The sequence below is a fragment of the Oncorhynchus masou genome, chromosome 23 (genome assembly GCF_036934945.1).
Source record: "Oncorhynchus masou masou isolate Uvic2021 chromosome 23, UVic_Omas_1.1, whole genome shotgun sequence".
Classification (NCBI taxonomy): domain Eukaryota; kingdom Metazoa; phylum Chordata; class Actinopteri; order Salmoniformes; family Salmonidae; genus Oncorhynchus; species Oncorhynchus masou.
Genome location: NC_088234.1, coordinates 14,545,071 through 14,689,249, shown reverse-complemented (window position 1 = coordinate 14,689,249; position 144,179 = coordinate 14,545,071). Strand labels below are relative to the sequence as shown.

Below are 144,179 nucleotides of genomic sequence, written 5' to 3'. Positions count from 1 at the left end.
TGTCCTTACCTGATGTAGTTCTATGGAGTCTCTGTTCATCTGAATCTCTCTCTGAATGGAGCACTGTCTATAATCCCTGTCAGAATAAAGTTGTTGACAGTACACCTATTCATCTCTGTGTTTATCACATGTTTTAGTGTGTTAAAGAACACGTCGCCATTCCCTGTACCACCAGTTCACAACAGAGATAGTGAAAGGAGTAGTGTTAGCCTTTTGCATGTTAGCCTTTTGCATGTTAGTCTTTTGCATGTTAGCCTTTTGCATGTTAGCCTTTTGCATGTTAGCCTTTAGCATTTTTTTGACTGTTCATGTCCCTTCTGAAAAACAGCTTCCATCTCAAGGCCAGACTGTTTAACAGCCATCACTAACATTTAGTGTCTGCTGCCAACATACTGAATCTTTAGCCACTTTAATAATGAAAAATGGATGTAATTAATGTATCACCAGCCACTTTAAACAATGCCACTTTATATAATGTTTACATACCCTACATTACTCATCTCATATGTATACACTGTACTCTGTACCATCTACTGCATCTTGCCATCTTGATGTAATAAATGTATCACTAGCCACTTTAAACAATGCCACTTTTATATGTTTACATACCCTACATTACTCATCTCATATGTATATACTGTACTCTGTACCATCTACTGCATCTTGCCATCTTGATGTAATAAATGTATCACTAGCCACTTTAAACAATGCCACTTTTATATGTTTACATACCCTACATTACTCATCTCATATGTATATACTGTACTCTATACCTTCTACTGCATCTTGCCATCTTGATGTAATAAATGTATCACTAGCCACTTTAAACAATGCCACTTTTATATGTTTACATACCCTACATTACTCATCTCATATGTATATACTGTACTCTATACCTTCTACTGCATCTTGCCTATGCCGTTCGGCCATTGCTCATTCATATATTTTTATGTACATATACTTATTCATTCCTGGCTCTCGACCATCGCCTCTCCCTAGTCCGTACAGGAGTTCCAGCGATGGGACAAGACTGTAACTACCAATTGGGGAGAAAAGGGGTAAAAATGTTTTTTTTTAAAGGCAGGATGTAAATTGTGGCTTACGATTAAGGTTTCCATTCTAATCCAACCCATACTCTAAACTTAACCTAACCTTGACCTTAAACTTATTGCCTAAACTTAACTCATAAAATTAGTTGAAGTTGGGGTTTGCCCTAGGCACTGATCGTGAGTAATGTTTAAGGTCACGATTGAGGGAGATGAAGCTGATCCAAGATCTTTATTGCACCTGGGGGAAACTTCACCCCAGAGTGTCTTTTAGTCCTATGTAAAACATGGCAGCCACAGTCAAATGAGCGGACTGTCGTCAAACATTTCAACAGCCATTTGCATCAGAGGCTAATTTAACAGTTCCATGGTATTGTCTGTCAATATGTATATTTAGAGAAACTATTCTTGCTTTAAAAAAATAAATCTATCTGACATTTTCTTCTTATCTGTTGTGTCACCAGGCTCGACAGTTCTCGATTACGACGGCAAACTACATCTTTTATCTGTTACGCAGTTTAGTTGTGCAAAATAAGCTCACCCTTTTTCTGTGTAGGTCCGGGGTGACGTTTCCCCTAGGTACAGATCTAAAGGTTCTACAGCTGCAAAATCGAGAGCATCCGATCTGGTTGGTACGGCAATTGCTAGGCCTCTGACCGCAAGGCACTACAGAGGGTAGTGCGTACGGCCCAGTACATCACTGGGGCTAAGATGCCTGCCATCCAAGCCCTCTACACCAGGCGGTGTCAGAGGAAGGCCCTAAAAATGTTCAAAGACCCCATCCACCCCAGTCATTAAAGCAAATGTATTTATATAGCCCTTCTTACATCAGCTGATATATCAAAGTGCTGTACAGAAACCTAGCCTAAAAACCCCAAACAGCAAGCAATGCAGTCATAGACTGTTCTCTCTACAGTGGCACCAGAGTGCCAAGTCGAGGAAAAAAAGGCTTCTCAACAGTTTTTACCCCCAAGCAATAAGACTCCTGAACAGGTAATCAAATGGCTACTCAAATGGCTGGTCTATTGGCATTGTGTGCCCCCCAACCCCTCTTTGTCACACTGCTGCTGCTCTCCGTGTATCATATATGCATAGTCACTTTAAATACACATTCATGATTTTCATGGGCCTGTATGAAACACAGTCATATGCAAATGATACAGGTAAGAGATGGGGTGTAGACAATGGCACTGTGAACTATTTGTGACAGACAGTTTTGCATGGATATCATGAACATCAAAAACAGAACTGGGTTCAAGAGGAGAAGAGAGAGATGAGGTGTTGGGAGAAGTGAGAAGAGAGAGATGAGGTGTTGGGAGAAGAGAGGAAGAGAGAGATGAGGTGTTGGGAGAAGAGAGAAGAGAGAGATGAGGTGTTGGGAGAAGAGAGAAGAGAGAGATGATGTGTTGGGAGAAGAGAGAAGAGAGAGATGAGGTGTTGGGAGAAGAGAGAGAGAGATGAGGTGTTGAGAGAATAGAGAGATGAGGTGTTGAGAGGAGAGAGATGAGGTGTCGGGAGAAGAGAGAGAGTTGAGGTGTTGGGAAAAGAGAGAAGAGAGAAGAGAGGTGTTGGGAAAAGAGAGAAGAGAGAGATGAGGTGTTGGAAGAAGAGAGAGAGAGATGAGGTGTTGAGAGAATAGAGAGATGAGGTGTTGAGAGAAGAGAGAGATGAGGTGTTGGGAAAAGAGAGAAGAGAGAGATGAGGTGTTGGGAGAAGAGAGAAGAGAGAGATGAGGTGTTGGGAGAAGAGAGAAGAGAGAGATGAGGTGTTGAGAGAATAGAAAGGTGAGGTGTTGAGAGAAGAGAGAGATGAGTTGTTGGGAGAAGAGAGAGAGAGATGAGGTGTTGAGAGAAGAGAGAGATGAGGTGTTGGGAGAAGAGAGAAGAGAGAGATGATGTGTTGGGAGAAGAGTGAAGAGAGAGATGAGGTGTTGGGAGAAGAGAGAGAGAGATGAGGTGTTGAGAGAATAGAGAGATGAGGTGTTGAGAGAAGAGAGAGATGAGGTGTCGGGAGAAGAGAGAGAGTTGAGGTGTTGGGAAAAGAGAGAAGAGAGGTGTTGGGAAAAGAGAGAAGAGAGAGATGAGGTGTTGGAAGAAGAGAGAGAGATGAGGTGTTGAGAGAATAGAGAGATGAGGTGTTGAGAGAAGAGAGAGATGAGGTGTTGGGAGAAGAGAGAGAGATGAGGTGTTGAGAGAATAGAGAGATGAGGTGTTGAGAGAAGAGAGAGATGAGGTGTTGGGAAAAGAGAGAAGAGAGAGATGAGGTGTTGGGAGAAGAGAGAAGAGAGAGATGAGGTGTTGGGAGAAGAGAGAAGAGAGAGATGAGGTGTTGAGAGAATAGAAAGGTGAGGTGTTGAGAGAAGAGAGAGATGAGTTGTTGGGAGAAGAGAGAGAGATGAGGTGTTGAGAGAAGAGAGAGATGAGGTGTTGGGAGAAGAGACAAGAGAGAGATGAGGTGTTGGGAGAAGAGAGAAGAGAGAGATGAGGTGTTGAGAGAAAAGAGAGATGAGGTGTTGGAAGAAGAGAGAGAGATGAGGTATTGAGAGAAAATAGAGATGAGGTGTTGGGAGAAGAGAGAAGAGAGAGATGAGGTGTTGGGAGAAGAGAGGAAGAGACAACAACACAGTAATACAATAAGAACACAAGTCTGAACTACAAGAATTGTCTGTCCTCTTTGTACACTGGTAAGCTTTGCTGGTTCAGGAAAATAAGATACACACTGACATAGTGCATAGAACTATGCTGCCCCACCAAGCAAAAAGGCAGTAACTGCTCATTGCGTGGAACTGAGAAAAAATGCTTGTATTTCCCCTGGTTTCACAGTAACTTTATGCAGTTACTGCTAACATGACCCCCATTTTCTCCAAAACACAATACAATAGAGGCAGGATACTTGTAGAGGCAGGATACTTGCCACCCCATTCCCTGTATAGTGCACTACTTTTGGACAGAGCCCTATGGGCCCCATGTAATTGTTCAATTTTGTTGATGATGATGATGATGATTCTACTGCTGGTGGTGATGGTGATGATTACACTGCTGGTGGTAATGATGATTCTCCTGCTGGTGGTGATGTTGATGAATTTACTGCTGGTGGTGATGATTCTACTGCTGGTGGTGATGATTCTACTGCTGGTGGTGATGATGATTCTACTGCTGGTGGTGATGATCCTACTGCTGGTGGTGATGTTGATGATTCTACTGCTGGTGGCAATGTTGATGATTCTACTGCTGGTGGTGATGGTGATGATTCTACTGCTGGTGGTGATGATGATGATTCTACTGTTGGTGGTGATGGTGATGATTCTACTGCTGGTGGTGATGATGATGATTCTACTGTTGGTGGTGATAGTGATGATAGTACTGCTGGTGGTGATGATGATGATTCTACTGTTGGTGGTGATGGTGATGATGATTATACTGCTGGTGGTGATGGTGATGATTCTACTGATGGTGGTGATGATTCTACTGCTGTTGGTGATGATTCTACTGCTGGTGGTGATGTTGATGATTCTACTGCTGGTGGCGATGTTGATGATTCTACTGCTGGTGGTGATGATTCTACTGCTGGTGGTGATGATGATGATTCTATTGTTGGTGGTGATAGTGATGATTCTACTGTTGGTGGTGATGGTGATGATGATTCTACTGCTGGTGGTGATGGTGATGATTCTACTGCTGGTGGTGATGTTGATGATTCTACTGCTGGTGGTGATGGTGATGATTCTACTGCTGGTGGTGATGATGATGATTCTATTGTTGGTGGTGATAGTGATGATTCTACTGTTGGTGGTGATGGTGATGATGATTCTACTGCTGGTGGTGATGGTGATGATTCTACTGCTGGTGGTGATGGTGATGATTCTACTGTTGGTGGTGATGGTGATGATTCTACTGCTGGTGGTGATGATGATGATTCTACTGTTGGTGGTGATAATGATGATAGTACTGCTGGTGGTGATGATGATGATTATACTGTTGGTGGTGATGGTGATGATGATTCTACTGCTGGTGGTGATGGTGATGATTCTACTGATGGTGGTGATGATTCTACTGCTGTTGGTGATGATTCTACAGCTGGTGGCGATGTTGATGATTCTACTGCTGGTGGTGATGATTCTACTGTTGGTGGTGATGATTCTACTGCTGTTGGGGATGTTGATGATTCTACTGCTGGTGGTCATATTGGTGATTCTACTGCTGGTGGTGATGATGATAATGATTCCACTGCTGGTAATGATGATGATGATTCCACTGCTGGTGGTGATCATGATAATGATTCCACTGCTGGTAATGATGATGATGATTCCACTGCTGGTGGTGAGGATTCTCCTGTTGATGTTTTTGATTCTACTGCTGGTGGTGATGATGATGATGATGATTCCACTGCTGGTGGTGATGTTGACAATACCACTGCTGGTGGTGATGGTGATGATTTTACTTTTGGTGGTGATGGTGATGATTCTACTGTTGGTGGTGATGATGATGATTCTACTGTTGGTGGTGATAGTGATGATAGTACTGCTGGTGGTGATGATGATGATTCTACTGTTGGTGGTGATGGTGATGATGATTCTACTGCTGGTGGTGATGGTGATGATTCTACTGCTGGTGGTGATGGTGATGATTTTACTTTTGGTGGTGATGGTGATGATTCTACTGCTGCTGGTGATGATGATGATTCTACTGTTGGCGGTGATGGTGATGATGATTCTACTGCTGGTGGTGATGGTGATGATTCTACTGCTGGTGGTGATGTTGGTGATTCTACTGCTGGTGGTGATGATTCTACTGTTAATGTTGATGATTCTACTGATAATGGTGATGATTCTACTGTTGATGGTGATGATTCTACTGATGGTGGTGATGTTGGTGATTCTACTGCTTATGGTGATGAACACCACCAAACTACATCCAACCAACAAAGTACATCAAAGTACATCTAAAGTATATCCAAAACATGAAGCACGGGGGTGGCAGCATCATGCTGTGGGGGTGCTTTGCTGCAGGAGGGATTGGTGCACTTCACAAAATAGATGGCATAATGAGAAGTATGTGGAAACATTGAAGCAACATCTCAAGACATCAGTCAGGAAGTTAAAGCTTGGTTGTAAATGGGACTTCCAAATGGACAATGACTCCAAGCATACTTCCAAAGTTGTGGCAAAATGGCTTAAGAACAACAAAGTCAAGGTTTTGGAGTGGCCATCACAAAGCCCTGACCTCAATCCCATTGTGAATTTGTTGGCAGAACTGAAAAAGCGTGTGCGATCAAGGATGCCTACAAACCTGACTCAGTTACACCAGCTCTGTCAGGAGGAATGGGCCAATAGGCTACCCAAAACATTTGCCCCAAGTTAAACAATTTAAAGGCAATGCTACCAAATACTAATTGAGTTTATGTACACTTTTGACCCATTGGGAATGGGATAAAAGAAATAAAAGCTGAAATAAATAATTCTCTCTACTATTATTCTGACATTTCACATTCTTAAAATGAAGTGGTGATCCTAACTGAACTAAAACAGGGAATTTGTACTCAGATTAAATGTCAGGAATTGTGAAAAACTGAGTTCAAATGTATTTGGCTAAGGTGTATGTAAACTTCCGACTTCAACTGTAAATACAAGCATGTATCTTTATGCGGCTGTTGTGTTCAGTGATATAAGCAAATAAATGCCGGGGCGATTAATTGAAGTTTTCATGTATTTAAATGTTTGTATCAACAACATTATTCCTTTCAACATGTATAAGTTAATATGCAGTTTGGTTCATTTTTATTTCAAATAATGAACATGGTTTAGTCAAGTATATTCTTGCAGCCTGCATTCTATTGACTTACCAATGAGTTAGCCAGCCAGCTTTGATAAACAACCAAAATAAAGACTGATTTTCAGGTACATTATGCTTTTGGTTTAGACCTTTGCCTATTTCAAGCTTATCTTTCTACAATATATAGTTATTTTAGAATATTTAGGCATGTTTGTGGCTAACGCATTGATTCTGCTTGGCAGTATACCCAATCTGGTCTTTTCTAAATAGAAGCTTAGCTTTAGGTGTTTTAATTTAATTGTGCAGAAACCATACAAATGTGTGACATAAATTCTCTACAAATTGATGTAATCCCCTCTTAAAACATTGAGACCGAGTTGGGAAATAATGTCATTAATGTATGAACATTATATAGAATATGAATAAATGAAATAACCTGAGAAATATCAGTAGTCATAAGACCATGATAGACCATAACTACTGTGATACTGCAGTGTTCTTTCTGTCACACCATATCCAAGAAAACTAAAATGTACATCTGCCCCCCAAAAATAACTTGAACTAAATAATCTCACCCCTAGCGTGGTAACCTGACTCAGTTAGCCAGGTAACTTTGACAAAACACCAGATATAACTATTGATTTTCTGGTTCATTTAGAAATCTCAATTTAGATCTGTGTTTAAGGTTGTTGAGTTAATTACACCATGCCCATTTCAAGCTTTCTCTTTCAAAAAATAAATACAGTTATTTTGATAATATTTCAGCAAGTTATCCATCTCTTACTATTGTTGTCAACATGGCAGAGGAATTTGTTTATTTTAAGCTATTTTAGTCCCCAATGGGGCATAATCTTCCAAGAGTCCATGAAAAACAGAAATTGATTAGAGGACCATATTTTGTCCCCTTGACATGGCTGGGGAGGAGGCATAACCTCTTTGTTATGGCTAGCCTAAATAAGTTCACGAGTAAAATTGTGCTTAACAGATTCAACCACCAAGACCAGGGAGTGTTTCTAATGCCAAGCAAAAATGGGTTAACATTGTTTTAAATGCAGACTGTCGTGGTAATTTCCTGTATTACTAAGTGAAAGGAGAGTTTACAAACCACACTCAAGTCAGAGTTATACTTTAAACTTAATCTTTTAATAATATGAGCTTCACCATAGCACTGTGACTCTCAGATCAATTCAGTGTCTATAAATTAATTATCTGAAAGTGTCAACATAATGGCAACTGAGATCTTTTATAGCAAAGATCCACCCCATAGTCGACATGACAAACCACAGATCTTAGGAACTGTTCACAAAGAAAGACTTTTACTTGAGAGAGAAGTATCCCATAGCCAGACAGCATTAGCTATAAATTATCATTCAGTTTGCTCTCTAAGACAAGGTTCTACTTCTCGTTCTTGGTACTTCATATTACCAAACAATTATCTCATCCAATGGCATATATCAATTGTCAATTCTAGATACTCCCATCTCACACACAGCTCCTCCTGGACAAACTCAAGGAGAGTAGTGAGCCTCTAGGTCATATACTATATCAAGATAAGTTTCGACATCAAAGGGGACATACAATGGTTCCAGACACTGCCATACTCTTCCCCCCAATGGGAAAAGTAGGGGGTGACTGGTGTACAGACATAGTGGAGCCAACTAACTGGTTCCCCATTAATCACGCCATTCCTTCACATGGTTTAACAGATACCCTCACAGATGAAGACAATCCTGAACTCTCCCCTCTCTTGGCCCCAAGTGACTCCTCCCACATAAGCATATTTATGAAAGTAGATAAAACATTTTATTTATCAATGGTACCTAACTAATTCTGACTCTGCTATGACAAGACATTGAATATCCCTTTGAGTATGGTTATTAATTACACTTTGAATGGTGTATCAATACACCCAATCACTACAAAGATGCAGGCATCCTTGCTAACTAACTCAGATGCCGGAGAGGAAGGAAACCACTCAGGGATTTTATCATGAAGCCAATGGCGACTTTAAAACAGTTACAGAGTTTAATGGCTGTGATAGGAGAAATTTGAGGACGGCTCAACAACATTGTAGTTACTCCACAATATTAACCTAAATGCAGAGTGAAAAGAAGGAAGCCAGTACAGAACAGTAATATCCAGAACATACATCATATTTGCAGTAAGGCACGAAAGTAAAACAGCAAAAAAATGTGGCAAAGAAATTCACTTTATGTCCTGAATACAAGAGTTATACAACACGAATACAACACATGACTGAGTACCATATTATCAAGCATAGTGGTGGCTAAATCATGTTATGGGTATGCTAGTCATTGGCAAGGGGGGGGGGGGTAGTGCTAAGCACAGGCAAAATCCTAGAGGAAAACCTGGTTCAGTCTTCTTTCCAACAGATACTTGGAGACAAATTCACCTTTCGGCAGGACGATACCCTAAAACACAAGGCCAAAAATTAACTGGAGTTGCTTACTAATTCGACATTGACTGTTCCTAAGTGACCTAGTTACAGTTTTGACTTGAAGGGCAATTTCAATCTGGGGGAATTGAAGAAGAGGATTCGAAACAAAGAGTTGGCTTTAGCTAACGTTAAATGCTCAGCTACAGCCGATGCCAGCACCAAGAGGGCAGATGACAAAAACGGTGCCTAGTTAAGTAAGTTATTTTCCCTGCAAGCCACCTAGCTAACTCTAGTTTATCTACTGAAACCCATACTGTGGATTGCTGGCTAACATGTTACAGTGGTGGGAAATCAAAATATTTTTCTGTTTGTTATCTTAGCTAGCTACCTAAACAACTAACGTAAACTCAAATTTGAATCAGGTTTTTAGTGTGGTGCTAAAGTGATCTTCAGAAGTTAACAGCGGCATTGATAGTCATGATGCTTGCAGTGATAATGCAAAAAATTACTAGGTACCCCCCTTACCCCATCACTGTCCATTTCTTGATTTTAAACGATGAGAGAAGTGCTACACCTGGTGGAGAGAGATTGTAAGACAGAAATAGTTGCTTCATGCGTGCTGCACGTTACAGCATGACACGTCACGATGTAACGGAGGGTCAGTTTCTTAAACTTTTCAACTTCTCCAATATTATAGAGCTATTACCATGTCGATCAACTCTTGAATAGAAACGGAGTTCACACCCCAGATTTTGAAGTAAACACAGTCGCTACAGTCCCATTAGTTTTCTTTGCAGCCTTGTTTGAATGTCGCGGTTGCGCACATTTGTATGGAATGGGGTGAGTTTACATTGCCGGTAGCCATATCTATGACTAAAAATAGAAGATATTTTGTGTTTTGATTGTAAAACCTCTTCTATTTTAAATGTTCGATATGGATAGCTACTAAACAGCAAGCTACAACGTTACAACCAGCCACCTAAAGCTAGGTTTATCGCCTGCTAACTTATGTGCCACGCCTAGCATTTTAACTTGTTAGCAAAGCGTTTTACTAGCTACCTATGTAACATAATTGACAAGGGTTGACATTGGATATGATTATGACTTTGGATGCATTTCAATCACAAAATTATAGGCATGACGCAAAACAGGATTCCAAACAGATCCAAACAGGATTCCAAACAGATCCAAACAGGATTCCAAACAGATCCAAACAGGATTCCAAACAGATCCAAACGGGATTCCAAACAGATCCAAACAGGATTCCAAACAGATCCAAACAGGATTCCAAACAGATCCAAACAGGATTCCAAACAGATCCAAACAGGATTCCAAACAGATCCAAACAGGATTCCAAACAGATCCAAACAGGATTCCAAACAGATCCAAACAGGATTCCAAACAGATCCAAACAGGATTCCAAACAGATCCAAACAGGATTACAAACAGATCCAAACAGGATTCCAAACAGATCCAAACAGGATTCCAAACAGATCCAAACAGGATTCCAAACAGATCCAAACGGGATTCCAAACAGATCCAAACAGGATTCCAAACAGATGTAAATCTGTATTGTATTGGATATCCAGCAAGCAGGCTAGCTAAGTTTACTAGCAAATAGTGAGGAGAATCAATAGTACAACAATTTAAATCTATAAATCTGAAGATTATTGTACTATAAAACATATTTGCCTAGGCATGCTTGATAGACATGGCTGTACGTACAGTAGATACTGTCTGCCTACCTACCTAGGCTCATTTGTATTGTCTGGTCACTGCAAAGGGTGAGGGTTATGCCCCATTTCTTTCTATTAGGCTAGATATTGTTCTAAATGTAATCTCTGTGCCTGTGCACATGAATGTATGTTTAACTAGTCTACCCTAATAATTAGACATTATGCCCAATTTCAAGCAGATGACTCATCAGGAACTGAATGGCATTACACTCCTCCCACAACATTACAAGTATTCCCTGAACTTACTGCATGTTCCTTTGGAATTACAATTTCATAATGACCACCTCTCCCATCATCTGTGATCACCAGTTCTTTTAGCTACAGATGGTTACACCAGGTTACTGGAAGATACAGTCTAGGTACTGTTTGGTGTAGCACAGAATGTTCTACCAATCTTAACGATGCGGTCTTCATCCTCGATTTGGAGAAACAGGAGTCTCATAAAAGGTCTGTGTCCAGTTGCAGGGGGTCAGTTTGATTTTAGAAAATGTTCCATGACTTTTTTTTCTCCATGAAGTAATCCAACAATATGTGCGCCACCATCGTGATCGAGACAGGTCTCAGTCATCATGACATGCAGCACTTTGGGGTGGACACCCACCTGTCTCGATCAATGAGAGAAGACTTGAAAAAGACAAGAAAAAACCTTTGGGTAAATCACATGAGATACAGTTCTCTGCACTTGTCTGTCTCTACACCTGAGACACACTCGGACAGGAATGTACTACACTGTACATAAATGTTTTTTGTATGTTACTTTTAGCATTTAACATTGTTGTTCATTTCCCAGTTCTCTTGAGCATTAAATAATGTAAATTTTCCTGTATTTTAGTTTGTTTATTTGTCAATCTGAATGTTTAGCATCTGTTTGATGCTACAGAGCCCTGTACAGTTTACATACATATATTCTGTGAATCCATAAGGGCTGACAAATTTCAAAGAGTGATAGAACACATCCAAACATATATCATATTGGTTCTATATCAAGGCTCTCCAACACTGCTCCTGGAGCTCTACCATCCTGAATGTTTTCACTCCAACCCTAATCTAGCACATCTGATTCTAATAATTAGCTGGTTGATAAACTGAACCTGGTTAGTTACAACTGGGGTTGGAGCGAAAACCTACAGGAGGGTAGCTCTCCAGGAACAGGGTTGGAGACCCCTGTCCTACATGTTCTTATGCCAGGATTTCCCAAACTCGGTCCTGGGGACCCCAAGGGGTGCAGGTTTTGGTTTTTGCCAAAACCAAAACCTGTAGCCCTTGGGGTCCCCAGGGTCGAGTTTGTGAAATGCTGTCTTATCCTGTGCCACACTGGCTGCAATTACACAGGCATCCCAATTCTGATATGTTTTCCACTAAGTGGTCTTAATCACATCAGCTCTTTATCGGAACTAATTGGTCAAAAGACCAACACACTGAGACTGTAACACACTGATCTGTTTCACCTGTCTTTGTGCTTGTCTCCAACCCCCTCCAGGTGTCGCTCTGTTTGTCTGTTGCCATTTGTCTGTTGTCATTTCGTTTTGTGAAACCTACCAGCCTTTGTTCCCCTGCTCCTGTCTATTCTTGCTCCTATTTTCTATTCCTTCTCCGGTTTTGACCGTTCTGCCTGCCCTGACCTTGAGCCTGCCTGCCGTTCTATACCTTGTCCCACCTCAATGGATTATTGACCGCTGCCTGCCCTGACTGCCTGCCATTCTGGACCTTTTGCACCCTCTCTGGATTACTGACCTCTGCCTGCCTTTGACCTGCAGTTTGCCTGCTCCTCTACTAGAAATAAATGTTTGTTTCTTCGACACTGTCCGCATTTGGGCCATATCTGAAACCTGATAGTACGAACTGGCCATGACTGACCCAGCAGACTCAGACCAGCTCCACAATGCTGTCTCCCTGCAAGGAGCCACCCTTGGAAGACACAAGGAGTTACTTCAAGGTCTTATGGAGGGACTTCATACCCTGACAGAACGAAGCATCGATACCTTGTTGGAGCAATTCTGCGGATTCCCCACTGGCCAGCGAGTCACACCCATAATCTACCCCAGTGTCCGGAGAACCCTACTTACCACCTCCGTAGCGCTACGCTGCAGATTCCGTAACCTGCCGGGCTTTTCTATCTCAGGGCTCCCCCATTTTCGAGTAAAGGACGAGATTGCAGCCCGGGAACTACCGACGGATCTCGACTCACTCATCGCCTTGACCATTTGGATCAATGTGTAACTACGGGAACGAAGGAAGGAGAGGAGATTCGATTTCACTCGCCAGTCCAAGGATTCCACCTCGCCTCCGAGGTATCCCGGAAGTCTCCGAAGGCTCCTTTGCCGAGAGAACACAAGGCTACCGGAGTTCCCCCGAGAGCCTCCGAATACTGACAATTCACCTCTTCCCGAGCCCATGCAACTAGGCAGAGCGACGCTGTCTCCAGCTGAACGGTTTTACAGGCTGTCCACTAAAAGACCAGGCTCACTGGTAGGAGCGAGTACTCTAGTGGGCAATATGGATAACTTTTCCTCTCCCCTTACCCGCATCCCTTTTCATGCCATGTTGCTGTGGGGAACCAGTCGAAATCTCTCCGGGTACTCATCGACTCTGGGGCCGGTGAGAGCTTTATGGATGCAAACCTTGCTTTGAGCTGGATATCCCCACTCAGCCGCTATTCATTCCCATGGACGTTAGAGTACTAGACGGGTGCTCTATAGGCCGGGTCACCCCCAATACTATCCATATCAACCTACGTGTGTCAGGGAACCACAGCGAGATGATCCAGTTCCTGCTCATTAAGTCTCCTCAGGTTCCTGTGGTATTGGGGTTCTCCTGGCTCCTCCGACAAAATCCCCTCATTGACTGGTCTGCCGGTGCCATCATGGGCTGGAGCCCATTCTGCCACACCCATTGCCTGAAGTCAGTGCAGCCTGCCCCGAGACGTCTTCCTGGGGGCTCGGAAGTTGCCAAGGGAACCTCGTCTTCTCCCGCTCCACCTAAGAACACGTGCTCCATGTCCGACAGGTTCTCCAATGCCTCGTGGAGAACCATCTTTTATAAAAGCAAAGAAATGCAAATCCCATCTATCCACCATCCACTTTTTGGGTTAAATCATCTCTGCAGGGGGTGTACAGATGGATCCCGGGAAGGTGAGAGCGGTGGTGAATTGGCCCCATCCTATGTCCAGAGTACAGCTCCAATGTTTCCTGGGAATCGCCAAATTTTATTGACACTTTATCTTGGGCTACAGCACCCTGGCTTCCCCCTGTCTGCACTCACCTCTCCCAAGGTTCCGTTCACATGGTCCCCAGCTGCTAACCAGGTGTTCCGGGAACTCAAACACCGCTTCACCACAGCTCCCATCTTGATTCATCCTGACCCATCCCACCAGTTCATGGTGGAGGCCGATGATTCTGATGTCGGAGTGGGGGCTGTCCTGATCCAGCGATCTGCCCTGGACCTCAAGTTACATCCCTACGCATTATTTTCCAACTGCCTCAATGCCACAGAGAGGAATTATGATGTGGAGAATCTTGAGCTTCTCGCGGTGAAGATGGCGTTGGAGGAGTAGAGGCACTGGCTGGAGGGGGTGGAACATCCTTTCATTGTGTGGACTGACCACAAGAACCTGGAATATCTCTGCACAGCCAAGCACCTTGATTCCAGGCAAGCTAGGTGTGCCCTACTGTTCACCCGGTTCAACTTCTCCCTCTCATACCGGCCTGGATCCAAGAATGTCAAACTGGATGCGCTGTCACGCCGCTACAGCCCCACGGATACTACTCCGGAACCTGAGACCATCCTTCTCACTTCGTGCCTGGCGACGGCAATTAGATGGGGAATAGGGAATCATGTTCGTGAGGTGCAGCATTCACAGCCGAACCCCAGGTGGGGCCTAGATATCCAAATGTTCATTCCTGGCACGGTCCACTCCTAGGTCCTGGAGTGGGTCCACTCCTTTAGGCTTACCTGCCACCCAGGCTCCCGTCGGACCCTGGTTTTTGGTTGCCTACCATGGTTCAGAACAAGACTCCTTGACAAGCTCCGGCTGGTCTCCTCCAACCTCTGCCTGTCCCTCACCGTCCCTGTTCTCACATCTCCCTGGACTTTGTCACAGGTCTCCCCCGGTGTGATGGCAACACCGCCATCCTGACCGTGGCATATCATGTAAGGCATCCACTGTTTCCATCATATTCAAACTGTTTCCACCAGGGATGGAAAAGGCTGAAGTTGTGTAACTATTGACACCACAGTGAGAGGATGAGGTTATATGGATGACTGCTAATCAAATCCCCCGGGCAACAACACCACACAGACACACACACACACATGCAAATACTCAAACACACAGGGTAGTGGGCTACAGCTCACTGCTAACGACTAATACACCTCACCATCTTTGGCTAAATGAGGGTTGTGTTCATAAGGCACCAAATGGAAGAAAACAGATTGAAACAGGAAGTGATCGACTATCTGTTCTTATCCAATCACAAACAAACATTTTTGTTTTCAGTTGCAAAACGTTGCAATGTTTTTTCTGTTGTGTTCCCAAATGAACATGACCCAGGTTTGCATGTTTGCCAGACAGAGAGAGAGAAAAGAGAGTAAGAAGAATCCATCACACACACTGAGACGGAGGAGAGCAGCGAGGGATTCAGCAAAGGACAAGATAACCCTCTCAATACAGGTATGTTAATCTTATGTTTGGATATGCTGTGTTATTGCTCAAAACCTTGGCTAATACTATAATAAAGAATTATGATAATATATCAGTAAAGAAAATGGGTTATTGTCACATTATTTAAAGGGTATTGTTGTTGTGGTATGTGTGACATGGAAATTCTGAAAGGACAAGAATTGTACATCCACATCCTATACATGGCAGGTGTTGGATGTCCAGAAATAGATCATATTAACTTATAATTAAAAGGGGGAAATGTTTAATGTTATTAATTCATATTGACTGATGAATATGTTGCTACATCCCAGATCCATGGAGTGGAGTAGGAGAGCTATCCCTGTTTCTGGTGAGAACTAAATCCCTACAAGGGTTAGGGTCAATTCTATTTCAGTTCCTGTCAAATCAGAACATAAAACACATTCCAATTAACCTCTGAGAGATTCTTATGACATTGTCAGCAGTATGATTTTAGTTCCATTTCCAAAAAGACACGGCCTGTAGCTTTCAAATGATGTTTCATGATGTACAGAGCCCAAAACAACCACTCAGAGTTTAACAATTAATTTGAATTTCAGTGTGCTTCCTGATTTACAGAAATTGAATTGACCCCAACCCTTCCATCTCTAAGTCAAAGATCTTTAATGATCAGCATTACCCTATAGCACATTAGAGAACTTGTCATATAGTGAATTCACATTGATTAATTATGACTAATCATTCATATGCTTATTGTGGCTTTACAGGGATTTTCCTACTCTTTCTGAGGGTCACGGTGCAAATAGGTAAATGCATTTTTAATAAAGCAGACAGACAGACAGACACAAAACAATCACACAAAAAAGACAGACAGACAAAACAAACAATCTAAATCAATGAACCAATGAACGAAGTATCAGTATTGGCCACTGTGACAGAAGCAATACATTGAAAAATAATAAATAAAAGCATTAATGAATAAGTAAATAAATCAACTAATCAATGCATGAAATACAAGCATTGGCCGCTGTGACAGAAGCTAGGCCTAGTAATAACTTTCATTCAGTTAAAGTCACTAAATCCTAAACCTCAACTAAGTATTGTAATAAATATTGTGGAAATTGAGCAAGTTGAGCAAGCTGCTTGGAGTAACACTAGATTGTAAACTGTCATGGTCAAAACACATTGATGCAGTAGTAGCTAAGATGGGGAGAAGTTTGTCTATAATAAAGCAATGCTCTGCCTTCTTACAACACTATCAACAAGGCAGGTCCTACAGGCCCTAGTTTTGTCACACCTTGACTACTGTTCAGTTGTGTGGTCAGGTGCCACTAAAGAGGACTTAGGAAAATTGCAAATGGCTCAGAACAGGGCAGCACGGCTGGCCCTTGGATGTACACAGAGAGCTAACATTAATAATATGCATGTCTCCTGGCTAAACGTGGAGGAGAGATTGACTTCATCATTACTTTCATTTATGAGAGGTGTTGAATGCACCGAGCTGTCTGTTTGAAGTACTAGCACACACCCATGCATACCCCACAAGACATGCCACAAGAGGTCTCTTCACAGTCCCCAAGTCCAGAACAGACTATGGGAGGCACACAGTACTACATAGAGCCATGACGACATGGAACTCTATTCCACATCAAGTAACTGATGCCAGCAGTAAAATTGGGTTTAAAAAACAGATTAAAAAAACACCTTATAGAACAGCGGGGACTGTGAAGAGACACAAACATTGGCACAGAGACACACACACACACACACACACACACACACACATGCACACGCACACGCACACACACACGCACACAAACACACACACACACACAAACACACACACACACACACACACACACACACACACACACACACACACACACACACACACACACACACACACACACACACACACACACACACACACACACACACACACACACACATACACACACACACCAGGAAGAGTAGCTGCTGTTTTGGCAGCAGCTAATGGGGATCCATAATAAATTACAAATACAAAGTGCCCAATTAAAGGTAACTATCTACATGTAATACAAGTTGGTGCAGGTGTGTGTGAACAGGGGGATGGGGATGTGTATATCTGAGGTGTATTCACTAGGAACCAAACGGAACAAAATGGAGACTGACTAAACTGAACTAACCTGCAAAACGTTTTCAGTTGCAAAACGTATTGCTACAGTGTGGACTAATGAATAAACCTGTGTATTATATCTGTCTCTGTCACTCAGACAACGTGGCATTGAGAGGACAGGCTGTTCAGTCATCACAGTTTTCGGATCGCAATGCTCACTATGCAATTGATGGGAACAGAAACACAAACTATGGATCCTGCACCCACACTGCACAGGAGACCAACCCCTGGTGGAGAGTGGACCTGCTGGATGTGTACAAAGTGACAGCTGTCACCATCACCAACAGAGATGTTGTTCCTGAGAGACTTGATGGTGCTGAGATCCGCATCGGTAACTCACTGGAGAACAATGGCATCAACAACCCCAGGTGAGTAGTGAAATTGAATAAACAGCATTGTACTCAAATCAAATCGTATTTGTCACATACGACGAACACAACATGTGTAGACCAGACAGAGAAATGCTTACTTACAAGCCCTTAACCAACAGTGCGGATTAAGAAATAGTTATGAAAATACTTACTAAATAAAGTCAAAAACAAAAAGCAACACAGTAGAAATACATAACAATAACGATGCTATATACAGGGGGCCCAGGTTACTCAAGGGGCACAGGTTAGTTGAGGTAATTTATACATGTAAGTAAGGGTAAAGTGACTATGCATAGATGATAAACAGTGTGTAGCAGCAGGGGGTCAATGTAAATAGTCAGGGTGTCCATTTGATTAATTGTTCAGCTGTCTTATAGTTTGGGGTAGAAGCTGTTAAGGAGCCTTTTTGACCTAGACTTGGCTCTCCAGTACCGCTTGTCGTGCGGAAGCAGAGAGAACAGTCTATGACTTGGGTGACTGGAGTCTGGCAATTCTTTGGGACCTTCCTTCCCCTGACACCTGACACCTGGTATATAGGTCTTGGATGGCAGGAAGCTTGGCTCCAGTGATGTAATGGGCTGTATACCTTTGTTATGATCTGGGGGCCCAATCTAAATAGTTTCAGTCTCCTGAGGGGGAAAAGGTGTTGTCGTAGCCCCTTCACAACTGTCTTGGCGTGTTTCGACCATGATAGTTTGTTGTTGATGTGGACACCAAGGAACTTGAAACTCTTGACCCGCTCCAATTCAGCCCTGTCGATTTAAATGGAGTCCTGTTTGGCCCTACTTCTCCTGTGGTCCACGATCATCTCCTTTGTCTTGCTTACATTGAGGGAGAGGTTGTTGGCCTGGCACCACACTGACAGGTCTTTGACCTCCTCCCTATAGGCTGTCTCATCGTTATCGGTGATCAGGCCTACCATTGTTGTGTCATCAGCTAACTTACGGATGGTGTTGGAGTTGTGCTTGGCCACGCAGTCATGTGTGAACAGGGAGTACAGGAGGGGACCAAGTACGCACCCCCGAGGGGAACCGGTGTTGAGAATCAGCATGGCAGATGTGTTGTTGCCTACCCTTACTACCTGAAGGCGGCCCGTCAGGAAGTCCAGGATCCAGTTGCAGAGGGAGGTGTTTGGTCCCAGGGTCCTTAGCTTAGTGATGAGCTTTGCGGGCACTACGGTGCTGTAGTCAATGACTAGCATTCTCACATAGGTGTTCCTTTTGTCCAGATGGGAAAGGGCAGTATAATGTTCGATTGAGATTGCGTCATCTGTGGATCTGTTGGGGCGGTATACGAATTGCAGTGGGTCTAGGGTTTCCGGGATGATGGTGTTGATGTGAGACTTGACCAGTCTTTAAAATCACTTCATGGCTACCAATGTGAGTGCTACGGGGCGGTAGTCATTTAGGCAGGTTACCTTCGCATTCTTGGGCACAGGGACTATGGTGGTCTACTTGAAACATGTGGGTATTACAGATTCGGTCAGGGAGAGGTTGAAAATGTCAGTGAAGACACTTGCCAATTTGTCCTCGCCTGCTCTGAGTACACGCCCTGGTAATCTGACTGGTCCAGGGGCCTTGTGAATGTTGACCTTTTTAAAGTTATTGCTTACATCGCCTATGGAGAGCGTGATCACACAGTCGTCCAGAACAGCTGCTGCTCTCATGAATGCTTCAGTGTTGCTTGCCTCGAAGCGAGCATGAAAGGCATTTAGCTCGAGCATGAAAGACATTTAGCTCGTCAATGGGCAGCTCGCAGCCTCGTTTCACTTTGTAGTCCGTAATAGTTTGCAAGCACCACCACATCTGACGAACATCAGAGCCGGTAGTTCTGATTGATTGTAAAGTTTATGGGATTCATTAAAAATAACAGTTATTCATTAAATGTGTATATATTTTCAGTAATACTTTTGTGAAGTAGCATTTGAACTACAGCACCGCACTGTACAATAATCATGTATCTCTCTCTATCCCCCACCCTCTCTATCTCTTTCAGATGTGATGTCATATCCCACATCCCAGCAGGAGAGACCTACACCTTCCAGTGTAATGTGATGGAGGGTCGCTATGTTGTTGTGGTCAACCCTGGCAGGTCGGAATGGCTCACACTTTGTGAGGTGGAAGTATTTGCCACTGTCAAAACTCCAGAGTCTTCCACAGAAGGTACTTCTTTCCTGGTACATTTATTTATTCTGTCAGAGAAGGTACGTCGAATAATAACTTTAATGAACATACTTATTTTCGTATCGGACTTCGGTTTAGTGGAGATGATACTTTTTCACCCCACAATTCATGTTTTGTTATATTGAATGTTATTTTGTGACAATGTGGGAGACAGTTTCACAATGCAAATTAGTACAAATCGGTGTAAAAATACCATTAAACCCATTATAATCTGGCAGTATGACATTTTCTTTCTTCAACAATGTGCTTTAAAAATATAACACTATTTACACATTGCTCAGCTTACTAAACTTTAGTAAAACAATCACCTTTTTGGACAGCACATTGTTAAAGAAATATGTTAAATAAATGCATACTGTCAAGTCCTAATGAGTTTTGTGGTATTCCCGGTATTTTGCACAGATTTGAACTATTTTGCACCATAAATAATATCAGCAAATGTATTTCAGCCCCCAAGTCAAAGAGAACGGTTGTGAGGATGAAGATCCAATCAGATGCTGATATGACAGACCAGGCAGTCGGTGACCAGCTCCTACAGCAGGTGAGAGAGATGGAGAGGGAAAGGGGAGGGAGAGAGAAAGGGGAAGGAAGAGGGAAAGGGGAAAGGGGAGGAAGAGGGAAAGGGGGAGGGAGGGAGACGAGAGACAGAGAGCCAGACAGAGCGACAGACGCAGAGACACAGACAGAGAGTGACAGAGACAGAAAGAGAGAGTGAGCGAGAGAGAAAATAATCTAACAATTTAACCTAAAAGCTTGATCTTTAATCTAGCTGCATGTAGAGCTCGTGAAGCAGGGGGTGTCTGACTTTCAACTGCGCTGGAGGACTCAGCCAGATGGACAGATTTTCCACCGTGAGGAAGAAGAGAAGGAGGGTGGACCCACACAGACAGGTAACAACAAGGAGCATATTACAGACTGTTTTCCTTATTGCAACAGACAGGCAATGAAGACATTGTGCTTTTATCAGAGTTGGGGTCTATTCCATTTCAGGAAATAAACTTTTATTTATTTATTGTAATTTCATTTTTCCATAATGAGGTTCAATTATGAAAATGCAGAAGTGGAATTTCAGTTTACTTCCTGAATTGAAATGTAATCAACCCCAACTCTGGGTTTAATTATCTTATTGGCAAGTTGTTATTGTAATAAGAGAATGTGTTTGTGAGTCATAACTAATTATTTTTTTGTAACCTTTATTTAACTAGGCAAGTCAGTTAAGAAAAAATGCTTATTTTCAATGACAGCCTAGGAACAGTGGGTTGACTGCCTGTTCAGGGGTAGAACAACAGATTTGTACCTTCTCAGCTCGGGGATTTGAACATGCAACCTTCTGGTTACTAGTTCAACGGTTTAACCACTAGGCTACCCTGCTGCCCCAATTAGTACATGAAAGAGTTTCTGTATGTCATTTCTCTTCCAGGTGTCTCTGGAACTGAAGGGGGCTAGCCTGGTGAGAGACTCTAAGGAGACACAATAGTTTAAGATTGGACTGTATTGATGACAATCAATCTACGTAAAACTTTAATGAAACCCAGTCTCAAATAGCCGCCTGTCCTATTTAATAGCTAGGCAACAACACATTTCAGAAACCAAACGCCTGTTTCAAATAAACTCAGGGTCTAAATCAAATCAAATCTAATGTTATTTGTCACATACACATGGTTAGCAGATGTTAATGCGAGTGTAGCAAAAGGCTTGTGCTTCTAGTTCTGACAGTGCAGTGATATCTAACAAGTAATCTAACAATTCCCCAAAAACTACCGAATACACACAAATCTAAAGGGATGAATGAGAATATGTACAGTACATATAAGTATATGGATGAGCGATGGCCGAGCGCCATAGGCAAGATGTAATACATGGTATAAAATACAGTATATACATGTGATATGAGTAATGTAAGACATGTAAACATTATTAAAGTGGCATTATTTAGAGTGCATTGTATAAAGTGACTAGTGATAAATTAATTGTTTACCAGGTTACCATTAATTGTTTACCAGGTTTAATGTTTGATTTGTCACATTAAATCATTCAGTAATGACTAAAGAATTATGTCAATCTTCAGCCATTGGCTGCTAACAATTGAGAACTGCTATGTATAAACTGGCAAGCCCAAAAACACTCAACAACTTCGGGAGTACAAACCCCAAGAAATGGGCAAGAACTGACAAACACATGTATTCGCTGTTTGTTTGTTACCTATGCATTGTCACTTCGCCCCAACTACATGTACAGGTTACCTCAACTAGCCTATACCCCTGCACACTGACTCGGTACTGGTTCCCTGACACCTAAAAGTACTTGTTCCATTTTGAATGCTTAGCAGGACAGGAAAAGGGTCCAATTCACACACTTATCAAGAGAACATCCCTGGTCATCTACTGCCTCTGATCTGGAGGACTCACTAAACACAAATGCTTTGTTTGTAAAATATGTCTAAGTGTTGGAGTGTGCCCCAGGCTATCTGTAAATAAAAAACGGTGCTATCTATTTTGCTTAATATAAGGAATTTGAAATTATTTATACTTTTGATACTAAAGTACATTTTATCAATTACATTTACTTTTGATACATAAGTATAATTAAAACCAAATACTTTTAGACTTTTACTTAAGTAGTATTTTACTGGGCGACTTTCACTTTTACTTGAGTAATTTTCTACGTAATTTTCTACGTATCTTTACTCAAGTATGACAACTGAGTACTTTTTACACCAATACAATTGAGTGCAGGAAATGCAGAAATCATAAAAGTGCTGACATTTGTTTTGGCTGAAGTTGAATTGAACAGTATAAAACAATCAGAGTGGTGAAAGACTCATGGAAATCACTTAGAATATATATGTGTTGCCACCCTTGGAACACTCACTACTCATTAAGCACCCTGGGATCACTAACTCCTCATAAAGCACCCTGGGATCACTCACTACTCATTAAGCACCCTGGGATCACTCACTACTCATTAAGCACCCTGGGATCACTAACTACTCATTAAGCACCCTGGGATCACTCACTACTCATTAAGCACCATGGGATCACTCACTACTCATTAAGCACCCTGGGATCACTAACTACTCATAAAGCACCTTGGGATCACTCACTACTCATAAAGCACCCTGGGATCACTCACTACTCATAAAGCAACCTGGGATCACTCACTACTCATTAAGCTCCCTGGGATCACTCACTACTCATTAAGCACCCTGGGATCACTCACTACTCATTAAGCACCCTGGGAACACTCACTACTCCTTAAGCACCCTGGGATCACTCACTACTCATTAAGCACCCTGGGATCACTCACTACTCATAAAGCACCCTGGGATCACTCACTACTCCTAAAGCACCCTGGGATCACTCACTACTCATTAAGCACCCTGGGATCACTCACTAGTCATAAAGCACCCAGGGATCACTCGCTACTCATTAAGCACCCTGGGATCACTCACTACTCATTAAGCACTCTGGGATCACTCACTACTCATTAAGCACCCTGGGATCACTCACTAGTCATAAAGCACCCTGGGATCACTCACTACTCATAAAGCACCCTGGGATCACTCACTACTCATAAAGCACCCTGGGATCACTCACTACTCATAAAGCACCCTGGGATCACTCACTACTCATTAAGCTCCCTGGGATCACTCACTACTCATTAAGCACCTGGGATCACTCACTACTCATAAAGCACCCTGGGATCACTCACTACTCATTAAGCTCCCTGGGATCACTCACTACTCATTAAGCACCCTGGGATCACTCACTACTCATTAAGCACCCTGGGATCACTCACTACTCATGAAGCACCCTGGGATCACTCACTAGTCATAAAGCACCCAGGGATCACTCGCTACTCATTAAGCACCCTGGGATCACTCACTACTCATAAAGCACCCTGGGATCACTCACTTCTCATTAAGCACCCTGGGATCACTCACTACTCATAAAGCACCCTGGGATCACTCACTACTCATAAAACACCCTGGGATCACTCACTACTCATTAAGCACCTGGGATCACTCACTACTCATAAAGCACCCTGGGATCACTCACTACTCATTAAGCTCCCTGGGATCACTCACTACTCATTAAGCACCCTGGGATCACTCACTACTCATTAAGCACCCTGGGATCACTCACTACTCATGAAGCACCCTGGGATCACTCACTAGTCATAAAGCACCCAGGGATCACTCGCTACTCATTAAGCACCCTGGGATCACTCACTACTCATAAAGCACCCTGGGATCACTCACTTCTCCTTAAGCACCCTGGGATCACTCACTACTCATTAAGCACCCTGGGATCACTCACTACTCATAAAGCACCCTGGGATCACTCACTACTCCTAAAGCACCCTGGGATCACTCACTACTCATTAAGCACCCTGGGATCACTCACTAGTCATAAAGCACCCAGGGATCACTCGCTACTCATTAAGCACCCTGGGATCACTCACTACTCATTAAGCACTCTGGGATCACTCACTACTCATGAAGCACCCTGGGATCACTCACTAGTCATAAAGCACCCTGGGATCACTCACTACTCATAAAGCACACTGGGATCACTCACTACTCATAAAGCACCCTGGGATCACTCACTACTCATAAAGCACCCTGGGATCACTCACTACTCATTAAGCTCCCTGGGATCACTCACTACTCATTAAGCACCTGGGATCACTCACTACTCATAAAGCACCCTGGGATCACTCACTACTCATTAAGCTCCCTGGGATCACTCACTACTCATTAAGCACCCTGGGATCACTCACTACTCATTAAGCACCCTGGGATCACTCACTACTCATGAAGCACCCTGGGATCACTCACTAGTCATAAAGCACCCAGGGATCACTCGCTACTCATTAAGCACCCTGGGATCACTCACTACTCATAAAGCACCCTGGGATCACTCACTTCTCATTAAGCACCCTGGGATCACTCACTACTCATAAAGCACCCTGGGATCACTCACTACTCATAAAACACCCTGGGATCACTCACTACTCATTAAGCACCCTGGGATCACTCACACTCACTACTCATAAAGCACCCTGGGATCACTCACTACTCATAGAGCACCCTGGGATCACTCACTACTCATAAAGCACCCTGTGATCACTCACTACTCATAAAGCACCCAGGGATCACTCACTACTCATAAAGCACTCTGGGATCACTTATTACTCATTAAGCACCTTGGGATCACTCACTACTCCTAAAGCACCCTGGGATCCATCATAAAGCACCCTGGGATCCATCACAAAGCACCCTAGGATCACTCACTACTCATAAAGCACCCTGGGATCACTCACTACTCATAAAGCACCCTGGGATCGCTCACTACTCATAAAGCACCCTGGGATCCATCACAAAGCACCCTGGGATCACTCACTACTCATAAAGCACCCTGGGAGCACTCATAAAGCACCCTGGGATCCATCACAAAGCACCCTGGGATCACTCACTACTCATTAAGCTCCCTGGGATCACTCACTACTCATTAAGCACCCTGGGATCACTCACTACTCATAAAGCACCCTGGGATCACTCACTACTCATTAAGCTCCCTGGGATCACTCACTACTCATTAAGCACCCTGGGATCACTCACTACTCATTAAGCACCCTGGCATCACTCACTACTCATAGAGCACCCTGGGATCACTCACTACTCATAAAGCACCCTGTGATCACTCACTACTCATAAAGCACCCAGGGATCACTCACTACTCATAAAGCACTCTGGGATCACTTATTACTCATTAAGCACCTTGGGATCACTCACTACTCCTAAAGCACCCTGGGATCCATCATAAAGCACCCTGGGATCCATCACAAAGCACCCTAGGATCACTCACTACTCATAAAGCACCCTGGGATCACTCACTACTCATAAAGCACCCTGGGATCGCTCACTACTCATAAAGCACCCTGGGATCCATCACAAAGCACCCTGGGATCACTCACTACTCATAAAGCACCCTGGGAGCACTCATAAAGCACCCTGGGATCCATCACAAAGCACCCTAGGATCACTCACTACTCATAAAGCACCCTGGGATAACTCACAAAGCACCCTGGGATCACTCACTACTCATAAAGCACCCTGGGATCACTCACTACTCATTAAGCACCCTGGGATCACTCACACTCACTACTCATAAAGCACCCTGGGATCACTCACTACTCATAAAGCACCCTGGGATCACTCACTACTCATAGAGCACCCTGGGATCACTCACTACTCATAAAGCACTCTGTGATCACTCACTACTCATAAAGCACCCAGGGATCACTTATTACTCATTAAGCACCTTGGGATCACTCACTACTCATAAAGCACCCTGGGATCCATCATAAAGCACCCTGGGATCCATCACAAAGAACCCTAGGATCACTCACTACTCATAAAGCACCCTGGGATCACTCACAAAGCACCCTGGGATCACTCACTACTCATTAAGCACCCTGGGAGCACTCACAAAGCACCCTGGGATCACTCACTACTCATAAAGCACCCTGGGGTCGCTCACTACTCATAAAGCACCCAGGGATCGCTCACTACTCATAAAGCACCCAGGGATCGCTCACTACTCATAAAGCACCCGGGATCACTCACTACTCATAAAGCACCCTGGGGTCGCTCACTACTCATAAAGCAAATGTTGAACTTTTATTATTCAAAAACTTAATTCCGTCAAATACCGTCATACTGTCCTGTGATATAATATTTTGGCCATATCGCCCTTCTGATTTAAATGTCTGTATAAACAACATCATTCCTTTCAACATGTATGAGTTAATATTCAGTTTGGTTCCTATTTGTTTCAAGTAATTAACATGGTTTAGTCAAGTATATTATTGCAAGCCTGCAATCTTTTGACTGATCAAAAGTCACATAAGGGGTATACTACAAATCATCACCAATGAATTAGCCTGACAACTGTCAGGATTTGGCCAGGGTTGTTCCGGGTTTTGGTCAGTAGATGCCCCCATTGTGCTTTTTGTCCCTATGTTTTTCCCTTGATCCCCATTATTATTTGCACCTGTGTCTCGTTTCCCCTGATTGTATTTAAACCCTTTGTTTCCCTCAGTTCTGTGCTCTGTGTTTGTATGTTAGCACCCTGCCCTAGTGTTCTGTGTGCTCTTGTCGATTCCGGGTGACGTTCTTGTGGTATTCTGTTTTTTGTTTTTGTTTATTTTTGGTGAGTTTCTTTTGAGGTCTTTTTGTGTTTTACCTACCACCTTTTGGATTTGCCATTTTTTGTATTTTAGGATTTTTTCTTTATTAAATACACCGTCTTAAGTACTGCTGTGTCTGCCTCATCTTCTGGGTTCTGCTGTCTATTCGTGGCTCAGTTGGTTAAGTGACTGTTTCTCACTCCGGAGACCCAGGTTCGAAACCGGGTCCTGACAACAACTTTAATAGAAAACTAAATAATGACTGATTTTCAGGTACACTAAGAAAGCTAAACATCAATATGTTTTGAGTTGTTGAGTCAATTAGACCATACCCGTTCCATGATTATCTTTCAAAAAATGAAAAGTGATTACTGAATATTTAGGCTTGTCAGTGGCTAACTCTGCTTGGCAGTTTACCCAATCTGGTCGTTTCTAAATAGAAGCTTAGCTTTAGGTGTTTTCATTTAATTCTGCAGTAACCATACAAATGTGTGACAGAAATTCTCTAGAAATGGATGTACTCCCCTGTTAAAACATTGAGAAAGAGTTGGCAAAGAACGTAAGTTAATGTATTAACAGTTTATAGAATATGAATTACAGCAATGACCTTAGAAACATCAGTGTTTTGACTGCTCTTTGAATGCACCTCCGACTACAATGGATATTCTCTCACTCATAAGGGCCAGGGTAGACCATAACTACTGAATTACAACGGATATTCACTCATTCATAAGGGCCAGGGTAGACCATAACTACTGAATTACAACGGATATTCACTCATTCATAAGGGCCAGGGTAGACCATAACTACTGAATTACAACGGATATTCACTCATTCATAAGGGCCAGGGTAGACCATAACTACTGTATTACAACGGATATTCATTCATTCATAAGGGCCAGGGTAGACCATAACTACTGAATTACAACGGATATTCACTCATTCATAAGGGCCAGGGTAGACCATAACTACTGTATTACAACGGATATTCATTCATTCATAAGGGCCAGGGTAGACCTTCTGTTTTACGATGGATATTCACTCATTGATAAGGGCCAGGTTAGGCAATAACGTTTGTAACACTGCAGGGTTCTTTCTGTCACACCATTTCCTGGAAAACTCAAATGTACATCTGCCACTAAATGATGAGGGTAACTAAATAATCTCACCCCTAGTGTTTTTATCCTGACGCAATCAGTTAGCAAGCTAACTTTGATAAAACACCAGCAATAACTATTGATTTTCTGCTTCATTAACCTCTACATTACCGGTGGGTCCCTCATGGGACGGTTGAGGTAACGTAGGCTAATGTGATTAGCATGAGGTTGTAAGTAACAAGAACATTTCCCAGGACATAGACATATCTGATATTGGCAGGAAGCTTAAATTCTTGTTAATCTAACTGCACTGTCCAATTTACAGTAGCCATTACAGTGAAAGAATACCATGCTATTGTTTGAGGAGAGTGCACAGTTATGAACTTACATTTTTAGTAAACCAATTAGGTACATTTGGACAGTCTTGAAACAAAATTTCGAACAATAATGCAATGGTTCATTGGATCAGTCTAAAACGTTGCACATACACTGTTGCCATCTATTGGCCAAAATCTAAATTGTGTCTGTGCTGGAATAATGCATTATGGCCATTCTCTTACATTTAAAAGATGATGGTACAAAATAAAACGCATGGTTTTTACTTTGTATTATCTTTTACCAGATCTATTGTGTTATATTCTCCTATATTAATTTCACATTTACACAAACTTCAAAGTGTTTCCTTTCAAATGGTATCAAAAATATACATTTCCTTGCTTCAGGACCTGAGCTACAGGCAGTTAGATCTGGCTATGTCATTTTAGGTGAACATTGAAAAAAGGGGCAGATTCTTAATTAAGAAATCTAAAATTAAATTCACTTTTTTAGTTTTTTTGTGAGTTAATTACAACATGCCTATTGCAAGCTTATCTTACAAAAAATATTTAGGCAAGTTATCCAACTCTGACTATTATTGTCAACATTGCACAGGAGTTAGTTTGTTTGTATATTTCTCTTTTAGTCCCCAATGGGGAATAATCTTCCAAGAGTCCATGACATAGAAAATATAGTATTATAAGAAATTGATCAGGGTACCATCTTTTGTCCCCTTGATATGGCTGGGGAGGAGGTGGGTAAGCTAGACAGTCAGGAACTATCATCTTTTCGTTAGACATACACTACCGTTCAAAAGTTTGGGGTCACTTAGAAATGTCATTGTTTTTGAAAGAAAAGCAAAACAAGTTGTCCATTAAAATAACATCAAATTGATCAGAAATACAGTGTAGACATTGTTCATGTTGTAAATGACTATTGTAGCTGGAATTAGCAGATTTTTATGGAATATCTACATAGGCGTACAGAGGCCCATTATCTGCAACCATCACTCCTGTGTTCCAATGGCACGTTGTGTTAGCTAATCCAAGTTGATCATTTTAAAAGGCTAATTGATCATTTAGAAAAGCCTTTTGCAAATATGTTAGCACAGCTGAAAACTGTTGTTCTGATTAAAGAAGCAATAAAAATGGCCTTCTTTAGACTAGTTGAGCGTCAGCATTTGTGGGTTAGATTACAGGCTCAAAATGGCCAGAAACAAAGAACTTTCTTCTGAAACTCATCAGCCTATTCTTGTTCTGAGAAATGAAGGCTATTCCATGCGAGAAAATACCAAGAAACTGAAGATCTGGTTCAACGCTGTGTACTACTCCCTTCACAGAACAGCGCAAACTGTCTCTAACCAGAATAGAAAGAGGGGTGGGATACCCCGGTGCACAACTGAGCAGGAGGACAAGTACATTAGAGTGTCTAGTTGGAGAAACAGATGCCTCACAAGTCCTCAACGGGCAGCTCCATTTAATAGCACCCGCAAAACACCAGTCTCAACATCAACAGTGAAGAGGCATCTCTGGGATGCTGGCCTTCTAGGCAGAGTTTCTCTGTCCAGTGTCTATGTTCTTTTGCCCAACTTAATCTTTTCTTTTTATTGTCCAGTCTGAGGCTTTTTCTTTTCAACTCTGCCTAGAAGGCCAGCATCCCGGAGTCGCCTCTTCACTGTTGACGATGAGACTGGTGTTTTTGTTAAACACTTTTGAAATGTACAGCGACAGAATTCAGAACATGGGCCGTTCATACAGTATTCTCCCTGTATACCAAGTTAGAACAGTAAGATAAGTAAAGGGGAAATATAAGCAGACAATGAAAGCTCTAAAATAGGCTAGAGGCTATATGTGCACCACCAAGTCAGAACAGTAGGCGAACTTATGAGGGGAAAAGGGACCAAATTATTAGGGTAGGGCACATTAGTATCCCTTACAAAAGGTACCAAATTATTAGGGTAGGGCACATTAGTAGACCGTACCCTTATTAGGGTAAGGGCTACTAACAGCTTACGATACAACATACTGTAACGACCCTGGGTTTATATGCACGGATATCGACTCTGCCGCTGGAGCATGCTTTTGCGGCACAGTTGATACCGCGCTGGACTTTGGGCTAAAAGGTCGAGGGTTCGAGACCTGCTCCCTGCTGTTTCATTACATTGGTGTCAGATGTGGGAAGTCTACTTAATTCATGATGATGACTACAAGCTACGATTTTGAAAGTAAGGTGTTGACATAATCAGTCCAATCGAAGCTACTGTAGATATGTGATTTGACATAATTTTTTCCGTGGCAAATGACCTTGAGTCTTCTTGGAAGGGCACTTCTAACCTAAGTCTATGGCAGGAACCAAAGGGCTCGCATTCTTATTGTCTACCCTTACTAAAGGCAGAACACTGAGCCAATCACAGTGCACATTCTTATTGTCTACCCTTACTAAAGGCAGAACACTGAGCCAATCACAGTGCACATTCTTATTGTCTACCCTTACTAAAGGCAGAACACTGAGCCAATCACAGTGCACATCCTTATTGTCTACCCTTACTAAAGGCAGAACACTGAGCCAATCACAGTGCACATTCTTATTGTCTACCCTTACTAAAGGCAGAACACTGAGCCAATCACAGTGCACATTCTTATTGTCTACCCTTACTAAAGGCAGAACACTGAGCCAATCACAGTGCACATTCTTATTGTCTACCCTTACTAAAGGCAGAACACTGAGCCAATCACAGTGCACATTCTTATTGTCTACCCTTACTAAAGGCAGAACACTGAGCCAATCACAGTGCACATTCTTATTGTCTACCCTTACTAAAGGCAGAACACTGAGCCAATCACAGTGCACATTCTTATTGTCTACCCTTACTAAAGGCAGAACACTGAGCCAATCACAGTGCACATTCTTATTGTCTACCCTTACTAAAGGCAGAACACTGAGCCAATCACAGTGCACATTCTTATTGTCTACCCTTACTAAAGGCAGAACACTGAGCCAATCACAGTGCACATTCTTATTGTCTACCCTTACTAAAGGCAGAACACTGAGCCAATCACAGTGCACATTCTTATTGTCTACCCTTACTAAAGGCAGAACACTGAGCCAATCACAGTGCACATTCTTATTGTCTACCCTTACTAAAGGCAGAACACTGAGCCAATCACAGTGCATTTTGGTGCTGCCTGTTCATATGCGGCTTTATTAACTCAATTACATATATATACATATATTTGACATTGTTTGCAAACTGATAAGTGACACATATTAATCCCAAAATAAAATGCAAAACAGGCAAGCCCCCCCAATATAAAAAACACAAAAACATTCAGGGCACAAGACAGGTGTCCTGAATGATGCGTCACCACTGCTCTCCCATCATCTCCTGATCTCTAGTTCTCTTAGCTACAGAATGTTACACCAGATATCCATTACTGGGAGTTACTGGAGAGGTGTTGTTAGGTGTAGAACAGAATTATCTACCAACCTTAGCGATGCGGTCTTCATCCTCGATTTGGAGAAACAGGAGTCTCATAAAAGGTCGGTGTCTAGTTGCAGGGGGTCAGTTTGAATTTAGAAAATGTTCCATTATGAAAATGAATACTTATTTTGTTCAATGAGGTAATCCCATCAATATGTGCGCCGCTATCGTGTCTCTTTCAAGTCTTCACTCATTGATGGAGACAGGTCACTGTCATCATGACATTCATCACTTTGGAGTGGACATCAATGAGGGAAGTCTTGAAATTGACAAGATGTCGGCAAAAATCTTTGGGTAAATCACATTATCTGGTGTAACAATCTTTAGCTACAGTTCTCTGCACTAGTCTGTTTCTACATCTGAGATACACTTGGACACACTGAAATGTACTACTGTTTTTTGTATGTGTAACGGCTGTCGTGGGTTGAAGAAGGTGAGGACCAAGGTGCAGCGTGGAATGTGTCCATCATTTATTATCAATTGAACACTGAATGGAAAAAACAACAAAAGAGAATGAACGAAACAGTTCTGTCTGGTACAGAATACAAAAACAGAAAACAACTACCCACACACAGGTGGGAACAGGCTACCTAAGTATGGTTCTCAATCAGAGACAACGATTGACAGCTGCCTCTGATTAGGAACCATACCAGGCCAAACACATAGAAATACAACACACAGAACAAAACATAGAATGAAAAACCTAGAATGCCCACCCCAACTCACGCCCTGACCAAACCGAAATAGAGACAAAGAGAAGGAAAAGGAATCCAAAGGTGCGGACTCCGGACGCAAAACCTGAACCTATAGGAGAGGGTCTGTGTGGGCACTGGTGCAGGACGTAGACCCCACTCCACCTTCGTCTTGGCACACTTATGAGGTGCCTCTGGAGTGGCGACCCTCGCCGCCGACCTTGGACTGGGGGACCCTCACCGCGGGCCCCGAATAAGAGGGAGACTCTGGCAGCATCAGACAGGCGGGAGACTCTGGCGGCGCCGGACAGGTGGGAGACTCTGGCGGCGCCGGACAGGCGGGGGATTCTGGTGGCGCCGGACAGGAGTGGGACTTGGTTCTAGGAGCAGGCACGGGACTCACCAGGCTGGGGAGACATACAGGCGGCCTCCTCCTTGGCCGAGGCACCGGATGCACTGGGCCGTGGAGGCGCACTGGATGTCTCGAGCAACGAGCCTGCACAACCTGTCCTGGCTGGATACCCTCTGTAGCCCGGCAAGTGCGGAGAGTTGGAACAGGCCGCACTGGGCTGTGCTGGCGAACCAGGGACACCGTGCGTAGGGCCGGCGCCATATAACCCGGGCCGAGGAGACGCACTGGAGACCAGATGTGCTGAGCCGGCTTCATCCCTCCTGGCTCGATGCCCACTCTAGCCCGGCCCATTCGAGGAGCTGCGATGTAGCGCACCGGGCTATGCGTGCGCACTGGGGACACCTTGCGCTTCACCGCATAGCATGGTGCCTGCCCGGTCAACCTCTCACCACGGTAAGCACGGGGAGTTGGCTCAGGTCTCCTACCTGACTCCGCCAATCTCCCCGTGTGCCTCCCCCAGTAAATGTTTGGGGCTGCCTCTCGGGCTTCCTTGCCAGCAGTATTCCCTTGTATTGCTGGTTCCCTTTTCCTCCTGCCACCTTTGGTGGTGGGTAGTTCTGTAACGGCTGTCGTGGGTTGACGAAGGTGAGGACCAAGGTGCAGCGTGGTACGTGGGAACATACCAGGCCAAAAACATAGAAATACAACACACAGAACAAAACAGAATGAAAAACCTAGAATGCCCACCCCAACTCACGCCCTGACCAAACCAAAATAGAGTCATAAAAAAGGAACTTAGCTCAGAATGTGACAGTATGTAACTTTTAGCATGTAGCATTGTTGTTGAATACCCAGTTCTCTTGAGTTAGCATTAAATAGTGTACATTCTCCTGTATTTATATATCCAAATAATGTTTGTTTATTTGTCACTCTGAATGTCGAGCATCTATTTGATGCTACAACGCCCTGTACAGATAATATACATATATTCTTTGAATCCATAAGTGTCACTAATTTCAAAGAGTGATAGAAAATATCCAAATGTATTTCATGGTTGTTCTACATCAGGGCTCTCCAACCCTGTTTCTGGAGAACTACAGTCTTGTCGGTTTTCACTTCAACCCTAATCTAGCACACCTGATTCTAATAATTAGTTGGTTGAAAAGCTGAAACAGGTGAGTTACTACAACTGGGGTTGGAGTTAAAACCTTCAAGAGGGTAGCTCTCTAGAAACATGTTCTACATGGTCTAATGCAAGGCTTTCCCAAACTCGATCCTGGGGACTACACAGCTGATTAAAAAAAACATTAAATCATCCAGCTTTGATTATTTGAATCAGCTGAATAGTGCAAGGGCAAAAACCAAAACCTGCACACCTTGGGGTCCCCAGGACCAAGTTTGGAAAATGCTGTCTTGTGCTGTGCCACACTGGCTGTGATTACACAGGCATCCCAATTCTGATATTTTTTTTCAGCTAAGTGGTCTTAATCAAATCAGATCTTTTTCGGAAGTGATTGGCCAAAAGAACTAGTGAAAAATAGCTAAGAATTGGTCTGCCTGTGTAAACACAGCCATAGTCCTTTGTCCGGCTTCAGTACACTGGCAAACGTGGGCTGGGGAAGCTGAGACTCTGTGCTTATAGCGATGGTCTTGTACTTTCCGCGGTGAACGGCCAGCTGGATAAGACTCTGCCGAAAGGATTGTAAGGGCTTCTTAACCACCAAATGTTTGGTCCTCTTGCAGAAGATTTGCTGGTACTGTCTCCTGGAAAGACATGGTTGTGGTCTTATCATTTTACACTTTTTGTGGAAGGGACGTAGGGCAACACACACTTTTTGGCCAAGGTGTCAACCGAATGGGACTGGGTACCGTATTGTTTAGCGTAGGGTTAAAGTTGATTTTGGGGTCTTCTAAAGAAGATGTGAAAAGTCTTATTGAAGGCAGTTCTTACACAGTATGAGTTGTTGTGTATAGGAGATTGAGGAGAAATGGCACCTCAATCATTCCCATACACAACAATAGATCTACTGTCTTATCACATCCCCCCCCAAAAAACTCATCTCTAAGTACTGTCTAAACCTCCCCCAGCTCATTGACTTCAGCAGATCATTCTTGTCAATAGTTGGTCTTTGCAAGGGAATTTTGTGTTGTGTTTTGAGAATCTGCAGAGGGAAGAATGAGGTGGCTGTGTCATTATTGTTGTAGTCTTGACTTTATACCTTTATTTTACCTTTATTTAACTAGGCAAGTCAGTTAAGAACAAAATCTTATTTTCAATGACGGCCTAGGAACAGTGGGTTAATGAACTACCTTGTTCAGGGGCAGAACGACTGATTTTTACCTCGTCAGCTCAGGTATTCAATCTTGCAACCTTTCCGTTACGAGTCCAACGCTCTAACCACTAGGCTACCTGCCACCCCTTGCTGGTTTCTGTCCTGCAATCCTATTGTCCTCCATAACCGGAAGGAGCCTCTTCCCCCAAAATGCCCCTGCTTTGGGGTATTTTTCAGCAGGGCACAGTGGAATGCCTCCAGATAACCTGAGTTTTAGAATTCAGAAGAGAATAGATTCAGTTGATTACATGGTCTGGAAGGTACTCTGTGGTCCTCAGGCTACTTTTAACCACCTGTAACCTCATAACACAAACCATACCCTATTCATGTTCATACTATGCTTACTGTAAATGTATCTATGCATACTGTAAATGTAACTTCTTCAGCCGTCTGCTTGTAAATATTTCGGCCGACTTACCTTCACTTTGTGCAGAGCTTGGGGTTGGAAGTGCATGTTGGTGGAATCAGAATCTGTACCACCTACAACAATGCACAGTTTAACCATCAGTGTATATAGATTTTTCTTTGTTCTACTGTATTATTAACTGTATGTTTGTTTACTCCATGTGTAACTCTGTTGTATGTGTTGAACTGCTGTGCTTTATCTTGGCCAGGTTGCAGTTGTAAATGAGAACTTGTTCTCAAGTAGCCTACCTGGTTAAATAAAGGTGAAATTTAAAAAAATCCCACTAATTGTATTGATTTATGTTACATTGGCTAGCTAAGCATTCCATAAAGCAGATATGATTGGCTGAGCTGTTTTACTGTGTTCGTCCAGCAGAATGTTGTCAGGTTTGATGTCTCTGGAAAAGGACACTCTCTCTCACACACACACTCTTGAGGTGGTGGGTTATGGACAATGTGAGACCCCAGCACTAAAACACTCCAGGGAGACAAAATAGTTTTAGATTAAACTGAATTTATAATAAATATAGTTCATTATATCTATTTTGAATTTCCCTTGAACTTTGCGACCTTTTGCCACATTTCAGGCTTCAAACATAAAGATATAAAACTGTATTTTTTTGTGAAGAATCAACAACAAGTTGGACAAAATCATGAAGTGGAACAACATTTATTGGATATTTCAAACTTTTTTAACAAATCAAAAACTGAAACATTGGGTGTGCAAAATGATTCAGCCCCTTTACTTTCAGTGCAGCAAACTCTCTCCAGAAGTTCAGTGAGGATCTCTGAATGATCCAATGTTGACCTAAATGACTAATGATGATAAATACAATCCACCTGTGTGTAATCAAGTCTCCGTATAAATGCACCTGCACTGTGATAGTCTCAGAGATCCATTAAAAGCGCAGAGAGCATCATGAAGAACAAGGAACACACCAGGCAGGTCCGAGATACTGTTGTGAAGATGTTTAAAGCCGGATTTGGATACAAAAAGATTTCCCAAGCTTTAAACATCCCAAGGAGCACTGTGCAAGCGATAATATTGAAATGGAAGGAGTTTCAGACCATTGCAAATCTACCAAGACCTGGCCGTCCCTCTAAACTTTCAGCTCATACAAGGAGAAGACTGATCAGAGATGCAGCCAAGAGGCCCATGATCACTCTGGATCAACTGCAGAGATCTACAGCTGAGGTGGGAGACTCTGTCCATAGGACAACAATCAGTCGTATATTGCACAAATCTGGCCTTTATGGAAGAGTGGCAAGAAGAAAGCCATTTCTTAAAGATATCCATAAAAAGTGTTGTTTAAAGTTTGCCACAAGCCACCTGGGAGACACACCAAACATGTGGAAGAAGGTGCTCTGGTCAGATGAAACCAAAATTGAACTTTTTGGCAACAATGCAAAACGTTATGTTTGGTGTAAAAGCAACACAGCTCATCACCCTGAACACAACATCCCCACTGTCAAACATGGTGGTGGCAGCATCATGGTTTGGGCCTGCTTTTCTTCAGCAGGGACAGGGAAGATGGTTAAAATTGATGGGAAGATGGATGGAGCCTAATACAGGACCATTCTGGAAGAAAACCTGATGGAGTCTGCAAAAGACCTGAGACTGGGACGGAGATTTGTCTTCCAACAAGACAATGATCCAAAACATAAAGCAAAATCTACAATTGAATGGTTCAAAAATAAACATATCCAGGTGTTAGAATGGCCAAGTCAAAGTCCAGACCTGAATCCAATCGAGAATCTGTGGAAAGAACTGAAAACTGCTGTTCACAAATGCTCTCCATCCAACCTCACTGAGCTCGAGCTGTTTTGCAAGGAGGAATGGGAAAAAATTTCAGTCTCTCAATGTGCAAAACTGATAAAGACATACCCCAAGCGACTTACAGCTGTAATCGCAGCAAAAGGTGGCATAGTATTAACTTAAGGGGGCTGAATAATTTTGCACGGCCAATTTGTCAGTTTTTGATTTGTTAAAAAAGTTTGAAATATTCAATAAATGTCATTCCACTTCATAATTGTGTCCCACTTGTTGTTGATTCTTCACAAAAAAATACAGTTTTATATCTTTATGTTTGAAGCCTGAAATGTGGCAAAAGGTCGCAAAGTTCAAGGGGGCCGAATACTTTCGCAAGGCACTGTAACTTCATAAATTATTTGTCAGGACCCGGTTTCGAACCTGGGTCTCCGGAGTGAGAAATAGTCACTTAACCAACTGAGCCACGAATAGACAGCAGAACCCAGAAGATGAGGCAGACACAGCAGTACTTGAGACGGTGTATTTAATAAAGAAAAAATCCTAAAATACAAAAAATGGCAAATCCAAAAGGTGGTAGGAAAAACACAAAAAGACCTCAAAAGAAACTCACCAAAAATAAACAAAAACAAAAAACAGAATACCACAAGAACTTCACCCGGAATCGACAAGAGCACACAGAACACTAGGGCAGGGTGCTAACATACAAACACAGAGCACAGAACTGAGGGAAACAAAGGGTTTAAATACAATCAGGGAAAACGAGACACAGGTGCAAATAATAATGGGGATCAAGGGAAAAAACATAGGGACAAAAAGCACAATGGGGACATCTACTGACCAAAACCCGGAACAACCCTGGCCAAATCCTGACAGAATCCCCCCCCCTAGGAACGGCTCCTGACGTTCCTACCAGCTCTCTCAGGGTGGAGGACCCTGAACTGACGAATGAGGTCAGGTTCCAGGATGTCTTTGGCAGGAACCCAGGAGCGCTCCTCAGGACCGTAGCCTTCCCAGTCCACCAGATACTGCCAGGACCGCTGCACCCGGCGGGAATCCAGTATCCGGTGGACGGTATAAGCCGGCTGGCCTCCAATGACACGAGGCGGAGGGGGAGGTCTGTCTGCCGGGACAAGGGGAGAAAAAACAACAGGTTTTAACAATGACACATGAAATGTGGGATTAATCTTAAGGGATCTGGGTAAGTGTAGGCGATAAGAAACTGGGTTAACTCTCCTGGCAACCTTGAAGGGACCGATGTATTTTTGGGACAGCTTGCGAGACTCCACCCGTAGAGGTAAGTCTCTTGTGGAAAGCCAGACTCTCTGGCCGGGGCGCAGGGTAGGCCCGGGACGGCGACGTCTGTTGGCTTGTTGTTGATACCTCTGTGAGGAACGCATCAGATTAAGACAGGTCTTCCTCCACATAAGCCGACAGCGTCTGACGAACCTCAAGGCTGAAGGCACTCTGACTTCTGCCTCCTGGTCGGGGAACAATGGAGGAGCATAGCCAAACTGACACTCGTGCGGGGACATACCAGTGGAGGAGGAGCGCAAGGTGTTGTGCGCGTATTCGGCCCAAACAATAAAGGATGACCATGTGGACGGGTTGTCACGAGTCATACATCGGAGGGTGGTTTCCAGCTCTTGATTCATCCTCTCTGTTTGGCCGTTGGACTCCGGATGGTACCCTGAAGATAGACTGGCAGAAGCCCCCATGAGTTGGCAGAAGGCCTTCCAAAACCTTGAGGCGAACTGGGGACCTCTGTCAGAAACCACATCTTGAGGAATGCCGAAGACTCGGAACACATGATTAATTACCAACTCAGCCGTTTCCTTGGCAGAAGGTAACTTAGTCAGAGGGACGAACCTGGCCGCCTTTGAAAACCTGTCGATTATGACTAGGATAGTAGTATTGCCATGGGATGGAGGAAGTCCAGTAATAAAGTCCAATGAGATATGGGACCAGGGTCTGTGGGGAACAGGTAAAGGGTGAAGGAGTCCTTGAGGGCGGAGGTGAGAAGATTTGCCCTGGCAGCACACGGGGCAGGCATTGACGAAAGTGGCAACGTCTTCTCTTATGGTAGGCCACCAGAACTTACGCTGGATGAACTCCAAGGTGCGACCTACGCCCGGATGACAGGTGAGGCGAGAGGAGTGCCCCCACAGAAGGACCTGAGTCCTCACTGCCTTGGGGACAAACAACCGATTGGCAGGGCCTCCTTTAGGGTCCGGTTCGCTAGCTTGAGCACGTCTCACGGTATCCTCAACTTGCCACGAGATCGGAGCCACAATCTTAGCAGCAGGAAGGACAGGCATGTCCGTGTCATCTCGAATGGCAGGAGCGTAGACTCGGGACAGGGCATCCGGTTTGAGATTCTTCGACCCGGGCCGATAGGTGAGGATAAACTGGAATCGATTGAAGAAAAGAGACCATCTAGCTTGTCTAGAGTTCAATCGCTTCGCCTGCTGGATATACTCCAGATTTTTGTGGTCCGTAAGCACTTGAAACGGGTGAGAAGCCCCCTCGAGCCAGTGTCTCCATTCCTTCAATGCCATCTTAACCGCTAGGAGTTCACGATCCCCACATCGTAGTTCCTCTCAGTCGGGGTAAGCCGGTGTGAGAAGAAAGCGCACGGATGAAGCTTCTTGTCTTCACCCCTCTGAGACAGGACAGCTCCAACACCAACCTCTGATGCGTCTACCTCCACCACAAATGGTTCATCCGTAGTCGGTAGTATCAGGATGGGAGCAGAGAGGACGCGCTGCTTGAGTCCTTGGAAGGCCGTCTCAGCTTCTCTTCCCCACACAAACCTTGCATTGCCACCTTTGGTTAAAGCTGAGAGAGGAGCTGCCACCAAACTGAAGTTCTTGATGAACTTGCGGTAAAAGTTTGTGAAGCCCAGGAAACGCTGAACATCCTTAACGGATTTGGGGGTGGGCCAATCCGCTACCGCCCCTACCTTCCTAGGGTCCATTTGGACTCGACCGGGTTCCACTACAAATCCCAGGAATTGTACTCGGGATGAATGGAATTCACATTTTTCCGGCTTAACGTACAGATGGCTGTCCAGGAGGCGTTTGAGTACTTGTCTGACATGCTTAGTGTGTTCTTGAAGGGAGCTCGAAAAGATGAGGATGTCATCCAAGTAAACGAACACAAATGTGTTAAGCATATCCCTAAGCACATCGTTTATGAGCGCTTGGAACACCGCTGGGGCGTTGGTCAGGCCGAAGGGCATCACCAAGTATTCATAGTGACCAGTAGGCGTGTTGAAAGCGGTCTTCCACTCGTCACCAGGTCTGATCCGCACAAGATGGTATGCGTTCCGCAGGTCAAGCTTAGTGAAAACAACTGCTTCCTGGAGCAGCTCGAAGGCTGTGGCCATAAGGGGTAGCGGGTAACGGTTACGGACGGTTATGTCATTGAGTCCCCGGTAGTCGATGCAAGGACGTAATCCACCATCTTTCTTGGCCACAAAGAAAAACCCTGCTCCCGCCGGGGAGGTTGATGGACGCATGAGGCCTGCTTCCAGAGAGTCCTTGATGTAGGTATCCATAGCAGCTCGTTCGGGTGGAGATAGGGAAAAGATCCGACCCCTGGGGGGCAAGTGCCCGGAAACAGGTCGATGGGGCAATCGTAAGATCTATGGGGTGGTAGCATGGTGGCCCTCTGTTTGCTAAACACCAGTTTGAGGTCATGGTAACACTCGGGAACTCGGGTCAGGTCGATGGATTCTAAAGACTCGGGAGTAGAACTCGGGAATTCTGGAAAATACAAGTAGCTTGGCACGTAGGACCCCACTGCTTGATAGTGCCCACAGACCAGTCGATGTGAGGGTTATGGCTGTGAAGCCAGGGGTATCCAAGGACGAGAGGGAACTCGGAACAGGAGATCAAATGAAAGTTCATCAATTCCTGGTGTTGTGAAACTGAAAGTCTCAAGGAGGTAGTGACATGAGTGACAAGTCCAGATCCCAAAGGGCTTCCATCCAATGTAGTAACCCTCATGGGGTCACTTAGAGGTTCAGAGGGAACGCCATTCTCCTTCGCCCAGACACCATCCATGAAGTTACCTGCGGCTCCAGAGTCTACCAAGGCTTGAAGGTGAAGCTTGTGGTTGTCCCAGGAGAGGGTGACTGGAATGAGCAGACGGGAGTTGGACGGATGGGAGGAGGTTATGTTTCCCGTTACAGTTCCCCCGGTCTGTACGGGACAGAGCGTTTCCCTGGAGCCCGGGACACGTGGAACGGAAATGGCCCGGTTTGCCGCAATATAGACAGCGTCGCTCCTCATCCGGCGGTCTCTCTCAGCCTGGGAGATGCGTCCAATCTGCATGGGTTCCGGTGGAGCCAGCGATGATAAAGGTGGGGACTCGGAGCTGGGACTGATAGGGGCTAGAGGTCTACGGTTGAGTTTCTCTCTCTCAGACGCTGGTCAATGCGTGAGGCCAACTTGATCAGGGACTCGAGATTGTCCGGTGGTTCCCGAGTGGCCAGTTCATCTTGGATAGTGTCGGAAAGGCCTTTCAGAAAGCACACCGTGAGCGCCTCGTTGTTCCAGCCACTCGCTGCTGCCACCGTGCGGAACTGGATGGCATAGTCCGTCACGCTGCGCCAACCTTGATGGAGAGTCAGGAGCTGTTTGGCTGAGTCAGAACCACTGCTTGGGCCTTGAAACACTCGTTTGAATTCCTCAGCAAAGGCAGAGTAGCTGGCACAGCAGGAACTATGGGCATCCCACACAGCAGTAGCCCAGGCCAGGGCTTTTTCCGACAGCAGGGTAATGATATATGCGATCTTAGACCGGTCGGTGGGAAACGACGAGGGTTGCAGCTCAAAGGAGAGAGAACATTGAGTGAGAAAGCCTTTACAAGCACTTGGATCACCTGAGAACCGTTGGGGAGGTGGAAGACGAGGTTCAGCCAGGGGGTTAACTGCCATGGGTACGTGAATCTGAGGTACTGGGACGGAAACTGTTGCCGGGGTAAGTCGATCAGATATTTGCTTAATGGAAGTCAGCATCTCCGACAGAAGATGAGAATGTCTAGCCATTAAGGCCTCTTGCTGAACCAGGGCGGCTTCGTGGCGTTGGACAGTCTCCTGGTGGTGGGACAGCGTGGCAAAAAGGTCCTGGGAACTGGCTGCCTCTGGGTTCATTTTTGGCTCTGTGTTTCTGTCAGGACCCGGTTTCGAACCTGGGTCTCCGGAGTGAGAAATAGTCACTTAACCAACTGAGCCACGAATAGACAGCAGAACCCAGAAGATGAGGCAGACACAGCAGTACTTAAGACGGTGTATTTAATAAAGAAAAAATCCTAAAATACAAAAAATGGCAAATCCAAAAGGTGGTAGGAAAAACACAAAAAGACCTCAAAAGAAACTCACCAAAAATAAACAAAAACAAAAAACAGAATACCACAAGAACTTCACCCGGAATCGACAAGAGCACACAGAACACTAGGGCAGGGTGCTAACATACAAACACAGAGCACAGAACTGAGGGAAACAAAGGGTTTAAATACAATCAGGGGAAACGAGACACAGGTGCAAATAATAATGGGGATCAAGGGAAAAAACATAGGGACAAAAAGCACAATGGGGACATCTACTGACCAAAACCCGGAACAACCCTGGCCAAATCCTGACATTATTATGGATGTTTCTGTTTATCTGTCTGGTTCTGTCTTTAAGTGTATATCACAAAGTAGAGGTTTAATACAAATAAATAAACTTCAAAGTTTAATATGCATAATTTGTACATTTGATTAATAGATTGATCGTAATGATTTAAAGTGAGATGTATTTTGAGTAAAAGCACTGTTGTTAAATAAACCACAGTTTACATATTTCACCTCAGGTAGTACATGAGGTTCTATGGATGACTGCTAACCAAATCCCCCCGGGAAACACCACACATACACGCACACACACACGGGATGGTGGGCTACGGACCACTGCTAACCAAATCCCCCCGGGAAACACCACACGTACATGCACACACACACGGGATGGTGGGCTATGGACCACTGCTAACCAAATCCCCCCGGGAAACACCACACATACATGCACACACACACGGGATGGTGGGCTATGGACCACTGCTGACCAAATCCCCCCCCGGGAAACTACACACACACACATACAAACACACATACACACGGGATGGTGTGCTACGGACCACTGCTAGCCAAATCCCCCCGGGAAACTACACACACACACATACAAACACACACACACACGGGATGGTGGCCTATGGACCACTGCTGACCAAATAAACCTCACCTTACCTTCCCATTGTTTGGCTAATACAGGGTTGTATTCATAAGGCACCAAATGAAAGAAACAAGATTGAAACAGTGAGTGAGTTACTACCTGATCTTATCCAATAACAAACACTTATTTTTAATCCCCCTGCAAAAAGTTGCTACATTTTTTCTGCTGTATACCCTAATGAACATGACCCAGGTTTGAATGTTGTCCGGACAGAGGGAATAATAAGAGAACGAGAAGAAGAAGATTCATCACACACACTGTGTCATGACTTCCGCAGAAGTCGGCACCTCTCCTTGTTCGGGCGGCGTTCGGAGATCGACGTCACCAGCATTCGAGCCATCCCCGCTCCATTTCCATACACACCTGGTTTTCATTTCCCCGATCAATCTACTTGTATTTAACCCTCTGGTTCCTATCATGTTTTGTGTGTAATTGTTTCATGTTATGTGGTGTTAGTTTATGTGCTTTACATTTATGGTCCGTTTTTTGAGCGCGTTTGATTTATGGAGTGCTCGTTTTTGGAACTTCACCTCCAATACACCATTGACACACTGAGAGGAGCGAAGAAGTCACGGGAGGACAAGCTAATAATATAAAAGTAATGATGATATAAATAAAAAAATTGGTTATTATCACACAAATTAAAGTTTGTGTTTGTGGTATGTGTCTAATGTTGAAAAGGACAAGAATAGTACATCTACATGCTAAAGCACATGGCAGGTGTTGGATGTCCAGAAATAGATCATATTAACTTATAATTAAAAGGGGGAAATGTTTAACGTTATTAATTCATATTGACTGATGAATATGTTGCTACATCCCAGATCCATGGAGTGGAGTAGGAGAGCTATCCCTGTCTCTGGTGAGAACTAAATCCCTACAAGGGTTCGGGTCAATTCTATTTCAGTTCCTGTCAAAACAGACAGTAAATCACATTCCAATTAACCTCTGAGAGATTCTTATGACATTGCCAGGAATAAGAATGAGTTGCATTTCCAAAAAGACAAGTCCTGTAGCTTTCAAATGAACCAATCAGAATTGAAAAGACCATTCAAATTTCAGTGCACTTCCTGAATTGACTGAAATGGAAATTGAGTTGACCCCAACCCTTCCATCTAAAAGTCAGAGATCTTTAATGATCAGCATTACCCTATAGCATGTTACACAATTTGTCATATAATGTTAAAGTGTATTCACAATATTATTCTCTATGACAAATTCATAATATTATTCATTCATAATATTGTTGTTTTACAGGGATCTTCCTACTTGTTTGGAGGGTCATCGTGCAGATAGGTAAATGCATTTTTAATAAAGCAGACAAACAGACAAAAACAAACAAACCAAATCAACTAATCAATGAATTAACTATCAGTATTGGCCACTGACAGAACCTAGTTTTCAGTTGCAAAATGTATGGCTACGGTTTGCATGAATAAACCTGTGTATTATATCTGTCTCTGTCACTCAAACAGACAATGTGGCATTGAGAGGAGTGGCTGCTCAGTCTTCCCTTTTTCATTGGGAATATAGTCCAAGTAAAGTCATCGATGGAAACCGCAACACTAACTATAACTATGGTGGATCCTGCAGCAGCACTGTGTTTGACACCAACCCCTGGTGGAGAGTGGACTTGCTGGATGTGTACAGAGTGACAGCTGTCAGCATCACCAACAGAGGAGATGCTGTTCCTGAGAGACTTGATGGTGCTGAGATCCGCATCGGTAACAACAGCATCAACAACCCCAGGTGACACATACTGTAGACATTTGTACACATTTATTTATTCTCTTGTCGGTGTTCAGATATGATCTTCATTCTTCATTCTTCTGGAGCTGTTCTGTGTCTGTATTACAACGGCATCAACATCTCCATGTGACAAATAGACATCAGTACATTTTTATGTCCTGTCTTGAAGGAGATTGGAATACATTGGTCTTGATCCATGATTCTGTAGCTATTCAGTGGTTATATATTTAACAGAATGACTGTATTCTCTATGGTACATTGTAGAGTCCTCATTCCCCCTCTATCCCTCTATCTATCTTTCAGATGTGTTGTCATCTCCCACAGCAGGGTAGCCTAGTGGTTAGAGCGTTGGACTAGTAGCCGGAAGGTTGCAAGTTCAAACCCCCGAGCTGACAAGGAACAAATATGTCGTTCTGCCCCTGAACAGGCAGTTAACCCACTGTTCCTAGGCCGTCATTGAAAATAAGAATTTGTTCTTAACTGACTTGCCTGGTTAAATAAAGGTAAAAAAATAAATAAAATAAAAATAAAAAATCCCAGCAGGAGAGACCAACACGTTCCAGTGTAATGAGATGGAGGGTCACTATGTTGTTGTGGTGATCCCTGGACAGAACAAGATTCTCACTCTGTGTGAGATGGAACTCATGGCACTCCTGCAGGTAATCATCTGTAACTGTCATCACTCTTCACATTCATCCTCAAGTAACATTTACGTTACGCTTATATATCACAACATCAATGTTCTGGAAGTATAAGTAATGTGCTTGCTAACAGGAACATCACTCACGATTTCTGTCATATTGTTATTAGTGTGACTTGCTTCTGCAGTCACACTTTTAATGTTGTATTTATACCTTGTATAGAGATTGTAATAATAACTGAATTCTTGAACTCTTATTTCAGACCCTACCCCCCCCCCCCCACCCCCCATTTTCTAAACATGTCAAATGTCATTTCTGTATTAAAACATTTTTCTCTGTCCCTGTAGTTAATGTCGCTTTGAAAGGAGTGGCCAGTCGGTCATCACTGAATGGGGATGGCCAGGCTCACAATGCCATTGATGAGAACATAATCAAACTATCACCTAGGATCCTGCTCCCACACTGCATATGACACCAACCCCTGGTGGAGAGTGGACCTGCTGGATCTGTACAGAGTGACAGCTGTCACCATCACCAACAGAGATGTTGTTCCTGAGAGACTTGATGGTGCTGAGATCCGCATCGGTAACAACAGCATCAACAACCCCAGGTGAGTAGTGAAATAGAATAAATAACATTGTACTGTAATACAATAGTCATGTATGTTGCTCTCTGTAAAATAGTAATGTCTCTTGCTCTCTTCCCCACCCCCTCTCTCTCCCCAACCCCCTCACCATCTCTCTCACCCCTCCACTCTGTCCCCCCACCCAACCTCTGTAAAATAATGTCATTTGCTCTCTCCACCACCCCCTTCTCTCTCTCCCTCTCTTCCCCTTACCCCCCCTCTCTCTATCCCCACACCCCCTTCTCTCACCCCTCCTTCACTCTCTGTTCACCCATCCTCCCCATCCCTTTTCTCACCCCTCCTTCACTCACCCCCACCCCCCTTCTCTCACCCCTCCTTCACTCTCTGTTCACCCATCCTCCCCACCCCTTATCTCACCCCTCCTTCACTCACCCCACCCCCTTCTCTCACCCCTCCTTCACTCTCTGTTCACCCATCCTCCCCATCCCTTATCTCACCCCTCCTTCACTCACCCCACCCCCTTCTCTCATCCCTCCTTCACTCTCTGTTCATCCATCCTCCCCACCCCTTATCTCACCCCTCCTTCACTCACCCCACCCCCCTTCTCTCACCCCTCCTTCACTCTCTGTTCACCCATCCTCCCCACCACTTTTCTCACCCCTCCTTCACTCACCCCCACCCCCCTTCTCTCACCCCTCCTTCACTCTCTGTTCACCCATCCTCCCCACCCCTTACCTCACCCCTCCTTCACTCACACCCACCCCCATTTTCTCACCCCTCCTTCACTCTCCGTTCACCCATTCTCCCCACCCCTTATCTCGCCCCTCCTTCACTCACCCCCACCCCCTTCTATCACCCCTCCTTCACTCTCTGTTCACCCATCCTCCCCACCCCTTTTCTCACCCCTCCTTCAATCACCCCACCCCCCTTCTCTCACCCCTCCTTCACTCTCTGTTCACCCATCCTCCCCACCTCTTATCTCACCCCTCCTTCACTCACCCCCACCCCCCTTCTCTCACCCCTCCTTCACTCTCTGTTCACCCATCCTCCCCACTCCTTACCTCACCCCTCCTTCACTCACCCCCACCCCCTTACCTCACCCCTCCTTCACTCACTCCCACCCCCTTCTCTCACCCCTCCTTCACTCTCTGTTCATCCATCCTCCCCACCCCTTACCTCACCCCTCCTTCACTCACCCCCACCCCCCTTCTCTCACCCTCCTTCACTCTCTGTTCACCCATCCTCCCCACCCCTTACCTCACCCCTCCTTCACTCACCCCCACCCCTTACCTCACCCCTCCTTCACTCACTCCCACCCCCTTCTCTCACCCCTCCTTCACTCTCTGTTCATCCATCCTCCCCACCCCTTACCTCACCCCTCCTTCACTCACCCCCACCCCCCTTTTCTCACCCCTCCTTCACTCACCCCACCCCCCTTCTCTCACCCCTCCTTCACTCTCTGTTCACCCATCCTCCCCACCCCTTATCTCACCCCTCCTTCACTCACCCCCCACCCCCCTTCTCTCATCCCCCGCAACTCTCTCAACTCTCTCTAATTTTTCTGTTAAGGATTGTTTTTAATAGAGGCATTCTGATACAAAAGAAATGTGACAGCGTGTAAATGATAACACAATAGTGCAGGAAATTGATTAAGATACTGGAATTAAACAATTAACTATGCAAATGTGTGCATTAAGGAAATAGATGCCTGGGTTACAGTTCAAGTCGGAAGTTTACATACACTTAGGTTGGAGTCATTAACTTGCTATTCAACCACTCAGCAAGTGTCTTGTTAACAAACTATAATTTTGGCAGGTTGGTTAGGACATCAACTTTGTACATGACACAAGTAATTTTTCCAACAAATGTTTACAGACAGATTGTTTCACTTATAATTCACTGTATCACAATTCCAGTGGGTCAGAAGTTTACATAAACTAATTTGACTGCCTGTAAACAGCATGGAAAATTCCAGAAAATGATGTCATGGCTTTAGAAGCGTCTGATAGGCTAATTGACATCATTTGAGTCAATTGGAGCTGTACCTGTGGATGTATTTCAAGGCCAACCTTCAAACTCAGTGCCTCTTTGCTTGACATCATGGGAAAATGCAAAGAAATCAGCCAAGACCTCATAAAGAAAATTATAGACCTCCACGAGTCTGGTTCATCCTTGGGAGCCATTTCCAAACGCCTGTAGGTACCACATTCATCTGTACAAACAATAGTACGCAAGTATAAACACCATGGGACCATGCAGCCATCATACCGCTCAGGAAGGAAACGCTTTCTGTCTCCTAGAGATGAAGGTACTTTGGTGCGAAAAGTGTGAATCAATCCCAGAACAACAGCAAAGGACCTTGTGAAGATGCTGGAGGTACAAAAGTATCTATATCCACATTAAACGAGTCCTATATCGACATAACCTGAAAGGCCGCTCAGCAAGGAAGAAGCCACTGCTCCAAAACCGCCATAAAAAAGCCAGACTACGTTTTGCAACTGCACATGGGGACAAAGATCCTACTTTTTGGAGAAATGTCCCCTGGTCTGATGAAACAAAAATGGGACTGTTTGGCCATAATGACCATCACTATGTTTGGTGGGAAAAGGGGGAGGCTTGCAAGCTGAAGAACGCCAACGCCAACACCACCGTCTCCCGACCCCTCCTGTCTCAGCCTCCAGTGTTTATGCTGCAGTAGTGATTCTAGTGAATCACCAGATGATTCTACTGGTGATGATGATTCTACTGTTGGTGGTGATGGTGGTGATTCTACTGCTGGTGGTGATGTTGGTGATTCTACTGCTGGTGATGACGATTAGTGATGGGCACTGGTATGGAATATCCTTGTCAGTTGTATGTTTTTCAAACTGACATGTGTAGGTTTGAATGAATTACATTGCAACTGTGTGGACTTCACTTTCACGGCTTTGTGAAGCTCAGACAACTGCTTGCCTGATGGACCAGTTGTGAATGTTCTAAGCTTCCCAACCAATTAGAATATGATGGGAAGCCAGTTGAAGGCCCATCAGCAGGCAGTTATCTTTGTTAAGTGGAGTCACTGTGATGGTTCTGTGCCAGCGGGAACAGTCATGTATGCTATTTTACATAATAGTGTAGCTCAACAGCAAGGATAAACCGATAGCACAATATGACTTTCTCATATCGATGTCAAACCATATCATTATCGATATTGGTACTAAGCCACTAATGATGAGGATGACTACAATGACAATTCGAATATCGTGTATTCACCTTTGGTCTGTAGGTACAAGAGGTCTGTCATATTCATTACTCATTTGACTATCTCTGTTGTAACCTGGTGGTACAGTGACGTGTTCTTTAAATGCTATAACATAGAATAAACAAAGTGATGAATAGGCGTACTGTCAGACTCTTTATTTGGACAGGGATTCGAGACAGTGCTCCGTTCAGAGAGAGGTTCAGATGAACAGACTCCACAGTACCAGATCAGGTAAGGACATTTCACCAGTACAGAGGAAAGCTAGCAGGTTTTCTTTACAAAAGTGATAACAACATAATTCAAGAAATGTATCATATTTTAAGGGTGATGAGGATGACAACAATCATGTCTAAATGTATTCACCTTTGGTCTGTAGGTACAAGAGGTCTGTTATTATGTCATGGACAAGAAGGTGCTGGTCTTGTTTCTCTCTGGTCAGGGTCTTTATTAAGGTTTTGTTTTCAAATCCAGATTTTAGATTTTAGTTGACAACATTTATCTGGTAGAATTTTCCATTTCCAAGTATTTTCACATATTGCACTGGAACAGATATCTATAGGCTACAGTAGTTAGAAAATATCATCATTTGTTTGGTAAGAACACTTATATGGAGGTATGCTGGTCGAAAAGTTACCAGCTTTTTATGCTTGCGTCACACTGCATGGAGAGCACCGTGGCAGAAAGCACAATTGCAAGCTTCATTTTCATTGAACATTGTAAGATCGTCAAGTGAGTTCCAAGATGCGAGGCATAGTCTTCGAGTATTTATCAAATTCGCATCGGGGACATGGCCGTGCACAGACCTTTGCGCAGCGTTAAAGTGTGCGACTGAACAACCCGGGCCACTCCCAACGCTAACTGTTAAACCACTGCTACAGCAGGTTTAATTGTCCTCACTGGGTGAACCAACATGTCAATAAAGTTCTTCACATAGACATTACAGTGAAAATATGAATGAGATAATGGACTTCTCCACAGGGTTCTACACTCTCTCCTCATGCCTTGCTCATGAGTATCACTTTGTGAAAATGGGCAAGAACTGGAATGAAGCACAGAGACACTGCAGAAATAAGTACACTGACCTGGCCACCATAGACAACATGGAGGATATGAACAGACTGATCAACACTGTAGACAGTGGTTCTTATGGATCAGCCTGGATAGGGTTGTATAATGGTGTTAACAGCTGGAGGTGGTCTCTAGAAGATATGGACTACTATGGTGAGGGAGAGGCTGAGTTTAAGAACTGGGACAGTTCAGATGGTAAATTGCCTGATCACCACTGTGTAGTGACAGGAGAGTATGGGACGTGGTGGGATGACCGTTGCATCATAAAATACTACTCGGTCTGCAACAACGGTGAGAAAATGTTACTCTTTGTGTTTACAGCTCTGTTTGTACAATCAGAACATTTTTAAAATAGGAAATGACATCATAACTTAACAAATACTCTAACATGCATATGCAGTGACACCATATAAACATGATTGAAAACAAGTATAGATTTCTTGTGAAATATTTACCTTGACATCAAGAATGCATTCAATAATTGCAGGAAAGACAACCAACAATTCTGAGAGGTTCATCTTGTCAAATGAAGGTATGATGTGGGATGAAGGGCAGAGCTACTGCAGACATCACTACACAGACATGGCCAGTGTGAGGAACCTGGCTGAGAGCAGGGAGATAGGGAACATGATACCGAAGGGAAACTGGGTGTGGATCGGCCTGTTCAGAGACTGGAGCTGGTCAGACCAGAGTAACTCTTCATTCAGATTCTGGCATTCAGGGGCACCCAATAATCGCTACGGGAACTGTGTGTCGGTGATTGGTAAATCAGGCAAATGGGCAGACTACACATGTGAGACGACACTTCCCTTTTGCTGCGACAGTGGTGAGTTACATGACACAGTGTGTGTGTCACTGGCATAGCGCTGTTTCTCTGAACCCCCCCCAAAAAAACCTCTAATGCGTCAGCAACTCACAAAGTATAGCCTACTGATCGCTGTCCATGGTTCTGAAATTGTGACGCCCACATGGCTGCCTATCGATAGGCTATTAAATCATGTGGTGCTAGTGCTAGTAGTTGGTGTGGATGGGTGGGCGTATAATACTAATGTCAAGCAAATAAGATTGAGTGTTCGAATCTCATCAGACAACTTTAGCATTTAATTTAGCGACATACTACTTTTTAACTACTCTGCAACAACTTAGCATGTTAGCTAACCCTTTAACCTTTTAACCTAACCCTAACTTCAACCCTTAGCCTAGCTAACGTTAGCAACCAAGCTAATGTTAGGCACAACAAATTGTAATTCGGAACATATCATACATTTTTCTATCTTGTACGAGTTGCATTTCGTAACATTGTACAAATTGTAATTCGTAGCATATCATATGGAATGGATGATCCACAAATTAATACATACCATACGAAATGTAACATATCACACTAATTAATGTCCCAGATTTACATTTACTATGTTACGTTTACCCCTGAGTCCAGGTTGGTATTAGCCTATAGCTTTGCTTTAGTGGATACATGTTTATTTTTATTTAATTTTCTCATGTTAAGACTAATGTTTGTTTCACAAAGCTATGGTGTCGCAATATTGCTACTTAGAATGTTGGTTGGCGGCAATTACGTATTGGAAAATTCAAGCATTGCAGATTGTGAAATACATTTTCAATGAAACAGTATACCAATCTATTTTTTTAATAAACATCTGTCCTGTAGGCCTACAGCCATCCTTAGCTCTTTTATCGCTCTCTCGCAGCTTGGATAGAACATTTGTGCTGCAAAAAACAAAATAATACAATCAGTCCACCATCAAAACAATAGTTTACTACGGATTGTGTCATCATGCAGATAGGTTAGACAGCATTATCTATAGCTACTGTAATTTCCCCTTTGACTTTACAAAAAATGTATCAACCCCTACAAAATGTAAATGAATTATAATCCAGATAATAATTCACATTTCCTGTTGCTGCAAGATTATTTTCCTGCTGTAGCAAACTAGCTCAAATTAAGATCCTACATCTGTCTCTGTTAGTCTTAGTGAAGAAGACACAGCAGATGGTGAGAGTGAGGCTGACCCCAAAGGATCAGAACATGGACCTGACTGATCCTGACGTACAGGAAGCCATCTTGCAGCAGGTGAATCTCACCTTCTCTTCCTCTTTTGAGAGATTAGAGCCACTTTAGTACAAGTGATAAAGGGTTACTGCAGTATCTGGCCATATATATATATATATATATATATACAATTGACTACACATTTACCTGTCATCTATAACGACCATCACAACTACATCTTGGCGCTCCGGAACCGCTTGCCGTGTGGTAGCAGAGAGTTCAAGTAACACACACATCTCAACATCAACTGTTCATAGGAGACTGCGTGAATCATGCCTTCATGGTTGAATTGCTGCAAAGAAACCACTACTAAAGGACACTATAAGAAGAAGACTTGCTTGGGCCAAGAAACACGACCAGTGGACATTAGACCAGTGGAAATCTGTCCTTTGGTCTGATGAGTCCAAATGAGAGATTTTGGGTTCCAACCGCCGTGGCTTTGTTTACACGCAGAGCAGGTAAACGGATGATCTCAGTATGTTTGGTTCTGACCGTGAAGCATGAGGGAAGGAGGTGTGATGGTCCTTTGCTGGTGACCAAGTCTGTGATTTATTTAGGAATCAAGGCAGACTTGACAAGCATGGCTACCACATTATTCTGCAGCGATACACCATCACATCTGGTTTGTGCATTATGGGACCAAAAACACACCTCCAGGCTATGTATGGGCTATTTGACCAAGAAGGAGAGTGATGGTGCTATATCAGATGACCTGGCCTCCACAATCAGCCGACCTCAACCCAATTGAGATGGTTTGGGATGAGATGGACCGCGGAGTAAATGAAAAGCAGCCAACAAATGCTCAGCATGTGTGGGAACTACTTCAAGACTGTTGGGAAAAGATTCTTCATGAAACTGGTTGAGAGAATGCTAAGAGTGTGCAAAGTTGTCATTAAGGCATAGGGTGTCTACTTAAATTATAAAATATATTTTGATTTGTTTAACACTTTTTTGGTTACTACATGATTCCATATGTGTTATTTCATAGTTTCCATGTCTTCACTATTATTCTGCAATGTAGAAAATAGTAAAAATAAAGAAATCCTTGAATGAGTAGGTGTGACAACTTTTGACTGGTACTGTATATATCCTGTTCTTTATACGCAGTAGCCAACAACAGTTAAATATTACTGATACATTATAATGTCAAATTGCTTCTGGATTGTTTTCACACTTATCGTTCAAACAATAATTCCAAGATATGTCTAAATGTTTCAGCTTTCTTGTTATTGGTTCAATGTTTTTTGTTTCTAAGTGTAAACTATCATAACATGAAAAGTGTGTGTTTCTATTTACATTCTGGGACCCTCTTTATACTCCCCATCCCGGATCCGGGATCGTGAATAAAGCCTCAGGCTCATTAGCATAACGCAACGTTAACGATTTCTGAAAATCATAAAGGGGAAATGGATGCATCTCTGTGTTTACTCAAGTAGGTTTAATGGGCACAGTCGCCATAGATAGAAAATGAGTAACTTCATGATTTATGTAATTTATCAATTAATTATGTAATTGATTGGTTTATTGTAATAATATTCAGAATGTAGTAATCCGCCACAAGAGCATTAGTGATGTCAGACACTGATATTGGGCGTTTAGGCCTGGCTTGCAGTCGGCGTTCCAATTCATCCCAAAGGTGGTCGATAGGGTTGAGGTCAGGGCCCTGTGCAGGCCAGTCAAGTTAAACACAGATCTTGACAAACCATTTCTATATGGACCTCGCTTTGTGCATGGGGTTCATTCTGAAACCGAAATGGGCCTTCCCCAAACTGTTGCCACAAAGTTGGAAGCACAGAATCGTCTAGAATGTCATTGTATGCTGTAGTGTTAAGATTTCCCTTCACTGGAACCAAGGGGCCTGGCCCATACCATGAAAAACAGCCCCAGACCATTATTCCTCCTCCACCAAACGTTACAGTTGGCACTATGAATTGGGGCAGGTAGCGTTCTCCTGGCATCCGCCAAACCCAGATTTGTCCGCTTGTGTGGCCTACCACTTCACAGCTGTTGCTCCTAGATGTTTCTACTTCACAATAACAGCACTTACAGTTGACTGGGGCAAAGGGCAGAAATTTGACAAACTGACTTGTTGGAAAGTTGGCATCTTATGTCGGTGCCACGTTGAAAGTCACTGAGCTCTTCAGTAAGGCCATTCTACTGCCAATGTTTGTCTGGAGATTGCATGGATGTGTGCTTGATTTTATACACCCGTCAGCAAACGGAGTGCTTGAAATAGCAGAATCCACTCATTTGAAGAGATGTCCACATACTTTTTCAGGACCGTCTTTCAAATATAATTCGTAAAAATCCACAACTTCACAGATCTTTATTGTAAACGGTTTGAACACTGTTTCTCATGCTTGTTCAATGAACCATGAACAATTAATGAACATGCACCTGTGGAATGGTCGTTAAGACACTAACAGCTTACAGACGGTAGGCAATTAAGGTCACAGTTATGAAAACTTAGGACACTAAAGACACCTTTCTACTGACTCTGAAAAATACCAAAAGAAAGATGCCTAGGGTCCCTGCTCATCTGCATGAATGTGCCTTAGGCATGCAGCAAGGAGGCATGAGGACTGCAGATGTGGCCAGGGCAATAAAATGCAATGTCCGTACTGTGAGACGCCTAAGACAGTTCTACAGGGAGACAGGATGGACAGCTGATCGTCCTCGCAGTGGCAGACCACGTCTAACAGCACCTGCACGGGATCGGTACATCCGAACATCACACCTGCGGGACAGGTACAGAATGGCAACAACAACTGCCCGAGTTGCACCAGGAAAGCACAATCCCCCCATCAGTGCTCAGACTGTCCACAATAGGCTGAGAGAGGCTAGACTGAGGGCTTGTAGGCCTGTTGTAAGGCAGGTCCTCACCAGACATCACCGGCAACAGCGTCGCCTATGGGCACAAACCCACCGTCGCTGGTCCAGACAGGATTGGCAAAAAGTACCGCCTGTACTCTGGAGCGTGATCGATTTGGAGGTGGAGGGTCCGTCATGGTCTGGGGTGGTGTGTCACAGCATCATCGGACTGAGCTTGTCATTGCAGGCAATCTCAAAGCTGTGTGTTACAGGGAAGACATCCTCCCTCATGTGATACCCTCCCTGCAGGCTCATCCTGACATGACCCTCCAGCATGACAATGCCACCAGCCATACTGCTCGTCCTGTGCATGATTTCCTGCAAGACAGGAATGTCAGTGTTCTGCCATGGCCAGTGACGAGACCTGATCTCAATCACACTGAGCATGTCTGGGACCTGTTGGATCAGAGGGTGAGGGCTATTCCCCCCAGAAATGTACGTGAACTTGCAGGTGCCTTGGTGGAAGAGTGTGGTAACATCTCACAGCAATAACTGGCAAATCTGGTGCAGTCCATGAGGAGGAGATGCACTGCAGTACTTAATGCAGCTGGTGGCCACACCAGATACTGATTGTTACTTTTGATTTTGACCCCCCCCCCCCTTTGCTCAGGGACACATTATTCCATTTCTGTTAGTCACATGGCTGTGGAACTTGTTCAGTTTATGTCTCAGTTTTTGAATCTTGTTATGTTCATACAAATATTTACACATGTTAAGTTTGCTGAAAATAAATGCAGTTGACAGTGGGAGTTTCTTTTTTTATATAGTGTAATTGTGTTACTCTTTAAACTGTTCCTTCAATTCTTTTTTTTATCACTGGGCAAATTTCAGATCTGCTGAGCGCAGACTTGAGCATTGTGAAAATTCTGTGCAACTTCCGGCACGCGTTTACTGTGAATGTCGTGGAGAATTGTCTCAGAAATATAATACTCTTACAAGAACGTGTGAATTCAATATACACTTTAATACAAAGTAGAAAAACTGAGCCCTTCCATGGAAGGACCCTATCACAAACATAACACAGCCGAGCCCCTCAATGGAAAGAGACTAAATTCTCATATTACAGAGTTCTGCCTTTATAGGATTCTGTCTTTGCATAACGAATAGAGTCCCCTCCCTCTATATGAAAATAGCTCCCCTTGACCTTTCTCCATTATTTTCGTCTCATCTCAGAGCTCGTTCATGCCCACTAACGCTCATATCTGCTTTTGGTTAGGTTATAACAATGGTAGAACCCTTTTCACATCCCAAAAATAATGTATGCATAGCATGCTTGTTTCACGTGTTAGTCATCAGTTATCTTTCTTCCTGTATCCTGATGACCATAGTACGTCCAGCTGGCATAAATGTACGTATGGTCTTGGTTGATGTACTCTTTCATAAATAGAGTATAACCTGGGTGTCATCTTCTCTTAATGTGCATGTCCTTGCTACTTCAGTCTGGCAACTAGACCTATTTAATGCTCAGCTCTCCTTAATGGTTCGCTTCAATATGAACACTGAGGCTGTACCCTCTTTAAGTTAAGTGGTCAAGTAGGCTACTGTGGTGAATTGATCATAATGTAGGCCTACCAAAAACAATAGAGACAAAGCATCCAATAACATTTTAACATGGAAATGGCTGTTCTATCGTTCAGCCTACAGAAGCAGCAAATGTGTGGTGTTCAATGTAGACCTACATTCCATGAGACTTTTGGGGGGGAAAAACATGCAGGGCTTAAAATTAACCTGTTTATCCACTTGTCCTTCAGACAAGGTGACTGAAAATGGTGGTTGATGCAAGAAACCACTTTACAAAAGAAAATGCATTATTATTTCCATACCATTATTACAGAGAATCAAATAAATTATGCTACCCTCTGCCTATTGGCTCCTTAGGTTATTGAAGCCTATCTCAAAATACAATACTGCTCCTTTAAGACAAAAAAAAAGCTCTTTACCTGACTCACTTTTCAAAGATGTCTAGAAATACACACAATTTGTGCTCTTTTATGAAGCAATCACTCCCAAATTGCTGAATACAAATGATCTATAACTGGGCTAATAGCTCACTAACTAGCAAAGGATATGTACAAATATGCCAACGTCGCTACGGGTAGCTCTCGCTTTGACCTCAAAACAAGTACATCTACTCACGACCGCTCATGCTGTTAAAACAGCCAGGTTCAAAGTGAACGGCACAGATCCATAGATGGCAACAGTCTATTTGCATTTAGGAATACTGCAGCTCTGATTGGTTATGTGTTATGTGACTAGTTTGTGTAGAGTACGGGGCTGCGTCGTGCATGTCAATGCAATAGAATCCTACTCCGATGCATTTTGCCAAAATCTCTTGCATAGTTTATGTTTTGTTATTTTGTAGTGAAAGTGGCGAATATTGCATTGATTTGATCAAAATTCCCACAGTAAAGGGAAACGTTGATAGTGTTAACTAACTGGGAAAACTCTAGAAAGTTGAGAGGTTAAATTTTCAGTCTGAAATGTTTGATTTGAAGTTGAGCATCAGCAACTTTATATTACCATACTGTAATATTATGTTTAATAAATAAAAGCAAAGTACATTGAATTTAGCAACACTAGTCATCACATCCACAAAATACAACAGTGGCCTAAAGCATAAAAATAATTGGGCACAAACTATTTTTGCAGTATCCTTAGGCAGGGGCATAACTTGGTGGGGGGGTCCTTTCATTTTGGGAGCATCTAAAGCTAAGGCACTGCATCTCAGTGCAAGAGGTGTCACTGGTTCAAATCCAGGTTATATCACATCTGGCTGTAGTCCGGGTTTGGCTGGAGTTTGCCGTCATTGTAAACATGAATTTGTTCTTAACGGACTTGCCTAGTTAAAAAAATAAAAAAGGTCTAATAGTGATGTAGAGCTCTTTTTACTTACACACAATATAGCTGGGTCACCCGGTCCTGCCCCTAGGGGTCCACCATCCGGTTGCACCCCAAACCACTCCACTCAGCTTTAGGAAACATTCATTATAGGTTTCAGCTATGTTAGGCCAAGGCCAGAGTGACAACCAACATTACGGCAGACCCCAGGGCCAGGACTGAGCAGCCTAGCAGCTAGGGTTGACTTAAGTAGGTATCTCCCCTGACGGGGGCATGCTTTCAATACAGACTCCTTTTGGCAGTATTCCATATAAGGCATCCAGACCTTATGAAAGTTGCACAGTATACCCTTCATCTTTTAATAAATCCAATCTAGTGAAACACAACTTGACATGTCTTCCATCCATTTCGGGAGGATAACCAAAGTTCCAATGAATGGCAAAGCATTTCTTAGCCACTATAAATGCTAGGTTACACAGTTTCTTCTGACAATACTCTCCAGTATCAACATTTCCAAGCAAACAAAAACAAGGGGGAAGTGAGAATCTGTAGACATCCTGAGATAAAAGAACATAGTCATTGCCAGAATTCAGTCAGCCTTCACAAGACTACAACATAAGCAAATATGTCCCCTTTTCTGTTTTACACCTCCAGCAGAATAATTACATTTCTGAGTGCATGATATTCCGTTTCATTGGCATATAGTAAGTTCCACAGATGGTCTTAAAGTGCAGTAATTTCTGTCTGAAATGAAATGAACGTGACGGAGCATTCTAACATATCTGTATCCAGTCATCATCATCAACAGCGTCTCTAAGGCCTCCTCACATTTTTGTTTTACATGTTTTGTGTCATCGGGAAAAGCCTCTAACAACACTTGATACAGTTTGGAAATCAACTTTAAAGGCTTGTCAGACTGTCTTAGAATAGTTCTAATCTTTGAAGCGTCTTGCTTGTCCAGTGTTTGCTGCACAGAGAAAATGAAGTCATGTATCTGCAATAAATTGCCTCAGCTCCGTCACAGACTGGTCTTGCCTGGCTACCTGACCCTGATAAGACCCTTGTCACCATCTGATCCCGCTCAGATGAGGCATGACAAAGAATTACATTCGGGTACATTTATACATTATAAATATATATATATATATATATATATATATATATATATATATACCAGGAATAGAATCAATGGTTAAACAATTGAAATGACCATTATTCCCAGACCCAGACTCATCAACTCAAGATGGAACTGTATTTATTCACTGATTGTTAAAATATACTGCAAAATTCACCTGAGATCTCTAGACTAGTCTTCCATGGCTGTCTAACGCTGCAGGGACACCTGTCACCATCTGATCCTGCTAAGACATGATGAGCATAGTATTGTGTACTGACTGTGCACCATGACAGTGCAGCCTGTAGAGCTGTTTATACTGTGTCAGTGTGAAAAGTAGGAAATTAGCTAGGGAAACTGACAGATCAATAACGTTACATTGCTGTACTGACTAATAAAAACATACAATGTGCTGAAAAAACATCACAATATCTGTCATCAATCATTTGGCCGCTGATTTCATCGGTTGGTTCAAGTCTACTGTGATTTAGGCAAAAACAAGCTAGCTAGCTAACATTAGCCAACTTTTGGCTAGCTCTGCTAACTAATGGTACAATGGTACATAGTTTAATGTACTTCTGTTGAAACGGGACATAACAAAAGCTACAAAACATTTCCAAACAAACAACAGCTGTTAGATACTGCTACCTGACAGATAGCTAGAGGCTAGCTAGAGCTGAACTGGCTGTGGGAGATACTAGCGAGCTAACAAGCTGCTAGCAGTCAAGAGGTGATGAAACATTAGCTAACGTAACATGCCAGATACACTACTAGCTGCACTGAGAATATTATTATTTCTGTCAAACAGCAGTTACCTTCACAGCTAGATCAGTCAACTAAGGAGTAGCCAGTTTCTGTTCTGCTTGTTTTTACAACTCTTAGAAAAAGTGCAACACAGACAGAAGCTGCCTCTGTTCATCTCTCCTGTGCTGGTCTATATGCCAGCCTTTCAGAAGATTTGCCTTCATACATGCTGTCTGCATGCTCTGTGTTGTCTGTGCGGACCGAAATCCAGCTAGCTGAAACCAGAAATCAGCCTACCCGACAGCTGTGAGGCTTTTGCATGGTCGTAAAGCATACTGGAACCACGTTTTGTATCACACTGCAATGATAAAACCCAGTGAAAGTTGCGCCCCTGTCCATAAGATGATTATGGTTCGATTTTTGGTCCTGTTTTCAAACTTAATTCGATAGAAATAGATTAAAAAACAAAGTTTAGCCCCGTCGGTCTATGAACTGAGACTTATCAATCAAACATTGAAATAAAATACATTAATACATCTTCTTCTCTGGAACACACACACACACACACACACACACACACACACACACACACACACACACACACACACACACACACACACACACACACACAAAAACACTACTCTCAGTCTACACTCTCCTGCTCCAGTATAAAGTGTGACAGTGAATTGATGTCAGTCACTGTAGGATTACACTGCAGCACCAGAGTAACCATGCTATCCTGTCCTGGGAACACCTGGGATAGGCTCTCCCTAAGCCTGGAGGTCTCTTCTGCACTCCTCTTCACTCCCAGCCCCAGACCAAGGCCCATCCCTGGGCCACCGCGTCCAGCCCTAGCCTGCCCATTCCCCCTGGCCTGGCTGGGCTCTGGCTCCACAACGACCCCTGGTGTCCAGTCACGGAACTGAAGGACCTCTGTCTGGGCCCTTGGAGTTCGGGGAGAGTGGAAGGAGGATGCCACACCTGCAAATGTGTGACTGCCTGGGACAGGAGGCCTGAGAGAAGAGAAGAGAGAGATAGAGAGGGATGTATACCTGTTAAAGGGTGATCGTGTTTCCAGATTTGACATTGTTTTAGATGTGGTTTATAAAGAAATTCTAGCGGCCATGACTTAAACTTCTCCGGGATCGTAACGGGACAGTTGAGTTAACGTATTCTTTCCCAGGACATAGACCTATCTGATAATGCCAGAAAGCTTACATTCTTGTTAATCTAATCTAATTTACAGTAACTATTACAGTGAAAGAATACCATGCTATTGTTTGAGGAGGGTGCAGTCTTGAACATGAAAAGTTATTAATAAACAAATTGGGCACATTTAGGCAGTTTTGATACAAAACATAAATGCAATGGTTCGTTGGATCAGTATAAAACTTTGCACATAACCTTCTGCCATCTAGTGGCGAAAATATAAATTGCAACTGGGCTGGAATAATACACTAAAGCCTTCTCTTGCATTTAAAAGATGATGGTACAAAAAATACAAAAGAACGGTTGTTTTTTTCTTTGTATTATCTTTAACCTGATCTATTGTGTTATATTCTCCTACATTCCTTTCACATTTCCACAACCTTCAAAGGTGTTTCCTTTCAAATGTTACCAAGAAAATGCACATCCTTGCTTCAGGGCCTGAGTTACAGGCAGTTAGATTTGGGTATGTCATTTTAGGTGAACATTTAAACAAAAGGGGCGGATCCTTATTAATTAAAATGTGAGTTAGTTTTGGGGTGTGGTTTGATGTGGGTGTCTCTTGTGTGTATTTGCAGGTGGGAAGAGTTTGCAAAATTGTTCAGCCAATTCAGCCAGCTGGTGTGTGACCGTGGAAAAGTTGGTTTGACCTTCAAATAACACAATGTGAATGGGACAATATTTTCATGATACACATGTGTTAGTTGCCTCATTAAAATGCTTTCAATATTTGTAAATTAATTTCTCCAACTGTGACCTGTTTCAAGAAGCTCGGCGTATGTTGCACATCACTACTTCACAGGAGAGGCATTTGAATGTTTTATTTATATTTTTTTATCAAAATACATTTTCTGGCAGAAATGCCTTCTGGAACAGGTGAACTTTAAAGTGCCTTAATAACAAACTTGTATGGCATCTGCAAATACAATTGTTAAATTACGAGCCTAGTTGGTTTAGCCACGGAAGAATACAGGAATTCTCCCGCTAGCCATGATTGGCTGAGATAATGGATGGGCTGGACATGTCAAGAGAAGATTTTGGATTGGTCTGCCATGTAGCATGCTTCTGTCTATAACATGCACTGCTCAGTATGTGTGGATAATCCTTTCTACCACAGATTTTTTTGAAAGATATCATGAAGAACTGAAAAAGTGTTGCATTGCTGCCCTGAAGTTAATAGTGCCATCGGCAAAGATCAGTGGGAAAAAGTAGTGGTGGACTATAGTCTGGAGGATTATGCCATGTTGACTCATTATGCCATGTTGACTCATTATGCCATGTTGACTTAATCAGACGATGATGGAATTCCTGATTTAGGTAAAAAACATTTGAATTGAACCAGACATTGTAGACTTCTCCCATCACTGTCAACAGAAGAAACGGTGATCAATAGTGTTGTTGAAATTGAATAATTTGACCGGCTTTAGAAATCAGTGGAATGCCCGGTGGAAGCCAAGAGATGATTGCCAAATACGAAAAGAGTCAAAAAGAGAAAACAGGAGGCTGTTGTATAAAACACCTGTCTCTGGATTATATCTTCTAACTAAGGGCAACCATGGCATCCATGACAGAGGGAGAAACGTTCATTCATGTGTACAGGTAAGAGTCTAGCTACATTTTCAGATATGACATGTTTCTAATTTAGTCAGAAAGTCCTTTTCATTTAAAGCGTACTATTATCTAGCTAATGTTAGTTGGCTGTCTCGCTCGCTAACATTACGTGTATGATCTGTGTAGTAATATTTTTTTGTATCTCAGAAATCCATTTGCATTGCTAGTTATAGCCTAATGTCAGCAGGCTAACATTGAACATAATTGGTTAGCTTTAGCTAGCTGCCAGCAGATTCATGCATAGTTCATGGTAATACGAGTTGGAATTATGGTTCATTATTTAGCTCACTACATGTCTAAACAAAAGACTCCACTATGCAAGTAACCATCTCACAGTACTGTTTACACCTTCTGTATCCTGCGCATTTGACAAATAAACTCAGACAAATAAACTTTTATCTGATATAGTGTATGTTTACCATAGAGGGTAATGTGAAGAACAACATGACCTGCACCAAAATCAGATTAGGATAAAGGCCAAGGACTAGATAAAGCGTATTTTTTGCTACCACTTTCACCACTTTTAGTCTTGATCTTTGGTTGTTTACTACACAGTAAATCCTTAGAGATGGGTGGGGCTAAGGCTTAAGAGTATGTGAATGATGCTGAATGGGAGTAGACAAAGAAGAGCTCTCCAGTAGGTGTACCAAAAACATCTACAGGCCATTTTCTCAAAAGTGGTAGGGATATGGAATGTCAAACCAAATTGACCACGGGCATTACGATCAAGTCGCATGCAGCTTTGCTCCGAACTTATGATTACTTGGATGCTGCAAACTGTGGGCAGGTTTGAAATAAACCCAACCCATGGAAAACTGTTACGGTACCTTTCATTTTGTTAAGGTACCCTTCGTTCTGTTACGGTACCTTTCATTTTGTTAAGGTACCCTTCGTTCTGTTACGGTACCTTTCATTTTGTTAAGGTACCCTTCGTTCTGTTACGGTACCTTTCATTTTGTTAAGGTACCCTTCGTTCTGTTACGGTACCTTTCATTTTGTTAAGGTACCCTTCGTTCTGTTATGGTACCCTTCATTCTGTGACATACCATTTTTTCCTCTCATCTCGCAAATCTACATTTTGGTCAAGACTGACTTTATGACCAAAATGATTCTATTTACACATTGTAGTACATTTTAATACTAGAATGTTTCTGACTCATATAGATGTCAAATACACACATTTCAAAACGAGAAGTTGCTTTTTAGGAGCAGTTGCTCTTTAATATGGGAGAAATTAAGAGAGTAAGAAAGTATCATGAAGGGTGTGTGTGTGTGTGTGTGTGTGTGCATGTATGTGTGTGTATGAGTGTATGGCTCTATGTGTGTTTGTTACCTGTGCTGGGAGTGTAGGAAGTCATCTAGGTGGGGTCCTCCTCGGCCCAGCGGATCATCCGGTACCATAAAGTGATCCCCCACAAACGTGTATTGGAGGAGTCTGGGTAATGAACAGAAACTGAGGTTACGGATGGATATGAGACCAATTAGACTGGTTACATTTCAAATCAAAAGGGTGTTGGTTCATACACAAGGTTTACCTTAGTGGTCAAATCCACTAAGGCAGTGACAATGATATTGTTGCACTCTTAACGTTAGGCAAAAATCTTTCCAAAATCTATTTATGAAAATGTTTCTGATTTCTTTAGACAATTCCTAACATACTAAATTACAAATCATATTCCGTGCCCATTGTATCTTCTCCATCTCATTCTTTCTTTCTTTCACCTTTTCTTGATGATTTCGCACCATACTTGAGACTCATCCAGCAGGTCTCTGAGGTTGTCGTTTGTCACGATCACTCCATCGGTCTTCTGGGCCAGCTGCAGCATGAACCTGCAGAGAAGAGAGGGATGAAGGAAAAGAGGGATGAAGGAAAAGAGGGATGAAGGAAGAGGGATGAAGGAAGAGTGTAAAGGGGAGGTCACTTCATCCATTTAGAGAATATTAACAAGCCTTCTTACTGTAACAAACTGAAATAACGTTCATTAGTCACTTACTGCAGCTGTTTGTTGAATGTGAATGTTTTTATTTTTTTAATAAGTTGTTTATACAGTGTTTTTGGCTGTTTATAAGTAGACCTTAAAGTTAATAAGCAGTTTATAAGCAGATAATGTTTATAAGCTTTTCAAAGGTAGATATTTTCTGATAAAGTTTGTAAGCGGTTTACAAACAAGATATATATTTAGTATAAGAGCAGTTTACAAGCAGATCTATTGTAAGACAGAGGAGAGCGACTAGAACAACCTGTCGTCGTATGAGTTGATCCTCTTCCCTTGGACTTCTCTGGAGGGGGTGTAGGAGAGCAGACCCAGGTTCTGGAGCTCACTAAGGTAGTGCTGCTCTGAAAATAACACAGACACACCAACCTCTCCTTTATGAATGTAGTACACACAGTCACACACATTTACCACCATTAATCAATGACTTGGGGGGCTAAACAGGGTTGGGGGTCTATTCTAAAGAAAAATACATATACATTCTTCCTAAAGTAACTTGATTGAAAACTGAATTGATAAAACTGATGACATGAAAGAGCTAGGTGGATGTGAAGCCTGGATTTCCAGACAGACATATAGTGTTACCTTTGCCCCGGTGGTCTCTCTTCTGCCTCCACTGGGGCAGGAAAGTACTGATTCTGCGATGCCCGCGGTTCCAGAAGTGTTGCACCGCCAGGGCGATGCCTCGGCACGAAAAGAAATGGCCCAGCCCGTGACTATAGAGAAGGAGTGGGATAAAACCTAATTAAATACTGTATAATACTGATACTTTGTATAGTTAAGTATGTGCTTTGAATCATGTAAACTATAGCTAGCTGTCAGTTAGAGCATAGCATTACCACTAAAACAGCTGTGGATTCAGTACTGCAGGGTCACACAGGTATGTATGCTGCTGTTCTTTCTACACTGCTTTCAATGAAAGCGTTGACATAAATAACTACATTAATGATCAAATGAATAACCGCAACATTTTGCTTGCTATTCTTGTCTGTGGTTACATTTTCTACATATTTCTTTTATCCCTTCATCCACTTCTCTTGTTCTCACATTCCCTCGCACTCACCTCTCTTGTTCTCACATTCCCTCGCACTCACCTCTCTTGTTCTCACATTCCCTCGCACTCACCTCTCTTGTTCTCACATTCCCTCGTACTCACCTCTCTTGTTCTCACATTCCCTCGTACTCACCTCTCTTGTTCTCACATTCCCTCGTACTCACCTCTCTTGTTCTCACATTCCCTCATACTCACCTCTCTTGTTCTCACATTCCCTCATACTCACCTCTCTTGTTCTCACATTCCCTCATACTCACCTCTCTTGTTCTCACATTCCCTCGTACTCACCTCTCTTGTTCTCACATTCCCTCGTAGTCACCTCTCTTGTTCTCACATTCCCTCGTACTCACCTCTCTTGTTCTCACATTCCCTCGTACTCACCTCTCTTGTTCTCACATTCCCTCATACTCACTTCTCTTGTTCTCACATTCCCTCATACTCACCTCATCGCAACGTTGCTCCCGTCGATAATGACCATCCTGAGTCCCGGGTCTCCTGGTTGGTCGGTCAGCTTGAGGTCAAATGGAGTCTGGAGGCCTTCCATGAAGCGCTGTTGCCCTGTCACCACAGCCCCTGCTGCCATGGTCGGGAGACCTCGTCTATCAACAGCCACCGCTGTTAGGGCTGGGAGATCCCTTCCCTCTAATGCTAGGGGAAAGAGACCACGTTTCTCCTTCGCTCTGGTTGTTGAGGAGTTATTCATGGTAAGGGTGGGGGGTAAGGTGGTCTGGGTGGGAGGGTAAACGAGTTGATGGGAAAATAAGAGAGGGTAGGTGGGTTGTGGGAGTAATGTGTTGGGGTAGGTGGGTTGTGGGGATAGTGTGTTGGGGTAGGTGGGTTGTGGGGGTAGTGTGTTGGGGTAGGTGGGTTGTGGGGGTAGTGTGTTGGGGTAGGTGGGCTGAAGCAGCCCTGTGACTAAAGGGGGGCTGGCTCGATGGGGGGGGTGTGTCTGTGTGGGATTCTTCTGGTGACTGTGAATCGGGAACGGAATCTGGTTTGTCATGGTATTCCATTGAGCCAAATCTGGTTCAACCTTAACTGTACCATCGCCGATTCGGTTCGGCGCGGTCACTCCTACCTCATTGGTCTTCCTTTCACTCTTTCCTTTCACACTCTTTCTTTCTTCTCCTCTCTTCTCAGTAGCAGTGGACTGCGGTGCTGGTGCCTCCATCTCTCTACCTCTCTCCTCCTTCCTGTCTCCTGCTCTGTCCTTTCTCTGTAGCTCTGAGACAGCCTCATCCACCTCTCTTGGTTCGTCTCGTACCTGGTCCTGGGATGCAGCTTCTGTCTCTCTGGCTCCCTTCCTCTGTAGCTCCAGGAGTAGCTGGCGTGTGGACAGTTCAGGTAACATACTGTACACTTCTGTTACCTTCTCCTCTGTGTATCCACAACTGGCTGCGGCCCTCTTCACAACTCCCAGGACAAAATCCTCCTCGTTCCCCCCTTCACCTCCCTCCATGCCGCCCTCGCCCCTCTCCCTGCCTTCCTTCAGTGAATCCTCAGACAGGCTAGCGGTAGACCCTGCACTCTCTCTGCCTTTTCTCCCCTCCTCTCTACTCCCAGCCCCTTCTTCCACACCTCCCTCCAGCTCCACTCCCATCCCTCCATCTATACCGCTTCTCTTTCCTCTCACTGCTTTACCTTCCCTCTCCTCTACCTCTGTGTGCTCCATCTCCACTGGGCGGTTCATGGCCAGACCGGTCCGGTCATGTTCTTGCTGGACCAGGTCCAGAATCTGGGAGACTTCTCTAGGGCCGGTCCGGGCCAGGACCCTCATTACCACATCTTCTGCATAGCCCATAGCCGTGAAGAACTTCAGCAAGAGCCCAAACTCCTCCCTACTCCCTACTGACAACATCTCCCCCTCTCCTTCCTCCCCCTGTTCTTCATCCTCTACCTCCTGTCGGGAACATCCTTGCCCCTCCTCCTTGGTTTGAAGGAAAGAGTGGAAGATGGGAAGTCGAGGTGCTGCGTCTTTCTCTATCGCTCTCTGTGACCAATCTTTGCCCATCTCTCTTTCTTGTACATGTAAGCTAGTGAACGTCTTTTGTTGAGAAAGCTGCCCAATATTCCGTAGACCAGAGTCTTGGTTGTGGGTGGAATTTACAGGAGGATTTCTCCTTGATGTGGAAATCCCCAGCATTCCCTCTATGTCCCTAGCCTCTCCAGCTCTGGTCCCTACTCTGGTATCCATAAGTTTCAGTATGTCCAAGCCTGACTGGTTGTCCCATCGTCTCTGGCTATCAGTGTCCATTAGACCCACTCTGTCTCTAGACCCCCCAAGACTGAGGTTCGAGCCCCCAGGACCGGGGTTGGATCCAAGCCCAGACTCCCTCACCAGATCCAGTAGAGTCTCCTTCACCACCCCTGGTAGCACCAGCAGATCCAGAGTGTGCCTGTCCTCCCATCTCTCCACCAGGGATTTGAAGGCCCGACGGGAATCCAGGGTCTCGCCTGATCCTCTGTCGCCAGGCTCGGTTCTTCGTCCCTGGGTGACCTCGTAGTTCTTCACCAGGTCTGTGATGAGGGAATAGGCCCTGACCACTGGTTCTGCCAGTCCTGAGATGAGTAGGAAGCCTGGGGAACCCACCTGGAGGAAAGGAAATGGGAAGAAATTGAGATAATCTTAGCTTTAGCCTTATTCCTGCCATCTCTCTAAAGAGACTTAGGGGCTCCCGAGTTGCGCAGAGGTCTAAGGCACTGCATCTCAGTGCTTGAGGCGCCAATACAGACCCTGGTTAGATTCCAGGCTGTTTCATAACCGGCCGTGATTGGGAGTCCCATAGGGAGGTGCACAATTGGCCCAGCATTGTCCTGGTTAAGGTTTGGTCGGGGTAGGCCGTCTTTGTAAATAAGAATTGGTTCTTAACTGACTTGCCTAGCTAAATAAAAATAAAAATAAAGACTCAAACCCACAACCTCCATCTCCTCTAATGTGCATTTCCTACCTTTACATCATCCATCGGATCAACTTTGTGTGTGTGTTCCTGCGTGCCTATGTGTGTGTGTGTGTGTGCAGCCTGTATGAGTGTGTGTTGACTATTTGTCTATTCTTACCAGTATGTAAGCAGAGGTGTTTCTGATCAGGCACTCCATGAACAGCCCTCGGGCTCCACAGAACACACAGTGAAGGACACCTGGATATGGAACCTCCTGCTGGGCCTCCTGGTTCACAACTCCCTTCACAAACAACTAGAGGAGAGAGAATGAGAGAGAGGAGGAAGTGGGGAGAGAGAGAAAGATTTAATACCATATTACGTTACAACATAGAGTAAGTTTTGGAGTTCTCCCTTGTCAGATGACGTGATCAGAAAAACCGCATGGCCCAAGTTGAGACACATATAGGAAATTACCACCTTGCATTAATGCAAAACACATAAGGTTAACCTCAACCTCAAAACAAGTTAACATAACATTAAAAACATGGAGATAAAAACAACAACAATAAGCTCCATTTCTTACTTTGGCAGCCACCGCGTCCTTCCTCACTCCTTTTAGTTTGAGCCAGATCTGTCCATCATGGGGTAACACAGCATCCTCCTCTCTACCGATCGTAAAGGACACCCCAAATATCCTCTCCACTGAGGGATGGAAGGACCACAGGGCACCGCGTAGCACTCCGGAACACGCAAATTCATCCTCCACCTGCTCCTCTCCTCTTCCATTATCACTCCATCTTTCTCTCACTCTTACAGACATTGGAGAGAGATGGCTTAGGGCAGACGCCATGGGACTGGGTAGATGTCAAAACTCACTGAGATGGTGGGAGACAGAGAAAGAAAGAGAGGGGGAGGGAGAGAGAGAATGAGAGACAATACACATGGAATTTTTGACATGCAAATAAAGCATTTTGATACTGAATTTGAAAATTGAGAGACAAGAAACAGAGAGAGTGAACCATGTCTGTTTATTTAATATCAAATATGAATAACTTAATATATTTATTATTATTATTTTCTAGATTATGTGTGTAATTAGAAACACAAGCATTTCGCTGTGAAAATATCTACAAATCTGTGTACAAGAACAATAAAATTTGATTTGCCCATGTCAGCCAATGACAACCATATCAGCATAGATCTATAGGTCAACGAGATGAGATTTGGAAGGATGGCCTCGCAAGACTCATCTAGGTAATTAAGCAGTATTCATAACCAAAGTGAGACTTTATTATTTACCACATACGACTGGGAAAACCCCACTTGAACGCCCCTCCAACTGGTAATTACCAGTGACGTTCCGTTATTCAGGGTAGGTGGCCCCACCTGTTTAGCTAAAAAAATAATATATATATATATATTTACATATATGCACAATATATCGGGGAACATATCGGAATCGGCTGATATTAGCTAACAATGCCAACATCGGCACCAACCCGATGTCTAATTTAACGCCGATGTGTAAAACCGATGTCAAAGTTGACGTGCATACCTATATAACATAGGTACATGAAGTAATGACGCCACGTAAAATGTTTCTCTGCACGTAGAACACAGCATTCCTAACCTAGCCCACAATGTCTGCTGTGTGGCTCGAGCAGTCAACTTGTCGAGCAGTCATTTGAAAGAGTAAGAAAATTCAAAGATGAAATCCATTAACAACAAGATAAGGAAATTCATTGCCCTTGACAATCAACCGTTCTCTGTCGTGGGTAATGTTGGCTTTCGCAGACTGGTCGAGCACCAAGTGCGCTATTTTTCAGATGTTGCCCTACCGGAGTTACACAGTAATAGTGTCACTGCTATTAGCTTCACGACTGACATTTGGACCAGCGATATCAGCCCCATGAGCATGCTGAGTCCGACAGCACAGCGGGTCGTTGAGGATTTCGTACTGAGGAAAGTCATATTGTATGCTCATGAATGTGCTGGTTGTCATATCACTGCTGCCATTTCAATCGCAGTTGAGAACATGTTTGAAACTTGGAAACATGAACACACTAGTTGACAAACAACTGACTTGAGAAATAAGCTCATCAACTGTGCCTGCAGCAGATGTGATACCCTCTGTCATGGCATTGAACAGCCTGCTCAACAAAACTGCTGACACAGGCTGTGAACAAGCGATTTGGTGGCATTCTTTCTTTACTGTGTCGCCACCATGCTCGATGCTATGTACAAGGACTGCTACTTTGATAAAGACAAAGTTAAAGTGAAATGTTACATACACAGCTGGACAAGATGGAAATGGACACAGTGAAAGTGGGCACCGAGGAAGAGGCCACGGACAGACAGACAGACAGCTGAAACTTAACTGCTTGACATGTATGATGAAATCCTGGTTGAGAATGAAACGACTGAACAAATGAACAATAAAATAGCACAGCAAGTAAGTGAAAGAAATAGGTTTTGATTATGTTTTACTGGCAATGGGGACATATATAAATGCCAACAAAATAACCTTTTGGTCAGTGTGGTGTGTGTGAACCTTTATTTAACTAGGCAAGTCAGTTAAGAACAAATTATTACTTACAATGATGACCTACCCCGTCCAACACTGGAACAATTGTGAGCTGCCCTATGGGACTCCCAATGACGGCCGGATGTGATAAAGTCTGGATTTGAACCAGGGACTGTAGTGACACCTTTTGCACTGAGATGCAGTGCCTTAGACCGCTGCGTCCATGTGTGTGTGTGTTAACTATTTAACCAGAATGCTTAAAAGGCCGCTAAAATTGTTTATATATTGGTTATCGCTATCGGTATCGTTTTTTTGGCAAGGAAAATATCACATATCAGTATCGGCCAAAAACATCATATCGGTGCATCACTAATATATATATATATACAGTAACAGTCGAAAGTTTAGACACACCTACTCATTCCAGAGTTTCTTTATTTTTTGTATTTTCTACATTGTAGAATTATAGTGAAGACACCAAAACTACGAAATAACGCATGTAGTAAGCAAAAAAAGGGTTAAACAAATCAAAATATATTTTATATTTGAGAATCTTCAAAGTAGCCACCCTTTACCTTGATGACAGCTTTGCACACTCTTGGCATTTTCTCAACCAGCTTCATGAGGTAGTCACCTGAAATGCATTTCAATTAACAGGTCTGCCTTGTTAAAAGTTAATTTGTGGAATTTCTTCTCTTAATGCGTTTGAGCATCAGTTGTGTTGTAACAAGGTAGGGGTGGTATACCGAAGAAAGCCCCTATTTGGTAAAAGACCAAGTCCATATTATGGCAAGAACAGCTCAAATAAGCAGAGAAACTACAGTCCATGATTACTTTAAGACAGTCAATTTCGAAAACTTCAAGAACTTGGAAAGTTTCTTCAAGTGCAGTTGCAAAAGTTTAAAAAAAGTTTAGAGTTTAAGTAAGAGGCATATCTCAACATCAACTGTTCAGAGAATACTGCGTGAATCAGGCCTTCATGGTCGAACTGCTGCAAAGTAATCACTATTAAAGGACACCAATAAGAATAAGAGACTTTCTTGGGCCAAGAAACACGAGCAATGGACATTAGACCGGTGGAAATCTGTCCTTTGGTCTGAGTAGTCCAAATTTGATATTTTTTGGTTCCAACCACCGTGTCTTTGTGAGACGCAGAATAGGTGAATGGCTGATTGCCGCATGTGTGGTTCCCACCATGAAGCATGGAGGAGGAGGTGTGATGGTTCTTTGCTGGTGACACTGTCAGTGATTTATTTTTAATTCAAGGCACACTTAGGCAGCATGGGTACTACAGCATACGCCATCCCATCTGGTTTGTGCTTAGTGGGGCTATCATTTGTTTTTCAACAGGACAATGACCCAACACACCTCCAGGCTGTGTAAGGGCAAATTTACCAAGAAGGAGAGTGCTGCATCAGAGAGTGGAGTGCTGCATGGAGTGCTGCATCAGATGACCTGGCCTCCACAATCACCCAACCTCAACCAAATTCAGATGGTTTGAAATTAGTTGGACAGCAGAGTGAAGGAAAAGCAGGCAACAAGTGCTCAGCATATGTAGGAACTCCTTCAAGACGGTTGGAAAAGCATTCCAGGTGAAACTAGTTGAGAGAATGCCAAGAGTGTGCAAAGCTGTCATCAAGGCAAAGGGTTGAAGAATCTAAAATTTGAAGAATCTAAAATCTGAAATTTATTTGATTTATTTAACACTTTTTTTGTGTGCCTATTTTGCATGTTATTTTCACATTAATACATGTCACATATCACTTTGCAAACAGGTTAATAAAGCTGCATACAAACATGGTCTCTTTTTCGCTTTCTTGTGTAAGGCAGCTCCAAAATGTAGGTGTTTCAGCCAAGCTCAGCGATTTCTGTGGTGGTGGGGCAGCCAGCGGAATATACAAAGCGTAGAGGTTTGTAATGTTCTCTAGTTGCGCCATGATTGGCTCAGTGTTCTGTCACTCATGGGGGACATTACATCACCATAAAATCTATGAGGAGAGCTTGAAAATTCAAGCCCCTTGGGTGCTGCCATAGAGTTACATTAGATGTGCCCATCCAAGAAGGCTCAAGGTCATTGGCCACAGGTAAACTAATGTCAAATCATGATTGAACTGATCATGTCAACATCATACTTTCAAAATCTTAGTTAGCAAGCTAGCAGTCATCATCATGAATCAAGTCGACAATCTACCGGCAAACCCTTTTCAATCTTTGACATATGAAGATAAATTATGATGAGATATTATAGATAAAACACATCGTTGCTCATCGTGCCATTGGAAATAAACATTACACAAGTTGGAAATCGCAAATTCAACAATGAGCGGTTTGGAAGGAATCAGTGGCTAACTGCCAAAGAAATCACGAGCCTGCTATTCAGTGGAGTTGGTGTGTGGTCCGTGTCTGGGTTTAACCTGTTGAAACTCTGGGGGCGCTATATCATTTTTGGATAAAAAGACGTGCCCGTTTTAAGCGCAATTTTATTTTATCATTTTATCACAAAAAGATGCTCGACTATGCATATAATTGATAGCTTTGGAAAGAAAACACTGACGTTTCCAGAACTGCAAAGATATTCTCTGTGCGTGCCCTAGAACGTGAGCTACAGGCAAAACCAAGATGAAACGGCATCCAGGAAATCAGCAGGATTTTTGAGGCTCCGTTTTCCATTGTCTCCTTATATGGCTGTGAATGCGAGAGGAATGAGCCTGCCCTTTCTGTCATTTCCCCAAGGTGTCTGCAGCATTGTGACGTATTTGTAGGCATATCATTGGAAGATTGACCATAAGAGACCACATTTACCAGGTGTCCGCCCGGTGTCCTGCGCCGAAATTGGTGCGCAAACCTCAGCTGCAAGTATTTTTCCATGGAATTCAGAGAAGAAAGCAGAAACCACGAACGATATATCAATGAAGAGATATGTGAAAAAACACCTTGAGGATTGATTCCAAACAACGTTTGCCATGTTTCGGTCGATATTATGGAGTTAATTCGGAAAAAGTTTGACGTTGTTGGTGACTGAATTTTCGGTTCGTTTCGGTAGCCAAATGTGATGTACAAAACGGAGCGATTTCTCCTACACAAAGATTCTTTCAGGAAAAACTGAACATTTGCTATGTAACTGAGAGTCTCCTCATTGAAAACATCCGAAGCTCTTCAAAGGTAAATGATTTTATTTATTTGGTTACCTGGTTTCTGTGTAAATGTTGCGTGCTAAATGCTACTCAAAATGCTAGATAGATCTTTTGTCCCACCCCACACACATGCGGAGACCTCACCTACGTTAATTGATGGCTCCAGAAACAAAACCTCACTCATCATCACGCAACACATAGGTTTACCTCCACTGTACTCACATCCTACCATACCCTTGTCTGTAAATTATGCCTTGAATCTATTCTACTAATCTAATCTATTCTATTCTATTCTCCTTTTATTCTCTGTCCCCAACACACTACACAACCAGTTCTTATAGCCTTTAGCCCTACCCTTATCCTACTCCTCCTCTGTTCATCTGGTGATGTAGAGGTTAACCCAGGCCCTGTAGCCCCCAGTTCCACTCCTATTCCCCAGGCGCTATCATTTGTTGACTTTCGCAACCGTAAATGCCTTGGTTTCATGCATGTTAACATCAGAAGCCTCCTCCATAAGTTTGTTTTATTCACTGCTTTAGCACACTCCACTAACCCTGATGTACTAGCTGTGTTTGAATCCTGGCGTAGGAAGGCCACCAACAATTCGGAAATTTCCATCCCAACAACATTTCCCACCAAGATAGAACTGCCAAAGGGGGTGGAGTTGCAATCTACAGCAGAGACAGCCTGCAGAGTTCTGTCATGCTATCCAGGTCTGTGCACAAACAGTTCGAGCTTCTACTTTTAAAAATCCACCTTTCCAGAAATAGGTTTCTCACTGTTGCCGCTTGTTACAGACCACCCTCAGCCCCCAGCTGTTCCCTGGACACCATATGTGAATTAATTGCCCCCCATTTAACTTCAGAGTTTGTACTGTTAGGTGACCTAAACTGGTATATGCTTAACACCCCGGCCATCTTACAATCTAAACTAGATGCCCTCAATCTCACACAAATTATGATGGAACCTACCAGGTACAACCCCAAATCCGTAAACACGAGTACCTTCATAGATATCATCCTGACCAACCTGCCCTCTAAATACACCTCTGCTGTCTTCAACCGGGATCTCAGCAATCACTGCCTCATTGCCTGCGTCTGTAATGGGTCCACGGTCAAACGACCACCCCTCATCTCTGTCAAACGCTCCCTAAAACACTTCAGCGAGCAGGCATTTCTAATCGACCTGGTCCGGGTATCCTGGAAGGATATTGACCTCATTCCGTCAGTAGAGGATGCCTGGTTATTCTTTAAAAGTGCTTTCCTCACCATCTTAAATTAGCATGCTCCAATCAAAAAATGTAGAACCAGGAACCAGGAGGACCGAACACATCCCCATTCTCATTGACGGGGCTGTAGTGGAGCAGGTTGAGAGCTTCAAGATCCTCGGTGTCCACATCAACAACAAACTAGAATGGTCCAAACACACCAAGACAGTTGGCATGGGTCCTGTGATCCTCAAAAGGTTCTACAGCTGCAACATCGAGAGCATCCTGCCTGGTTGCATCACTGCCTGGTATGGCAATTGCTAGGTAGTGTAAAAGAGGGTTGGCGGGTGGTGGGACAGAATGCAGATAGCCCGGTTAGCCAATGTGCGGGAGCACTGGTTGGTCGGCCCATTTGAGGTAGTATGTACATGAATGTATAGTTAAAGTGACTATGCATATATGATAAACAGAGAGTAGCAGCAGCGTAAAAAGAGGGGTTAGGGGGGGCACACAATGCAAATAGTCCGGGTAGCCATTTGATTACCTTTTCATGAGTCTTATGGCTTAAGGGTAGAAGCTGTTGAGGAGCCTTTTAGTCCATCTGCGGATCTGTTGGGGCGTTATGTGAATTTGAGTGGGTCTATGGTGTCCTGGAGGATGCTGGTGTGAGCCATGACCAGCCTTTCAAAGCACTTCATGGCTGCAGAAGTGAGTGCTACGGGGCGGTAATCATATAGGCAGTTTACCTTCGCATTCCTGGGCACAGGGACCATGGTGGTCTGCTTGAAACATGTAGGTATTACAGACTTGGTCATGGAGAGGTTGACAATGTCAGTGAAGACACTTGACAATTGTTCCGCGCGAGTGCACGCCCTGGTAATCCGTCTGGCCCAGCGGCTTTATGAATGTTGACCTGTTTAAAGGTTTTGTTCACATCGGCTACCGAGAGCGTTATCACACGGTCTTCCAGAACAGCTGGTGCCCTTGTGCATGCTTCAGTATTGCTGGCCTTGAAGCGGGCATAAAAGACATTTAGCTCATCTGGTAGGCTTGCGTCACAGGGCAGCTCGCGTCTGGGTTTCCCTTCATAGTCCATAATAGTTTTCATGCCCTGCCACATCTGACGAGCATCAGAGCCGGTGTAGTAGGATTCAGTCGTTATCCTGCATTTACACTATGCTTGTTTGATGGTTCGTCTGAGGGCTTAGCGGTATTTCTTATAAGCGTCCGGATTTGTCTCCCGCTCCTCGAAAGCGGCAGCTGTAGCCTTTAGCTCGATGCGGATGTTGCCTGTAATCGATGGCTTCTGGATGGAATATGTACATACAGTCACAGTGGGGACGTCGTCGTCAATGCACTTAGTGATGTAGCCGATGACTGAGGCGGTGTACTCCTAAATGCTATTGGATGAATCCCGGAACATATTCCATATCCCGGAACAAATTCCATATTCCAGTCTGTGCTAGCAAAACAGTCCTGTAGTGCAGCATCCGCGTCATCTGACCACTTCCGTATTGAGTGAGTCACTGCTTTACTCCCTGCTTTAGTTTTTGCTTATAAGCAGGAATCAGGAGGATAGCATTATGGTCAGATTTGCCAAATGGAGGGCCGGGCAAAGCTTTGTATGCATCTCTGTGTGTGGAGTAAAGGTGGTCTAGGATTTTTTTCCGCTCTGGTTGCACATGTGACATGCCGTTAAAATTTGGTAAAACTGATTTAAGATTGCCTGCATTAAAGTCTCCAGCCAATAGGAGCGCTGCTTCTAGGTGAGCATTTTCTTCTTCTCTACCAGATGTTACGTCTCTGTTCTGCCGGTGCATGAAAAATCCCGCCAGCTCTATATTATCCGTATCTTCATTCAGCCACGTCTCGGCGAAACATAAGATATTACAGTTTTTAATGTCCCGTTGGTAAGATCATCTTAATCGTAGGTCGTCAATTTTATTTTCCAATGTTTGCACATTAACAAGAAGAACGGATGGTAGTGGGAGTTTACCCGCTCGCCTACGGATTCTCAGAAGGCTGCCTGATCTGCGGCTCCTTTTCCTGCGTCTTTTCTTCAAGCAAATGACGGGGATCAGTGTCTTTTCCAGTGAAAGCAGTATATCCTTTTCGTCGGACTCATTAAAGGAAAAAGTTTACTTTAGTCTGCAGTGAATAATCGCGGTTCTGATGTCCAGAAGTTATTTTCGGTCATAAGAGACGGTAGCAGCAACATTATGTATAAAATAAGTTTAAAAAGAATTTACACAAAACGCAAAAAAATACTAACAGAATAGCACAATTGGTTGGGAGAATGTAAAACGTCAACCATGTTCTTCAGAGCCATCTATAACTCTAAGTGTAATACAAAGTGTATGTTGTGTAGTAAGCTGTTAGTAGCCCATGTGCCTCACCCTAATAATTTGGTCAATTTTTGTTTGCCCCACAAAGATTTACATGCTAACATCGCCACTGGTAATTACAAGTGGGAAAGTCGTCTATCATTTCTGAGCTCCTGGAAACAGGAGGATAGAATTATGGTCATATTTGCCAAATGGAGGGAGGGGGAGAGCTTTGTATGCATCTCTGTGTGTGGAGAAAAGGTGGTCTAGGATTTTTTTTCCCTCTGGTTGCACATGTGACATGCTGGTAAAAATTTGGTAAAACTGATTTAAGTTTGCCTGCATTAAAGTCCCCTGCATTAATCACAAGTGGGAAAGTCGTTTATCATACCTGAGCTCCTGTTGGTTTCACATTCATGAGAACAATGGGCATGATTGTGTGCGACATGATTGTCCAACATGATTGTGTTCAAGTGCTTTTGAAGTCGGAACAATTCATCAACCAATAAGATTTTATTTTATTTATTTACGTTGCTAATAATACACTTTGCTAGCTTGCTTAACATTAACAATATGGTCTAGCTAAATTATCCATATTGATTATCAAAAACGAATTTGTTGTCATTATTTGGTTGTAAAGGTCAAAGGTCTGTGGTGATTTTTTTTTTTTTACCTTTATTTTAATAGGCAAGTCAGTTTCAGAACAAATTCTTATTTTCAATGACCGGCCTAGGAACAGTGGGTTAACCGCCTGTTCAGGGGCAGAACGACAGATTTGTACCTTGTCTGCTCGGGGATTCGAACTTGCAACCTTTTGGTTACTAGTCCAACACTCTTACCACTAGGCTACCCTACGTCACAACTCGGGCAAAACAATTTTGTTTCCCACATGTAACTCTGACTTGGAGGATCTTTGACTTGAAACTTTTTTGAAGTCACTTACTAATGAAATTACCTCGATAACAGCATTTCGGCAGTTAAATACAACAACAAAACATTATTTATAAACAGCAATCTATTAACAGTTTATGAAAACTATAATTTGTTTACATCCATGAAAATGTACATTTAGTTTATCTTTGACCCAGCTTGTTGTTGGCCATTAGCCAATCGCCGTTTCTCAACGAGTTTAAACCACGTGAATGCATCCAATTGTTATTTACACCTTAAATAATAGGGCCTACCACCACTTGGTTATGAACACAGAATTATAACAGGTACTAACACACTCTCTAAACACAGCATCGTCCACAACAACAGCTATAATAGTTTAATTAATTTACAAAGTTAATTGTAGGCTATATTTAAATAATATTATGAACAAACTCAACAAAATAATTCTCTAACCTCATTCATCCTTTTCCCGAAGTTGCTTCTCTCAGTTTCGATTTCTAGTATTTGAATAACTTGGTTTCGCCTTCTGCAATCATAGAACAATGCAGTCCAAAGTTCACAAGTACCGTGACGTGAGAAAAGGGCGACAGCAAAGGTTGGTAATATTATACAGGAAAGTTTGTGAATTGAGCGACAGAGTTAGGCTACTGTAGAAAGTACTGTCTGAAGTTATGTGGGCTTTAAAACAGACACGATACAGACACAACAACATAAAGGCTGGAGTATCTGCGACATACGTAATCATGTAGGCAGATTAACACGCACGATTTAAATAGATTATTATCGGTAATATCACCGACAGTTGCCTTTTAATACTTTATTAAATATCTTTGGTGCTTTCGAATAATGTGTTATAGACCTACATAAATATCAGATTCGAAGTGACTGAACACACTTGTACATAACAACAACATGCTATCGTAAAATCCCTAGCTCTGTGAAAGAACATAAATGCGCAGATACACCAGGCTGTACGATAAAAAGAAACAAGAATTAACGGTCGTCACTAGTTACCACATCCACAAAGTCACAGACCCTGCCTATTTCTACAATTGATCTCCTTACATTTTTACTTAAAAAACCTTACCTTTACTCTAACTGTAACCACACTGCTAACCGAATGCCCAACCATAACGTCAAATTAAGACCAAAAAGCAGATTTTAGTTTTCATTGATTTTTACGATATCGTCCATTTTCACTTTGTAGCTGTGCTATCTAGCGGAAACCAAAATAAACCGAGCGATCAGGGAAATTCCATTTACGTCACGTGCAACATAAAAACTTCCCTTTCTATTGATAGGTGGTACAGCTGTAAACTAAAATTAACATCGTCTTGAAATTAATTATTTGCAACAATCTAGTATTCAGTCAATAATAATGGATGTCAGCTGAAGTAGCCTAAGTCCATATCAATACACAATTGGGACATAATCATAATATGTAGTGGAATTTAAAACTATTATTCAAAAAAATAAACGTTATTTTCAAAACACACCGCATTAGGATTTTTTTTTTTTTAAATTGCTCGTTATAATAAAAACATGTCATTGTCAATGATTCGAAGAAACGGCTATTTAGCTTATGAAAACATTTTACAACAGTCACCAATCAGGTTATCTTCACCTTCACTCTATTTCGCAGCCAGGTGAGGCGCGCCTGCTCTGTCACTCAATCGGTGCGTCATCCCTCTGATTCTGCCAACTCTTGATGGGAAGTGAAAGAAGTTTATAAGAAGTACACCGCCATTAGAAAAGATATCTCGCAGAAAATGAACTGACATATTTTTAACACAACGGGTTTGATCATTTTCGCTGCTATTTCATTTCAAAATAGTGTTTTAATAACACCTGTTGTTATAAAGAGCATGAAAACCACAAAGGTAAGCATGGTTCTGTTTGGTTCTGTGATTTTTTTCTTATTTTTATTGAATGGTAAATTACAATTGAGGAAGTTAAAAGAGTACGAAGGAAAATACCAATATAGTTGAGAGATTGAGTCTACTCTCTCTCTCTCTCTCTCTATCTTTCAATTCAATTAATTTCAAAGGGCTTCATTGGCATGGGAAACATAATGTTTACATTGCCACAGCAAGTTAAATAGATAATAAACAAAGTGAAATAAACAATCCAAAATTAACAGTAAACATTACACTCACAAAAGTTTCAAAGTAATAAAGACATTCCCAATGTCATATTAGTGTTATAACGATGTGCAAATAGTTAAAGTACGAAAGGGAAAATAAATAAACATAAATATGGGTTGTATTTACAATAGTGTTTGTTCTTCACTGGTTGCCCATTTCTTGTGGCAACAGGTCACAAATCTTGCTGCTGTGATGGCACACTGTGGTTTTTCACCCAGTAGATATGGGAGTTGATCGGAATTGGATTGTTTTTTTTCTCTCTCTCGCTCTCCCTCCTTTGTCTTTTTTCTATTTCTGTCTTGAGGGTATTCTTTATGGTGGTCTGTTCTTCTCACTTTGGCACAGTAGCTACAGTAAATCAGTTACTTTGTGCAGTATTGTAGCCTACATTCGGTACATTCTTTTGTAAATCATCACACATGCTGTAACAATCCATTGTTTCATGTGTGGTTTAGTTGCAGTATTTCTCCTTGGCCTCCTGGTGAAAGATGGAACTGTCCAGTTGTCCGGCTCCGTTGCTGATTGGTGATGACAGCCTGCAGAAATGGTGTGTGATTGGCTCAGGAGGGTTTGGACAGATCCACAAGGCCAGACATGTAGAATGGGGGTTGGACGTGGCCATCAAGTTGTTGCATTATGATGACGGGTAAGTATGGTCTATTTCACAACTTTGCATAAAAGTACTTTCTTGAGTTGAGTGCATATTCATATTGTAGCGACCATTGTTAACCCAACACCTATTGATCTCATCAAGGGGTTCAGATCTCTTGGGGTAACGACAGTCATTTGACCTGGGTTCGAGTACTGACCCAGGCAAACTCCACATTTTCCTCAATAACATGTTGTCTATATCTCTGTCAATTATATTGTCTCTCCACCCACACACCTCTACCTACCTACAAATCACACACACACACACACACACACACACACACACACACACACACACACACACACACACACACACACACACACACACACACACACACACACACACACACACACACACACACACACACACACACACACACACACCTACCTCTCCCTATCCATCACACACACACACATACACACCAGCTCCAGCTCATCTCTGCTCAGAGAGGCAGACCTCATGCGCCAGGGGGGGAGCTCATATGTCCTCAGGATCCTAGGGGTGTACCAGGGACGGCCCCCAAGCTCCGGCCCCTCCACCCACCTGGGGCTGGTCATGGAGGTAAATAATACCTACTGTGAATAAGTCTGACTTAGTGACTCATGCACGGGTGGTAATTAGTAGCATATACGATGTGTGGGTATTTATTCTCCTTTATTTGTAATATTTCTACAGTTTATGGAGAGGGGGTCCCTGGCGACCCTCCAGGAACGTCTCTTCGGCCCCCCACCCTGGCCCCTGTCCTTCCGCCTGGCCCACCAGGTGGCTCTGGGCATGAACTTTCTCCATCACCTCGAGCCGCCCCTGCTGCACCTGGATCTCAAGCCCAGTAACGTGCTGCTGGATGACAGCCTCCATGCCAAGGCAAGTTCCAGGCTTCTTGGTTTGATACAGTACCAGGCAAAAGTTTGGACACACCTATACATTCAAGGGTTTATCTTTATTTTTGACTATTTTCTACATTGTAGAATAGTAGTGAAGACATCAAAACTATGAAATAACACATATGGAATCATGTAATAACCAAAAAAGTGTTAAACAAATCTAAATATATTTTATATTTTAGGTTTTTCAAAGTAGCCACCCTTTGCCTTGATGACAGCTTTGCACACTTTTGGCATTCTCTCAACCAGCTTCATTAGGTAGTCACCTGGAATGCCTTTACAACAGTATTGAAGGTGTTTCCACATAAGCTGAGCATTTGTTGGCTGTTTTTGCTTTACTCTGCGGTCCAAGTCATCCCAAACCATCTTGTAACGGCTCTCGTCGAAAGGAGTGGACCAAAGCGCAGCATGGAAAGTGTTCATGATTTTTATTATTTTATTTATTATTTTTATTACTCAAACAAAATAACAAAGCGAAAACGAAAGCGCACAGTTCTGTCAGATATAGACACTAAACAGAAAACAAGACCGCACAAATCCCAAAAGGAAAATGACAACTTATATATGATCCCCAATCAGAGACGATGATAAACAGCTGCCTCTGATTGGGAACCACACTCGGCAAAAAACAAAAGAAATAGAAAACATAGACTTTCCCACCCGAGTCACACCCTGACCTAACCAAACATAGAGAATAATAAGGATCTCTAAGGTCAGGGCGTGACAGTACCCCCGTCGCTGGAGGCTCCGGACTGGGGACCGTCGCTGGAGGCTCCTGAATGGGGACCGTCGCCGGAGGCTCTGGACTGCGAATCATCACTGCAGGCTTCGTGCCATGGATCATCACTGCAGGCTTCGTGCCATGGATCATCACTGCAGGCTCCGGGAGCTGGTGCAGGATAGCCTGGGCCGAAGAGACGCACCGGAGACCAGGAACGCTGAGCCGGCACAATCCGTCCTGGCTGAATGCCCACTCTAGCACGGCAACTGTGGGGAGCTGGTACAGAGCGCACCGGGCTGTGAATGTGCACTGGAGACACAGTGCTCATCACCCCATAACACGGTGCCTGACCGGTCACACGCTCCCCACTGTAAGCACGGGGAGTTGGCTCAGGTCTAAACCCTGACTCCACCAATCTCCCCTTTTCCCCCCAAATGTTTTTGGAGCTGCCTCTCTGGCTTCCGTTGTTGTCTCAACTTCTCGTAGCGTATACGCCCGGTCCGACACAGGCGTCCAAATGCAATTCTTGAGGTGTAGTAACTCAGCAAGATCACGATCGAACCAGGGGCTGAGCCTGTTTTTAATTCAAATTTTCATTATGGGGACGTGTTTGTTAATAATATCACTGAAAATATCAAAAAAGAAGGTCCAAGCCTCTTCAACAGTGGGGATCAAGCTGATTCCAATTTACAGAGGCCAGGTCATAAAGGAAGTTTTTTAGCAAGCGTCTATGACAAATCAGGACAAGCTGTTTCACTGAGCAGCCATTACGAACACAGGCTGTAAAACAGTAATCACTAAGGTCATTACGGAAAACATCAGACTGATACCTGTAAGGATTATTTGTGAGGATAACATCGAGGAGAGTCGCCTTTTCTTGGTGTTTGGAGTCATACCTTGTGGGATTGGTAATAATCTGAGAAAGAGTTAGGGAGTCCTATTGCTTTAGGACTTGGTCAGGTGGTTTAAGCATGTTCCAGTTTAGGTCACCTAGCAGGACAAAATCAGACTTAGTGTAAGGAGCCAGGAGAGCGTTTTGGGCAGATAGGGTACAGGCCGGTGCTGATGGAGGATGATAGCACCCAGTCAACAAAAAGCTATTTGAAAGTTGAATGCTTAAAACCAGAAAATCAAATTATTTGGGGACAGACTTGGTGGAGACAACCGAGCACTGAAGGTGATCCTTGGGAAAGATTGCCACTCCCCCACCTTTGGAAGATCTGTCTTGCCGAAAAGGTTATAACCAGAAAGGTTAACATCAGTATTCAAAACACTCTTCCTTAATTAACCACGTCTTAGTAATGACCAACACATCTGGATTGGAGCTGTGAACCTACACTTTCAATTAATAAATTTTAGGAAATTAGCTTCTAGTGTTAACGTGCAGAATACTCAGGCTTTTACGAGAGCATAAATTCTTGAAACACTAATCAGAGCACAAGTCAGAATTGGTGCTAGAAACAGTAGATGGGCCAGGGTGTACATGCACATTTCCAGATTTCATCAACAGTAATACAATCAAGGTACGACAGAGGACGGGAGAGCTCTGCGGTGCTGATTTATGACATCTGAATATGCATTAGATGGTAACAAAATCATATTATACAGTCAGTGACAGCCATGCTGGTTAAGTGTGCCTTGAATTCTAAATAAATCACTGACAGTGTCACCAGCAAGCACCCCCACAACATCACACCTCCTCCATGATTCACAGTGGGAACCACACATGTGGAGATCTTCCATTTACCTACTCTGCGTCTCAAAAAGACAGCGGTTGGAACCAAAAATCTCAAATTTGGACACGTCAGACCAAAAGACAGATTTCCACCGGTCTCATGTCCATTGGTCGTGTTTCTTGGTCCAAGCAAGTCTCTTCTTCTTATTGGTGTCCTTTAGTAGTGGTTTCTTCACAGCAACCATGAAGGCTTGATTCACGCAGTCTCCTCTGAACATTTGATGTTGAGGTGTGTCTGTTACTTGAACTCTGTGAAGCATTTATTTGGGATGCAATCTGAGTTGCAGTTAATTGCCGATTTGCAGCAGAGGTAACTCTGGGTCTTCCTTTCCTGTGGCGGTCCTCATTAGACACAGTTTCATCATAGTGCTTGATGGTTTTTATGACTGCACTTGAAGAAACTTTCAAAGTTCTTGAGATTTTCAGAATTCACTGACCTTCATGTTTTAAATTAATGATGGACTGTCATTTCTCTTTGCTTATTTGGGCTCCCAAGTAGCGCAGCTGTCTAAGGCACTGCATCTCTGCATCTCAGTGCTAGAGGCGTCACTACAGACCCTGGTTCGATTCCAGGCTGTATCACAACCGGCCTTGATTGGGAGTCCCATAGGGCGGCGCACAATTGGCCCAGCGTCGCCCGGGTTAGGGTTTTGCCAGGTTAGACCGTCATTGTAAATAAGAATTTGTTCTTAACTAACTTGCCTAGTTAAATGAATAGGGCTATCTTCTATATACTAACCCTACCTTGTCGCAACACAACTGATTGGCTCAAAGGAAATTCCACAAATGAACTTTTAACAAGGCATACCTGTTAAATGCAATGCATTCCAGATGACGACCTCATGAAGCTGGTTGAGAGAATGCCAAGAGTGTGCAAAGCTGGTTTCAAAGCGAAGGGTGGCTACTTTGAAGAATCTCAAATATAAAATATGTTTTGATTTAATTAACACTTTTTTGATTTCTACATGATTCCATATGTTTTATTTCATAGATTTCATGTATAATGAAAACTATTTCACATGTATAACACATACTTGTACATCTGTGAAATAGGACAAATATAAGCACACACCAAAGAAAAATTATTACACTTGTGTTGTTGAATGTTGATCCCAACTCCCGAGTCTGTCTCCTGATTCTATTCTGTCAGCATTCACTTGGTCATTCTGAAAGTTTTTCTCGTAATGCCTAAAATGCAGACGACGATGTGGTCGTCGATGGAGCTGCCCAAAAAATGTTTCTCAGCCAACGGGAAAACCAGAACCTCTTCAATTTGAGCCAGATTGACAGCGCTCTGACCCAATGAGAATGGGGGGCACCAAGAGAGGCCAATCATATTTAGGGACGGCTGGTGCAGAGATATGTCCCCCCATGCACCTCCCTTGGCAATTTCACCAATGATTGTGACATTATTCTCTCTCTCTCCAGCTGACAGATTTCGGCCTAGCCAGGGTTTACCACAGCATTTCCAAAGCGAACAGGAAGGACACGGGAGAGGATGGCGGTACATTAAGTTACATGCCACCAGAGGCTTTTGACATGACATACAAGCCCACCCATGCCTCGGATATCTACAGGTAAGTATACACCATTGATGCAATTGACATTTCACTGTTTCTCAAGGCATCATTCAGAATAATAAAACAGTTTACAGCAGGTATAAAACGTGCAGCGAAATGCTTGTGAACTGAATGGATACATATAGTGCCTGAAGAATGTTTTCACACTCAGATTTTTTTCCACATTATGTTGTGTTACAGCCTTAAAATGGACTAACATTGAGATTTTGTGTCACTGGCCTACACACAATGTGGAATTTGAAATGTTTGCAAATTCATAAAAAATGAAAAGCTGAAGTGTCTTGAGTCAAGAAGTATTCAACCCCTTTGTTATGGCAAGCCTAAATAAGTTCAGGAGTAAAAATGTTGTTACATAGTCATATAAGTCATACACTCTGAGTGAGTGTTTTAAAATAATTTTGCAATGACTACCTCATCTGTTAATTCCACTTTGGATGGTGTATGAACACACCCAGTCACTACAAAGTTACAGGCATCCTTCCTAACTCGGAGAGGAAGGAAGCCGCTCAGGGATTTCATCATGAGGCCAATGGTGATTTATAAAACAGGTACAGAGTTTAATGGGAAAGGGGGATACCTAGTCAGTTGCACAACTGAAAGCATTCAACCAAAATGTGTCTTTCGCATTTAACCCAACCCCTCTGAATCAGAGAGGTGCGGGGGGCTGCCTTAATCAACATCCATGTTATAGGTGCACAGTGAGCAGTTGTTGTGGTTAACCTCATTGCTCAAGGGCAGAACAACACTATTTTCCACTTTGCCAGCTCTGGATTCAAACAAGCAACCACTATGCTACCTGCCACTCTTCAATGGCTGTGATAAGAGAACTGAGGAGGGGTCAAAAACATTGTAGTTACTCCACAATACTAACCTAACTGACCATGTGAAAAGAAGGAAGCCTAGTAATACTGCAATAAATGTGGAAAAGCAATTCACTTTTTGCCCTGAATACAAGTGTTATGTTTGTGGTGTTAGGTTCTAAATAAACAGATTGAAACTCACAGATTATTAATAAAGCTCAAACCAAGTTTATCCACGCACTGGGTCAGTCTTATACAGCTGCATAAGACAAAGACATATTTCCACCAGTGGTATTATGTATAACCCAATTTGGGTGGTCTCCTTCTGTCTAAACATTACATATTTATTGCAAGGCAGGAAGTTAAGTAATGCGGGCAATAAACTGTTCCTTCTCCCTTAATAAGACCTCTCCATGCTTATCAGTGCCTGTAAACATGTGATTGCCTTTTTTTTTACTCAGTACATTCCGAGCTGAATTGCATCCACTATATACATTCCGCCTACATATAACCATTAACTTCTGGTGTAGAAACCAGACTATGGCACTCAATATTCCAATAAGATACCTGATAATTAACAATATTTCAAGTTTAGAGTCAGAACTCATCAGGGGCAAATACAATACATTACCGAATACCACTCTCCATATTTTCAAGCATAGTGGTGGCTGCATCATGTTATGGGTATGCTTGTAATCGCTAAGCACTGGCGAGTTTCAGGACAAAAAAAAAACTGAAATTGAGCGAAGCACAGGCAAAATGCTATAGGAAAACCTGTTTCAGCCTGCGTCCACCAGACACTGGGAGATGAATTCATCTTTCAGCAGGACAATAACCTTAAACACAAGGCCAAATATACACTGGAGTTGCTTACCAAGAAGACATTGAATGTTCCTGAGTAGCCGAGTTACAGTTTTGACTTAAATCTGCTTGAAAATCTATGGCAAGACCTGAAAATAGCTGTCTCGCAATGATCAACAACCAATTTGACACAGCTTGAAGAATTTGGAAATTAATAATGGGCAAATGTTACACAGTCCAAATGTGTGGAAAGCTCTTAGAGACTTACCCAGAAATACTCACAGTTATAATCGCTGCCAAAGGTAATTCTAAAATGTACTGACTCAGGGTCTTGAATACTTGAATAATCTAATCAAGATATTTTTGTTTTGAAAATTTATATTATTGTTGTTATTCCATTTTTTTTTTATTTTTACAAAGGTTAAGAATGTATCTTCCAAGTTGACATTACAGAGTATTTTGTGTAGATCGTTGACAAGAAATGACAATTGAATCATTTTAATCCCACTTTGTACCTCAACAAGATGTGGAAAAGACTTTCTGATGGCACTGTAGTAAGAGAAAGATACGCTACATGGCTATCATGATGATTATTGTTCTCTTTCTAACAGCTATGGCATACTACTGTGGTCCATTATCATGGGAAAAGAGCCATATCCTAGTGAGTGACTAGTCCTAACACACAAACCTAAATACATTTGCCCATCAAAGATATACCCACTTCCCTCTAATTCACAACCCTCCCTCTCCTCCCACTCCCCTCCCCCTAGACGCCCGGTCCAGTTTGGTGCGGTTCCGGATCCCCCAGGGGGATAGACCCTCTCTGGATGCGTTGGACAGGGACCAGGTCGAAGGGCTGGGGGAACTGGTGGACCTCATGGAGAGATGCTGGGATACAAAGCCCACCCTGAGACCCACATTCCTGGGTAAGACAAGAGCCTGGAGGGGAGTGGATATGTTACAAATCAAATTTGTGCAATATGTTATGATTTTTTTTGTGCTCATGATCCCGAAGTACATCTTTAACCCATATTTTCTTGTGACCCATGGCACTATTTTTTTGGTGTTCAGACTGCCTTGCTGTGACAGAGAAGATGTACGAGAAACACAAACAAGGGATAAATGATGCCGTCCATCAAGTGCAGAAAAAACTGGTACTGAAGATGACCCTGTCATTCAAAGCCCTCAGTACCGTAACAGTACTAGTCAACTTTATTAAACAACTATGTCTACCTCGCATTCTAACTCCAACCTCCGTTTGTTTGTCTGTCTGTCTGGCTGTCTCTCACTCTCTCTCTCTCTCTCTCCAGGACTCAGAGAGTGAGCAGAGTATTACATCCGCTGTTGCTGCCCTTCATATCTCACAGCCATCAGGTACAACCCTTTATAACTCGATACATTTTCCAAAAATCTTAAATTACCACTGCAGTTATCATTCATTCATTAATTTGTTTGTACGTTCATCTGTTCATTCATCCATCCATTCATTTATTCATTCACCTTTCACAGGAATTCAAAAACACAAAGTGAAAATCTCTGATCGTGTGAAGAGTGAACCTCCCCCAACACAGGTATGCGATGTATGGTAAAGTTGGCGTTTAACACTGGTCGGTTTTGAATTTTCCTCAGTAATGGTTATGGTTAGGATTGGGGAGGGGACGCTGATCCTAAATCAGTACCTAGGGGAAACTTCCCCCGTGGAACCAGGTATGGGTCTAAAGTTAATCATTTGATATATTTTGCACCAGATGCTCAAATAGGAAAATGGAAAATTGGAACATTTCTGATAAATATAAATTTAAAAAAATTATACAACATTATTCAGGACCTATTTTCTTTTTCCTATATTCAAGGAAAAACATCTTGTGTATGAGAAAACAGAGTGGCCTACACAGAGTAACATGAGTCTGCATTCTTGTGTAACATGTAAAATAACAGTTGTGACATGGTGGTGTTATGGGTATTGTTAGATTCTAAATAGAGTAGAAAACACATGGACGCTTAGTAAAGCTCAAACCAAGTTTATTCAACCACTGGGTTACACAGCTGCATTAGACCAAGACATATTCACACAAGCACTGGTATTTAAACCTCCTAACATCACTGAACAGCCAATACATCTCTGTTGCTACACAGAACTTTAGTTATATCTGTTCTTCCTCACTTCATCTGACCTGACCTCAGCCCAAATTCCTCACTCCTCCCCAACTCATGGCTGTCCTGTTGACTTGTACCAGACTGTGGCCATTTTCCTTTCCATAGGATCCCTGATGTCTAACAATAACATATTCTGACAGAATGTAAACGTTCTACATTCCCCTCTCTCCCTCAGTGACATGAATACAGATACTTCATATTTTCAAGTTTCGAAGTCAGAACACATCAGTATAATCGACCAAGGTAAAAAAACTTGACTTCCTGTTCTTGTGTTTGCGACAGGAAACGGCTGGGAGATTGACCTCGAAACAGAAATATAAAGGTATACGCAAGGAAGTTGTCGCGGGTAACCAACAAGAGGTTGTCATGCGAGGGTTTCTGGTAACCAATGAGGGATTGTCATGGGTGGTTGCTTAGTAACCAATGAGGTTGAAATGGGAAACATTACTGGCCCCTAATGTTTGAATCCAAAATGTAGTATCCTTTCACAAGATTCTTTGTTATTTTTTTTTCTCCCTCATAGAGGGAGAACACAACCCAGCCAATGAGATGGCCAGATGCAGTTCAGGTCACTTCTTCAACCAATCACAAACCAAGATGTTCCCCCCTGTATTCAATCATGACTGCAAAACAACAGCTTCCCGCTCTGCATCTAATCAAAGTTCAGCGGTCAATTTTCAGGTACAGAGTCATGTTTCTGTATGGAAACGTGTTCCCAAAGTAACCGTTATATAATAATAGAACAGTGAAGTGAGTACTCTGCTGAATCATTGAAACCAAAGAAACCAATGGCATGTCTAAAGCTCAGGTCAAAGGCTACAATGTGACCAAGTTCTAAACTTTAGACATAGGAGTTAGTTACCACACCCATTCTCAGAGATACCTAACTCTATTGAGCTAGGCAAATCAGCTTTTATATTTCTTGCACCTCCTTTGTGGAACAATCTTCGAAATGTTCTTACATTTGATGAATGTGTTTGTTTTTTATGACCCTGTTTTTCTTTCTGCTTACATTTTGTATTTACATTTTGATGTGTGTATTTTCTATACTTGATGTAATTCAGGGCTCATCTGTAAAGAGACCTTGGTCTCAGTATGACTCCCTGATAAAATAAATAAAAATGATAATATTTACTCTCTAATTTCTCCTTTCAGCGCCTGTGTTCCACTCCAGTTACCACATCCAGTTATCCCACAGGTATTCCTTTCAGTCTATTTACTTTCTATGTGTCTATTGGTTAAAGGTATAGTCCACCCAAGTTACATATCAGTCTCCTTACCCTGGAAGCAGTGACTTCAGTACCTCCAGAAAGTATTCAGACCCCTTGACTTTTTCCACATTTTGTTACGTTGCAGCCTTATTCTAAAATGGATTAAATAATTAAACAATGCTCAACAATCTACAAACAATACCCCATAATAACAAAGCAAAAACTGTTTTTTTTAGAAATATTAGCAAATGTATTGAAAATAATAAACAGAAATACCTTATTTACATAAGTATTCAGACCTTTTGCTATGAGACTCGAAATTGAACTTCGGTGCATCCTGTTTCCGTTGATTATCCTTGAGATGTTTCTACATTTACAACTTGATTGGAGTCCACCTGTGGTAATTTAAATTGATTGGTCATTATTTGGAAAGGCACACACCTGTCTATATAAGGTCCCACAGTTAACAGTGCATGTCAGAGCAAAAACCAAGCCACGAGGTCGAAGGAATTGTCTGTAGAGCTCCAAGACAGGATTGTGTCAAGGCACAGATCTGAGGAAGAGTACCAAAACATTTCTGCAGCATTGAAGGTCCCCAAGAACTCAGTGGCCTCCATCATTCTTAAATGGAAGAAGTTTGGAACCACCAAGGCTCTTCCTAGAGCTGGCCACCCGGCCAAACTGAGCAATCGGTGGAGAAGGGCCTTGGTCAGGAAGGTGACCAAGAACCCTTTTGGCCATTCTGACAGAGCTCTAGAGTTCCTCTGTGGAAACCTCCAGAAGGACAACCATCTCTGCAGCACTCCACCAATAAAGCCTTTATGGTAGAGTGGCCAGACGGAAGCCACTCCTCAGTGAAAGGCACATGACAGCCCGCTTTGAGTTTGCCAAAAGACTCTCAGATTAAAGACTCTCAGACTATGAGAAACAAGATTCTCTGGTTTGATGAAACCAAGATTGAACTCTGGTCTGAATGCCATGTGTCATACCTGGAGGAAACCTGGCCCATCCTAAGCACACAGCCAAGACAACTCAGGAGTGGTTTTGAGACAAGTCTCTGAATGTCCTTGAGTGGCCCAACCAGAGCCCGGACTTGAACCCGGTTGAACATTTCTGGAGAGACCTTAAAATTAATGTGCAGCAACTCTCCCCATACAACCTGACAGAGCTTGGGAGGATCTGCAGATAGGCATGGTTGAAACTCCCCAAAATACCCAAGAAAACTTGATGCTGTAATCGCTGCCAAAGGTGCTTCAACAAAGTACTGAGTAAAAGGTCTGAATATTTATGTAATGTGATATTTCAGTTTTTTATTTGTAATAAAAATGCTAACATTTCTAAAAACCTCTTTTTGCTTTGTCATTATGGGGTATTGTGTGTAGATTGAGGAGGGAAAAAAATATTGAATACATTTTTGAATAAGGCTGTAACGCAACGAAATGCAAAAAAAATCAAGGGGTCTGAATTCTTTCTGAAGGCACTGCATGGACAATGTATGACAGGTATCCATGCTTTGGTTTAGGTTCCACGTGGTAACATTTTAGCATTTGTGGCACAAATACCATTCAAGTCAAGAGACCGATATTAGCATTTTCCGCGCATCATATTAAAATCATCAATAACTTACTTTTTTGAGCTTCATTATCAATTTAGAATCTGTCGAATGATTTGGACATGATGCCAGAAAAATGCTAATATCGGTACCATGACATGAATTGGATTGGTGACACAAATGCTAAAACGTTAGCATGTGGAAACAGTGCCAGGGAAACTAAACCAAAGCATGGATTGCTGTCATACCTTGTCCATAGCCTGCTTGCAAGGTAAGGAAATCAATACGCCATTTTGTAATTTGGGTGAACCATCCCTTTAAGAGGTGTTTAAAAATATCTGTGGCTTTTTCCCAAGTCTTTCCATGCTGCTAAGTGTCAGAAGGAAGCATTTCCTCTTCTTGAAGACATTTTGAAAAGGAAGAAATGAGTGACAATTGAGATAGAGCTGGGTGAATATCAAAAGTATTTCCTTTATTACTTGCCTCCTAAGCACGCATTGGAGGAGAAGGTCTGAGGGGAGGGACATGGGACCTTCTTCTCCAATGCTTGTTGTGGATGACGTGAGGAATCAAGGACAGACTATTAATATACACCCATAACCGCTTTCTCATCCAGGGGGATTCTCCATCAGCATGAGCAATGTGGAAGGACTGCAGTTTGGTGACAATAACAACATGTTCATCAGGTCGCCACATCTCAGTAAACGCCACAGAAACCCCACAGCCCCATCTAGAGTTAACTTCACACCAGTGAAGCCAAGGAACCCTAAAGTTCCAGAACCATGGTGAAGTCGCCAACACTCCCAGCCCTATGCCCGTGTACGAATCCCTGCCAGAGACCGAGGATCACTCTTTGTTTCTCATCTTAACCTGTCAGCCCCTCTGTTTATAGTCTGTCTGTAATAAAAACACAAAATATTGAGATTCACTCTACTTAAAAAAAAAACATAAATGAAAATTATCTTTTTTTATTACTTTTTTGTAAGATTTTGAATGATGAAATCCTGTGCAGCTAGAAACCATCTTTGTCCTTTTTATTCTGTTCAATTTGCACACGAGGGACTGGTCTGCACTGACATCCTAAAGAGACTTATCTTTAATATCTTTGCATTAAAAAAATGTTCTCCATTTGTTGAGCTTCAGGGAAGTCAATAAAAAGCTCAGATTTACAGAATTTTACATTTACATTTAAGTCATTTAGCAGACGCTCTTATCCAGAGCGACTTACAAATTGGTGAATTCACCTTCTGACATCCAGTGGAACAGCCACTTTACAATAGTGCATCTAAATCATTAAGGGGGGGGGTGGTGAGAAGGATTACTTATCTTATCCTAGGTATTCCTTGAAGAGGTGGGGTTTCAGGTGTCTCCGGAAGGTGGTGATTCCGCTGTCCTGAATGACCATCAGTGTTTTCATCTGTCTTACCACTAGAACAAGTCTATTTTTCCCTTTTATAATCTTTATTGTGTTTTTGTAACCCTTATCCAGAGACAATAGAATTTATGAATAGATTGGCATTTCAATTACATTGCTATGAAGTATGTATGGTTCATACAGTTGAAGTCGGAAGTTTACATACATTTAGGTTATAGTCATTAAAACTTGTTTTTCAACCACTCCACAAATTTCTTGTTAACAAACTATAGTTTTGGCAAGTTGGTTAGGGCATCTACTTTGTGCATGTCACAAGTAATTTTTCCAACAATTGTTTACATTTCACTTATAATTCACTGTATCACAATTCCAGTGGGTCAGAAGTTTACATACACTAAGTTGACTGTGCCTTTAAACAGCTTGGAAAATTCCCAAAATGATGTCATGGTTTTAGAAGCTTCTGATTTTTGACATCATTTGAGTGAATTAGAGTTGTACCTGTGGATGTATTTCAAGGCCTACCTTCAAACTCAGTGTATCTTTGCTTGACAGAAAAGTATCTATATCCACAGTAAAACGAGTCCTATATCAACATAACCTGAAAGGCTGCTCAGCAAGGAAGAAGCCACTGCTCTAAAACCGCCATAAAAAAGCCAGACTACGGTTTGCATCTGCACATGGGGACAAAGATCATACTTTTTGGAGATATATCCTCTGGTCTGATGAAACAAAAATAGAACTGTTTGGCCATAATGATCATTGTGATGTTTGGAGGAAAAAGGGGGAGGTTTGCAAGCCAAAGAACACCATCCCAACTGTGAAGCACGGGGGTGGCAGCATCATTTTGTGGGGGTGCTTTGCTGCAGGAGGGCCTGGTGCACTTCACAAAATGGATGGTATCATGAGGTAGGAAAATTATGATGATATATTGAAGCAACATCTCAAGACATCAGTCAGTCAGTTAAAGCTTGGTTACAAATGGGTCCTCCAAATGGACAATGACCCCAAACATACATCCAAAGTTGTGACAAAATGGCCTAAGGACAACAGGTCAAGGTATTGGAGTGGCCATCACAAAGCCCTGACCTCTATGCTATAGAAAATTTGTGGGCAGAACTGAAAAAGCGTGTGCGAGCAAGGAGGTCTACAAACCTGACTCAGTTACAGCAGCTCTGTCAGGAGGAATGGGCCAAAATTCACACAACTTATTGTGGGAAGCTTGTGGAAGGCTACCCAAAACGTTTAATGGCAATGCTACCAAATACTAATTGAGTGTAAACTTCTGACCCACTGGGAATGTGATGAAATAAATAAAGGCTGAAATTAATCATTCTCTCTGCTATTATTCAGACATTTCACATTCTTAAAATAAAGTGGTGATCCTTTACTAGGATTAAATTTCAGGAATTGTGAAAAACTGAGTTTAAATGTATTTGGCTAAGGTGTATGTAAACTTCCGACTTCAACTGTATATCAGTACATATTAAGCTTATAATCTTATATAAACACACACATCTTTAAAGAATAAACCAACACCCCCCTCCTATATATTCTTACATGCCTCCACTCGGTATTCAAGCAGCGAGAGAAATTGGTTGTGACAGTGTACGGTATGAAACCCATAGGTTGCTGGCAGCACACACACACACACACACACACACACACACACACACACACACACACACACACACACACACACACACACACACACACACACACACACACACCTTGCCAAAAATACCATCTGCCGTCGGATCCACCAGGGTGAACTGCAGGAGTCCTTACCAAGACTCCTCCACTCCAAGTGTTGAAGGTGTCCGCACTATTTACTGCACAAACACATGCACAGCTTTGGAGAAGGTGGAAGTATCCCTTTCAATACTGATTCAGGGTTAGATTTTATGTAATCTCCCTAACGGTTGAGGTTATCATAGGGAGCATGGAATCATAGAATCTGATCCTAGATCTGTGGTAAGGTCAACTTCTATTGGACAGTTACAGTGTCACCCTTATGATTACATTTGTGATCTGGGCCTGCATTCATAAAGTATATCAGAGTAGGGGGGTGGGGTGGTTCGATGCCAGCTGCCCATCATAGGGCTACCTGTCATCATCATCTGGCTCCAAGTAGCATTCCTCGGCGACGAGGCCATACCCCAAAACTATACAATAAAATGCCAGATTACATTCTGTCTGTTCATTCAGTTAAGCCTGTCCTTGATTGATCTTTATCTACAAAGATTCCATTATCTTTTATTCCACAAGAGACTTACCTCTACGGGTGGAGTTACATCGGTCCCTTCAAGGTTGCCAGGAGAGTTAACCAGTTTCTTATCGCCTACACCTTTAGAACAATTATTATTTCTATGTAATTATTATTATTATTATGTCATTATTAGCATTTCATGCGTCAAAGGAAGTTGAATATGATCCACAATACATAACTACACAAGCATGACACCTACTGTACGATCTACAGTATCATTCATAGGCTGGAGCAGTGTATAGAAAAAAGTCTAATGCAAAATGGTACCATTCAGGATTTTGTGATACAAACTCCTCCTATGTAATACAAACTCCTCCTCCTTTGTTATACGAACTCCTTCTCAGTCTGTCCTGTCCTCTATGTCTTTCCCATCCTATCCTCTCTCTCTCTCTCTCTCTCTCTCTCTCTCTCTCTCTCTCTCTATCTCTCACGTCCTCTCTATCTATCCCATCACTCACTTGCTTACCCATCTCTTATTCTCTCACTCCTATCTCCCCACATTCCTCCCCCTCTTCTCTCCCTCCCCTTCCCCCCTCCCTTCTTACAAAGGAAACACCAGAAACCCAGAGAAGGTGGAGTATTTCCACCCCCCCATCAGGTTCCCTCTCTCCAGTTTGAGATAAGCCTTGTCTCCTCTCTCCATGGTGACCAAGCCAGCGTTGGTGGCTGCTTCCCTGGTCACGTCTTGGTCCCCGGCAAAGGCTGAGATGATCGGATGTCCATTTAAAACCAGACTCACCTGAAAGAAAGGGATAGAGGGAGGGGGAGGGGAAAGGGAGGTGGAGGGGTAGAGGGAGAGAGAGTGATATAGAATAGAGAGAGATAGAGGGGGCAGGAGACAAGGAACAAGATTAATCATGGTCTTTCGAATGACCTTACCTTCCTATGCACACCCTGACATTGTTTTGTGTAGGGCATCAACTTTGTATTTGTGTCCTCGTGTTTGTCTCACCTGAATGGTCTGTCGGTTATAGACCTTGACCACGTTGAAACAGAAACTATAGACTCCTGTTCTAGGCGCCACGAAGATGCTCCGTGCTGGATCAAAATGGCTGCCCACATTCACAAGGATCTGAGAGAGAGAAAGGGAAGGAGAGAGACGGAGAGGGGTGGGGGGAGAAGAAGTAAAGGAGAGAAAGAGAGAGACGGAGAGGGGTGGGGGGAGAAGAAGTAAAGGAGAGAAAGAGAGAGACGGAGAGGGGTGGGGGAGAAGAAGTAAAGGAGAGAGAGAGAGAGAGACAGAGTGGGGTGGGGGAGAAGAAGTAAAGGAGAGAGAGAGAGAGAGGGGTGGGGGAGAAGAAGTAAAGGAGAGAAAGAGAGAGACAGAGAGGGGTGGGGGAGAAGAAGTAAAGGAGAGAGAGAGAGAGAGAGAGGGGTGGGGGAGAAGAAGTAAAGGAGAGAAAGAGAGAGACAGAGAGGGGTGGGGGGAGAAGAAGTAAAGGAGAGAAAGAGAGAGACGGAGAGGGGTGGGGGAGAAGAAGTAAAGGAGAGAGAGAGAGAGACAGAGTGGGGTGGGGGAGAAGAAGTAAAGGAGAGAGAGAGAGAGAGGGGTGGGGGAGAAGAAGTAAAGGAGAGAAAGAGAGAGACGGAGAGGGGTGGGGGAGAAGAAGTAAAGGAGAGAAAGAGAGAGACGGAGAGGGGTGGGGGAGAAGAAGTAAAGGAGAGAGAGAGAGAGACAGAGTGGGGTGGGGGAGAAGAAGTAAAGGAGAGAGAGAGAGAGAGGGGTGGGGGAGAAGAAGTAAAGGAGAGAAAGAGAGAGACTGAGAGGGGCGGAGGGAGAGGATGTAAAGAAGAGAGAGAGGGGGTGGGGGGAGAAGAAGTAAAGGAGAGAGAGACAGAGAGAAAGAGAGAGCGGGCGGAGGCAGAGAGAAAGAGAGAGATGGTGAATTAGTTGGTGTAGCAGTTTCCCTTAAGCTCTCATTGACGTACAGTTGGTGGTGAAATGTGTCACTCACTTTTGGCCAGTATAGGTTTTCAGTATCCTGGATGTTAATGTTTTATTGTCACACTCACTAACCTGGTCAAAATATATGGTCATAGTACGGTTGCTCATCTCTGAGGGTTCGTGGTTGGTGTTCCTGACAGCGGAGAATGCCACTCGACCAGTCCCCGACCGCACCGACATCCCCAGAGCGTTACCCGACGGTTCCGATGAGGGGGTGGAGTCACAAACCACCAGGCATTTCCCCTCCAACACGATTGGCTCAGTGTCATTCTGAGCCCTGGCCCTCGGGGGACCAAATTGGAGGAACAGAATTAGTCCAAGGAACAAGGTGGGGCTTACGGACATTATGGGGCGGGGCAAAGATGAACAAGGAAGAGGAAGGCAGGGCATATTGTCTGAAATGGTTGTGAACTCTTGGATGTTCTGGGGATGTTAGTTTATCTGTTTTGACAATTGAAAATGTCAGTTTCCACACACAGTTTCAGTAAAAAAAAACTATTCTTTGTGAAGATATGACAAATTCCAGTAAACCAATGTCTGTCTTTGCAGTCTTCTTGTCTCAACCACACAGTAATCCGCTAAATCATAGTTTAAATCCTTCCAGAATCTGTGAGAAGGTTGAAACTCAGAGGGTCAATTGATCCAAACCCACTGAATCTGAATAGTGGATGGTAGATGCCCGATCCCTTGGAACCCACCTTTGGGCTGTGGCTTTGATCCAACCCCTCTTGCAGCCAAACTTGTCCAGGTCCCCAACCTGTGTTACCAGATTAGTAACACATGTCTGAGTGTTCCAAATGAACAGGTGTCCATCTCTCTCTGTCCCTCTGTCAGTTGGGAGCTGTGGAGTCAGGTGGTCAGGTGGTCCTCCCCAACCTTGACCCTGTAGTAGATAAATACAGTGGGGAGAACAAGTATTTGATACACTGCCGATTTTGCAGGTTTTCCTACTTACAAAGCATGTAGACGTCTGTAATTTTTATCATAGGTAAGTACACTTCAACTGTGAGAGACGGAATCTAAAACAAAAATCCAGAAAATCACACTATGTCAATCACCCTCGGTCTGGGGCTCCATGCAAGATCTCACCTCGTGGGGCATCAATGATCATGAGGAAGGTGAGGGATCAGCCCAGAACTACACAGCAGGACCTGGTCAATGACCTGAAGAGAGCTGGGACCACAGTCTCAAAGAAAACCATTAGTAACACACTATGCTGTCATGGATTAAAATCTTGCAGCGCACGCAAGGTCCCCCTGCTCAAGCCAGCGCATGTCCAGGCCCGTCTGAAGTTTGCCAATGACCATCTGGATGATCCAGAGGAGGAATGGGAGAAGGTCATGTGGTCTGATGAGACAAAAATAGAGCTTTTTGGTCTAAACTCCATTCGCCGTGTTTGGAGGAAGCAGAAGGATGAGTACAACCCCAAGAATACCATCCCAACCGTGAAACATGGAGGTGGAAACATCATTCTTTGGGGATGCTTTTCTGCAAAGGGGACAGGATGACTGCACCGTATTGAGGAAAGAATGGATGGGGCCATGTATCGCGAGATCTTGGCCAATAACCTCCTTCCCCCAGTAAGAGCATTGAAGATGGTTTGTGGCTGGGTCTCCCAGCATGACAACAACCCAAAACACACAGCCAGGGCAAATAAGGAGTGGCTCTGTAAGAAGCATCTCAAGGTCCTGGCGTGGCCTAGCCAGTCTCCAGACCTGAACCCAATAGAAAATCTTTGGAGGGAGCTGAAAATCCTATTGCCCAGCGACAACCCCGAAACCTGAAGGATCTGGAAAAGGTCTGTATGGAGGAGTGGGCCAAAATCCCTGCTGCAGTGTGTGCAAACCTGGTCAAGAACTACAGGAAACGTATGATCTCTGTAATTGCAAACAAAGGCTTCTGTACCAAATATTAAGTTCTGCTTTTCTGATGTATCAAATATGTCATGCAATTAAATGCAAAGGAATTACTTAAAAATCATACACTATGACTTTCTGGATTTTTGTTTTAGATTCCGCCTCTCACAGTTGAAGTGTACCTATGATAAAAAGTATAGACCTCTACATGCTTTGTAAGTAGGAAAACCTGCAAAATCGGCAGTGTATCAAATACTTGTTCTCCCCACTGTATATGTACTTTTTGTAGTCATCTAATACATCATGAACAATAGTATCCTAGATTATACAACAGCTGGGTTTAATCCTTGATGCTGATTGGTTAATCCACATTCTAGCCACATTCTAGCCACAAGCTACCACAGTCTAAATCTATGATGTTAAAATGCCTATTTACTCTGTTCCATCTCACAGCACAATCCATCAGCCCAGTCAGAGAAGTTATAAACTTGATCTTCCGTATGAAAAGAATCTAGACATTATCTCCCATTTCTGTGAAACTAACATTTAGTTTTCAACAGTGCATATTCGTATAAACCTTGCTTTCTGTCTCTCCGACATATGTAAAATTGTTTCAATTTTATACTTCAATCTCCAGCTGTCCCATAGTAATGAACGTGTTGGGAGTTGGGATGAGACAGACAGGCAGGCAGCTTTTCTCAGCCTGTCGAAGTCATGAATAAGATGGCATCATTTTTATGGATACAGTGCATTCGGAAAGTATTCAGACCCCTTGACCACATTTTGTTATGTTGCAGCCTTATTCTAAAATGGATTCAATTATTTTTTCCCCCTCATCAATCTACACACACTACCCAGTAATGACAAAGCAAAAACAGTTTTGTTTTTTTTGCAAAAAAAATGAATAAACGGAAATATCACATTTACATAAGTATTCAGACCCTTTACTCAGTACTTTGTTTAAGCATCTTTGGCAGTGAATACAGCCTCAAGTCTTCTTGTGTATGACTCTACAAGCTTGGTACACCTGTATTTGGTGGAGTTTCTTCCATTCTTCTCTGCAGATCCTCTCAAGCTCTGTCAGGTTGGATAGGGAGCGTCGCTGCACAGCTATTTTCAGGTCTCTCCAGAGATGTTTGATCGGGTTCAAATCCGGGCTCTGGCTGGGCCACTCAAAAACATTCAGAGACATGTCCTGAAGCCACTCCTGCATTGTCTTGGCTGTGAAAGGAATCTTCGCCCCAGTTTGAGGTCCTGAGAACTCTAGAGCAGGTATTCATCCAGGATCTCTCTGTACTTTGCTCCATTCATCTGTCCCTCGATCCTGGCTAGTCTCCCAGTTCCTGACACTGAAAATCATCCCCAAAGCATGATGCTACCACCATGCTTTACCATAGAGATGGTATTGGCCAGGTGATGAGCAGTGCCTGGTTTCCCCCAGACGTGACACTTGGCATTCAGGCCAAAGAGTTCAATCTTGGTTTCATCAGACCAGAGAATCTTGTTTCTCATGGTCTGAGCATCCTTTAGCTACCATTTGGCAAACTTTTACTGAGGAGTGGCTTCTGTCTGGCCACTCTACCATAAAGGCCTGACTGGTGGAGTACTGCAGAGATGGCTGTCCTTCTGAAAGGTTCTCCCATTTCCACAGAGGAACTCTGGAGCTATGTCAGAGTGATCATTGGGTTCTTGGTCACCTCCCTGACCAAGGCCCTTCTCCACCGATTGCTCAGTTTGGCTGGGTGGCCAGCTCTAGGAAGAGTCTTGGTGGTTCCAATCTTCTTCCATTTAAGAATGATGGAGGCAACTGTGTTCTTGGGGACTTTCAATGCGAAATATAGGTCTTTGTACCCAGATCTGTGCCAGAACACAATCCTGTTTCGGGAGCTCTACAGATCAATTCCATCAACCTCATGGCTTGGTTTTTGCTCTCACATGCACTGTCAACTGTGGGACCTTGTAAAGACAGGTGTGTGCCTTTCCAAATCATGTCCAATCAATTGCACTTCCCACAGGTGGACTACAATCAAGTTTTATAAACATCTCATGGATGATCTTTGGAAACGGGATGCACCTGAGCTCAATTTTGAGTCTTATAGCAAAGGGTCTGAATTCCTATGTTAACCTTTTTGGGATAGGGGGCAGCATTTTCACTTTTGGATGAATAGTGTGCCCAGAGTGAACTGCCTCCTACTCTGTCCCAGATGCTAATATATGCATATTATTATTAGTATTGGATAGAAACTCTGAAGTTTCTAAAACTGTTTGAATGATGTCTGTGAGTTTAACAGAACTCATATGGCAGGCGAAAACCGGAGACAAATCCAACCAGTAAGTGGGAAATCTGAGTTTTGTAGTTTTTCAACTCAGCCCCCATTGAAGACACAGGTCTTTGGATTCAATACATTTTTTTCCTCATCAATCTACACACAATACCCCATAATGACGAAGCAAAAACATTTTTTTTTTCTGTTATTAGGCATTTCTGTTTTTTTTAAATTATACATTTCCAAAATTACAAAAAAAACTGTTTTTGCTTCGTCATTATGGGGTATTGTGTGTAGATTGATGAGGAAAAAAATGTATTGAATCCATTTTAGAATAAGGCTGTAACTTATCAAAATGTGGAAAAAGTGAAGCCGGTGTTTGGACGATGCAGAGTATTGGCATGGTTTGCCGACCCTCGACTCGTCTTGGGCCTAACCCATGCCACCATATCCTACAAACACCGGCTTCTCTGGCGTTATCACTTAAATAACCCTTCAGAAGAGAGATTGACAATGAACACTGATTTACAGAGGAAGATAGTCTATAGTCTTAGAATCATGGTATTCTAAACTGACCCTGGAAGCAGGCCGAAATGAAATGCATTGATGGAATTTATAGTTTGATGTCAGGGTTAAGTAATGATATTAAAGCAGCTTCTAATGAGTAGCGTCTACTGTACAGGTTGTATAGATTGAGATATAAGTGAGGGATGCGGAGGAGAGAAGGAGGAGGTTGAAGAAGAAATTAGCTAATGGATTGGCTTGAAGAGAGAGGGAGGGAGGGGGGAGGTGGCTGAGGCTATCGAAGCCATCTGGACACAGGAAGAGGGGAGGCGAGGAGGAGGAGAGGGAAGAAGAGGAGGAGAGAGGGAGGGAGGGGGGAGGTGGCTGAGGCTATCAAAGCCATCTGGACACAGGAAGAGGGGAGGAGAGGAGGAGGAGAGGGAAGAAGAGGAGGAGAGAGGGAGGGAGGGGGAGGTGGCTGAGGCTATCGAAGCCATCTGGACACAGGAAGAGGGGAGGCAAGGAGGAGGAAAGGGAAGAAGAGGAGGAGAGAGGGAGGGAGGGGGGAGGTGGCTGAGGCTATCGAAGCAATCTGGACACAGGAAGAGGGGAGGCAAGGAGGAGGAGAGGGAAGAAGAGGGGGAGAGAGGGAGGGAGGGAGGGGGGAGGTGGCTGAGGCTATCGAAGCCATCTGGACACAGGAAGAGGGGAGGCAAGGAGGAGGAGAGGGAAGAAGAGGAGGAGAGAGGGAGGGAGGGGGAGGTGGCGGAGGCTATCGAAGCCATCTGGACACAGGAAGAGGGGAGGCAAGGAGGAGGGAGAGGGAAGAAGAGGGGAGAGAGGGAGGGAGGGAGGGGGGAGGTGGCTGAGGCTATCGAAGCCATCTGGACACAGGAAGAGGGGAGGCAAGGAGGAGGAGAGGGAAGAAGAGGAGGAGAGAGGGAGGGAGGGGGGAGGTGGTGGAGGCTATCGAAGCCATCTGGACACAGGAAGAGGGGAGGCAAGGAGGAGGAGAGGGAAGAAGAGGAGGAGCGAGGGAGGGGAGGAGGGGGAGGAAAGGAATGCATCATAACGACTGAGCAACCATCTGTGGGATACACACACACATGCGCTCACACACACAGTATAGTGCCGCACACACAATTGTGCGTGTATTCAAGCATGTAGGCAATTCCATATATTCATGTATATATGAAATTGCACCAAACTGCATCCACTGGTCTATATTAGTAATGTCCTTGGAACTTAATGGATTGTAAAGATAATATCTGGGTGACTTTATCTGACTCCACCATAGAAGTACATTGTTTAAAAACGTACAAATGTACAATCCTAGAGAAGGCTACTTGCACCCTGGGGAAAAGTCTCTTTATTCACAAAGTGAGTTTATTACAGAAAGATGTTAATCAAACACAGCAGTAAAGTGACAGAAATATGCTATTATGATCATAACAATAATGTCTTCAAAAACATTTCCCCCACATTACCAATGTTGATCAAATTAACCTCTTGAAACTCTAGGGGCGCTATATCATTTTTGGATAAAAAGACGTGCCCGTTTTAAGCGCAATATTTTGTCACAAAAAGATGCTCGACTATGCATATAATTGATAGCTTTGGAAAGAAAACACTCTGAGGTTTCCAGAACTGCAAAGATATTCTCTGTGCGTGCCCTAGAACGTGAGCTACAGGCAAAACCAAGATGAAACGGCATCCAGGAAATCAGCAGGATTTTGAGGCTCCGTTTTCCATTGTCTCCTTATATGGCTGTGAATGCGAGATGAATGAGCCTGCCCTTTCTGTCGTTTCCCCAAGGTGTCTGCAGCATTGTGACGTATTTGTAGGCATATCATTGGAAGATTGACCATAAGAGACCACATTTACCAGGTGTCCGCCCGGTGTCCTGCGCCAAAATTGGTGCGCAAACCTCAGCTGCAAGTATTTTTCCATGGAATTCAGAGAAGAAAGCAGGCTTCCACGAACGATATATCAATGAAGAGATATGTGAAAAAACACATTGAGGATTGATTCCAAACAACGTTTGCCATGTTTCGTCGATATTATGGAGTTAATTCGGAAAAAGTTTGACGTTGTTGGTGACTGAATTTTCGGTTCGTTTCGGTAGCCAAATGTGATGTACAAAACGGAGCGATTTCTCCTACACAAAGATTCTTTCAGGAAAAACTGAACATTTGCTATGTAACTGAGAGTCTCCTCATTGAAAACATCTGAAGCTCTTCAAAGGTAAATGATTTTATTTATTTGGTTATCTGGTTTTTGTGAAAAAGTTGCGTGCTAAATGCTACTCAAAATGCTAAGCTAGCTTAGCATACTCTTACACAAATTAGTGAATAGCTATGGTTCAAAAGCATATTTTGAAAATCTGAGATGACAGTGTTGTTAAGAAAAGGCTAAGCTTGAGAGCAGGCGCATTAATTTCATTTTGTTTGCGATTTTCAGAAATCGTTAACGTTACATTATGCTAATGAGCTTGAGGCTATAACTGTATACAGGTTTTTTTCATAGCCAAACGTGAACAAAACGGAGCGATTTGTCCTACACAAATAATATTTTTTTGAAAAACTGAACATTTGCTATCTAACTGAGAGTCTCCTCATTGAAAACATCTGAAGTTCTTCAAAGGTAAATTATTTTATTTGAATTATTTTCTTGTTTTTGTGAAAATGTTGCTGGCTGAATTCTAGGCTTATAGCTATGTTAGCAATCAATACTCTTACACAAATGCTTGTTTAGCTATGGTTGAAAAGCATATTTTGAACATCTGAGATGACAGTGTTGTTAACAAAAGTCTAAGCTTGAGAGCAAATATATTTATTTCATTTCATTTGCGATTTTCATGAATAGTTAACGTTGCGTTATGCTAATGAGCTTGAGGCTATAAATAGAATCCCGGATCCGGGATTGCGCGACGCAACAGGTTAAGGATACAACATTGGGAATTAAAACTTTACAACAGTTGAAATCTAAATCTTAAATCTTACCTTTGCAATAAATTGTATTTCTATGTTTTCATGAAGCAACGAGGAAGTTACTCCTTTTTCTGTTTCTTTTCTCTCACTTTTCCCTCCCTGTCTAGCATTCTCTCACTCTCACATGCTCTCTACACCCCACTCTCTCGCTCTCTCACACCTCTCTGTCTCTCTCCCTCCTTTCCTCACTCTCATTTTCCTCTCTCTAACCCTGCCCTCTTTCTCTCATTCACATCTCTCTTTCCCTCCTTTCCCTCTTTCTAACCCTGCTCTCTTTCTCTCTCAGGGAAGCCCTGTGTTCAAACAGACATTTAATCATATCACATACACGAGCATCACATACAACGTCTGTTTGCTTTCGCCCGCAACCGCCTACCTGTTCTACACTCCTCCCTTTTCTCTCTATCCTCTCATATCCTTTCTTTCTTTCACTTCAAAATGTAGAAAGCTAGTAAGAAAACAATCTCAAGGTGATTTTTAGTTACACCTGTTTTGCATTAAGCTATGAAATATGAGAATCAATTCTACCAAATCTGGATACAAAATCTTAATTGAACTTTTATGCTTATGTCATTGATTCTGTCCATCAACACAGGTAGTATTTTTCAGAAGTATCTCTCAAAGTCCCTTGTCAGATAACAGCCTCAGAAGTGTTGCGAAACAGAGCCAACAGATGATTGACGGCTCCTCCCAGCCAACGCCAGAGCCGCGGGCGGGATCTTAGGCCTCACAACTTCCTGTATAGGCCCCGCCTCCCCTTCCACAGAACAGATAACCAATGGGGTGGTGTTCTTCCCGTCGTCATGAAGACAGGGGTTAAAATACGGATACAGTGTCTCAGTGAAGCCGCATCCCCTGTAACTATAAATATGAGCCTTCGCCTCCATATTGTAAAAGGAGACCAATCCCTCCTCGAAATCCACAAACACCCCAACCTTCCGCGGCTTCTTTCTCAGGTGAAGGGGGACAGATGGCCCGGCACATGCGCTAAGATGGCTGCCTTTCCTCCGGCACACAGCCCAGTAGCCTTGGTCTGGCCTCACCGTGACACTCCCCTTCCTGTTGACAGACTCTTTAGCCACGCCCACATCCCAGTCTGTCTTGTCGCCCACCTGAAGAGCAGGGTAGACAGACAGCAGTTCAATTTAAAATGTTTCTTCTCCCTGCACTGTAATGTTGAGAGGGAGAGTCATGCCTATTCTCATATAATGTTCATAGTATTTTTGGTTGCGCCAAAGCTCACGTTGGTTAGTTTAGATTAGTTTGCTTTTTAAATCATCACCTACCTGGACTACCCAGTAGTGCCTTCCGGTGGCAAAGCCTTGCTTTCCCAGCACACAGACGCAGGAGTCAAACCTCCGAGGGTCTGCAGGAAGGGAGTGGTTCTGCTGGTATCCCAGACCCACCTGCTTCCCATCGGAGGACAGGACGAGCCACGAGGCGGCTGTGACTGGATCCAGAGTGACGTCCACTGTGGAAGGTCAAAGTTATTATACGTACGTTATGTAAGTTAAATGTAAGATATGTATATTTTGAAATATGATATTTCAATGGTATGTACTTGAGTCATAATCTTATTTACACAATAATGTATCAATTGATTCATTGATTGATTGGTTAATTCATTGACTGATTAAATTATTAATTCATTCATTTACACACACAAGCATTGACTCACCTGCATATTGCTGGGTTCTCCTCAGCTCTGGAATAAGAATGAATAAGTGTTAACAATAAAAATGCAACAAAAATCTTGTTGCCCTCGTTACAACATGAGTGAATATAGCATATAATATATGCTTAATATATATTATAGCAGTAAAAATACTAACCCGCTTCACATAATCTCTTTTCGAAGTCTCTGCAGGTGTCCACAAGCTGAGACATAGCAGCCCTCACAGTGTCCACACATAGATCGGAGTATACACTGATCTCAGACCAGTCCTTGGTGGGTGGAGGAGTGGAGAGAGAGGGAAAACTCTACAAAAGAGTATAACATTCAATTAAAATGAATTAAATTAGATTCAAATGTATTTATCCCCTCAGAGTGGAAATTAAGAAAGGCAGGGTCATTGTACAACATCATATGTTATAACAATGTGTCAGTATTAAGATAAATGACATTGACCTGTAGGAAGTGGAGCTGGTCCTCTGTGTGTGAGAGCTGCTCCAGCTCAGTGCTTCTTCTCTGTAGTTCAATGATTTCCCGCTCCAGCTCATTGATGAGCCCTTCAGCGCGCCTCTCTGCTGCTTTCTGCTTCTCCTCAATCACCTCGATGAGCTCAGCCTGGCTTCTCTTGATGGAGCACACCAGTTTGCTAAAGACTAGTACACTGCCCTCAATCTCCTTTTCAGCACTTATCTACAAGACCAAACAAAGGAAAACATAATTGAATATTAAAGGCAATGGTTGTGAATGAATTGTCTTGCTAATGTATATTCATAAAAAACAAACATATTGATTAAATAAAACTGCAGAGGACCCAGAGTTGACCCCTGGAGTACCCCACATAGATGAAAACAATAACAGTCCGGATGCTTATCATAAGAATTCACTCTACTGACAAAGTGTCCGATCCTTAAGAGGTTTTAAAGGTGCTACATGTAGAATGTTTTACCCATGTGGAAGCTAGGTGAATTGCAGCAGCTCTTCAGCTGGATATAAACAAATCTTCCCCCTCCCCTACATTCCATTTCCCCGCAACAAAGTGAAGAGGTTAGTGCTATCCGATGTCCCAAGGATCCCGGATAGCATGAACCATGGTGGATACTACTTTAATTTCAAACAAGCATAAAAACAATGTTTTTGGTTATGGAAAATATATTTCACAGTGATTTAGATACTATAATGATTGCCTACATTGTTTAGTCCTTGTGTTCTCACCTAAACTGAAATTGAGTGAAGAGTGCCAAATTCTAGCAACCAGGAATTGACAGAGTGATTTCTACATTGGCCGCTTGCCCCAGTCTTCCATTGTTCGTTGTACTTGTGGCAGAGATGACTACACCTTTTAGTGACGCCGATGTAAGAGAGGGAGGGTGACATTTTCCCATCTTGAGAACAGAAGCCAGTCTGGCATTTGTTGTCAAATAGAGAGTGTATATTTTTGAATTTTGTGTTGGCCCAAAATCACTTTTGGTTGAAAAAATATTGTGAAACCCTATCATTCCACTATTACTGCGGATGTATTATTGACATTTTCGTAAATTACAATGAAAATATTCTACATGTAGCTCCTTTAAAAAACAGTTTGAAATATTACAAATTCAGAGGACGCAGAGTTGAGCCTTGGGGTACCCCACAACAGTCAGGATGCTTATCCTAAGAACTCACTCTGCTGAGCTCCACTGAGTGTTTGATCTCATCCATCTTCCTCAGTCTGTCCTGAACCATCTTCAACAGATCTCCTTCAGTCTTCTTCATCTGAGTCTGTGAAGATAAAACTGTAGGACTGGTCTGCTAAACTTTGATACAAGATACAATTTGGTAACACTATATTTAAAGCCTGCAGGCATTATGTTTTATTATGAACCTGGTGGTTCAAACCCTGAATGCTGATTAGCTGACCAAGGGTATGACAAAATATTTATTGTTACTGCTCTAATTACATCGTTAAGCAATTTATAATAGCAATAAGGCACCTCAGGGGGTTGTGGTATATGGCCAATACACCACGACTAAGGGCTGTATCCAGGCACTCACAGTTGCGTCTTGCCAAAAAATGGCCTTCTTCGTGGTGTTTTGGACATATACCATACCTCCCACAGGTGTTTTTGATTAAATATAATATGGAAGGCTTATTTTAAAGTACCAGTCAAAAGTTTGGACACACCTACCCATTCAAGGGTTTTTCAGAAGATAGCCCTATTTGGTAAAAGACTAAGTCTATATTATGGCAATAAAAGCTCAAACAAGCAAAGAGAAATGACAGTCCATCATGACTTTAAGACATGAAGGTCAATCAATCCGGAACATTTCAGGAACTTTGAAAGTTTCTTCAAGTAGAGTCGCAAAAACCATCAAGTGCTATGATGAAACTGGCTCTCATGAGGACCACCACAGGAAAGGAAGACCCAGAGTTAGCTCTGCCTCAGAGGATAATCAACAAGCTATGGACCCTGGGACTTAAAACCTCCCTCTGCAACTGGATTGTGGACTTCCTGACGGGCCATCCCCAGGTGGTAAGGGTAGGTAACAACACATCCGCCACGCTGATCCTCAACACAGGGGCCCCTCAGGGGTGCGTGCTCAGTCCCCTCTTATACTCCCTGTTCACTCATGACTGCATGGCGAGGCACGACTCCAACACCATCATTAGGTTTGCAGATGACACAACAGTGATCACTGACAATGATGAGACAGCCTATAGGGAGGAGGTCAGAGACCTGGCCGTGTAGTGCCAGGACAACAACCACTCCCTCAATGTAATCAAGACAAAGGAGATGATTGAGGACTACAGGAAAAGGAGGCCCGAGCACGCCCCCATTCTCATTGATGGGACTTTAGTGGAGCAGGTTGAGAACTTCAAGTTCCTTGGTGTCCACATCAAAAACAAACTAACATGGTCCAAGCACACCAAGACAGTCATGAAGAGGGCACAGCAAAACCTATTCCCCTTCAGGAGACTGAAAATATTTGGCATGGGTCCTCAGATCCTCAAAAGGTTCTACAACTGCACCATCGAGAGCATCCTGACAAGTTGCATCACTGCCTGGTATGGCAACTGCTCAGCCTCCGACCACCAGGCACTACAGAGGGTAGTGCGCACGGCCCAATACATCACTGAGGCAAAGATTCCTGCCATCCAGGACCTCTATACCAGGCGGTGTCAGGGGAAGGCCTTGAAAATTGTCAAAGACTCCAGCTACCCTAGTCATAGACTGTTCTCTCTGCTACCGCTCGGCAAGCAGTACCGGAGCACCAAGTCTAGATCCAAGAGGATTCTAAACAACTTCTACACATTTACTCTGTACCAGTACCCCCTGTATATAGTCTATTGTTCTTTTACTGCTGCTCTTTAATTACTTGTTCCTTTTATTTATTATTCTTATCCATATTTTTTTTTAACTGCATTGTTTGTTAGCGACTTGTAAGTAATCATTTCACTTGTTGTATCCTGCACATGTGACTTATACAATTTGATTTCATTCGATAAGTTCAGTAGAGTTACCAGTCTCATAAATTGCAGCCTAAATAAATGCTTCACATAGTTCACACATCTCAGCATCAACTGTTCAGAGGACACTGTGAATTAGGCCTTCATGGTCGAATTGCTGCAAAGTGTTAGATTCTGGGTTAAACTTGGAACATTGTTATACGCGGAAGTATAGTGTCTAATTAAGTGAAAGAGACTGGTTTTACATCAGAAGTTAATGGTTATCTGTAGGAGCCAGATGGCTTTGGAATGTGTTGGGTGGACAAGAGGAAGTCACAGGATTGCTATAGGCGATACGGGTGGAGATCTTTGGATTAGGCCTCAAGATGGTTGAGGTCAGGTCAGATTCCCGAAAGGGAGAAACCATGGTTTATTATCCTATCACTTCATCCTCCTGTGGGACCATAACAGATGCAAGGATTGGAGAGAAGGATGAGTGACTAAATTGGAATATATATATATATACTTGTGGTGGTGGAAACATGTGTCGTCTGAATGCAGCTGTATTGACCCTCTGGGAAGAATAAACTTGGTTAAGCTTTCATAAATATCCGTTCAGGTTTTACTCTGAGAATTGAACCTAACAAAAGAAACCAGTACTAAAGTACATCAATAAGAAGAAGAAGAGATTTGCTTGGGCCAAGAAACAAGAGCAACGGACATTAGACCTGTGTAAATCTGTCCTTTGGTCTGATGAGTCTAAATTTGAGATTTTTGGTTCCAACCACCGTGTGACTGTGAGACACAGAGTAGGTGAATGGATGATCTCCTCGTGTGTGACTTCCACCGTGAGGCATAGAGGAGGAGGTGTGATGGAGTGGTGGTGCTTTCCCGGTGACACTGTCAGTGATTTATTTAGAATTCAAGGCACAGTTAAACAGTATGGCTACCACAGCATTCTTCAGTGATAGGCCATCCCATCTGGTTTGCGTTTAGTGGGACTATCATTTGTTTTTCAACAGGACAATGAACCAACACACCTCCAGGCTGTATAATGACTATTTGACCAAGAAGGAAAGTGATGGAGTGCTGCATCAGATGACCTGGCCTCCACAATCAGCCGACCTCAACCCAATTGAGATGGTTTGGGATGAGTTGGACCGCAAAGTGAAGAAAAACCTGCCAACAGTGCTCAGCATATGTGGGAACTCCTTCAAGACTGTTGGAAAAGCATTCCAGGTGAAGCTGGTTGAGAGAATACCAAGAGTGTGCAAAGCTGTCATCAAGGTAAAAGGGTGGCCACTTTGGAGACTCTCAAATATAAAATATATTTGGATTTGTTTAACACTTTTTTGGTTACCATAATTCCATATGTGTTATTTCATAGTGTTGATGTCTTCACTATTATTCTACAATGTAGAAAATAGTAAAAATAAAGAAAAACCCTTGAATGAGTAGGCGTGTCCAAACTTATGACTGGTACTTTGTGTTATGCTTCCCTATGTAGGACATGTTCAACTTACCCTCATCTTCTTGCTCTCTCTCTCCATTGGGATAGTGTTGTGGCCCTTATGGTCAGTATCATTGCATCTCACACACACCGGTGTCTGGTCCATCCTACAGAACAGCTCCAGGGGCCTCTCGTGCTTCCGGCACAGGCCTCGCGTGGCGAAGGTTGCTGGGTCCGTCAGCCTGTGCCTCTGGAGGGCCGGCTCTCTCTGGTGAGGCCCCAGGTGGTTCTCGCAGTACGACCCCTGACACACCAGGCAGGACTTAACAGCTCTCTGCTTCGTCCCGGTACAGACATCGCAGGAAACTGCATCTGGCTCAGGACCGAGACCTGGTGAACACTGTGACGCTAATACTCCTATGTCTTGATAATCGCCTTCATCTGCCTGCTGGGCTTTGACCTTTAAAATATATATCATATACATAACAATATAAATATTATATTATAATAGTATAATATATACACCTAATATATGCCATACATCACCTTTAGGGACCTCTGGAAGTGCTCAGTGATGTCCTTAAAAACGTGATTAATGCGTAGCTCTGGCCGACGGTGGAAGCTCTCCTTGCAGAGGGGGCACTCGAAGCGCTCGCGGGTGTCCCAGTAGCCTTTGATGCAGGTCAGGCAGAAGTTGTGACCACACGGGATGGACACGGGGTTGGTGAAGATGTCCAGGCAGATACAGCACAGAAACTGCTCCTCTGACATGAGGGAAGCCATGCCTTCAACAAGACAGAATCGATTGTTTTTAACGGAGCACTTCACCACTTTTCATCATACATATTTTCACAAACGTAGACACCAGAGGAGGCTGGTGAGGGGAGAAGGGCTCATAATAATTAATGGAATGGAACTAATTGAAGGGTATCAAATACATGGAAACCAGGTGATGTGTTTGAGACCATTCCATTGTTTCCTTTGCAGCCATTACTATGAGACTATCCTCCCCATTTAAAGTGCCACCATTGGTAGACACTGGTATGGTGCTGGAGAAAGTATGTTTAAAAGTAGTGCCGTGTCCCTTTATGTACAGGAATCCTAAAAGCTTGGAATTTAATTTAGTGTGTTTGATTATCCCAAGGATGGAGAGAAAGAAGTCAAGGGAGAGTAATGTGAAACAAAGCAGATACTTTTATACAAAGGGAAGCCATGCCCTTGGAGGAAGTTACAGGAATCAGGAACCAAGTAAACAAGATTTTTCTCTGTTACATCACCTTTTATGTATCTTTTTGCATATATACAATTACGTTAAATGAACCTGGACCTGAACCAGTTTCTTTATTTGCATAAGATGTGTTATTCTGGGACTACTAAACAACAACCAAATGAACCTGACAGGAACATTTACTGAAAAGCTGCAGCTGACATTTGTGTCATCATAGTCTCATGTTGCCTCCAAAATCACGTCGTCGTCACGCCTGTTTAGGGAAGCCTGCTTAGTGTCAAACCATAAACGGGTTTGGTAGCACACAATCTCTAACATCAGAAAAACAAAACAAACCAGTTGCTCATTGTCACCTGACGGGAATGCACTTGTCCCTACAGTGACTCAGGTGTTTGGATCACGCCCTATGAAATTGTTCACTAATTCTTCTATTCTTGTGTTAATTATTATTATTTTATTTTTTTACATGTTACCGACAATGAAATGCTGCTGAGCAGGTGCAGGAAATACAAACAGTCTAATCTATGAGTTTTGTATAATTTCAGCGAGTGTAGCATGCTTCATAACAAGTCAATCTCTTTCAAGAATGAGTATATACATATTTCTATACCACATCTGTTTTAGAGGATTGGATTGCACAAAGAATATATGATTTATTGTATCATGTTCAAGGAGGTGATATAATTGTGCAATGAGTAAAATTGCTTAAAAGTTATCAGCTTCAAGACTTGGTAAAATCAAGGCTACATAATTAAAGTTATTTACATAATGGTCATTATCCTATAATATATAGAATAATAATATTCTATATTATTCAATAGTCTTCATTGATGTGACTCACCTGTGAGTAATCAGAACCAGGTAAGCAGAAAAAAAGTGTATAGTCCGGTCGTATTCAACACAGGTGTGTTCAGTGTGTTGAGATACAGGTGAGCTCTTCCTGTCATAGGTGGAGACATGGTGATATTCAACCACACCTATCCAATCAGAGAATAGACAGTCACCTTAACCCCACCCACATCTGCACATTTATTAACTGTGTTTTGTATGTTTCCTGCATATGTACGAAGATGTTCAAACATACCTAAACCCTCATTGCTCTGGTAGGAGCTGTCCTTAATGTATATATTGCTATAGAAGCAACAAAAAAACTATCACAATTGAAATAGTCGTCCTTTATTAGAATTAAAAACTGTGACCTTCTAAACCCCACCCAACTTTGTCCTCGCTGTTCTGGGTGAGAGTTAATGTTAAAGTATGTGTTGATATAGAAACAAAAACAATCACGAGTGAAGTTGTCATCCTTTCTTAGAATTAGCTTCTAAATTACAATGATCAACACCAATTCCAGCATTTTTTAAATGTGTAATTACATTTTCTTAATGAATGTACTTAAATCATTATAATTATTTAAAAACCAAGAGAGACAAAATGTAAATACAAGTGATACTTTTTGGAGCACAATGAAAATAACAATAATACATTTTTTTAAACGTTTGTGTGTTATCCTTAATGATTTTAAAGGCATTGTGTCCACATGTGTGGTTGTATTGTGTTTTTAAATTGTCAAATAAATCTTAGCAAATCAATAATTTACCTTACCATACATTAATAACAGACTAAAATGACACAGTTCACACAATATGTCAGAATATATCTAAAGTTAGTATAAAAAAAGCCAAAGGTTTATAAGTCACATACAGTGCATTCGGGACAAACATACGTATTCAGAACCTTTACTCAGTACTTTGTTGAAGCAGCGATTACAGCCTCCAGTCTTCTTGGGTATGACACTACAAGCTTGGCACTCCTGCTTTTGGGGTGTTTCTCACATTCTTCTTTGCAGATACTCTCAGGCTCTGTCAGGTTCTTTGGGGAGTGTCGCTGCACAGTCATTTTTAGTTCTCTCCAGAGATGCTAGATCGGGTTCAAGTCCGGGCTCTGGCTGGGAAACTCAAGGACATTCAGAGACTTGTCCTGAAGCCACTCCTGCGTTGTCTTGGCTGTGTGCTTAGGGTCGTTGTCCTGTTGGAAGGTGAACATTCGCCCCAGTCTGAGGTCCTGAGTGCTCTGGAGCAGGTTTTCATCAAGGAACTCTCTGTACATTGCTCCGTTCATCTTTCCCACGATCCTGACTAGTCTCCCAGGACCTGCCGCTGAACAACATCCCCACAGCATGATGCTGCCACCACCATGCTTCACCATAGGAATGTTGCCAGGTTTGCTTCAGAGATAATGCTTGGCATTCAGGCCAAAGAGTTCAATTTTGTTTACATCAGACCAGGGATTCTTGTTTTCCATGTTCAGAGTCCTTTAGGTGCCTTTTGGCAAACTCGAAGTGGGATGTAATGTGCCTTTTACTGAGGAGTGGTTTCCATCTGCCCACTCTACCATAAAGGCCTGATTGGTGGAGTGCTGCAGAAAGGGTTGTCCTTCTGGAAGGTGCTCCCATCTCCACAGAGGAACTCTGGAGCTCTGTCAGAGTGACCATTGGGTTCTTGGTCACCTCCCTGACCAAGGCCCTTCTCCACCGATTGCTCAGTTTGGCTGGAAGGCCAGCTCTAGGAAGAATGTTGGTTGTTCCAGTCTTCTTCCATTTAAGAATAATGGAGGCCACTGCGTTCTTTGGGGCCTTCTATGCTGCAGATATTTTTTGGTACCCTTCCCCAGATCTGTGCCTCGACACAATCCCGTCTCGGAGTTCTACGGACATTTCCTTCGACCTCCTGGCCTTGTTTTTGCGCTGACATGCACTTATATACACAGGTGTGTGCCTTTCCAAATCATGTCCAATGAATTGAATTTACCAGAGGTGGACTCCAATCACGTTGTAGAAACATCTCAAGGATGATCAATGGAAACTGGACCTGAGCTCAATTTCAAGTCTGATAGCAAAGGGTCTGAATACTTTTGTAAATAAGGTATTTCTGTATTTTTTTTAAATATAAATTAGCAAACAATTCAAAAAACCTGCTTTGGCTTTGTCATTATGGGGTATTGTGTGTAGATTCATGAGGATTTTTTTTCCAATCCATGCTAGAATAAGGCTGTAATGTAACAAAATGTGGAAAAAGTCAAGGGGTCTGAATACGTTCAGAATGCACTGTGTGTGATCAGCCATCATTTTACAGTGTTAGAGGTGTCTTTTCTCCACCTTCTTTCCTATCCATCTGTTAATTCTTAATGAGTACAAGGGCGTATAATATATCATGCATGAAATGTAATACATAATACATAGATGTTCACAAAATATTTTTTCAAATCATTGGATTAATTTTTATTTATTTAACTTGGCAAGTCAGTTAAGAACAAATTTGTATTTACAATGACGTCCTACCACGACCAAACCCTCCCCTAACCTGGACAACACTGGGCCAATTTTGCGCCGGCCGTTTGAACCCGGGACTGTAGTGACGCCACTAGCACTGCGATCCAGTGTCTTAGACCACTGCGGGTGGCATCTCATCTCAGTTTGACGTCATCAGACATCCCCTTCTCCCTCATCTCCTTATTTATCTAAGGAACAGAAAGAGTCTGACATAGGCACCGGAGCGGTGGTGATGCATCCAGCCAGGATGCATTGAGCCAGCTCTACGTTCCAGATCTCCAATGTGTCTCCGCGGCCCAGTGTATCCTGTGCCTCCTTCCTGCACTCGCCCTAAAGTGCGTGTCCCCAGCCCGGTACCACCAGTTCCGGCACCACGCATCAGGCCTCCGGTGTGCTTCCACAGTCCAGTACGGCCTGTGCCTCTTCCCCGCACAGTCGGGAACCTCCAACGACGGGCCACAGTCGGGAACCTCCAACGACGGGCCACAGTCTGGAACCTCCAGCGACGATCCCCAGTCCGGAGCCTCCAGCGACGATACTCAGTCCGGAGCCTTCAGCGACGATCCCCAGTCCGTAGCCATCAGTGACGACCCCCAGTCTGTGGCCTCCAGCAACGATCCCCAGTCCGGGGCCTCCAGCGACGATCCCCAGTCCAGGGCCTCCAGCGACGGTCCCAAGCCCGGGGTCTCCAGTGACGGTCCCCAGACCGGGGTCTCCAGCGATGGTTCCCAGCCTGAGGTCTCCAGCGACGGTCCCCAGCCCGGGGTCTTCAGCGACAGTCCCCAGCCCGGGGTCGCCAGCGACGGTCCACGGTCTACAAAGGCGGCGGGATCAGTGTAAAGAGGGGGGAGGCGTCCAGAACCAGAGCCGCCACCGAGGGTAGATGCCCACCCGGACCCTCCCCTATTAGTTCAGGTTTGCGATCGGGAGTCCGCACCTTTTGGGGGGTACTGTCACGCCCTGACCTTAGTTATCTCTGTTTTTGTTATTATTTTGGTTAGGTCAGGGTGTGACGAGGGTGGGTATGCTTGTTTTGTCTTGTCTAGGGTTTTTGTATATCTAGGGTTTTTTGTAAGTCTAGGTATATGTATGTATATGGTGGCCTGAATTGGTTCCCAATCAGAGGCAGCTGTTTATCGTTGTCTCTGATTGGGGACCATATTTAGGTAACCATTTCTCCTTGGGTATTTGTGGGTTCTTTCTCTATGTTTAGTTGCCTGTCTGCACTATTCCTATTAGCTTCACGGTTCGTTTTGTTGTTTTGTTAGTTTGTTCAGTGTTGCATTTTTTAATAAATTAAGAATGTACACTTGCCACGCTGCGCCTTGGTCTCCTTACAACGAACGTGACAGGTATTCAGAGTGTGCACAACTGGTCAAAGGAAGTCAGGTGCAGGAGAGCAGAGATGAGTGAACAGGCACACTTTAATCAGGCAGTGGAAAACAGTCGGACGCAACTGCGTCACAACACTCCGGCCCAAGGAAAAAGAGAGCGCACAAAATCACACAAAATGGTACAAAATAACAAAACCACGGGTTACAACAATACCCGGCGCAAAACCAGCCTGTAGCGTCACACACGTAACGAACAAACAATACCACACACAGACATGGGGGGAACAGAGGATAATATTCACATAGAGTAATGAGGGGATGTAAACCAGGTGTGCGGGAAAACAAGACAAAATAAATGGAAAATGAATGGTGGAGCGTTGATGGCTAGAAGACCGGTGACGTCAATCGCCGAACACTGCCCGAACAAGGAGAGGAGAGTCGTGACAATACCTCTCGCATGATGCGACTGCTGCACAGGGAGAGAAATATGCATGCCCAGTCATTCCTAATGCAGTCGCAAAAAGATAAAAATACTGAAAGCAGATTTGGTGGCCACTGTTAAAAGACAAGGATCACAGAGCTTTCTACTGTCACTAATCTACACTTTGATAGGTTATGATTATCTTATGGATTAGCGTTACATAGTCAAAAGCTAATTGTTAATATTTTTCTTTTTTTCTAAGATATCAATGCCAAACTTAACATGGTTCATCATGGTAATGTCTTTGATGACCCTATAAGTTGAAAGGCCATTGTAAAGTGGTTTGTACAAAGGATTTAAATGACCATGTAAAATCTGATTTCCTGGTTATGGGCTTCAAAAAAAGAAGACACCTGTACCATGTCAGATGTAGATTTTGCATCCCAATATTACACATTATATACATCACAGAAGACTGAAATATAACCAAATCTTTTGACCTAGAAACACCAGATTTTTTTTTACGCTGGGTGCATTCAGCAAGATGCAACGTTTTGGAACATTCAGATAGAAATAGTCTATGTAGAACAAACACCTCTCTGACATGTAGAAAAGGGCAACGTTCGAAAATGTTGGGCAACTAAACGTGGCCCGGTGTTTTATATTGTATGACATCACATTTAGTTTTCATTTTAGTTTCTGCATATGTATACTAATATATTAAAATCAATCTAAACACTCACAGTTCTGGTCAGCTTGGCCTACAAGACGAACTGGCAACAGTCACACAGAGAACACAGGTATAAGTACATAGGGGATAATGGGGAAGATAGGCGACACCTGGAGGGGGTGGGGACGAGCACAAAGACAGGTGAAACATCTGGGCGTGACAAGTGTATGTTTTTTACCCCATTTTATCCCTGAATTAGGTCCCTTGGCTTATCTCTGCAACTCTCAATGGGCTCGGGAGAGGCGAAGGTCAAGTCATGCGTCCTCCGAAACACGACCTGCCTGGCCACATACTTCTTAACACACTGCTCACTTAGTCTGGATGTCAGCCAAACTAATGTGTCGGAGGAAACACCATTAGACTGAAGATGGGTGTCAGCTTGCAGGTGCCCGGCCCTGTCGCAAGGAATAGCTAGAACATGATGAGCCAAGGAAAGCTCCCCCGGCCAAAACCTCCCCTACCCTGGACAGAGCTGGGACAATTTTGTACCCCTGTCCTATAGGGCTCCCGGTCAATGCTTTTGACCTCTACCTAGGACCAATGTTCCCTCAAAAGAATTCAGGCACTGAGCAAATTTCAGGTCTGCTGAGCACATACTTCAATGTTGTGAACATTCTGTGCAACTTCCAGCACGTGTTTACTGTGAACACTGAGGCTTTAAGTTACAGTTTTAACATTGGTCAAGTAGGCTACTGTGGCTATTTGATCATAATGTAGGCCTACAAGAGTGGCCTACCATAAAAAACAATGGAGAAAATGCATCCAATAACATTTTAACATGGAAATAGCTGTTTTATCATTCAGCCTACAGTAGCAGCCAATGTGTGGTATTCAGTGTAGACCTACATTCCATGAGACTTTAAAAAAACATGCAGGGCTTGAAATTAACCTGTTTATCCACTTGTCCTTCAGACGAGGTGACTGAAAATGTTGTTGTGTTGTTTGATGCAAGAAACCACTTTACAAAGTAAAATGTATTATCACTCCCATACCATTATTGCATAGAATCAGAGAAATTATGCTACCCCCTGCCTATTGGCTACTTGCTAGCTTGTCTCAAAATACAAAACTGCCCCTTTAAGACAAAAAAAACCCCTCTTTATCTAACTTGCTTTTCAAAGATGTCTAGAAATGTACACATGTTGTGCTCTTGTAGAAAGCAATCACTAATCTATTGCTGACTACAAATGATCTATAATTGTGCCAATAACTAACTAACTAGGAAAGGATATGAACAAAATGTGCACATGTGGCTACATGCAGCTCTTGCTTTGATCTGGTTGAATATGTGTTTGAAATGCACTGCTAGACCTTAGGGACCTTACAGACCTTACAGTCGTATGTGTGGGATACAGAGATGAGGTAGTCATTCAAAAATAATTTTAATTATTAATATTATACTATTATTGAGTCCATATCATTTATTATATGTATTTTTTATTTGTTTCACCTTTATTTAACCAGGTAGGCATGTTGAGAACAATTGCGACCTGGCCAAGATAAAGCAAAGCAGTTCGACACATACAACAACACAGAGTTACACATGGAGTAAAACAAACATAATACAGTAGAAAAATAAGTCTATATACAATGTGAGCAAATGAGGTGAGATAAAGGAGGTGAAAGGCAAAAAAAGGCCATAGTGGCGAAGTAAATACAATATAGCAAGTAAAACACTGGAATGGTAGATTTGCAGCGGAAGAATGTGCAAAGTAGAGATAGAAATAATGGGGTGCAAAGGAGCCAAATAAATAAATAAATAAATACAGTAGGGGGAGAGGTAGTTGTTTGGGCTAAATTATAGATGGGCTATGTACAGGTGCAGTAATCTGTGAGCTGCTCTGACAGCTGATGCTTAAAGCTAGTGAGGGAGATAAGTGTTTCCAGTTTCCAAGATTTTTGTAGTTCGTTCCAGTCATTGGCAGCAGAGAACTGGAAGGAGAGGTGGCCAAAGGAGAAATTGGTTTTGGGGGTGACCAGAGAGATATACCTGCTGGAGTGCGTGCTACAGGTGGGTGCTGCTATGGTGACCAGCGAGCTGAGATAAGGGGGGACTTGTTACTCCTGAACTTATTTAGGCTTGCAATAACAAATGGTTGAATACTTAAAAATAAATAATAATTTGAAAAAAATGTCAAAAACATTATTCCACTTTGACATTATGGGGTAGTGTATGTTGGTCACTGACCAAATAATTTAAATTTAACCCATTTAAAATTCAGTGTGTAACACAACAAAATGTGGAAAAAGTAATGGGGTGTGAATACTTTCTGAAGGCAGTGTGCATATTGAATGTTGGTGTTATTTGGACTTATGGTTCACGAGAAGAAGCTTTTCAAAGGTTTCCCAAAATGGCCGCATAGAAATGTAAATTTAAATCACAAAATCAATATGTGCACGACACATGTTTAATTGAATACTGACAGAGCCTTTGCTAATGATATTTCAGTATAATTCAGATTGCCCCTTTAAATGGTAATTCCTATGTCTCTACCATGTTGTTACTGCAATTAATACTAAATAGTTACATTGTTTTAAGGGTTGGTTTATTATTATAGATTATTATTATATATATGATTATTTTTTCTTTTAACAATACAAAACATCCACATACAACAGCATACAGATTCTCGCAAACATCCATAACATCACACCTGCCCAGACCCACCTTCTCACACCCCCATCTCCAGCGCCCGCATCACTCTCCGACACATGGCCTCAAACTGCACCATTTTGTCGCCCACACATCTATTAGCATCTAGATAATACAGCATTTTACCTTTCCATTGGGTTAAAGATGGAGGATGATCTTTTTTCAAGATGATTGACGAGAAAAGTATCATCCAAACCATCAGGTATCTCGTTGCACCCTCATATGTCATGTCTTGAAATATGCAGACAGATGGATTAAAAGTAAATGGACATTGTTGTTTTAGATTCTCATTTGCATCTGTGATAGAATGTTACTTCAGATTTGCAAACTAGTGAACGTCAAGCAGTCATGCTGGGGTTCAAACTATTGCCACACAGCACCACCATTAGGACAAATTGGACACATCCTTCCTAGGATTAGCTACTTCTGCACTCCTGACCACACTTGCCAAATATCAGAAATCAAAACGTGTAGATAGGTAATTCGGTGCCAAACGAGTAGCATTTTAAGTGTTTTTAACTAAATGTAAAACGCATCACGGCGGACATTATGGTTCTTTGAGGCAAATTTGTTTATTGTGATGAGCGGGACCTATACACCAGATTTCAGGACTCTAGGGGGCGTGACATTTCAAAGTTTGAATCTTCAATCACTTATTGTAGTGCAACCATGTTGCTAATTGGCATGATATTGCATGAGAAAGTGTGGACTATGGACCTTTTCTATCATGCCAAGTTGCACCCTCCTAGGCATTACCATCTCACAGGAATGTGCATGTTAATTATCCTTCACAGAACACCAACAAATACAAAAGGGTTTCACCTACTTTCATCAGCAGCAGCAGCAGAACCAGCAGCAGCACCAGCATCATAATAATCCTAATAATAATAATACATAAAGCACCAATATTCATATGCAAACAGTTGTATGTCTGCATACTGAAGTTACTCAGAAGATATTTACCTATTAAGTAGCAAAGAGATTGACTCCACTGCATGGTTAGTGTCGGAGGCTTCATTCAACCACCTGTCTCCTGTCTCCGGTATCGATTTGAGTTCACTTCAAGCACTGAGTAAGACTCATAACAATTAATAAGACTGGGGTAAAATTTTGGTTCAAGTCATTCACTGCAAATAGAGTTAAAATCTATTATGAATCTATTAAAACATTAGAAATATTTTCATTGGTCTACATTTACACATAGAAATCAGTAAAGACAACAACATTAAAGTTCAAGGAAAACAAAATTAAATTAAAATTCAAAGATATGGAACTGTTGATTTGGTCTGGTCTGTGGACTAATGTCTCCCGTTTGGTGTGTGTGGTGTTGTCTCGGTCAAGGGTTGCCTCTCCTCTGGAGGACTGAGATGCAAAGTCACCCTCCAAACAAACTATCTTTCCACTTCCACAGGTGAAACAAAATGGCCACCGCTGCCGTGACTCCAAGTCATCCATCAGAGATTCCTAATGACCAGTCATTTCCCTAGCCTCGCTCACCATGCTAATAGGGTTGCTTACCAATGTAATAGGCACTCCCCATATTAGCCTATCAAATACCAGTGGCCAGTGATGAACACGGCAACCAAGGTGAGCTGGGTCATCTGTGTTCACCAGAAGACTATGTTAGCCCTCTAACTTAAAGCCTATAGTTTCGGCTTTAGGCTGCCAACATGGGGTGTTGATTGAAAAAAACACTGTACTCCAGGATGAAGTTTCCCCTAGGTACAGATCTAGTATCAGTGTCCCCTCCCGCAATCCTAACCTTAACCATTAGTGGGGAAAATGCTAAACTGACCAAGGATCAAAGTCTATGTGCAACTTCATCCTATAATTTCCACTGTCCACTGTTCCATTTCCACTGTCCCTCCCTGAGACTGAGGATGGGCCGATGAGAGGTCAAAGTGAATCAGGCCCAAACTATGAAATCATCACAGAAAGAACCAGAGCCATTATGCACCAGAGGGGCTGAAAATAAAGGAGAATGAAAGAGAGACTGAGGAAGAGGAGAAAAGGAGAAGGGGGGGGGTTAAGGAAGTGGAGGAAAGATTCTGACCCCTGGAGTTATTGGATTATACATTCCCTAATACACAGCTTCAGTCATTCTAAATGGGACTCTCGTATTTATATTTATATTGGAACCAATTGTCTGGCTGGTCTGAGCTCCCATTGGTCACTCAGAGCTAGAGTGGGAGGAACTAAATTGATGCAGGGAGCTCAGGTGCTGGCATCAAGTCATGACACAGTCACACGGATTCCACATTACCTCATAGTCACACCCATTGCCTAGTTATTGAACACACCTAGAACAGCATTGGATGCATCATTTGATTTCTGATGTGTAAGGGCCTAGGGCTTTGAGCTTGTGTTCCTGTAATGAACTTCAGTTAGCCAGTGTTATTAAACTCTGACCTCCCTGTGTGTGTGTGTGTGTGTGTGTGTGTGTGTGTGTGTGTGTGTGTGTGTGTGTGTGTGTGTGTGTGTGTGTGTGTGTGTGTGTGTGTGTGTGTGTGTGTGTGTGTGTGTGTGTGTGTGTGTGTGTGTGTGTACGTGCTCGTGTTCATATTTAATGTGGTAATGCTAATGATGCATTCCTCTTGTCAGGTCCATTTGGGTGTGTCATCATGGCCAGAAAACATTGCCCCTTGGACTGTATGGGCACGCCCCTGAAAAAAAAACATTCAGGCAGGGAAGGGTTATACAAAACAAATAACCATGACTGGTTTTGTGGTGAATGCTGTCACTGTGAGTCAGGTTTTAGACAGACAGAAAGACAGATATGCAGCACTGAGGCACATGAGACGGAGTGGTTGACTGACTTGCGAATAGCTGCATTGATACCGTGAACATGGAAACGCACCGTCTCAAATTGACAGATAGATACTATTATGTTGACAGCTACAGTGCAAGCCACAGTATGATTGAATCGGAGGGACAGTAGTTATATGCTTGAACTGTCATTTTGTGTGGATGAAGACGTGAGATTGAATAGGCTTACACTGTCTATTTTTTTTATTTCAAAGATGGCACAAGTTAGACAAATAGTTTTTAGGATATTATAATACATAAATTGCAAAGCAATTCCAGGGGTGGTGTGGTGTAGAAACGGAGAAATAATCTCTACATTTTTGTTCTAGTAGTGCTATACGGGTGTGTCTTTTTACCTCGGAAAACAAGGGTGTATTCAAGGTGTTAACTGTAAGAAAGCTTGACTCATTTGTCAGTGTAACTGTATTTGGAAAATAATCAGATACGAAAGATAATTAACAACAATTATTATCTGAATTATTAAATGATAAAGAACACATTTTTGCATTGTTATCATAGTTCAATTGTACACGTCTTGTCTTGCTAATATGTCATTGGCATCCATCAAAACTGACTTCTCTCAGTGATCATTATGGATTGTTTAATTTCAAACTATGGATTGCATCCCAAATGGCACCCTATTCCCTATATAGTGCACTACTTCTTGCCAGGGCCCTTAGGGTTATTGTCAAAAGCAGTGCACTATATTGGTAATAGTGTGCAATTTATAACAGTGTGTAATTTGGGACTCACATATGGCTTTCTTTTTTTCTCCCCAGAGATGGATTCCCCTACCAGTCTATTTTCAGAGAAGAAGTTCCAGAGATGGATTCCCCTACCAGTCTATTTTCAGAGAAGAAGTTCCAGAGATGGATTCCCCTACCAGTCTATTTTCAGAGAAGAAGTTCCAGAGATGGATTCCCCTACCAGTCTGTCATCAGAGAAGAAGTTCCAGAGATGGATTCCCCTACCAGTCTGTCATCAGAGAAGAAGTTCCAGAGATGGATTCCCCTACCAGTCTATTTTCAGAGAAGAAGTTCCAGAGATGGATTCCCCTACCAGTCTGTCATCAGAGAAGAAGTTCCAGAGATGGATTCCCCTACCAGTCTGTCATCAGAGAAGAAGTTCCAGAGATGGATTCCCCTACCAGTCTGTCATCAGAGAAGAAGTTCCAGAGATGGATTCCCTACCAGTCTGTCATCAGAGAAGAAGTTCCAGAGATGGATTCCCCTACCAGTCTATTTTCAGAGAAGAAGTTCCAGAGATGGATTCCCCTACCAGTCTGTCATCAGAGAAGAAGTTCCAGAGATGGATTCCCCTACCAGTCTGTCATCAGAGAAGAAGTTCCAGAGATGGATTCCCCTACCAGTCTGTCATCAGAGAAGAAGTTCCAGAGATGGATTCCCCTACCAGTCTATTTTCAGAGAAGAAGTTCCAGAGATGGATTCCCCTACCAGTCTGTTATCAGAGAAGAAGTTCCAGAGATGGATTCCCCTACCAGTCTGTTATCAGAGAAGAAGTTCCAGAGATGGATTCCCCTACCAGTCTGTCATCAGAGAAGAAGTTCCAGAGATGGATTCCCCTACCAGTCTGTCATCAGAGATGAAGTTCCAGAGATGGATTCCCCTACCAGTCTGTCATCAGAGAAAGAGTTCAAACGATGGATTCCCCTACCAGTCTGTCATCAGAGAAGAAGTTCCAGAGATGGATTCCCCTACCAGTCTGACATCAGAGAAAGAGTTCAAACGATGGATTCCCCTACCAGTCTGTCATCAGAGAAGAAGTTCCAGATATGGCTTCCCCTACCAGTCTTTCATCAGAGAAGAAATTCCAGTGTTCTGTCTGTCTGGATATGTTTATTGACACGGTCACGACCCCATGTGACCACACCTTCTGCATGGGCTGTATCAGAGAGCTCTGGAAGAAAAGATACACGTGTAAGTAGCCAACCTGTGAGAGAACCCTAAATTAGCCTCAACGTGGAATATAGGCAGGTAGCCTAGTGCGTAAAGCATTGGGCCATTAACTGAAAGGTTGCTGGATTGAATCCCCAAGCTGACAAGGTAAAATATGTCATTCTGCCCCTGAACAAGTCAGTTAACCCACTGTTCCCCGGTAGAATAAAAAATAATAATAGGCCAATCAGTGTCATTCTTCATGGCCTAGTTTCTCTGTGCCAAATTTGAAAAAATTGAAAAGATCTATACTTGAGTTACTCTAACCTTAACCCTCTTCCTATCCTTCTCAGGTGGGGGACAAGACCTACTGAGTTCTAGGTGTGGTCAGAGAGTCCGTCAAAAGGAAGGGTATGATAACCTCAACCACAGAGAATGACTACCGGACTGTGAGGCTGAAAAGAGGGGACGAGTACCGTGCCATCGAATCCCTCCTTCTCTCTCTCGGACGGAGAAGACCTAGAAGAAAATGACTGATCATTAGGAGTGTCTGATGTATAATTTGGATTCAAGGTGGGTGTGTTTGTGGATTATAAGGAAGAGTTGGTGTCCTTTTATGATGTAATGGCCAAGGCTCATATCTGTTATTTTACTGGGTGCTTCCTCAGTCCCCGTGTTATTGATGATAGTAAAATCTCAGCCCTATTGGTCTCCTGTGTCAATCATGAAGCGTAGGTTTCTGATTTGCCTAAAACCATACCTCAGGTCAAGTGGGCGTGCTTGTTTTACACCACCCTGTGGCCTGGGTAGGTGGGGATTTCACTTCAGGACCAATGGAATGGTTTCAATTTAACCCCATTGGTCATCTTCCCTGTCAATCATTGTTAATGTAATTTCATAATTCCAATATGTTTTCATTAATTTAATTCACTTAGTCTATTTCATGAGAATTCTTATTTGCATAGAATAGACAGAGACCAGTCTTATCAAAATGAGATAATAGTATTTATTCTCGGAGCGCGCTGCCATGAAACCACGTACAACAGTTTATATACAAAATATGACGTCATAGGTTATAAAATGTCCTTCCTCCTATCAACCACGATCCAACAAGTTCAAAAGTTTATTCCCACCCCCTCGCTCTCTCACTCCAGACACACAGTTAAATCAAGATTAAACTTCTGAAGTCTTCATCTATCACTATTCAGCAGTCAGCTCCAGATAATGGAAAACCTAGGAAAACACTCACTGCCTTATCTAAACATCCCAGAGCTAAGTTGAGTCGGTTCAACCACAGGTCAACGATCCTTTCTGCTTACTTAAAAACCCACAATTCCAGTCCTCTCCAACCTGGCTGGAATGGTATTTATTTAATTTAATTACCCACTGTTTCATGCTCCACAATCCCTCCCTTATGAATTAATATTGTTAATCGGACATAATAAAACAGAGTATAGATTTAATTAGTTATAGTTATATTTAAAATGTAGATATTGTTTAGTCATTATTCATACAATTCCTAACAATCATGAAGAGCAGGTTTCTGATTTGCTTCTATTCATGAATCAGTCCCAGGGGGCGTGCTCATTTTGCATCACCGGTGGCCTGGGTGGGTGGAGACTTCACTTAAGGACCAATGGAATAGAGTGCTAACTCCGCCCACACGGGGCACCAGGCAATGCAAAACGAATGCAGCTATTGTTAGTGCTGGTAAAATGTCAGCTCCATTGGTCATTTCCCCAGTCAATCATGACAGATAGATTTCTGAAGGCTACCAGAAGTTTCTGTTGAGTGTGAGAACATGTCAAATACACCATGTGATAAAAGATACAATTAATTAAATATTTTGATTGACAATGCCCTAAATCTTGACAAATTGTCTATGAATGCTCAAATGTATTGTTTTAGATTTTAATATTATAATACATAAGCAGTATGAAAAGTATTGCTGCAAACTTTTATCAGGCCTCAAACAAAAACTGTCCCCGATATAGGTTTGCAGCAATACCTTTAATATTACTTGTGCATTAGGATATTAAAATACTCAGTGTGAATAAATGTTTGGCAATATTGTGTTTGTTTCTTCTTCTTCTTTGCTATTATGGCGGTCCGCAAACAAATGATGTTGGTGGATACCTCCACATAATGTATTGGATGTGTTTCAGCCTACTATTCTGTAGCAGGAATTCATTCAACTTTGTGAAAAAAATTGCCCTACCAACTAACCATGCACCGATTAAAACCTCACCACTTGTTGATGTGCTTATTTACTTTAAGGTCACGCCTTACCTTCCATCTGTGTGTAACATACTGGTTTCCATCCACCCAGAGCCAGAGTGTCCATGTGTTTTGCATAGACCTACTGGAGCTGAGAGCTCATCTGCATTCAGAGACCTGAGAGGATATTGTCTGCACCCCAAATGGAACTCTAATCCCTTTATTGTGCACTCTATTTGACCAGGGCTCTGCTGTTGGGAACATGGAGACATTTTAGAATCAAACAGGGCTCTGGTCAAAACCAGTGCACTATATACTGTGGGAAAAGGATGGCATTTGGGACTCGATTCTTTTCTAAATGAAACATGGATATTACCACATACTTGTTTAACGGGGAAATTTGGGATTACATCAACAACAAACACTTGCTTAATGTCATATTCAAAGGCCTCAAATTACAGATGATAGTATTATTACATGTTTTATCAGTCAGTGAACCGTGCCAGGAATGCTCAACAAATGCTACATTCTCAGTCCACAATATGTGTATACAAAGCATTCAGATAGTTTTCACACCCCTTGACTTTTTCCACATTTTGTTGTGTTACAAAGTGGGATAAAATTGATTTCATTGTAATGTTTTGTCAACGATCTACACAAAATACTATGTCAAAATACAAGAAGAAATATAACATTTGTAAAAAATAAAAATAATCTCGATTTGGTAAGTATTCAACCCCCTGATTCATTGCATGCTAGAATCAACTTTGGCAGCAATTACAGCTGTGAATCTTTCTGTATAAATCTCTAAGACATTTGCACACCTGGACTGTACAATATTTGCACATTATTATTTAAACAATTCTTCAAGCTCTGTCAAGTCGGTTGTTATAGACACTAAACTCTAAAGGCCCACTCAAGAAGAGCTACTGAATGCTGAAGGTCAGGTTGAACTTGTATACCATTGACTGGAAAATAGGTCTCAGAAATTGCATGTTAACTCAATTAGGGAAAACTAACCTATTTGCTTGAACAAGGTGATTTGTTTCAGCAGTGCAAGTTCCCCTTGTCCAGGTGGCCCCTTCATATGCATACATACGCTCAAGCACACGGATGCACGCAAGCACATGCCATGCACACACACACTAACACAACATTCACACAGACACGGTAAAGGTTGAAGTTGCCCCTTGACACTAATCTTGGCTAAGTTCTGCATTTCCTTCACAAATTGTTAAGTTTAGGATTGAGGGAGGGGAAACTGATCCTAGATCTGTACCTAGGGTAAACTTTCCCCCAGAGCCTAATGTTCATATACGGGTGGGTGAAGAAGGGAGAAGGAAACCATGTGACATCTAATGTTTGCATTTTCCCATGTCAGAGAAACAACCCCATTGTAAAGAGAGAGTGAAAGGGAAAGAAAGAAGGAGAGAGAGGAGGATGACAGTACTCTCTGGGTCAAAAACATCTCACAACAGGCAAGTAAAGAAAAAAGTTGTATTTGTTTTATTTGACCTTTATTTATCTATCCTCTTTTAGTCCTTTAATCACCTGAATGTAGGGAATAAAAAAACATGGTTGTTCATAGTTATTAGTTATTTGAAAAAGGGGAAGTTTAATATATCACAAAATGGAGAAATGATTCATTCAATACTATTTTTTTAATGTTTAAATAACTGTGTATTGCAGATATGGAAGGCAGGGCTCTCATCCTGGTTCCCTCAGGTCAGTGTGTGTGTGTGCGTGTGTGTGAAAGTGTGTATCTCTGCGGTATTGCTGAATCATATACCTAGAACTGCATTTCTCCACAGTGCTCTGCACCCTCTCCTGCTGCCTCACTCACGAGTACCACTATGTTAGCAGCCCTAAGACATGGACCGAAGCACAGAGATACTGCAGAGAGAAGTACACTGACCTGGCCACCATAGAAAACATGGAGGATATGAAGAGGCTGATCAACACTGTAGACATTGGTTATAATGGATCAGTCTGGATAGGGTTGGAGAAGGAAGATATCATGGTGTGGCAGTGGTCTCTGGCAAACAGAGATTACTATGGGGACGAAGGAACTGGGTTCAGGAAGTGGAGTGAAGGAGAGCCTAATAATGGTATGGGGAGTGTTGAAGAAGAATGCGCTGCAATGAATGAGAATGGTCAATGGCAAGACATGCCATTCACATTTAAATTGTCTGTCTACTGCTATGATGGTGAGAGTTACTGTTTTCATGCTTTTCTACTTCCAAGTTTCTTCATAATACCGAGTTTGTGTCTGTATTTAAAAAAATCATTTTTTGAAACGTATTTCAAGTAAAGAGGTTAATTCCAAAACCCTATATATTCATTTTCAGAAATGTTGTTAAATTAGCTTTTATATTTTAAAGAACTTATTAAAGAGATTTGTGTGCTTTTTCACCACCAAATCACAGTATGGATTTTGTAATTGTATTTGTTTTTATTAAGGCAGCAGCTACTCTTCCTAGGGTTCAGCAACATTAAGGCAGTTATATACCTTTTACAGATATGTATTTGTTTGAAATCTATCACTTGATGGTTTCTAAACACTATATATCTGCCTCACTCTGAGATAAATAAGTATTAGTGCTAAGTTTTACACAAATTACTACATTTTTTATAAACAAATGTTACATTAGTACATGGCTAGGTTAACCTCTCCTAAGGTTCTGTTCAAGTTGTCCACAGCTGCTGACCTGGCGTTCCGGGACCTCAAGCACCGCTTCAACACAGCTCCCATATTGGTTCCTCCTGACCCGTCCCGTCAGTTTGTGGTGGAGGCCGATGTCAGAGTGGGGGCTGTCCTGTCCCAGCGTTCTGCCCTGGACCTCAAATTACATCCCTGCACCTTCTTCTCCCATCGCCTCAACGCCATGGAAAGGAATTAAGATGTGGGGAATCGTGAGCTCGTGCGCTTCTCACTGTGAAGATGGTGTTGGCGGAGGGGAGGCACTGATTGGAGGGGGTGGAACATCTGTTCATTGTGTGGACGGACCACAATAACCTGGAATATCTCCGCATCCTTGGACTCCGAGACCATCCTTCCCACCTCATGCCTAGCGACGGCATTCAGCTGGGGAATAGAAAAGCATGTCCGTGAGGCGCAGCGTTCCCAGCCAAACCCCGGAGGGGCCCAGATAAATGGATGTTTGTTCCTGATGCTGTCCGCCCCTTGGTCCTGGAGTGGGCCCACTCCTCCAGGCTTGTCTGCCACCCGGGCTCCCGTCTGACCCTGGCCTTTGTGCGACAGCACTTTTGGTGTCCTACCATGGTCCCTGACATCTCCACCTTCGTCGATCTGTGTGCAGAACAAGACTCCTCGGCAAGCTCTGGCTGGTCTCCTTCAACCACTGCCTGTCCCTCACTGTCCCTGGTCACACATATCCCTGGACTTCATCACGGGTCTCCCCCCGTCTGATGGCAACTACGTCATCCTGACAGTAGTGGACCGGTTTTCCAAAGCAGCCCATTTCATTCCTCTCCCCAAGCTAACCTCATGGTGCAGCACGTCTTCCCGAATCCATGGACTTCCGGTGGACATGGTCTCACACCGGGGTCCTCAGTTCTCTTCCCGGTTCTGGTAGGCGTTCTGCACACTCATTGGATCGTTGGCCATCCTGTCCTCCAGTTTCCACCCTCAGTCCAACGGCCAGTCAGAGCGAGCCAATTAAGACCTGGAGACGACTCTTCACTGCCTTGTCTCCGCCAACCCCACCTCCCGGAGCCAGCAACTCGTGTGGGTTGAATAAGCCTGCAACACCCTACCCTGCTCTGCCACTGGTCTCTCGCCCTCTGAGTGTTCCAGCCTGCGCTCTTCTTGGGGCAAGAGGAAGAAGTCGGCATACCTTCGGCCCAGATGTTTGTCAGTCACTGTCACCCTACCTGGAAGAGAGCCCGAACGGCTCTTCTCAAGACCACCTCCAGATATCGACTAACCGCGACCGGACCCATGCTCCCCGGTATCATCTCGGGCAGAGGGTATGGCTGTCCACTCGAAATCTTCCCCCCAGGGGGGAGTCCCGCTAATCTTCACCCCGTTATATCGGCCCTTTCTCCATCTCCAAAATTATTATCCCCTCTGCTGTTCGTCTTCTGTTGCCATGTACCCTCCGTATACATCCCACTTTTCATGTGTCTAGGATTTAACCTGTCTCACAGTCCTTTGTCTCCTGTTTCCTGACCCTGCCTGCCGTTCTGTACCTTTTACACTCTGTTCTGGATTACTGACCTCTGCCTGCCATTGACCTGTCGTTTGCCTGCCACCCTGTTTTTGTAATAAACTTTTGTTACTTCGAAACTGTCTGCAACTGGGTCTTCTCCGGAGCCGTGATAAACACAAAAAAACTGCCAGAGGCCTATGAATACAGCAATATGAGATCTGTATGTAAAATATTTACATTTGACATTATGGTCCTTTAGCAGACGCACTTATCCAGAGCGACTTACAATTAGTCCATTCATCTTAAGGTCGCTAGGTGAGACCACCACATATCACAGTCAAATGTACAGGATATGAATATTCCATTCCAGCTAAACAATGGATATATAGAGTTTTGCAACAAAATCCATTTTAACACACACCAAAAATCTATGAATAAAAAACAGTCATATTTTACACACAAATGAAGGTCCCATAAGCAATAATTTCTGATGATTGTGAAACATTTCTGAAATGTTTTTTTAAATGGTTGTATATAGTGTTTTGGAACCAAACTCTTCAAGTATATTTTCACTTACATAGTCCAAAACATCTGTTTGAATGAAGTAACCAACTACTTAAAAAAAATATATATATAATGAAAGGAATTCAATTAAATCTGCACTATTTTCAAATGAACTGTATCCTAACAAGAAATCTGCCAATCTCAAATATTTCAGATAAAAAAAATATTATGGTTAATAATAACGAGTTGATGACCTGGAGAGAGGCTCAGCTCTACTGCAGGAAGCACCACACAGATCTGCCTAGTGTGAAGAACCAGAGAGAGAACAATGTGTTACAGAACCTAGTGCTTGGCAGTGGTCTGATGTGGATCGGCCTGTTCAGAGACTCCTGGAAGTGGTCAGACCAGAGTGACTCCTCGTTCAGATACTGGGGTCCCAACCAGCCCATTAATCGCTTAGGGAATCAGAACTGTACTGCAGTATGGGAAGGAGTATGGACAGAACATTCTTGTATGTATAGGATTCCCTTTGTTTGTTATGGAGGTGAGTCTTCATTTATTTTACTTAAGTGATCTCTTAAGTATCTTTACATCATGGCCTACTATAGCATGGGCAACATTTGTAAAATGCATTGTGACAAATGCCACGTTTGCTGTCAAGGTTAACTCTCACTGTAACAATAAACAGGACACGTCTGTGTATTTCTATGCTCCTCCCCCCAGTGAAGAAGACACAGCAGATGGTGAGAGTGAGGCTGACCACAAAGGACCAGAACATGGACCTGACTGATCCTGACATGCTGGAGGCCATCTTGCAGCAGGTGAGTCTCCCACTCTTGGTGAAAGAAGCTCTTTCACCATTATAGTTATATTATGAGCATAGCATAGCATAGTTATACTGTATTCTGTTTCTTTGTGTTCCTGAGATAAAGAAGGATCTGAGGGAAAAGGGGATGTCTGATGACGTCAAACTGAGATGGAAGGAGCATCCCGATGGAAACATATTCCGCAAGGAAAAAAACATGGATCCCCAAAAGAAGAAAATGAAGGAGAGAATACCAGTTATGACAAAGGGAGAACTCTAAACTTGGAAAATTATATTTCTTATTTTCTGGGAAATTCTATATATTATTTTACCTGATTTTGATTTTTTTGGTCTCCAACTACATGGAATTTGCATATTTAAACAAGGAATAATAGATACTATCCTAAAATATATAACCCGTATTTGGTGAAACTGCCTCATCCTTTTGTGATATTACAACAACAAATACGTTACTTCAAACAACGAACACTGTTTTACCCCCTCAGACATCATTGCAGGCACGATAGAACTCTGTTTCATCACAACAGCACAAAAACAATAGCAAGGCACCGGGGTGAATTATGCCGTGGTTTCACCAAATGTTGATTCTAGCTTTAAGTAATACACTGCTAAAAAAGAAAGAAAGTTTAGAACATGTATTAGTAGCGTGTGTAACATTATATGCTGTCGTTCTCATTAAGAATGAACCGTTTTGTTTCAATTGATGATGATATGAGTATATGTTAAAATACATATACTGAATTGTAGCGACCTTAACCAACACCTACTGTAGCAACCTCGTCAAGAGATTCAGATCTCTTGGCGTAACAGCTAAGGTGTTTGTTTGAATTTAGCTAGAGCCTGGTTTGAGTCCTGGTCGGGGCTACCCCCCCCCTGGAATTTGCTTCAGTATGTAAATTAGTTAAGTGAAATATGTATCAACGATATAAATCATGTTTTAAAATGTTTATAATCATGTTTGTAAAGTAGTTATAAAATAAACATTGTAACTCTGAGAAGACAAATCCTTTCCACTTCTCCAGTGTGATGATGTCATGGACCCTGATGGTGTGACTGTGAAGGATTGGGCCTCTAACCTGCTCTGTGCTCAGTCTCCTTTTTTGGTTGCAGGTAGAACCCTTCTGGTTCCAGGCCGATCCCTTTTGGGTTCCCCTTCTACAGAGGGTTCTACCTGGAACCCAAAAGGGTTCGACCTTGAACCAAAATGATTATTCTATGGGGACGGCCGACAAACCATTTTGGAACATCCTTTTCTAAGATTGTAGGGGAAACACAGGTTTTTCAGTCATCATTCAACACCACACGTTGGAAGCCTAATGCCTATACTGTAGGGTTGAGTTCAGAGGGATAAGACAATCTCATGGCAAATACAGATGACTAGAGTTCAACCCCAGGTGGTCACCTTGGCAGCTGTATTCATCAGTGGCCACTGGTATTTGCTAGGCAAATTGAGAGAGTGCACCCTGTCATGGTGAGCGAGGTTGATGGAGTCACGGCAGCGGCGGCCATTTTGTTTCACCTGTGGAAATGGAAAGAAACTGTAAAAGGTCATTTGGAGGGTTACTTTGCATCTCAGCCCTCTAAAGACCTTTGCAGAGAGGAGAGGCAACCACTGACCGAGACAAGAGCAGACAGACACAGCAAACGGGAGATCTCAGTCCACAGACCAGACAACCAGAGAGAGAGAGAAGACCATCTCAACAGGTCAATATCTTTGAATTTGATTTAGATTTTATGAATCTAAACTGAATTATCCAAACTGCGTAATCAATCAAACTGGGGGAAAAATATTTGTTTGTTGCTTGAAATTGTTCTTTAACTTAAACTTAAATATGTTTGTTTTTTTACTGAGTGATTTCTATAACTAAATATGGACCAAAGAAAATATTTGAAATGTCTTTATATATTCATATAAGATTTGACCTCTAATTGAATTCAATGAATTGGAGTGATAGTTTTCACCCATTTTTACCCCAAACATGTAATTCCTTTTTAACCCGAATAGGAATTATAAGTCTTTAGTGCTTGAAGTGGGCTGAAATAGGTGCCGGTACTGTCAATATTTAGGTGTCGAAACAATATTTTTAAGCCGATATTCTATAATCGTGCCGGTACTTAAGGAGCTGAAAATTTGAAGTGTGTAACTAAGCATGGGTATTACAAATGTAGTAGTATACCAGTGTTGCTTCCGTCCCTCTCCTTGCCCCAAGGAGTTAATATTAAAATCCTCATACTACTGACTGGGATCAATATGATCACAGACATATTTGAAAGGTTGTTAATTCAAAATGATTGATTAGTGGGCCTCCTGAGTGGCGCAGTGGTCTAAGGCACTGCATCACACTGTGCCACTAGAGATCCTGGTTCGAGTCCAGACTCTGCCATTACCGGCTGCGACCGGGAGACACATGGGGCGGCGCACATTGTGCGGCGCACACAGCGATTAGACAAGACTGTAGCTACCAATTGTATACCATGAAATTTTTTTAAACACATTGATGTAAGGGGTTATGAGACAGATTTAAGGTGTGTATCATCCTAAGGTGTTCTAAAACATGACATGGTGTGTTGTAACACAACTTAATCAAGAGTTGTGCAGCACCTTGAAAGAGACTGAGAGCACTAACCCAGAAAAAGTTGAGAACCTGGTTTCGAGTTGCGCCCAGTGCAGAATTAGATGCCTTCTCTTTTGGTGCAGTTTCCTCGATCTAAAGCTCCTAAACACTTTGATGAATCCAGTCTAGTGCAGAATCCCTTCTTCTGGAGTTTACAAATACGGTAAATGGGATTCCTTCCTCCTGTGTATGCCAGGCACTTATAATGGTGTGCTGATAAACTCCTCTTTGGTAAACATACATTATTATGCTCAAACAAAGGATACGATAAAAGATGGTTTTGTGAAAATACAAATTAATAAGTTGGTCCAGGTTAATAATTAAGGAGTACAAATTTGAAGTTATTAATTGCTATAATATTCATAAATTGCAATATGAATATGCAATTATTAAATATATCAATATGCAAAATGGTGTTGCTATAGCAATAACAACAATATGAATGTCAAAAGAATTGTCAAAAGTGGGATGCAATAACAAGTAGCGTGGTAGGCCAAAGCTAGAGCAGGCTAAAATGGCCATGGCTATTTAGTGTAGATTACAAACTGGGTGGTTCTAGCCCTGAATGCTGATTGGCTGAAAGCCGTGGTATATCAGACCATTTACCACACAGATATGACAACACATTTATTTTTTCTGTTCTAATTACGTTGGTAACCAGTTTATAATAGCAATAAGACAACTCGGAGGGTTTGTGGTATATGGCCAATATACCTTTGCGTCAGTTAGCCGTGGTATATCGGCCATATACCACACCCCCTTGTGCCTTATTTCTTAAATATAACGTTTGGGGCAAGTATCAAACAATATATAAAGCTCAAAAAGCTATTAGGTAAACAAACCAGCAGTATCAACTAAAAAGCAAGCCTTAATTTGCATAAGAAACAAGTGCATGACAGGTGCAAACAAAGACATTGACAACTACATGTAGCGTCAAGAATACGAATCATGAATCAAAATGGCTGTTTGACTTGGACTACAGACAGTATAAGCATAGAGCGACCAATAGCAGCCGAGAGGCTACACAAAACAAATGTTCTTGTTCAGTGAATTCCTTTTCTCTTTCCTTCTTCACGGTTATAACATTTTGTACTCATGTTGTTATTGAAGCATACTTTCTTGGATTGTTTTGGAGAGTTTCACCTGGACATTTGGTGGGCTCTTTCCTGGCTGAGTTCATGAAGGACCTGAATACAGAGGAGGCACCCACAAACTTGCCTGTTGTTATACATGACCATAGATTTTGCTAGATGGCACATCAGACATCAGACATCATGTTACCCCTGTTGTAACTTACGTTGCCCTGAACATTTCGATTGTGACATCATTTATAATCTCACAATCTCGCATTTTATCCATGCCCGCTCTGAGAGCATCTTGCCTATGCCGCACGGCCATTGCTCTTCCATATATTTCTATGTACATATTCTTATTCATCCCCCTACATTTATGTGTGTAAGGTAGTTGTGAATTTGTTAGATTACTTGTTAGATATTACTGCATAGTCGGAACTAGAAGTACAAGCATTTTGCTACACTCACATTAACATCTGCTAACCATGTGTATGTCACCAATATATTTTGATTTGAACTGTTGCCTATAATTAGTGCCATTTGTATACCTTCGGAAAAGTATTCAATTCCCAGTGTCTTTAAAAAAAGTTAATTAAAATATGGTGTCAACACCATAACCCAATATCTCTACCTGTACATGACCATCTGATCATTTATCATTCCAGTGTTAATCTGCAAAATTGTAATTATTCACCTACCTCCTCATGCCTTTTGCACACAATGTATATAGACTCCCCTTTTTTTCTACTGTGTTATTGACTTGTTAATTGTTTACTCCATGTGTAACTCTGTGTTGTCTGTTCACACTGCTATGCTTTATCTTGGCCAGGTCGCAGTTGCAAATGAGAACTTGTTCTCAACTAGCCTACCTGGTTAAATAAAGGTGAAATAATAATAAAAAAATTCAAAACCATGTGATTGTATGAGAGACACAGTGTGTAAAAACATGCTTTTTGTGTTTGATGCTACATTTTACCAGCCTGGTCTCACAGACTAGATGTAACATTTAAATGTAAATCTGGTACACTGAAATTAGTATGATATGTTATGTTTGGCATGATTACTTAAGACAGAAATGTACTTAAGACAAGGAGGATGGGTGTGCGTATAATGCAAATGTCTAGAAACCCAAAGGTTGTGCTTTCAAATATCATCACGGACAACTTAAGCATTTTTTTAAAGAACATACTTATTTTTCGCTACTTTTTAACTACTTAGCATGTTAGATATCCCTTCCCCTAACCCTAACCCTTCCCTTCCCTAACCTTAACCCTAAATGCTAACCTTAACCCCTAGCCTAGTTAACATTAGCCACCTAGCCAATTTTAGCAACAACAAATTGGAATTGGTAACATATATATTTTGCAAATTCTTAACATCTCATGCGACATGTATGATTGGCATCAACAAATTAGTACATACCAAACAAAACATAAAATATCATATTAAATGGGGTGTTTTATGTACAGAATAATATGAACTGCTCTGAGACCGGGTTGTTTTTAAATACACAGACACAAAAAAAATGTTTTCACAAGAAAAATCACAAACACCAGATCTCAGCTTATGTTCACTAATTTTCATGGTTTCACTACGCAATGATGGCATTTTCAGCCTTTCTATTTTAAATGGAAACTTCATATTCATTATCCCCAGCACCACCCCAACATCAACATATGTTTTGTAGTAAAAAACATAGAGGAAGATAAGTGTAATCATTAACCAATTAGTAGACAATCAGTAGGCAATACCTACTCATAATTTGTTAAAATCACATGATAAACAGACATGATGTTATTGGAAACACTTATGTTCCTCTTCCTTTTTTTAAAACTTCAAACATAGAAACACCACTTTTCACATATGCTGATGTTGGGGTGGTGCTGGAGATGATGAATATGAAGTTGAAATATTACTAAATTTCCTTTAAATAGTGTAGTTATTCTTGGACAAATCTTGAAAAGTATTTATTTGAATCAAGGTTTCTTTGGAGATATAATATGAAGCTATACATACTGTATCCTCAGAGGGTATCGGTGATTTTGACCAGATGGACAAATCACCTGCAGAAATGAAGCACCTTATGAACACCTATGGTTATAACTGGTTATAACTAGGTATGATCGTGTGAAGAGGAAATGAAGCACCTTATGAACTCACCTATGGTTATAATTGGTTATAACTAGGTATGATCGTGTGAAGAGGCGACTCCGGGATGCTGGCCTTCTAGGCAGAGTTGAAAAGAAAAGCCATATCTCAGACTGGCGAATAAAAGGAAAAAATTAAGATGGGCAAAAGAACACAGACACAGGAATGACGAACTCTGTCTAGAAGGCATCCCGGAGTCGCCTCTTCACTGTTGATGTTGAAACTGGCGTTTTGCGGGTACTATTTAATGAAGCTGCCAGTTGAGGACTTGTGCGGCGTCTGTTTTTCAAACTAGACAGTCTAATGTACTTGTGCTCTTGCTCAGTTGTGCAAAGGGACATCCCACTCCTCTTACTATTGTGGTTAGATCCAGTTTGCGCTGTACTGTGAAGGGAGTAGTACACAGCGTTGTATGAGATCTACAGTGTCTTGGCAATTTTTTTTGCATGGAATAGCCTTCCTTTCTCAGAACAAGAATAGACTGACGAGTTTCAGATGAAAGTTATTGTTTCTGGCCATTTTGAGTCTGTAATTGAACCCACAAATGCTGATGCTCCAGATACTCAACTAGTCTAAAGAAGGCCAGTTTTATTGCTTCTTTAATCAGGAAAACAGTTTTTAGCTGTGCTAACATAATTGCAAAAGGGTTTTATAATGATCAATTAGCCTTTTTAAATGATAAACTTGGATTAGCTAACACAACGTGCCATTGGAAGACAGGAGTTATAGTAGCTGATAATGGGCATCTCTACAACTATGTAGACATTCCATTAAAAATCTGCCATTTCCGGCTACAATAGTAATTTACAACATTAACAATGTCTACACTGTATTTCTGATCAATTTGATATTATTTTAATGGACACATTTTTGTTATTTCTTTCAAAAACAAGGACAACTGTGACCCCAAACTTTTGAATTGTAGTGTAGATAGAAAACTATTCCTTTAATCTCAACATTGAAATATTTTTTCCAAAATCATTTTGGAGCAAATTCTATGTGTCACAGTGATACATTTTCAAAACCCTTAGCAAAGAACTGAATTGATAACACGCATATTCCAGTGTGAAAGCTGATAGATATGAATATCTATTGAATGTGAGAGGGATTTGGTTCAGTCGACAATAGAAAATGTGTTTACTGTTTTGAAACATGAAGGATTTTGATGATTTGTTTAGATATTTGTGCTAAGAGTTGTTACAATTGTGCACATACTTGCACCAAAGATATTGACTGAAAAAACTGTATATGGCATATAAGTTCTAAGTTTCTGTTAGCAACCACTATTGTAAGACATATATGCAATATCTATCATAAATATATCTATACTATAAAATGACTTATTTTCATTAGATTTTATTTAATAATCCCTTTTATATTCCATTAGTAGAAACACTTTCAGTCAGACGATGGGATGGAGAACCCTTCTCTTACTAACAGGTCAGTACAGTAATTGTGTGTGTGTGTGTGTGTGTGTGTGTGTGTGTGTGTGTGTGTGTGTGTGTGTGTGTGTGTGTGTGTGTGTGTGTGTGTGTGTGTGTGTGTGTGTGTGTGTGTGTGTGTGTGTGTGTGTGTGTGCGTAAACATTTTATGTCTGTTTGTGCAAGTTATAGTTCTCTGTTGTTAGCTCTGGATGGAGGTTTGTGACCATGTAAACAATAGATAATTATGCACTAAATGATAGTTTTGTTCACAGGGCTGTTTTTACCCTCTCCATGTCTCCCTCATCAGTATCACTTTGTGAACATGGGCAAGAACTGGACTGAAGCGCAAGCGTACTGCAGAGATAAGTACACTGACCTGGCCACTATAGACAACATGGAGGATATGAACAGATTGTTGAACTTAGAACATTTTGGTGATTACAATGATAAAGTCTGGATAGGGATGTATGATGATGTTAACAGCTGGAGGTGGTCTCTGGAAGACAGTGAGGGAGGGGCTGAGTTCAGAAACTGGCAGATTGGACAACCTGATAATGTGAACAGTAATGAACACTGCGTGGTCATGACAGAGGGTGGGGAGTGGCAGGATGAGGATTGCAACAAGAAACTTCCCTTCATCTGCTACACCTCCATCGGTGAGAAAGGTGTTTTCATTGCTGTATTTCAACTATAATATAATGCTGCATATTCAAACATGCATACCATATACACTGATGGGCACAACTACAAGTATAGCCTCAGTGTAGTTAAGTCAAGTTTTTTTTAAGTGTAAAGTGTAGATTAAGAAAATATTGGAAACACTTCATTTTAAGGGGTCCTTAATACCGTGTAATGAC

The 144,179-nt window shown here is 42.7% G+C and overlaps 8 protein-coding genes across 10 annotated transcripts in view; 4 read left to right on the top strand and 4 right to left on the bottom strand.

Moving 5' to 3' along the window:
- The window catches only part of LOC135510384 (C-type mannose receptor 2-like), a 3,507-nt gene extending 3,326 nt beyond the window's left edge, over positions 1–181 (bottom strand). The window contains exon 1 of the mRNA XM_064931259.1: positions 10–181. Within this exon, the coding sequence (XP_064787331.1) occupies positions 10–39 (30 nt within the window). The 5' untranslated portion in view covers positions 40–181. The remainder of the gene's footprint in view (positions 1–9) is intronic.
- Positions 182–15,525: 15,344 nt separating this feature from the next.
- LOC135510388 (fucolectin-like) lies at positions 15,526–22,078 on the top strand. Its single transcript, XM_064931266.1, has 8 exons — positions 15,526–15,620; positions 15,923–15,960; positions 16,358–16,396; positions 17,846–18,116; positions 20,115–20,281; positions 20,752–20,843; positions 21,072–21,192; positions 21,723–22,078. Exons 2-8 carry the CDS (start codon positions 15,927–15,929, stop codon positions 21,746–21,748), a joined length of 750 nt encoding a protein of 249 aa, XP_064787338.1. The 5' UTR covers positions 15,526–15,620; positions 15,923–15,926; the 3' UTR covers positions 21,749–22,078.
- A 22,963-nt stretch (positions 22,079–45,041) lies between these two features.
- On the top strand, positions 45,042–47,217 carry LOC135511253 (fucolectin-like). Its single transcript, XM_064932876.1, has 5 exons — positions 45,042–45,075; positions 45,689–45,962; positions 46,266–46,287; positions 46,496–46,664; positions 47,051–47,217. Exons 1-5 carry the CDS (start codon positions 45,042–45,044, stop codon positions 47,215–47,217), a joined length of 666 nt encoding a protein of 221 aa, XP_064788948.1.
- Positions 47,218–60,516: 13,299 nt separating this feature from the next.
- khnyn (KH and NYN domain containing) lies at positions 60,517–80,631 on the bottom strand. Of its 2 annotated transcripts, XM_064931237.1 has the most exons (9): positions 80,417–80,631; positions 70,464–70,755; positions 70,059–70,193; positions 67,445–69,591; positions 66,533–66,663; positions 66,195–66,291; positions 65,676–65,783; positions 65,287–65,388; positions 60,517–62,149 (listed from the first exon to the last, which is right to left on the bottom strand). In XM_064931237.1, the coding sequence occupies exons 2-9, from the start codon at positions 70,728–70,730 to the stop codon at positions 61,780–61,782; spliced, it is 3,357 nt and encodes a 1,118-aa protein (XP_064787309.1). In that variant the 5' UTR covers positions 70,731–70,755; positions 80,417–80,631; the 3' UTR covers positions 60,517–61,779. The 2 variants fall into 2 exon arrangements, with proteins under 2 accessions (XP_064787309.1, XP_064787310.1); XM_064931238.1 differs by lacking the exons at positions 60,517–62,149; positions 65,287–65,388; positions 65,676–65,783 and having other exon boundaries at positions 66,198–66,286.
- Positions 80,632–81,650: 1,019 nt separating this feature from the next.
- On the top strand, positions 81,651–95,396 carry ripk3 (receptor-interacting serine-threonine kinase 3). Of its 2 annotated transcripts, none has more exons than XM_064931256.1 (14): positions 81,651–81,843; positions 82,563–82,753; positions 83,185–83,320; positions 83,435–83,623; positions 87,528–87,676; positions 89,892–89,941; positions 90,051–90,206; positions 90,352–90,434; positions 90,591–90,654; positions 90,790–90,851; positions 91,720–91,759; positions 91,961–92,118; positions 92,593–92,635; positions 94,557–94,790. In XM_064931256.1, the coding sequence occupies exons 2-14, from the start codon at positions 82,596–82,598 to the stop codon at positions 94,571–94,573; spliced, it is 1,305 nt and encodes a 434-aa protein (XP_064787328.1). In that variant the 5' UTR covers positions 81,651–81,843; positions 82,563–82,595; the 3' UTR covers positions 94,574–94,790. The 2 variants fall into 2 exon arrangements, with proteins under 2 accessions (XP_064787328.1, XP_064787327.1); XM_064931255.1 differs by lacking the exon at positions 94,557–94,790 and adding an exon at positions 94,817–95,396 and having other exon boundaries at positions 81,652–81,843.
- A 2,981-nt stretch (positions 95,397–98,377) lies between these two features.
- LOC135510394 (cerebellin-1-like) lies at positions 98,378–107,517 on the bottom strand (the record flags this gene model as incomplete). The annotated part of the gene is made up of 5 exons (XM_064931276.1): positions 98,378–98,580; positions 98,794–98,913; positions 99,859–100,069; positions 100,485–100,669; positions 107,416–107,517. Coding segments are annotated over 5 exons (816 nt in total), but the record flags the coding sequence as incomplete, so codon positions are not given.
- Positions 106,450–116,103, bottom strand: LOC135510377 (nuclear factor 7, ovary-like). The gene is made up of 9 exons (XM_064931246.1): positions 116,019–116,103; positions 114,496–114,734; positions 114,023–114,409; positions 110,738–110,833; positions 109,532–109,765; positions 109,236–109,383; positions 109,082–109,108; positions 108,690–108,874; positions 106,450–108,515 (listed from the first exon to the last, which is right to left on the bottom strand). The coding sequence occupies exons 2-9, from the start codon at positions 114,730–114,732 to the stop codon at positions 108,048–108,050; spliced, it is 1,782 nt and encodes a 593-aa protein (XP_064787318.1). The 5' UTR covers positions 114,733–114,734; positions 116,019–116,103; the 3' UTR covers positions 106,450–108,047.
- A 16,148-nt stretch (positions 116,104–132,251) lies between these two features.
- On the top strand, positions 132,252–136,965 carry LOC135511252 (C-type mannose receptor 2-like). The gene is made up of 5 exons (XM_064932875.1): positions 132,252–132,285; positions 132,372–132,767; positions 135,451–135,780; positions 135,960–136,057; positions 136,163–136,965. Exons 1-5 carry the CDS (start codon positions 132,252–132,254, stop codon positions 136,319–136,321), a joined length of 1,017 nt encoding a protein of 338 aa, XP_064788947.1. The 3' UTR covers positions 136,322–136,965.
- Positions 136,966–144,179: the final 7,214 nt, after the last annotated feature.

Excerpts from the sequence above, each read along its gene's own strand:
- LOC135511252 (XM_064932875.1), top strand. The coding sequence starts at position 132,252 with ATGGAAGGCAGGGCTCTCATCCTGGTTCCCTCAG. Across the intron at positions 132,286-132,371 it reads TCTCATCCTGGTTCCCTCAG|TGCTCTGCACCCTCTCCTGC; the intron begins GTCAGTGTGTGT and ends ATTTCTCCACAG. Across the intron at positions 135,781-135,959 it reads TCCCTTTGTTTGTTATGGAG|TGAAGAAGACACAGCAGATG; the intron begins GTGAGTCTTCAT and ends TCCTCCCCCCAG.
- LOC135511253 (XM_064932876.1), top strand. The coding sequence starts at position 45,042 with ATGGAGTGGAGTAGGAGAGCTATCCCTGTCTCTG. Across the intron at positions 45,076-45,688 it reads GAGAGCTATCCCTGTCTCTG|ACAATGTGGCATTGAGAGGA; the intron begins GTGAGAACTAAA and ends TCACTCAAACAG. Across the intron at positions 46,288-46,495 it reads GTGTTGTCATCTCCCACAGC|ATCCCAGCAGGAGAGACCAA; the intron begins AGGGTAGCCTAG and ends TAAAAATAAAAA.
- ripk3 (XM_064931255.1), top strand. The coding sequence starts at position 82,596 with ATGGAACTGTCCAGTTGTCCGGCTCCGTTGCTGATTGGTGATGACAGC. Across the intron at positions 83,624-87,527 it reads ATGACAGCCTCCATGCCAAG|CTGACAGATTTCGGCCTAGC; the intron begins GCAAGTTCCAGG and ends CTCTCTCTCCAG. Across the intron at positions 90,435-90,590 it reads ATCAAGTGCAGAAAAAACTG|GACTCAGAGAGTGAGCAGAG; the intron begins GTACTGAAGATG and ends CTCTCTCTCCAG.
- khnyn (XM_064931237.1), bottom strand. The coding sequence starts at position 70,730 with ATGGCGTCTGCCCTAAGCCATCTCTCTCCAATGTCTGTAAGAGTGAGA. Across the intron at positions 65,389-65,675 it reads TGCGAAATCATCAAGAAAAG|ACTCCTCCAATACACGTTTG; the intron begins GTGAAAGAAAGA and ends TTCATTACCCAG. Across the intron at positions 62,150-65,286 it reads TTCCTACACTCCCAGCACAG|GCCTCCTGTCCCAGGCAGTC; the intron begins GTAACAAACACA and ends CTCTTCTCTCAG.
- LOC135510388 (XM_064931266.1), top strand. The coding sequence starts at position 15,927 with ATGGAGTGGAGTAGGAGAGCTATCCCTGTTTCTG. Across the intron at positions 18,117-20,114 it reads AATGGCATCAACAACCCCAG|ATGTGATGTCATATCCCACA; the intron begins GTGAGTAGTGAA and ends TATCTCTTTCAG. Across the intron at positions 20,282-20,751 it reads TCCAGAGTCTTCCACAGAAG|CCCCCAAGTCAAAGAGAACG; the intron begins GTACTTCTTTCC and ends AATGTATTTCAG.
- LOC135510377 (XM_064931246.1), bottom strand. The coding sequence starts at position 114,732 with ATGGCTTCCCTCATGTCAGAGGAGCAGTTTCTGTGCTGTATCTGCCTG. Across the intron at positions 110,834-114,022 it reads GAGAGAGCAAGAAGATGAGG|ACTCAGATGAAGAAGACTGA; the intron begins GTAAGTTGAACA and ends TTATCTTCACAG. Across the intron at positions 109,109-109,235 it reads AAAGAGATTATGTGAAGCGG|AGCTGAGGAGAACCCAGCAA; the intron begins GTTAGTATTTTT and ends TTCTTATTCCAG.